Raw genomic sequence first — 144,179 nt, 5'->3', positions numbered from 1 at the left:
TTCAACTTTTTGGATTTTTTTTTTTGCTTTTTGCTTTTTCGGTTGAGTGTTTTTTGCTTCTTTGTAATTCAATTCTTTGACTTGATTTTTGTGTTCCTCTTGTCTGTTTTTGGGTCTCTGTATAATATTTTTTATTTCAGTCAGTGTATGTTTAATTTCTAGTTGGTCCTTTTTCATCTCTTCGAGGGTCTCATTATATTTATCGGCCTTTTCTAGGATATTCTTAAAAAGCCTTATAACCGTGGTTTTGAATTCTATATCCAGTCGTTTGTTTTCCTCCATTTCTTTTGTTTGTGATCTGATTCTTAGACGCCGCATTTTCACTGCTTCCCTGAGTTGGTAGATTTGTGTGCTAGGTTTCCAATTTGGCCCAGTGGGTCTGCCTCCCCAGTTAACCTGAGGTGGACACTCTTGGTGCACCCCTTTGTGGACTGTGTGTACAGCCTTGTTGTAATTAAGTCTTTATTGTTGTTGGTATCACTGGGAAGAATTGACCTCCAAGCCTGTTGGCTGTAAGGATCAGCTGTGTCTATGCTGGGAGAAGTTCGGTGCTGGAGACAGCCTTATAGGATTAGACTTGCCAAATTGCAATAGCCTCTGTGCTCAGCTTGGATGGGGTGGAGTCTCAGTCTTGGCTTCCCGTCAGCCTTGCCCTTGCGCGCACGTGTGTGCCTTCAGTCCTCTGCTTTCCCGGCTCCCGATTCTCCGCCCGAGAGTCCAGACTCCCCCCACAAGAGCGTGGGTCCCCAGGGGCTCACCTGGAACTGGGGTTCACTGCAGTCAGAACTGGGGCTCACTTCAGTCAGAACTGGAGTTCAGTGCCGTCAGTAGCCTCTCACTCCCTTCTGCTAGGGAAAGCCTGTGGCAGCCTCCACAGCCTTTGTGCGCACTGGCGCGAGCGGACTTTCAGTCCTCCGCCTTCCCCGGCTCCTGAGTCTCCGCCCGAGAGTCCAGACTCCCCCCACAAGAGCGTGGGTCCCCAGGGGCTCGCCTGGAACTGGGGTTCACTGCAGTCAGAACTGGGGCTCACTTCAGTCAGAACTGGAGTTCAGTGCCGTCAGGAGCCTCTCACTCCCTTCCGCTAGGGAAAGCCTGTGGCAGCCTCCGCAGCCTTTGTGCGCACTGGCGCGAGCAGACTTTCAGTCCTCCGCCTTCCCCGGCTCCCGAGTCTCCACCTGAGAGTCCAGACTCCCCCCACAAGAGCGTGGGTCCCCAGGGGCTCGCCCGGAACAGGTGTTCAGTGCAGTCAGAACTGGGGTTCTGTGCGGTCGGGCGCTCCCTTCCCCCTTTCGCCAGAGAAAGTCAGCCAGGCTCTCAGCCACCCTTCCTCTCTGCGCGCACAAAGACCCTTTGCTGTACCTCCAATTCTCTGTGAGCTTTTCTCTATCCTTCTAGTTGTAGAATTTTCACTCAGTCAGCTTTCCTGCGGTTCTGGATGGTGTCCGTTCTGTCTTTTAGTTGTAGTTTTGAAATTGTTGTGCGAGGCAGCAGTTTAGGTGTTTACCTATGCCGCCATCTTGGTTTCTCCTGAACCCCAGTTCTGACTGCACTGAACCCCAGTTCCAGGCGAGCCCCTGGGGACCCACGCTCTTACAGGGGGAGTCTGGACTCTCGGGCAGAGACTCGGGAGCCGGGGAAGGCGGAGGACTGAAAGCGCGCACGCGCCAGTGAGCACAAAGGCTGCAGAGATTGCCACAGGCTTTCCCTAGTGGAAGGGAGTCAGAGGCTCCTGAATGCACTGAGCCCCAGTTCTGACTGCAGTGAACCCCAGTTCCAGGCGAGCCCCTGGGGACCCACGCTCTTGTGGGGAGAGTCTGGACTCTCGGGCAGAGACTCCGGAGCCGGGGAAGGCGGAGGACTGAAAGTGCACGCGCACGCCAGTGCACACAAAGATGTGGAAGGGAGTCGGAGGTTTCTGACTCCACTGGGCCCCAGTTCTGACTGCACTGAACCCCGGTTACAGGCGAGCCCCTGGGGACCCACGCTCTTGTGGGGGGAGTCTGGACTCTCGGGTGGAGACTCGGGAGCCGGGGAAGGCAGAGGACTGAAAGCGCGCGGGCGCGTACCAGTGCGCACAAAGGCTGCAGAGGTTGCCACAGGCTTTCCCTAGTGGAAGGGAGTCGGAGGTTCCTGACTGCACTGAACCCCGGTTACAGGCGAGCCCCTGGGGACCCTCGCTCTTGTGGGGGGAGTCTGGACTCTCGGGCAGAGACTCAGGAGCCAGGGAAGGTGGAGGTCTGAAGGCGCACACGTGCGCACAAGGGTAAGGCTGACAGGAAGCCAAGACTGAGACTCCACCCCATCCAAGCTAAGCACAGAGGCTATTGCAATTTGGCAAGTCTAATCCTATAAGGCTGTCTCCAGCACCAAACTTCTCCCAGCATAGACACAGCTGATCCTTACAGCCAACTGGCCTGGAGGTCAATTCTTCCCAGTGATACCAACAACAATCAAGACTTAATTACAACAAGGCTGTACACACAGTCCACAAAGGGGTGCACCAAGAGTATCCACCTCAGGTTAACTGGGGAGGCAGACCCACTGGGCCATATTGGAAACCTAGCACACAAATCTACCTTACCAACTCAGGGAAGGGTGAAAATGCGGCGTCAAAGAATCAGATCACAAACGAAAGAAATGGAGGAAAACAAACGACTGGATATAGAATTCAAAACCACGGTTATAAGGCTTTTCAAGAATATCCTAGAAAAGGCCGATAAATATAACGAGACCCTCGAAGATATGAAAAAGGACCAACTAGAAATTAAACATACACTGACTGAAATAAAAAATATTATACAGAGACCCAAAAACAGACAAGAGGAACACAAGAATCAAGTCAAAGAATTGAAACACAAAGAAGCAAAAAACACTCAACCGAAAAAGCAAAAAGCAAAAAAAAAAATCCAAAAAGTTGAAGATAATGTAAGAAGACTCTGGGACAACTTCAAGCGTACCAACATCAGAATTATGGGGGTGCCAGAAGAAGAGAGAGAGCAAGATACTGAAAACCTATTTGAAGAAATAATGACCGAAAACTTCCCCCACCTGGTGAAAGAAATAGACTTACAAGTCCAGGAAGCCCACAGAACCCCAAACAAAAGGAATCCAAAGAGGACCACACCAAGACACATTATAATTAAAATGCCAAGAGCAAAAGACAAAGAGAGAATATTAAAAGCAGCAAGAGAAAAACAGTTAATTACCTACAAGGGAGCACCCATACGACTATCAGCTGATTTCTCAACAGAAACTATGCAGGCCAGACGGGAGTGGCAAGAAATTTTCAATGTGATGAATAGCAAGAACCTACAACCAAGATTACTCTACCCAGCAAAGCTATCATTCAGAATTGAAGGGAAGATAAAGAGCTTCACAGATAAGAAAAAGCTGAAGGAGTTCATCACCACCAAACCAGTATTATATGAAATGCTGAAAGGTATTCTTAAAGAAGAGGAAGAAGAAAAAAGTAAAGAGAAAAATTATGAACAACAAATACATATCTATCAACAAGTGAACCTAAAAATCAAGTGAATTAAAAACCTGAGGAACAGAATAATCTGGTGAATATAATAGAATCAGGGGCATAGAAAGGGAGTGGACTGATAATTCTAAGGGGGAAAGGGGTATGGGGGGGTTCATGAAGTGACTGGACAAAAATCATACACCTATGGACGAGGACAGTGGTGGGGAGGTAAGGGCAGAAGGTGGGGTGGGAACTGGGTGGAGGGGAGCTATGGGGGGAAAAAGGAGAAATAATTGTAATAATCTGAATAAAGATTTATTTAAAAAAATATTAAAGGCAAAGTAAGTGCAAAAAATAAATAAATAAAAAATAAAAAATAAAAAGAGAAAAAAAAAGAGTAATATGCAGATTGACCATCACTCCAACACACAAGATGGCTGCCCCCATATGGTCAAAGATCCTGCCATCATGTGGACACATGATGGCCACCACAAGATGGCCAGCAAGGGAGGGCAGTTGGGAGGGACCAGGCCTGCAAGGGAGGGCAGTTGGGGGCGATCAAGCCTGCAGGGGAGGGCAGTTAGGGGTGACTAAGCCGGCAGAGGAGGGAAGTTGGGGGTGACCAGGCCTGCAGGGAAAGGCAGTTGGGAGGGACCCAGGCCTGCCGGGGAGGGCAGTTGGGGTGACCTGGCCTGCAGGGGAGGGCAGTTAGGGGCAAACAGGCTGGCAGGGGAGCAGTTAGGCATCAATCAAGCTGTCAGGGGAGTGGTTAAGGGGTGGTCAGGCTGGCAGGCAGAAGCGGTTAGGGGCAATCAGGCAGGCAGGCGAGCAGTTGGGAGCCAGCAGTCCTGGATTGAGAGAGGGATGTCCGACTGCCCATTTAGGCCCAATCCCATTGGGATCTGGCTTAAACAGGCAGTCGGACATCCCTCGAGGGGTCCCAGATTGGAGAGGGTGCAGGCTGGGTTGAGGGACACCCCCCGCCCCGGTGCACGAATTTCGTGCACCGGGCCTCTAGTACTATATAAAAATCCTTAGGGTAACTTGTTAAGACAGAGCCTAGTTTATTTTCTCCCCTCTGCAATAATATTTTTTGCTTCAGATATTTGCTAAGCCTAAATATAGTGCAAAATTTTGATGTGCTATGTGGTTAATATTTCATTTCCATCTTTACTTTGAGTTTCTGAATTCCTTATATTTTTATAATTCTTCTTAATTTCCAAAGCAAATTGCTTTTATAATTGGAACCAACCTACATACATTATATAAAATTATTTTGATGAAATAACAACTGTTTTATGTATTTAGAAATAAAACAGTAGCTAATATAACTTTTATAATATGCTCTACAACTCAATATCATAGTCATTATTAACCCAAATTGCACACATAAACATTAGACCAATAATTCCACCAGATGCCCAAAGTAAAATAAAACATGAGACAGCTTTAAATCAATATGTAGGGAATCTGAAGAAGTCACAGTGCTTCACGACAGAAACTGGGCTTTACTGTGTATTTTTAATATAATCATAATTGATTTATAATTATAACTTAAAGAAAAAGATTTAAATACAAACAAAGCAAATTTTCTGCACTACTATTATGAGAAAAAGGCAATTTAAAACTTATCGGTACTCAAAACTTAGATAAATACATACATATATAATTTTTAAAATGCCCTCAATATGCCCTGTTTCCATAAATATCTATCATTTTCTTCATCTACCAGAAGCATGGCTTAAGTGGAAATTGTATGGCACCACAAGATGAGACAACTATGTTTTAGTTTTAATCCTAACAAATGAAAGGTGGCCGAACATGTCACTCCCAAATATGCCAGCTTGGCATAAAGACTATTTTGAGCTAAAGTTACTTGGAAAACAGAATACGCAAGAAGGCTTTCTGACCTCCTCTAATTTTCCTAAAAGCAAGGAATAAAACTCCCATATGAAAGGTATCTTTCCTAAACTAGGAGAAAACATTCTCATCACCAGATTTGGGAAGTTTAGGCTGAGAGAAAGCTGTACAAACAAACCGTATTAAAATAACCTTTATCATCCTTTAGTCTTCCCCATATATTTTAGTTACTTTTCCACAATTACTACTTTTTGTTCAACATAGTACATATACATTTAGATCTGTTTTTCTAGATCCTTATTTTTATCTGAAGATTCACACACACATGCAAAAATATTAAATAAAATGTATATGTTCTTTTTCTGTTAATTGTCTTATGGTAAGTTAATTATCAGGTCCTAGATGGAGACCCAAAGAAAATAAAGGAAAAGTTTTGCCTCCCCTACAAAAGTAAATATTTTTTTGAGCTTGCAAAACATTTTAAACATCACTAGGCCTCATTTTTCTCATCACTAAAAGAAATTAGAGGTAGACCAACATTTCTCAAATTACCACAAATTGAGTGGCTGAAAACAACACACTTTAACTTATAGTTCTGTATGTCCAAAGTCCAACATAGGTCTCACTGGGCTAAAATAAAGGTGTTAGCATGAATGTTTCATTTCTGGATTCGCTAGGGGAAAATCTGTTTCTTTGCATTTTCCAACTTCTAGAGACTGCCTATATCCCTTGGCTCATGGCCCCTTCCTTTACCTTCAGAGCCATCAATGTTAACTTTCTCTTCTCCATCTTCACATCTCTATATATGAGCTAAGCTCAGAAATGCTTTGTGCATTTAAAAAGTCATGTGATAATTTTGGGTCCACTCAGATAATACAGAATAATCTCCCAATCTCAAGGCCATTATTCTTAATTATTTTGCCATGTAAGGTAACATATTTATAATGGGGGTCAAGACATGGACATGTATGAGGGGCTATTATTCTGCCTACACATGGTATTTTATGGTACTGCAGTTTAGGAACATGGTTATCAATTGCTAAAAACAAAGAATTTTGTGCTCAAATAAGCTTGTCAAATCCTTTATTAAAAGTGTTACTTTTGTCCCTAGCAGGTTTGGCTTAGTGGATAGAGTATCAGCCTGTGGACTGAAGGGTCCAGGGTTTGATTCCAGTCAAGGGCATATGCACAGGTTTCGAACTTGATCCCCAGTAGGGGGCATGCAGGAGGCATCCGATCAATGATTCTCTCTCATCATTGATGTTTCTATCTCTCCCCTACCTTCCTCTCTGAAATCAATAAAAATATTTTTTTTAAAAAGCGTCACTTTTGGAGAGTCAAAGTATACATTACTATTTTAAGAACTCTAAAAAGCCTCCAAAGTATTTAAAAATTTTTGTTTACTAATATTTTTATATATTTTCATGCCAATTAACCTAGGAAGATAATCTCTTAACACTAGCTGTAAAGTGCCTAAATGGAATATCTTAATTATTTGTTTTAACAAAAACTGTATTGATTGAATCGTAATCATGGATATTCAAAATCATGATCCAAAAGATGTTTTAAAAAACCTTTTTAAAAGGCATAATATGTATATGACTACAGATATGTGTCCATTTTGCAGGAATTCATTATAATTACAGATTGTCAAGAAGGCCATGGATACCTCACACCTTCTATTAAATTAGATTAACCCCCAAAGTTATTATGTCAAAGAAAAGTAATTTATTTATTTATTTTTATTTTTTTTGTTAATCCTCACCCAGGGATATTTTTCCATTGAATTTTAGAGAGAGTGGAAAGGAGGGGAAGAAACAGAGAGAGAGAAATATTGATGTGAAAGAGACCCTTCAGTCCACGGGCTCTATCCACTAAGCCAAACCAGCTAGAGCAAAGAAAGGTAATTTAAAGCAGGAAAGGTGACTGTATGGGGGAATAGACCCAATGTCCCTGGCAAGGTACCGGCTTAGTTTCTATTCTCTTAATAAACTCAAATTTGCTTTGTGACACTGTCTGCCAAGATAGGAACCTGAAAGACAAGAGACTAGCCTGAATTCTACTCTCTCAAAAGTCTTTTCTACAGCAAAATTCAGACTCTTCTGGGAAGAGTCACATCCTCATCTGTGCACCCATATCTCAGCCTCTGGTTTTCCCACACAGTAGAAAGCCAGTTTCCCTATAATTTTCAACAAAGTTTCAAAAAAAAAGAGTTTCTAGTAAATAGTAATCAAAAATTCAAATAATGACAGCATCCCTTCTTCCTATCCTATATAATAAAAGCATAATATGCAAATTGACTGAAAGGCCGAGAACAGCAAAACACCCATCTGGATGACCATCCAGATGACAATCCGGGACCATGCTATGACAGCCACTGGCACCAGGCCAGCCAAGGCGGGTGCAATGCGATTGGTCGGGAGCCTGGTCATCGCCCCATGATCGCCCGGCAGACGGAGGCCCAGGCCACCCACTGGCGGGCTGCATCGGGTGGGTGGGGCCTCCCTCTGTGAGAGAAGCCTGGGTCCTGGGTCCCGGAGGGAAGCCAGTGCTGGCAGGCGGCGGAAGGAAGGCCTACTCTTGCAAGAATTTCATGCTTCGGGCCTCTAGTAGCAATATAAAACTGAATTTACCTACATTAAGCACCTTTGTATTTAGGAACTAGATTCATAGCTATTGCATAGCCGTAGCTAGCAACTAATGTTAAAAACCTAGAGAGAAACAAGTTATTAAGATTTAAGAACTTAGACATTTCCTATTCATTAAGCATCAAATGAACAGTATCTGTGTTATCAAAAAAGTAAAATACCCATCTGTTTCAGCCAAGAACCCAGGATTAAGCGAGAAAGGGGAAGACTTTCTATAAGTAATCATTAAATTGCATCTGCCTTCTAAAAATATTTATCTACTTCTGCAACAAACTTTCATGTATTTTTAATAAGTTGATAATAACAATCATTAGTTATGGCTATTAAATGATATTTGAATGTGTCCAATATTGACTTCCAATTAATAGAACAATACATAGTAAGATACTGATGAGTTTCACATTATATACATAAATGCACACACAACATACACACATGGAAAATACAAAACATTGCCTATGTAAATTAAAACCTTAACTATTTTTACTAATGAGGATATTCAGAAAAACAGAAGGAAGACATACCAACTAATACATTATTTTTTCTTTTAGGTCTTAATATATGGCTTTGTAAAATTCAAAGTAAATGTTATAATTGAGGTTTAAAAAAAAGAGTTTAGTTCTAATACTTTAGAAAATATTTAATCCTAGGATTTGAAATATGTCTGAATAGGAGCTTGGGAGTAAATAAAATGTCTATCCTTCTCTTTTATTTAAAAGATGTTTGTGCTACTAAATTTATTACCTCATTTTATAAACACCACTTTTATTTAAACTCCATTTGAAAGTAATTACAAGTTTTAAAAGGGATTAAAATTGCATATTTATGGGAAAACTTAAAAATTATAACCTTTCATCTTGTGTGGGAAGTTGGAACTTTACCACTGCCACCTTTATAAAATAAACAAACTTTTAATTTACTTTAACTCATTCACTTACTTCTATAGATCACTCTATGGCTGTGCTTTCAAATGTATCACACTAAGGAGATCTATAGTCACTAAGCTCATGCTTTTGTCTTCTTTAATGGACCTTGATTTTCTCTCATTTACACAATTATGCAGACTAATTGGTATAAACTGCCTAATTAAAAAACCAATTATATTTTATAATGACCAAATCTTTTGCTGAAACCACTATTCCCTATAAATCTTAGTAAATTTACACATATGCCGCTATAAAAATTGAGTACTTTATATGATTACTTCATTTATCTATCACCAATTATAAATGTTTATTCAGTTAGATTAGGCTAATAGATATAGTAAAAGGGAATTTGGATTTACTGAATATTTATGATCTTTATTACTCCAGAAAGTATATTAAGTTTACAATGGTTATTTAGTACACTGGAGTGTAATCAAATAACTTAAGTCAAAATAATAATGTTCCACATAAAAAATTATTATACCATAAAAAATATAAAATTATGTAACTGTTCAACAGCAGTCAAATGAAGACACCCATTACCTATATCTAGTGTGCAATACAATCACAAGACAATGATTACTTAATATTATCATTGATATATCATTAACAAAACCAATCATTCAGAAGGAGGTATAAAGATTATCTGATAGATCATTGCTTAGAATAGATATTGTGCACCTATCTCTGAATGAAAATTACAATATACTTCTCTCTATTTACTAGACAGTTTAAGAAGGACCAGTCACTGGCCATGATAAAAAAAAATAAATTTCTCTCTTTGTCTCTCTGTGCATGTCCTGCTGTATCTTTCTCTCCACCTTTCTCTCTCTCTCTCTCTCTCTCTCTCACACACACACACACACACACACACACACACACACACACACACACAGACATACACACAGAGAGGTATTTAAATTCCTTAAGAAATTCTCTTTTAATTACTATTCAATAATAAATGTTCCAGCTTCCAGATAACTACAAAGCATCAAAGATCATTCTCCTACCTACATTGTAAAGATATGCTTTTCTTACCATTTTTCTATGAGTAAATATCATTATTATTTTTCAAATCAGAAGAAATAGTTTTTTATTAAAAACTACCATATTTTTCCTTGTATAAGATGCCCCCATGTATAAGACGCCCCCCCCCCCCCCCAGTCTTTACCACCCCAAAATTAAGAAATCAACATTTTGCTGGTTTTCCTCTTAAGGCCTTTTTTTTTTTTTTTTTTTTTTTTTTTTTTTTCATCTTAAAGAGTTGTTCTTCCTGTTTTCTCCACTGTCTGATCAGACACTCAGTGGGAGGAGGTCCAAATTGTCTCTTTGCTGCTCTATTTCCATGCTCTTTTGCAAAGCTGATTATATTCAGTTTGAATTTTGCAGAGTAAGACAATCACTTCCCAGTATTTATCTTTTTATTTTTTGACATCTTTATAGGCTCAGAACGCTCTGGTCCCTGTTGCATCTGAGCACTCTCCACCTCCACCTCCAATTATGGCATCAGCTGACATCAGTAACAATAAGGCTCATGATTGGAGGAAGCCTATTTGACAAGGTATGAGCAGCTATCTCACAGCTCTCTCCTCAGCTGACTTCTATGTATAAGATGCCCCTCAATTTTCAGTCTAATGATTTTAGAAAAAAAATAGCATCTTATACTAGGAAAAATACAGTATTAATGATTGCCCTGGCCAGAGTGCTAAGTAGTTACAGCATTGGCCCTGCATGGCAAAGGGTCTTGGGTTAGATTCCCAGTCAAGTACACATATCTGGGTTGTAGGTTTGATCCCTGACCCCAGATCTGGATGCCAATGGGAGGCAACCAATTGATCTCTCTCTCTCTCTCTCTTTCTCTTTTCATGCTCCCTCCAACCACCCTCCTACCCCCTCCTTCCCTTCCACTTTCTTTGAAAAGCCATAAAAAAATATCCTCTGTGAGGATTAAAACAACAACAAAAGAAACTATTAATGATCAAAATTTAAGCTTTCTCATTCTTCATTTTATTTGTTTACTTTGGGTGTGATTATAATGGGTTTAATTCTTCACTTCATGCTCTAGAATTGTGCTATCCAACAGAGTAGAAACCAGCCACATGTAGCTATTTAAATTAATTAAAATGGAATAAAATTAGAAATTCATCCCCTTGGTTGCACTAACCACACTTTAATTGCTCAACTGAGATAACAGGCAACATTTCCATTATCTCAAAGAGTTCCTTTAATAATGGTGCTCTAGAAGCACCACAAAGAATGAAAAGATAATGAAGTTGGGTACTCCTCACTTTTAACTAATATAGCCAATATTCAGACCCAGGCCTATTTCCAGAGTCTCTGCTTCTCCCACTGCACCAGGCTTTTGGCAACCAATATTAACCATTAACCAAAGATACTCTGGTCAATAATACAGTTTTAGCACAATTTATAAATATATAGTAACTAGAGGCCCAGTGCATGAATTTGTGCACAGGTGGGGTTCAGCCGCCCTGGCCCCACTGGTGGATCGGGGCTGGGCCTGTCAAGAGGAGGACAGTGGGAGGTTGGCCGGCCAGCTTGCCACAATTGGGGCCTGATCAGGGCCAGGCCAGCTGGAGGGAGGGGCTGTGGGTGGTGGGCTGGCAGGCCCCACCCCCAAATGGTGTGGGGGGCTGATTGAGGGCCAGAAGCCTGGGGGAGGGGCTATAGGTTGTTGGCTAACTGGCCCTGCTCCTGATCAGGGTGGTGGGGCCCATCTGGAGGAGGGCTGGCTGGGGAAGATTGGGTGGCTGGCCCCACCCCCTATTGGGGTGGGGGGGGCAATCATGGGTGGGGCCAGCCAGGGGGAGGGGCTGGGGGCCAATCGGGGTGGGGTGGGCCCATCAGGGGTGGGGTGGCTGAGGGGAAGGGCCACGGGGTGGTTGGCTGGCCGCCCCACCCTCAATCAGGGTGGGAGAGGCCAATAAGGGGTGGGGTGGCGGCGGGGGAGGGGCCCTGGGAGGTTGGCCAGCTGGCTTCACCCCAAATCCGGCCAGTTCGCTGGCTGCAAGTGGGCATAATAGTGACTGGTTGTTCCAGTTGTTACGGGGTTCCAGTCACTGGCTTTATATATATATATGAACAATTATATAAAATTACATTTGAAGCAGTCCACGAGCTACAGAGAACACTGCAAAAAAATTTTAAAGCAAATAGGGTAACACAAACATAGATTAATCTATACTTAACTAATAAGATGACAGTTTCATCTAAGTCTGTATTCAGCCTACTTTCATTAATAATTTGGAATTAATTATACTCTAAAGTCTAAATATTGAGCACCTTATCAGAACACTGCAATTTAACTCAATGATTGCTTTTTAAATTTAATTCTGCAGTTCACTAAGTGCAAATAATTATTGTAATAGTATGGTCAAAGACAAATGAGAGGTATCTTAGTTCAAGCTACTATAACAAAAATACCTTAGATTGAGTAACTTAAACCTTTATTTCTAATTGGTCTGGAGACTAGAAAGTCTAAGATTAAGGCCTTTTGTTTTTTGGTGATAGTCCTTTTTCTGGTTTGCAAGGGAACACATTTTTACTGTATACTTACATCTCCTTCTAAAAAGGGCCTTGGTCCCATTCATAAGGGTTCCACTCTCATGACATAGTTACCTCCCAAAGTCCTCGTCTCCAAATACCATCAAATTGAGGATTGGGACTCCAACATATGAACTTTATGAAGGTACAAAAGGAGAAGTTAAACTTTCTTAATTCATAGAAGGCATACACACACACACACACACACACACACACACATATATATGTGTGTGTGTGTGTGTGTGTGTGTGTGTGTGTGTGTGTGTAACCCTAATATGCAAATAGACCAAACAGTGGAACAACCAAACAACTGAACAACTGGTTGATATGATGCACTGACCACCAGGGGAACATGTCAGGCATTGGCAACAGGTGGCAGAGCACAGAACATGGAAGGCATTGGCTGCAGAGGGATGGTGGAGCAGGTGAGCGGGGGTGCCAGACCAAGGTGGGACACTGGTCGCTGTCATCAGGTGAGCCTCTAGTGGTTACTGAAAATTCTTTGCTCCCTCATGCTACGGTCCAGCTCAGTGCTCGCACCTCCTGTCAGCGCTGGCCCTACTTGCACCCACAGCCGGCACTGGAACTGCCGCTCACACCTGCTATTGGCACCCAGTACCATCCCTGATCACTCGGTGCCATCAGCGGGTGCAAATGGCAGCTGCCAGCCCCAATCGCTCCTCAGGGCTTCTCCAACTCCCCCTGTTCCTGAGGGACAATCAGGCCAGGGAGCCACCTCTCGCACCCACTGACAGCGATGGCCCCGCTCGCACCCGCTGATGGTGCAGAAGATGGGCCAAGACCCGCCCCTGTGCCCATGGCAGCCTCATGGCCCACAGTTCCTTTCAAGGTGCACGAATTCGTGCACTGGGCCCCTAGTTATATATATATATAGAAAAACTTGTGAAATTTATAGGAAAAACTACTAGAACTAACAAGTGAGTTTAGTAGAATTGCAGGATACAAGATCAATATACAAAAATTAATTGCCTTTCTATACATGAGTAATTAACAATCAGAAATTAAATTTTTAAAAAATACCATTTACAATAGCATCAAATAATATTAAATACTTAGAGACAACTATGGCAAAAGATGTTCAATACCTGTAGAATAAAATGTTCAGTAAAACATTATTGAGAGAAATAAAGAAAGCCTAAATAGTGGAGAGTCATATCATGTTCATGGGTTAAAAGAGTCAATATTGTTAAAATGGCAATTCTTTCCAAATAGAACTATAGGTTCAACACAATCAATGAAAAAAACAAGCAAGTCTTTAAAAAATATTAATTAAGAATATGATTTTTAAATTTATATGGGATTGAAAGAATTTGAAATAGCCAAAACAACTTTATGTAAAAAAATAAAATAAAAATTGGAGAACTATTTGATTTACAACTTACTATAAAGCTAAAATAATTAAGGCAGTGGTACTGACTACATATAGTCGAAAAGATCAAAAGAATGAAACAGAAATGAAAGAGCTATATAGTGGGTTTAGAAATAGACTCTGAACTGAATTTGTCAAAGGTGAAAAGGCAGTTGAATGGAGAGAGTATTTCAACACTTAATGCTGGAACAATTGGAAATTTACATGCAATAAAATGAAATTCAGCTCAAAGCTCATACCAAATAAAAAATTAAGTCAAAATGTATTTTGTAAATTATATTTGATTAAAACATGAGTTTTTAGAATTACAGTTGAAGATTAAAACAAAAATTATAACATAGTATATTTTGCATCCCTCTCACATATGATACATTAATGTGGCCATATACATAATGTTTATTTTATCCTTGCTAGTAAAACACAGACCCTTGAGAGCTGGGTTTATAATTCATTCATTATAATACCACCATAGTATCTTTCAGAATTATTAGTACATATTATTATACAACACATTTAAGTGGATGAGTGAAATGAAGAATAAAATTTATATTTACTATCAACCTCTCTCTTTCTCTAAATATCTCATATACTAAAATACTATGAAAAGTATTTAAAACAATTTGCTAAGAAACACTGCCATCTATAATTAGGTGCCTAATTAGTCATGTTATTTTTAACCAACAGTCTTCTTTGTGTTATGCTATTTTTAAGACAACATTCCATTGATACATGGCTTTAAATTTCTTGGAAACTGAAGAAGTACAAAGAGTACAATAAAGAAATTACCAAAAAAATCAAATTTTCCAAAATTCTGTAATAAGAACCTTCATTTTATTATATAAGAACACTACTTTCATAGCTATGCTCAATAATATATGCAACATTAAGAATTAATGTGGGTAACATGACAAAGTATACAATCCTGTGGACTTTTTTTGTGATACAGTAATACATGTGCTTTTAAAATTTTATTTTATGTATTTTTTTTCTTTTTAGGTAAAAATATGTATTTTTAAATTTATTTTTATTGTTGAAAGTATTACAGATGTCCCCTTTGTTTGTTTGTTTGTTTTTTCTTCACCCGCACCTCCCAGACCTTTGCCACACTATTGTCTGTGTCCATGGACTATGCATATAGATTAATCACTCTCCACCCCATTGCCCTCTGCACCTTCCCTCTGAAATTTGTCAGTCTGCTAGTGTTGACACTAAGGACTTATTTTTAACGTATGGTGTTTTTGATGGAGGTCAGTAGCCCAAGTTTTTCATTCTCAAATCTGGAAAAGATTGGAGGCATTTTCTGAAACAGTCTTTGCAGCACTAAAATGTCATAAGCTTGTCTCATACTTCCCACATCCAAACTAAGCCTCCACTTCTATTCCCGTATCTCAAGACCCAATACATTGCAGAATATAAAATGCAGTAGGTGTTCATTTTCTAAGAGTCTCTTCAGGATCTTGAGGAATTACGTATTAGGAATTAACCAAAATACCAATTTTCCAATAAGGTAGTTTATCTCTTTCTTAGTGGGCATATGAACCCTTTATAAATTAATTTTTATCAAATTTATCAAGCTTCTGGAGAACCTGTTCTTGGCTTATTTCTTGCAAACACTGCTTTTATATCATATTGTTATGAGTAATATCATACATTTTATAACCTGAATTGAGAAAGCAGATTTCAGGACCACCTCTCTAAGTATTACATTAATGATCAAAACTACCACAAAGTGAATGACACTATAAAATTCATTTTTATTTAGATTCAGGTATCTCTGTAAATTCATGGATGCACACACAGCCATTAGAATTCATTCAACATTTAGGAAGGTCAGAATAAGTTCAAGACCAGGTTCCTCAGAAGCTTGATAAATTTGATAAAAATTAAATATTCCAGTCAGGAAAAATACCAAGATGCATTAAAAATTTACATTATTCCATGACAGCTTATTTATCTCACATATGACAGCATATAAGTATTTTGGGTAATTTATAAAGGATTCGTATGCCACTAAGAAAGAGATAAACTACTGTAGTGGAAAATTGGCACAGAATATGAATTAGTATTTTATAGACCAAAATATATAACCCAACAATGAATACAGTATATGAAAAATGTATTCCATCTTTAATAAAATAAGGGCCTTTAAAAGGCATCATTTTCACCAATCCAATTGAGAAATTTAAAAAGTTTGATGACATCTACTATAGGCAAGGGTTTGGTGGAAAGAGTTCATACCATTGTTAAGAATATAAATTGAAGCATCATTTCTGAAAAATAATTTGACAATATTTTTAAAAATTGAAATGGATGTCTCTTTTGACACAGAAAATCCACAACTTGGATCTTACCTTACAAATATAACTATCAAAGTTTTTTGAGATATTATTAAAAATATTTCTTTTACAAAACAGTAATAGCAAAAATACCAGGTGTCTAACCATAAGAACAAAAATAAAAGCTATCACTTGATACCCACCCTTTTCAATGCATACCCACTCTTCTTAGCATTTAATTTGCATAGTTTTACCAAAATCACACAAAAATATTGGGATAGTATGTCTATTTAAAGACAGAAAACAAACACAAAGAGCTCTTGCCCAAAGTTCCACAACTAGGAAGTGGTAGGAGTGGAATGTAAGCCCTTGGGGTATGATTACAGAGGGCCTTCTCTTAAGGAATACCATACAGATAAGAAAAGGAAGTAGTTATGTACGTGCTAACATGAAAAAATCTCCAAGAGAAAAAAGAAGGTAGAAAATTAATGAAAGGTATGCTCTCATGTGTTGTGTGTGTAATTATATATGGATTTTACTTTTTTGAAAAGAATCACAACATTAATTTAATAATTACCTAGTTAACTCTGAATTATGTATGCATACTGGTTGGCTTTCTTAAAAACATCAATAGCCATTATATAGGCAAGAAAATTATGACTTATTTCATGAATATCTTTGTATTCTTATATATTAAAAATATATAAACACTATTTTAAAGTAATGAAAGCAACACTAATAATAACCCCCAATCAGTAATTTTAATCTAAAAATTATTAAATGTATTCATTCATATGTTACCTTAATTATCCATGCATTCAGTATGTATTAAGCACTTAAACATATAAACAATTTCTAAGTCAGAACTGGCAAACTTGTCCTAAAAATTCTAGATAGAAAATATGTTAGGCTTTGTGGATTGTAAGGTCTTGGTCACAACTACTCAGCTCTTCCTTTGTACTGCAAACATACAACAGACAATGTATATAAAAATTACTATAGTTGTGTTTAAATAAAACTTTATTTACAAAAACAAAAATTAGATCAGATCTGGCTCATGGACTATAGTTTGCTTATATGTGTCCTTACCCTATAAACACCATAGTAATGTATAGTTAAAATAAATACATGTCCATATAATTCATCTATATCTATTGCATTTGCGCGCGCACACACATACACACACACACACACACACAGTGAAAGAATCAATTAAGAGGATATTCCTGACTCAAGTATAAGAAAAGGAGATGTAGCCGAAACCGGTTTGGCTCAGTGGATAGAGCGTCGGCCTGCGGACTGAGGGGTCCCAGGTTCAATTCCGGTCAAGGGCATGTACCTTGGTTGCGGGCACATCCCCAGTGGGAGGTGTGCAGGAGGCAGCTGATCGATGTTTCTCTCTCATCGATGTTTCTAGCTCTCTATCCCTCTCCCTTCCTCTCTGTAAAATATCAATAAAATATATTAAAAAAAAAAAAGAAAAGGAGATGTAATATCGTGAAATGATATAAAAATTAATACTGATAATGATTATATTCTTAACTGATACCAAACAAGTTATTAAAAGAAGAATTTACAGTAGAAAATATGATACAGCATTATCTCAGGTTTTGCATAAAGACAGCAGGGGATCAATTAAAAAGCAAATTAATAGTTCTCTGGATTTACATTAGAATGTATAAAAAATAGGCCATTACTATTTTGGGATAAGTAAAAGACATCACATATCAAAACTAGGAGGTGACATTTCTCACTACACAATTATATTTAGTCTGTATTTGGAATACTTATTTTAGCTGCATACTTTAGTACTGAAACATACAGAATACCCCTGCAAGCTGTCCATAGGCAGCATTAAAAATAGTTCAAAGATAGAAGAAACTGGTTTTAGTTGATGAAATGATAAATATGAAACTAAGAAATAATAGTATGACAATAAAGAAACTTAAAACTAAAGAGAGAAGATCCATTTATAAGAATATTTAAAAAGAATTTAAATCAAATTGTAACATGTATATCTTACAAATCAATTTTCACTAACAAACCCTGGAATTTGGAATTAAATCAGAAAAAAAACTTGAATACATAACAGAAGGGGTTATAACTGTGACAGAAAAGGGTGAATATTTGCTGTTCCATTTTCTCTGAGATTAATTACTTTACATAATAATGAAGACCAAGTGATATAATATTATCCCCATGTGAGATAGCCCATAAGTTGACTTGCTAGATTTTTGAAACAAAAGGACAGGAAGTTTTAGCAGCTTGGAAAATGTTTTAGTTATAAATAAATGGTACACTTTTTGGATAACCCGATTCTTCCACAGATCATCACACTTGAAGATGAAAAATGATGTGAAGTAAGAGATAAGGGGATAGAATTCTGAACAATGTACCTTTTCTTTCTTTCAAGCACATGCTGTACCTAGTCTGCCATGGTTCACTGCAACCAAATTGGTTTTCTCTTCTTGTATCAATATCCATATCGTGGTTCTCTCAGAGGCAGAAACTAACCTCTCATTAATCCTGTGAATGTCATCAGTCAGCACGTTGGTAGCTGATTCGTTTTGCTTTCTCATAGGATGTACATGAAGGTTTCCAGAATATTATTTGTTGCAAGTAATAAGAACTGCTTTAAAATATGCTTTTAGGTTTAAGATATACACTTTTTATTAACACTTGAAGCATACTATTCCTTTGATAAAAAAATTTTTTTGAAAAATACCCGAGTGTTTTTAAATTATTTTTTGTGATTAAATAAAATGTTTAAACTCAAACATGATCTTTGGTTGAGTTGTACACTTGAATCCTGTATGGTTATGTGAGCCAATGTCATTCCAATAAATTCAATTAAAATATATTCTAATAAGTAAGTTGCACTAAATAAAACTTCAGAAGAAATAGTAATTAGCACTGGAAAACAAATTATTGTAATAAGTATGATGAATCCTTAAATAATAACATAGAAATGAATAAAATTTTCAAATTATCATATTGGGACTTGAGAACCTAAATTAATATCAGCAATTCTTCTGATTTATTAACTAAGAGAATATATTTATCCACATTTAAAATCTAATAAAAACAAAATATTAGAATATTTATTTAGAAGATTTACTTCATTAAAGCTAATAATTTAGTAATATAATAACATCTTTTTTGTACACAGGTATTTTCATGATGTCTCAATTCATCAAGCTCAAGTAATTAATTCATACATATAAACTTAACTTTTATTATGGGCATAATTTGGAATTTTAAATCAAACCTTTCTGTTTTTTTATGTTAAATGTATATATTAATTAAACAAAGTTAAGAACTTACTTCAGTACAACAAATGTTCATCCAAATACTCCCTACGTGCCAGACACAGCTAGCTGCTGTAAAATAAACACATGTAAAATAATGACCTTCTTCAAAGGGCTTAAAACCAAATAAAGGGTGGACAAAAATAGGTTACAGTTGTGAATAAGGAAATCACGGTTTATTCTTGTGTTATTATTTATTAATTATTGTATTATTTTCCATATTGACAACTGTAAACCTACCTTGGCCCCAACCCATACTGTAAAAATTAAATGCTATAAGAGAACAGCATACAAATAGTTGTAATATAAAGCAGGAAAAAATGGCAAACATTTTGAAATGTTCAAGTATATATGACCATAATGAGATAAATGCTTATTTAACACTAGAGGCCTGGTGCATGAAATTCTGCATGGGGGGTGGGGTGTCCCTCAGCCCAGCCTGCACCCTCTCCAATCTGGGGGCAGCCATCTTTGACCACATGGGGGCAACCATCTTTGTGTTGGAGTGACAATCAATTTGCATATTACTCTTTTATGAGATAGGATAGAGGCCTGGTGCATGGGTGGGGGCCAGCTGGTTTGCCCTGAAGGGTGTCCCAGATCAGGGTGGGGGTTCCCTTGGTGTGGAGAGTGCCTGGGAAGGCACATGGTCATTCTTCCTTAATAATTGTCAGCTGAACCCAAGGCGACAGGTAAAGCCTCATCTTGGTTACACATCTTACCAAAAAGGCAGATGTGTTCTCAGCATTGACTCTTATTTTTGCCCAGGTGTAGGGAAGTGTGTTTTGATATATAAATCCAGTCAAGCACCAGGAATGAATAGGACTCAGGCCTACTCAAGAATGCAAATAATCTCCTTTGTCTTGACTTTTGTTGAAACTTCCTGGTATTTGGGGGTATAAAATAAACACGCTGCATTGGCTCTAGGTCACTGTCTCTCCATCAGAAGAGGGCAGCGGTCCACCCGGTCCTAGTTTTTTCCTTTTATCTCTGTGTCTTGTCTCTTTCTTTCATTATTTCTCAATTCCCAGCCCCTCTACTCGAAGAACCAGATCATTCTCTTTCCATGCTGGACGCAGAAAAGAGAGACCCCGCCATGCCTTGGGGTGTGGGGCAGCCTGGGCAAGGAGCCTGTGGTGGTTCGCAGGCCAGCCACACCCCCCAGTGACCCAAGCGGAGGCCCTGGATCTGGGATTTATTTATCTTCTATAATTGAAACTTTGTAGCCTTGATCGGAGGCCAGGGCAGGCAAGGGCTGTGGAAGCTTGGCTTCCTTCATCACCTGGGGCAACTCAAACCGCTGGCTGGCTCCAGCTCTGTGGCCACTGCCATTTTTGTTGGGATTTATTTATCTTCTTTAATAAAACTTTGTAGCCTTGAGCGGAGGCCTGGGCAGGCCAGGGTGGGCGGAAAGCTAGGCTTCCTCCATTGCTTGGGAAACCCAAGCCTCCTGCTTGCTCTGTGGCTGCAGCCAACTTGGTTGGGTTAATTTGCATACTCGCTCCTGATTGGCTGGTGGGCATGGCTGGTGGGCATAGCAGAGGTACGATCAATTTGCATGTTTCTCTTATTAGTGTAGATTTGTTGAGGGCTTAACAAGGATTCATAAAGGAAGCAATGCAACATCTGAGTTGAGCTTTGCAGGCTGAATTTCTACACAAGAAGGTGTATGGAGAGGACATCATGTGGATGGTACAACATGAGCAGAGAAATGAGGCCATGACTAGAAGATATATTCACTTATACACCACCCCCCCAAAAAAAAAAAATAGCTAAAGAACAGAGTGTGCATAGTGGGGGAAATTTAAAAAATTAGGGTTGGGAGTATTTTATGCATATCCTTAAAATCCATGTTGAGAACTTTGTACTTAGTTTAAGAAGCATTAAAAATCATGCAGTACTTTGGGGCACAAATAACATGAATGTCTAGGTGTAGAGGACTGATAGATTAGAATGCAGAGAGATTTTTGGCAAAGATTAATTTGGAGGTCATTGAGATAATCTAGGAAAGTGAGGATAATGACCTGAACCTCATGGTAGCAGAAGGAATGGCAGGGAAGAAAGACTATTCAAAATATGGTAAAAGTAGAACATAGAACTCTTAGCAGCTGGTTTGGGGATGGACGTGGAATGGATAAGATGAAGCCAAGTTTACCTTAAGAATTTTGTTGGTATTATTATTCCAGTTGTTCCGGAAACTTCAAAATAATGTGCTTTTGTTTCTTTGTACATTTGTTTTGGTTTGCTTTTATTTTCATTGTACCAGGACCTAGCTATGCCTTTTCAATCTGCAGATTATGTCTAAATCTGGGAAAATTTTTCACATTAATTCTTTGATAATTTTTTAAATCCTCATCTGAGGATATTTTTCATTGATTTTTAGAGAGCATAGAAGGGAGGGGGAAAGACAGGTAGAAATAAAAATGTGAGAGACACATCGAATGGTTGCCTCCTGCATTGCTCTGCCTATAATGGAACCCAGGACCCTTCAGTCTGCAGGCTGAAGTTCTATCTACTGAGCTAAACTAGCTAGGGCTGTTTGATAAAATTTATCTTAATTTGCTTTGTTCTCTTTTTCTGGAGCTCCTGTTAGATATTTGGTCTCTCAGATTTCCTTATGTGTTTTTTGTAAGTTGTTTAAAAGTAAAAATTCTTATAAAGATAGCTTCTATATATAGTCTTCTAAAATATTTAAATTATGCTTTTTAAAATAAATATTTAGACTACCAAATTGAGATTTGCATTGTAAACATCCAATTTTCTTTTTTCACAAATATATGCTTAATGTCTTTCCATAACACGTCTTAAAAAGTCCATATTTTCCCAATAATCTTCAAGATCACCTCTCTTTTATATCAAATTTCCATGTGTATATAAATCTATTTTGAAGTGTTCTGTTCTATTGATGCATGTGCCTATGATTTTATTACTATTGCACTATAAAATCTTATTATGTGGTACAGGAATTCCTCAAATTGTTCTTCCTTAGGAGTGCCTTATATTTTTTCACTATTTCAAATAAGTTTTAAATAATCTTTCAAGTTCTTTGAAAAAACTTTTTTTTTAAAAAATCACTGAATTTACAGATCAAGTTGGGAGAATTCAAACTTGAGAAGCTTTCTATTGATGATCATGGTAGAGTTCTCTATTTATTGAGATCATTGTAATATCTTTTCACATACTTACACTTCATTTGTTAGATTTATTTCTATGTACCTCATATTTTATTGCTACTAACATTGCTACTAAAATTATTAAATAATTTTACATTTTTTAATTACTGCATGTATATAGAAATGCAATCACTTTTTGTATAATGTTCTTAGGACTGGAGGTTGTCGAAATCTCTTATGAATTTATTTATTTACTTATTTATGTATTTTTATTGATTTCAGAGAGGAAGGAAGAGGGAGAGAGAGAGAGAAACATCAATGAAGAGAGAGAACCATTGATTGGCTGCCTCCTGCACTCCCCCTACTGGGGATCAAGCCCACAATCCTGGCATGTGCCCTTGACCTGGATCAAACATGGGACCCTTCACTCTGCAGGCCGACATTCTATCCACTGAGCCAAACCGGTTAGAGCTCTCTTATGAATTTTAATATTTGCCTAGAGATTCTTTTTACTATGTCATCTTCAAGTAACATCAGACTTTGACATTATTTTCATTTTATTACATTTCTATGTATCTATCACTAATATCTCCCATGTTCCATCAGATCCAATGCCCTACTGATTTTAGTTTTCAAATTCTAAAATGCACCTGATAGCCTTATCCAACATAGTTTTAGTTTTTTTTTAAATTCTATCCATCCTCTTGCTCTAATCTTTATGGATCTATTTCATACCAATCTTTATCCACATTTTCCGCCTATTCTTATTGTTCAATATAGTGCCTACATTACTCTCTTAAATAGGAGTGGAAATAAGAAATATCCTTGTATTTTTCCTGAATTTGAATAAAATACTTCTAAGATCATAATATTGAATATAATATCTTATGTTTTGGGTAAACACTCTTAATTAGATTAATAAAACTTCTGTCTATTAGTAGTTTCCTAGGAGTTTCTTTTGGGGACGGGTAAAACTCTGCACCCAGTCCCAATGTGAGCAGTTTTTCCCACACCAGGTCACTCTCTGACACCAGCTGGGGGTTCTACAATTCAATTAAATTATGACTCTCTCTACCTGGAGATAATTTCATATCCCACAGATTAAGGGGTCAGTCCTACAAAACTTTCTTCTCTACACACTTTATCTGTCAACTGCATGTCTACATTGTCACCTGTGCTTCTGTCCTACTGGCTGTAGACTGGAGTTTTAAGGACTCCCTCTTTGGGTTCAATTAATTTGCTAGAGCAGCTCACAGAACTAAGAGAAACAATTTACTTGCTAGTTTATAATAAAAGGATATAACTCAGAAACAGCCAGATGAAAGAGATGGGGAAAGGGCCCTCTCCTAGCATGCCAGTCTCCCCAGATCTCCAACCTGAGAGCTCTCTGAACCCTACCTTTTGAGGTTTTTATGGAGAATTCATTATAAACAATGGTTGGTTAAACCAGTGGTTGGCAAACTCATTAGTCAACAGAGCCAAATATCAACAGTACAACGATTGAAATTTCTTTTGAGAGCCAAATTTTTTAAACTTAAACTTCTTCTAACTCCACTTCTTCAAAATAGACTCGCCCAGGCCGTGGTATTTTGTGGAAGAGCCACACTCAAGGGGCCAAAGAGCCGCAGTTTGCCGACCACTGGGTTAAACCATTGCCCATTGGTGATTGAACTCATTCTCCAGCCACTCTCCTCTCCTGGAGGTCTGGGGATGGGATTGAAAGTTCCAACCTTCTAATCACATGGTTGGTTCTCAGACAACCAGCCTTATCTCTACATGTTTTCCAAAATTCATGTGACAAACATAATAGAAGACCCCTTTATGGCTCTCATAACTTAAGAAATTCCAAAGATTTTAGGAGCTCTGAACCAGAATGGGGTGGAAGACCAAATATATAAATCACAATTGCACAATGGGTATTGAGTTCAGGGAACATTTTTTGTCATTATCATTTATTTTTTGTATCTAATGAAGTAGTCATATGGTTTTGTCCTTTTACATGTTAGTTAACGTATTACATTAATGTATTTGCTAATTCTTCATTATCATAGTCCTTACAGGGCTGAATTCTTTTATTTCTTTATTGTTTAGTGGATTTTTGGAATGAAAACAAATTCACATGATCAAGTCACCATTTTTAACCACAAATCCAGTGATAATATTTATAAAATGATAAGGACTCAGTTAAAGCAATAAGAAAATAATAATAATAATCTGTAGAGGGCCGCCTGGGAAGGCACATGGGCATTTCTTTAAATTATTGTCAGCTGAGCCCGAGGCGACTGGCAGAGCCGCGTCTGGGTTAAAAGAGAGAACACCTCTACAATAATCAAATGTTTACTTGACAGGTGCAGATAGTTTATGAGACAAATATTTGGGGAAAATTTAACTTCACAGCTATTTTAAAAATTTAATACTATTAAAATGACTGTCAATTAAAATTTTTACCTGTCAAATTATAAAATATTCTTTTTTCTAGTTTGTTATTTAAATTTTTTTAATTTTTAAAAATTTTAAAATTACAATTTACACTTGATATTATTTCATATTAGTTTCAGTGGTATAGCATGATAGTCAATTATATACTATACATGGTGTTCCCCTGATCTTTCCAACAGGGACCATACATAGTTATTATGACATTAGTGAATATATTTCTTATGCTGTACTTTACATCCCCATGACTATTTTGTAACTCCAATCTGTACTCCTCAATCACTTCACCTTTTCCACACAGTCCCAAAACACCCACCCCTCTGGCAACCATCAGTTTATTCTCTGTACTTATGAGTGTTTCCGTTTGTTTATATTATTCTTTGGATTTCATCCTAAATAATAAAAGCCTAATATGCTAAGTGTCCAGTCGTCTGGTCATCGGTTCAATTAAAGCGTAACATGCTAATGTTATGCTAAGGCCACTCTGCTGGAAGCTAATTCCAGCAGGTCATAAATGCAAGAAGTTCATCCAAAGGTTGGTGGACCTTGAGCCTTCAGCAAGGGCTGGAAAATACATATTATTGCATGCATTTCCCCAAACCTGAAAAGGATGCATAAATGATTGCTTGCTGCCAGACAGCTGAGGACATTTCAATCTACATGTTATTGCTTCCTACTGGCCAAACACCTGAACAGCCGTAGGCAGTTCCCCCAATCTGACAATGGATTCTGTATACTAAACCTTGGCCTTTGATGTGTACAGCTACCTTGCCTTAGGACAATTGTGTTAATAAAAAGCAAGGGGTCCAGAGAGACAGGAGAACTTGGTTTCTTTAGCTAAGTCTTCTCTGGCTCCCCAAAATGCCTTTTAAAATTATGTTTCATCTCTAGACTCTTTAATCATTTATAGCAGCCCATTCTCCAGATTCCTGAACCCTTCTATATGCTGAGAAACACACACTGGCATTAACGGCGTCTTGAACTCAGTGACATCTGGAGAAGAAGAATTCGCCTCAGCAGAAACAACACCAGTATGGTGGTAAGATGAACTGTGTGTAAAGCTTGTACCAAGCTCTGGAAGTCGTGAACCAGAGTGGGCAAGAAAATTCTTTTGTTTTAAGTCAGATTATAATGGGTAAGAATTCCGTTAAAAGGAAAAATTATAAAGAAATTGGAATATTAAAAGGTACTTTTTTAAATCAGGTTCAAGTAGGAATGCCATTATCATATTTAAAAAATGTGGCTTCTTGTTCAAATTAAAATCCTAATTCATATTTGGGGTCAAAAGTCTGCAATAAAAACTAAAGTCCAGCTGCCAAATCCGCCTCTGGTGTGGAGACACTCAAAAGCTGGAGAGGGCAGAGCTATCAGCTCTCTCACAAAAAGATTCTCTAATGCTTTGGTTAAAAATTACTGAAGAATGTGTTGGGATAAGCAAATATTGGCAAAAATAACTCTGAGAGCTAGTCATTACTTTGGAAAGTGAAATAGAAAAAAAAAAAAAAAAATCAGCCCTGACTGGTTTGGCTCAGTGGATAGAGCGTCGGCCTGCGGACTGAAGGGTCCCAGGTTCAATTCCGGTCAAGGGCATGTATCTTGGTTGCGGGCACATCCCCAGTGGGAGGTGTGCAGGAGGCAGCTGATCGGTGTTTCTCTCTCATCGATGTTTCTAGCTCTCTATTCCTCTCCCTTCCTCTCTGTAAAAAATCAATAAAATATTTTTTTTAAAAAAATCAGAACCTGTCATTTTATTTGGTCTTGTTGATCTGTCGTTATCTATTAAGCATGCCTTTAGTTTAAATGGAAAGAGAAACACAGTCAGGTCAGTTGTTAAAATTTCCCAAAGCAAGCAGTAGATGTGGGAAGGGAAACACATAGTGATCCTGTATGGATGCCCACTCCCCAAGAAAGGTATTTAAAAAGTTGCCTCTTTGCCATGCTTTTTTCCAGTTAGTAACTTAAAAGTTTTACAAAACTTAGAAATGTGTCTGGGATTTCTGTGCTCATGAAGAGAGAAGCTAGCTAAAAACAAAAATGAGCACTCTGTCCAATTTTTGGACTTTAGATAGGTTTTGAGCTGAATTTAATCTCTTTATGGATGCTACAGAATAAGACCCAAGACTGGTTTTTTTCCTGCAGGAGAGAGATGGTGGAGATGATACAAAAGACAGATATAGGCTGGTTCTAGCAACAAAATTGGTATTTCCATGATCAAGAGTAGTTTTTAAAATAATAATGGACCGCCTTCAAAAGTTAACATTAAAACTACTAAAAAATCAGTAAATTATCTCTGTTATAGAATTTGCCAAAGTAAATGCCTTGGATAATTATAATTGGCTCTATAATCTCAAAATTGTTGAAACATAAATAAATAATATATTAATTATAACAATCTAAGTAGCCCAGGTGAAGAATGGCTATGCCCTTTGTTAATTAAGAAGGCTGGCTTCCTACAGCAATCTCTAAGGAAGGAATGTGACAATTTTGCATTTGAATAGCTACAAGTTTGCTTCTAGACTTCTCCCAGCAGAAAAAATGTGGTCATTTTTAAGTCAAGCAGCTAGGCCAAAACCTGTTTTGCCAGCCAAAAACCAGTTTTTCCGCCAGGCGGGGACCTCTTAAAGGAAAAATGTGGCTCTTTTAAAAGTTTCCCTCCAGCAGTAATCAGCAGGAGGAAGATAGAAATTTGCATTTGAATAGCTACAGGCCTGCTACCAAACTCTGGGGACTTAAAACTTTTGGAGTTTGCTACATTAAATAAATAATAAAACTTATTGAATACCTAGGTATTTTGAAAAGACAAAATACTGAAATATTAATCTGAATTTGCCTCATGAAAAATCTAGAGGACAGGATTAAATTTATTAATTGAGTGTCTTATATTTTTGAAATTTATTCTTAAAAATATAAAGGTGTTACTAATCTAAAAAATACTAAATACTAAATATCATCTTAGGCGAAAAATATCATCTCCTCCAGAAGTCCCGCGGTCAGGCGCCAGATGTGGGAACCCCTTTTCATGTCACACGTGGTTCAGGGTTCCGGTTCAGGGTTCGGGTTCTGGAGAAGGCCGCACACACATGAAAAGAGACTTGGAAAAGTATTAATTTGGAAATATTGGGGGCCAGGCAGGAGCCCAACTCTAGTGGAAGGACTACCCTTTGCTCTGGCCTTGCAACCCCTTTTATTGAGACTATGGGATACGCCCATAACCTTTAGGCAGGAAATTCCAATAACAGAATTTCGCCTAAGAGCGAAGGAAAGGAAAAAAATTCACCTAGAAAAAGGTGAGGGAGGTTCACCGCACGCAAAGCCCACGGACTAACTGCAGAGTCGCGATCTGTAGGTAGGGTGGGAACGTCTTTTTCAGCCAGGCTAATGGGGAAGAATTAGGTTATAAAATAATGTGGTTTCTTATTCAAATTAAAATCTTAATTGGTATTTGGAATTTAAAATCCGTAATAAGAAATGAAACTCCACTGCTGAAACCGCCTCTGGTGTGGAAAAATTCAAAGGTGGCAGGAGAGGGCAGGGCTATCCGCTCTCCCGCAATGAGATTACTTAAGGTTTTGTTTAAAAATTATAAAAGAACTCGCAGGGAAATGCAAATCTTGGCCAAATTGGGTGCTAGTTATTACTTCGGAAAGCGAAAAAGAAAGAAAAAATTTAAGATCTGTCTATCTTTTAAGCAAGAAAGGAAATTTGGCCAGATCTGTTGCTGAAACTTCCCCCGAAGTAAGCAGGATGTTGTTACTAATCTAGGAACTGCTAAATGTTTGACTTGCCAGCTTTAAAAGTACAAAGTGCAAATTAAATTGGGAGAAATTATATAGTTGTGGTAATTAAAATCATATGGATATATATATATTTGATAGTTTTTTCCATGTTAAAATTTCAAGGCTTTAACAGAGATGATTCTTGGAAAGCTCCAAGGGCCCGGAGTAATACAGGAGATTTATTCTCTCTTAAAGGAAATATTTTTGAAATTTAAACGATTGATACTTGAAATCACATGGAAAGCTTTATCAAATAAAACTTAATAACTATATTTTACTTTTAGATGTTATAAAGGTTTTGGCCTTCAAAGTAGGGAACTATTCACTACTTGCTCCTGGGAGAGGTGCAAAAAATGTAACTAGACCTGGTCTATACAAAGAAAAACTGACAGCCAGTTTGAAATTGAATTGCCATGGCCTAGAGCAAAAAAATATCCTTACATGATATTATTCTACAATGTCATTATAATTTTTTATATTTTACAACAGCATATTGTACAATTAATCCAAACAAACTTAAAAATCTAAATTTTTTTATGTTTGGCAGCAATTTAAAAGGACATGAAAGGATTTAATAATCCCTTCCACTGTGTGGAAAGCCTCACTGGGAAGGCACTTGAGCATTCTATACTGGCCTTTTTGACAAGAGGGACCCTCCCACAGCTGTTGCCTGAACTTTCTGTTTATGCTGAGGTTGAAGCCTCGTGATGGCTGGCACCATGGATCTGTCTCTCGCACAATGGCGTGAGCTGGGCCCTCTCTGGAGAAGAAACCTGGGTTTCCCAAGATATGTGATCAGTGCCGGGGCCCCGCCAGCAGGCAAGGGGATCCCAAGGCAGGTGCTGGGCGTGGAGGCCATAGGGGCATAGGCTACCAAGGAGACAGAACTGAACCTCACATCACCCTGCTTGGCCCCGGAGGATGGCTGGTTAGTCAATGACGGGTAAGATTCCTCAAGGGAGGGGCAACCTAAGACAGGCACAGTCGCAGGGGGCCATCAGGAGAGAACTTGGGGATCAACAGAGGTGGGGTACAGTCCCTCACCCCGCCCCCAGCCTTGCAGGGGCTTGAATCCTCGCCCCTTCTGAGGGACGTCTCCTGCCTCCATGGCTGCTTCGCGCTTCCCATGCCCAGCTCAAGATCGGGACCCAGGTAACAGCCCAGCTCAGATTGAGATCCAGCTACAAACAAGAGACTTGGCCCAGCTCATATTGAGACCCAAGCAACAGAGAAGTGGCTAATGGTGACTGCCCTATATCTAAATCTAACCTAAATCTAGGAGTGCTCAGGGCTTTCTCAAGGATGCATATAATCCTTTCCATTAATTTTTACAGAGTAAACTAAAATTGTTGTTAAAGTATTAAATTTGACAGAAAATTTAATTGTACAAGAGGCTGTTCCTAAAGTATTAACCAAAATTTATAAAAAAAAAAAAAATTCCAAAAGCCTCCATTAATCAAAAAAAAGGGGGGGATAGTGTAGTGGAAAAAAAGCATGTAAGGAAAAATATTCTGCAAGAAAATTACATCTAGAAAATTTTTACTTTAAAAAATTTTCATTTTCATTTGTAATGCTAACAGCAAGACACCAATGAAAAACATACATGGTATCAAAATAGGCCAAAGGAAAATCGTCTGGGCAAAAATAAAAAGGATCCCAAGTAAAATTTATAGAAAAGATTCCTTTATTAACTTTTGGTCGAGAATATGTTTGCATATTTTCAGAAAACAACTCCAAGACCATGTGGATTCCTGCAACAGAGAGGAATTGACAGGTCTGCTCCAACCACGAAGACAAGAGGAGAAACAGTCCAGAGATGGGAGACGCTGCAGTAAGCAGCTGTGCGTCGCTGCAGGTTGCCTAGGACCAAACCAGAGAGGGTCGGACCTGCATTGCCACCATCCAGATATCATTGCTGACGTATACACATAAGGAACTGTTTGACACTGAAAGGGACTCAGAACTGTTTGACACTGAAACTGGAACTCAGAACTGTTGAACATTGAAATTGGGACTCAAACATTTTTTGTTCTTATGTGTTTATTTCTGGTCTGCAGATGTAAGATTATTTTTAAGGAAAGAAACGGGGGATATGCTGGAAACCAATCATTCTACCACTAATAGAAAGATGTGGACAGGAAACTGGGAAGGCTGGTCAACAACCTTAATTGTTTTGATTACTCACTGTTTAGTTGAAACATTGTTAGCTGAAGCAGCCTCCACCTCTGTTTCTTCTATGTAAATTTCTGTTATTGGAATTTCCTGCCTAAAGGTTATGGGCGTATCCCATAGTCTCAATAAAAGGGATTGCAAGGCCAGAGCAAAGGGTAGTCCTTCCACTAGAGTTGGGCTCCCGCCTGGCCCCCAATATTTCCAAATTAATACTTTTCCAAGTCTCTTTTCATTTGTGTGCGGCCTTCTCCAGAACCCGAACCCTGAACCGGAACCCTGAACCACGCGGGACATGAGAAGGGGTTCCCACAGGGGGCAGCATCTGTGCCTCATGGGTCAAATGTATAAATTTACTAACTTTACTTTTTTAATAAAGTTACCTACTTTAATTACTTGATAAATTAGCTTTATAAAATATAAGCAAGGTCTCATATAATTTCAGTTAAATGAAAAGCCAATATTTTTATAAACAATTGGATTCAAGTAAAGCCCTCTGAAAGTTACTAAGACTTCCCATAACCCCTCTGTATATGCAAATAAGCCAAAGGGGATACTCTTTAATGATATAATTCTAAGCTTAATAAAAAGGATAAGTTTGAAAATTTTGAAATCTCTTCCGCTAATATTTACAGGGTAAACCAAAAATTGCTGTTAAAGTACTAAATCTGAGAATAAGTAAAGTTACCATAAATGAAAAATCACTTGAAATACATGGCATTTTGACAGTATTTCTCAAAAATCTCAAGAAGCAACAAATGTAACAAAATTTGTTGCTTTGTGGAAAATAGAAAGAAAAGTCTCTTTTAAAAGAAACTCTCTAAATGTGGTCTTAAAAATTACTCTGGAATGAAGTAAAAAGATTTCGTTCAAATGTCTGGAAGACAGTAATTAAAAGTCAATATATTAGGCCTCAAAAAGAAAAGTAAATAATTTGTGTTTTTTGCCTCCCTAAACAAAGTTTATGTAAAGTTACTCAAAGACTAGTTACAGAAATTTAATTAATGTCATTTATTGTTCATGACTAAAGACAAGTAAAGTTTAAAAATAAATCTTATTTCAGATCCATTTAAATTGGCTAATTGAAATAAGTGAATATTCAAAAAAAAATTATACTAGACCAAAAACTATTCTTAAAGCATTAACTAAATTTTTTACTAATGGTTCAAAAACTGCTTAACATGCAATGAATCCAGAGCAATCATATTTCTATACAGAAAATTAAAATTAAAAGCTATCAAGACTGCATTGCAAATTTTCCAAAAGCCTCTTAAGAATATTATTTTAATTCAAAAAGGGGGGATAATGGAGAAATGCCCTGTAATTAAATTCCTTAATTACTTTAAATTTTTTAAATTGAAAATTAATTTTCACTTGTAATGCTGATAGCAAGACACCCATGAAAACACAGGTTGTCAAAATAAGGAACATCGTTTGGGCAAAAATTAAAGGATCCAAAGTCTAATTTATAGAAAAGATTCCTTTATTAACCTTTGGTCAAGAATATGTTTGTATATTTCCAGAAAACTCCTCCAAGCCCATATGGATTCCTGCAACAATGAATCCAAGAGAGGAACTGACCATACTACCTCAGCCACATAATAACAATGGCCCCCAAACAACACGCTGAAGACAAGAGGAGAAACAGTCCAGAAATGGAAATGGTGAAGACGCCTTGCCATACTAGCAATCAGCAGCTGTGCATTGCTGCAGGTTGCCCAGGACTAAGACAGAGAAGGTTGGACCTGCATTGCCACCGTTTGTCCACCATCCAGAACTGAAATATCATTGCTGAAATGTACACATAAAAATTGTTGGACAATGACATTGAAATTGGGACTCAAAGAATTGTTGGCCCAGAAAGAAACTTACTGCAGACTAATTCCTTTGAAGACTGGCAGCAATTTAAAGGGACATGATAGAACTCTATTCTTTCCATTGAATTTAAAAATCTTAAAACATACATTCTTGTTAAATTTATAAAATAAAAAAGGGTGATAGGCCGGAACTAATTCCAGCAGGTCATAAATGCAAGAAGTTCATCCAAAGGTTGGTGGACCTTAAGCTTTCAGCAAGGGCTGGAAAATACATATTATTGCCTGTTGGAAATGGCTGAGGGAATTTCCCCAAACCTGAAAAGGATGCATAAATGATTGCTTGCTGCCAGACAGCTGAGGACATTTCAATCTACATGTTATTGCCTCCTACTGGCCAAACACCTGAACAGCCGTAGGCAGTTCCCCCAATCTGACAATGGATTCTGTATACTAAATCTTGGACTTTGATGTGTATATCTACCTTGCCTTATGACAATTTGTGTTAATAAAAAGCAAGGGGTCCAGAGAGACAGGAGACCTCGGTTTCTTTAGCTAAGTCTTCTCTGGCTCCCCAAAATGCCTTTTAAAATTATGTTTCATCTCTAGACTCTTTAATCATTTACAGTAGCCCCTTTTCCACATTCCCAGACCCTTCTATATGCCAAGAAACACACACCGGCACCACTCAACTGCTCGCTATAACATGTACTGACCACCAGGGGGCAGACAGTCAACCAGTCAACCAGTCGCTATGATGTGCACTGACCAACAGTGGGAAGACTCTCCAACCAATAGGCTAGCTTGCTGCTGGGGTCCAGCTGATCAGTACTGAGCAAGACGGGCCAGACACACCCTGGGGCCCTCCCGTGATCCATCTCCAGCTGGCCAATCTCCTGAATCCCTCTCCAGCCCTGATTGTGCACTGGTGGGGTCCCTCAGCCTGGCCTGCACCCTCTTGCAATTTGGGACCCCTCGGGAAATGGCAGAGAGCTGGTTTTGGCCCAATCCCGCATGCGAGGCCAAGGGACCCCACTGGTGCATGAATTCGTGCACCGGGCCTCTAGTATGTAAATAAAATCATGTGATATTTGTCTTTCTCTGACTGATTTATTTCACTTAGCATAATACCCTCAATAAAATAAAATATCCTTTTTTAAACATTACAAGATAAATTAATAATGTGGTGTTTCACATACTATCAATGAGAGTGTAATTTGACATAGTCTTTTTAAAAATTAACTTCACAATAGATGTCTAAACCAGTCATTGCAATTCTAAAAATCAAACAAAGGAATCAATCTTAATGAGAGTAAAAGATTCATGCACAGTGATGTTCAATTAGTGTTATTACTAACAACAATTATTTGTAACAAATTAAATTTTTAACATTAATAGAAGGTAAAATATAGGCAATAAATAAAAAAATTCAACAGTGTGAATTGTTTAATAACATTTGGGCCTATTAAACTGAAAGAAAAAATATTTTTCTTCATATCCCAAAGATATTAAATATATATAGCAAGACATTTTAATACCTATCTATCTATAACATAATACATACCATAATTTTTAATTATAAAACAGCTGAAAATTTTAATAAATAATATGATCTTCACTATATAAAAAAGTGACAGAAAAGAGTGAAGAATGTATAATGAAATATAGTACCTCTTTCCTCTGAGTAAAGACATAATAGAGGGTTTGTTATTTTTTTCCTGTATTATTGTCCTATTGAAAAATATCCATATGAAGTGACTATTAGTTTTCTAATCATGAAATAAGGTTATATACATTATTGAGGAGTAAAGTAACCTATTTGTTATTTCAGGGTAAAAGAACATATGCATTTTAAGTTTTTATGTGAAGCAACATAATTTGATATATAAAAGATACAATTATAAATGTCAAATCACCATTTTAAAGATTTGTGTCCTGATAGGAACTTTATTAGGAAATGTCTGGAAAGCTGGCCAATGAGATGACCCCTATCTTTAAAATCTATATATAAAAGCGTAAACAACTGGCCAACCAGCCAACTAGCAGACCATCTAGTAGCTATGACACACGCTGACCACCTGGGGGCAGACGCTTAACTCCGGAGCTGCAAAGCGACAGCAACTTTGCAGAGTGCACTCTTACACTCTGGGACTCCTTGGGGGATGTAGACTGCTGGTTTTGGCCCTATCCCCGCAGGCCAGGCCGAGGGACCTCACTGGTGCATGCATCCATGCACTGGGCCACTAGTTGTTAAATAAAAATAGTGATTCATCCCAATAGGGACTCTAACCAACCATCAATCACGACTGTTGTTATAATATCATCATTAGATGGAATGGAAATATGATTTTACATGGGGCTGTCTATAACCTGTCAAACTAACCTTATATTCAAAGTAAGTTAACTCTTGACCATGTAATGACAAATATTTCTTCTGTTATATATAACTAGAAGCCCAGTGCACAAAATTCATGTACTCAGGGGGGTCCCTCAGCCCAGCCTGCACCCTCTCGCAGTCCAGGACCCCTCAGGGGATGTCTGCCTGCTGGCTTTGGCCCAATCCTCCCCCCACATCAGGCTCAAGCCAGCAGTCAGACATAGCTCTCACAGTCTAGGGCTTCCCAGTCTGGGACCCCTTGCTCCTTACCGCCTACCTTCAGCGGAGGTGGGAGAGGGTCCCATAACCGCTGCTGTGCTCGCAAGCCATGAGCCCAGCTTCTGGCTGAGCAGCGCTCCCCCTGTGGGAGCACACTGACCACCAGAGGGAAGCTCCTGCGTTGAGCATCTTCCCCCCTCGAGGTCAGTGCATGTCATAGCAACTGGTCGTTCTGTCAATTTGCATATTAGGGTTTTATTATATAGGATACTTGGAAGAAACTGGCTTCCAGAAATGTGTAACGAAACTTCAGATATATCAGTAGTGACTTTGGAATTCCGTAAATTATTTGGCCACAAGAAGAAAAACAGAGAAAAGTTATAAAAAATAACTTTTGCCAAATTTTAATTTAGATTTTGGTTTATAGAGTCAAAGAAAAAAAAAACTAGAAAAAAAATCAAGTACATCTTTATTTTTTATAAAGTGATATGGCTGAAGAAAATTTGAAAATAAAGATCAAGTAATGAATTTGGAGGGAAAATTTATGTTTTTAGATGATAAAAAATTTATGACCATTCAAGTCTTAGGAGGTTTACTAAGTTACATTGATCAAAGCAGGGCCTTGGTTTTTCTACAATCTGGAAAAATAGAAAACCAGCTATGTGCTTTACTCTAATTTGTAAAAAGAACTGAAGAGAAGAGATGTTTCTTAGCTATCAAAGACTTGATAAGAGTTCTTACCTAAGAACATTTGAGTGACTTCAATATCAAAACTTGAATATTACCACAATCTTCTACCCTCAATATATAAAATATAGAGCAGCTGCCATGTTATTAAAGTGTGAGCATAGTATTCATAAATCTCTATATAGGAGTCCTAGTTATAGGTCCTACATAAAGCATTCTTGTGCAGAAAATAAATTGGTTATCAAGACAATATTTTTGCCTCAAAGCAGGCATTAATACACATCGGGGACAAAATAACAAAATTGGCACATAAATGGAAAAGAAAAGGAAAAATGGGGGGAAAAGCAACAGGGTGTTAAGACAGTCATATCGCCCTGGCTGGTTTGGCTCAGTGGATAGAGCATCGGCCTGCGAACTGAAGGGTCCCAGGTTCGATTCCAGTCAAGGGCATGTACCTTGGTTGCAGGCACATCCCCAGTGGGGGGTGTGCAAGAGGCAGCTGATGGATGTTTCTCTCTCATCGATGTTTCTAGCTCTCCATCCCTCTCCCTTCCTCTCTGTAAAAAATCAATAAAATATATTAAAAAAAAAAGAAAAGACAGTCATATCATGCTTTTATTTTTCATTTTCCCAGAAAGTCATGCTTCATGGTCACTTAGGTGTATGAAAGGTAGAATGACATGTATCAAACTCATATTATCTGAAAATATACTACAAGATTATAAAAACTATGAGATAAGGTATGAACGATAATCTAATATTCCTCTTCTCTCTATCACTCCCCATTCTTTCCTCCCACCCTCTTTTATCTTCACATTTGGAATAAAGGAAGGCTTTAATCATATTCTATTTCTTTTGAGCACATCAAACCTTCTTGGCACATTCCTTCTAGAAAAAAAAACTTGAGTAGAGGAGTAAATTTGAGTATATTTTGAAATAAAAATAAAAAATAAGTCAGTGACACAAAATAGGTTACAGAAATAAATTATAGTAAATACAAAAATGATACAATATGAAAAATGTGAGGAAATGGCTGTTTAATAATGTTCTTGGTATACTTGCCTTTATATATCAAAGAAAAAATATTTTTACCTCAAGCTACACATACAAAAATGATCTCCCTATAAAGCAAAGGTATAACAACATGTTGATTTTTTTAAAAATTAGGAATATATTTTTATACCTTTGGAATGAAAGGTATTAAAGAAAGAAAACTCAAGCACTATGAATTAATAGATATCTAGATTTAATTATATAAAATTTAAATATTTTCAATGAAAAACATACTATAGACAAATAAGAAAGATAAGAATTTATCAAAATGCAGTGATAATAGTATTTTATTTCTATTATATGATGAACACTTTATCATTTGTACAAAAATAATTTAAAAAATAAAAATGGACAATAGTATTTATGTAACTTTGTAGAAGAGTAAATACAAATAGGTAACAAAACAGATGCAAAACCTCAGAAAAAATTAAATTAAAACAAGGAGCTTCTTTTTTCTTGAGTGATCAAAGTTTAAAAATTGGTACTAGCTAATGCAAGGATTCTTGTGGGGAAATAGGCACTTTCATATATTATTGGTAGATATATAAATTCATACCACTTTTTTGGAAAATAAATAGACATTTCTATTAAAGTTTAAAAAATATTCACACTTTTATTCCATAGTCCAACTTCAAAAAACTAACACATTCAGATTAAACTCTAACATGTAAGTGAGTATTGTACACACAAGGTTTTTGTTCTCTTTACCTATAACAAAAATATGGAGGCAATCTGAATGACCAAAAGTAACGAAGTAACAATGAATTTGGAATATGTATTCTATAAATACATATATGTTAATAGCATGCTATTATTTAAAAAATCTATATATATAAAAGCTTAAGTGACCATTACAACCGAAAGACCGTTTGACCGGTCACTATGATGCACACTGACCACCAGGGGGCAGACGCTCAATGCAGGAGCTGCCCCCTGGTAGTCAGTGCGCTCCCATAGCCAACCTCCCACAGCTGGCCAACCTCCTGTGGTCCCTCCCCGTAGCCTGGCTGGCCCCGATCAGCCTTGATGGCCCCAATCAGCCCCGATGGCCCCAATCGCCAGCCAGGCCGAAGGATCCCACCTGTGCATGATTTTGTGTACCGGGCCTTAGTAAGTTATATAATCTTATGGATCAACTAGAGGCCCAGGGCACGAAATTTGTACACTGCTTGGGATCCCTCAGCCTGGACTGCAGCCTCTTGCCTGTGGGGATTGGGCCGAAACCGGCAGTCTTACATCCCCCCTGAGGGATGTAGCAGTGCCAAAGCAGCAGGCGGCCAGGGAGGAGCCCAAGCCGGGCTTGGCGCTTGGCACATGGCACTGCTAACCACTCACTGCTCCTTACAGCTCCTCACCACTCCTTACAACTCACTCCTAACCACTCTTTACCACTTGCTCCTTCCTATTCCTTACCGCTCGCTCCTTACCATGCATTGCTCGTGCCTTAGTGCTGCTGCGGAGGTGGGAGAAGCTCCTGCCACCTCTGCTGCTCTCACCAGCTATGAGTCCAGCTTCTGGCTGAGCAGCGCTCCCGCTGTGCGAGCACACTGACCACCAGAGGGCAGCTCCTGCATTGAGTGTCTGCCCTCTGGTGGTCAGTGCGCATCATAGCGACCGGTCGTTCCAGTCATTCCATCGTGGCGGTCACTTAGGCTTTTATATTTATAGATATTTATAATATGTTAATTGAAAATGTAAATCATAAATGAAATAGAAATGTATAACCTTACTTAAATATAACCACTGTTATAATTTTGTTATATTTCTGATTAGTTTATTATCTATCAAGTTCAAAAGTTTATCTTATATTAACTTTAAAGAATGCATCAAATGACACAATCAACAGAGTGAAAAAGCCACATATATGAAAGAGAAGAAATAGACCTACATAAATAAAGTCAACTGATCTTTGACAAAGGATCAAAGACAATACAATGGAGTAAAGACAGTCACTTCAAGAAATAGTACTGGAACAACTGGACAGTTATATGCAAAAAAGTTATTCTAGAAACAACCTTACACCTTTCATAAAAATTAACTCAGAATAAACCTAAATGTAAAACTCAAAATTATAAAACTCTTAGAATATAAAAAAGGAGAAAACCTATATGACCATGAATATGGTGATGATGTTTTTAGATACAACACCAAAGACAAATCTATGAAAGACAGAATTAATCACTTGGAATTCATTAAAATTAAAAACAAACAAGTGCTGTGGCAAAGACAATGTCAACAGAATTAGAAGACAAGCCACTGACAGGGAGAAGATATTCACAAAAGGCATATCTGATAAAGGATTGTTATCTAAAATACATAAGGCACTCTTAAAACTCAACTGTAAGAAAATAACTCAGTTAATAAAATGGGCCAAAGACCTTGACAGACATATCCCTAAAGAAGATATATAGATGACAAATATTTGTATGCAAAGGTGCTCCACATCATATGTCATCAGGAAAATGCAAAATAAAACAACAATGAGATACCACTACATACTTGTTAGAATTCTCAACAACTGACAACAGCAAAAGTTTGAAAGGATGTAAAGGAATAGGAACTCTTTTCATTGCTGATGGAAATGTGAAATGGTACAGCCACTTTGTAAGACAGTTCCTTACAAAATTAAATATATTTTTACCATATGATCCAGCTATTGGACTCCTTGATGTTTACCCAAAGGAGCTGAAAACTTGTCCACACAATTTTGTTTCGTTTTTTTAAAAAAAAACACACAGACATTTATAGCAGCTTTAATTGTTATTGCCAAAACTTGAAAGTAACCAAGATGCCCTTCGGTAGATGAATGGATAAACTGTGGTACATCCAGACATTGGATTATTCAGCACTAAAAAGAAATGAGTGCTGAAGCCATGAAACATATGGAAGAACTGTAATTTCATATTACTAAGTGAGAGAAGCCAACCTGAAAAGGCTACATACTGTGTGATTCCAACGATATGGAAAAGGCAAAACTATGGAGAAAATAAAAAGATCAGTGGTTTCCAGGGGTTTCATGAGTGAAAGTAATGAGTAGGTAGAGCACAGAGAATTTTTAGGACAGTGAAAATACTCTATATAATATTATAATATTGGATATATGTCATTCATTATTCATTTGTTTAAATTCATAGGATGTACAACACCAAGACTGAACCCTAAGGTAAGCTATGGACTTTTAATGATTATGATGTGTCAATGTAGGTTCATCCTTGGTAACAAAGGCACCACTCTGGTGGGGGATTTGATAATGGGAGAGGGTATGCATTTGTGGGGGCAGGGGATATATGGGAAATCTCTTTATCTTTTGCTTAATATTCCTGGGAGCTTAAAACTGATCTAAAGATGAGTTTTCAGCCCTAACTGGTTTGGCTCAATGGATAGAGCATTGGCCTTTGTACTGAAGGGTCCCAGGTTCGATTCTGGTCAAGGGCATGTACCTTGGTTGTGGGCACATCCCCAGTAGGAGGTGTGCAGGAGGCAGCTGATCAATGTTTCTCTCTTATCAATGTTTCTAACTCTCTATCTCTCTCCCTTCCTCTCTGTAAAAAATCAATAAAATATATTAAAAATAAGTTTTCAAAAGCAACCTATGGAATGGGAAAAATATTTGCAAATAACATTTATAAGAGATTAATATTTGGAATATGCCCAGCCAGTGTTGCTCAGTGGTTGAGTGTCAACCCATGAACCAGGAGGTCACAGTTCAATTCCCGGTCAGGGCACATGCCCAGATTGCAAGCTTGATCCCCAGTAGGAGGCATGCAGGAGGCAGCCAATGGATGATTCTCTCTCACCATTGATGTTCCTATCTCTCTCTTCCTCTACCATCCTCTCTGAAACCAACAAAAACATATTTAAATATATATGTATATATTTGGCATCTAAAAAGTACTCCCATATATCAACAACAACAAAACCCAATTTAAAAACGGGTAAAGAACTTAAATAGACAGTTACCAAAAAAAAGATATACAAATGACCAACAAGCACATGAAAAGATGCTCAACATCACTAATCATTAGGGAAACACACATCAAAACCATGAGATATTATTTCACACCCAAGAAGATTGCTATCATTAAAAATCAGAAAATAACAAGTGTTGGGGGAGATGTGGAGCAATTGGAATACCAGTGTTGTTAGAAATGTAGAAAGTTCTCACTATGGAGAACAGTTTAGTTGTCTTTAAAAAATTAAAAATATAATTATCATATGATCCAGCAATTCCACTTCTGGGTGTACACCCAAAAAACTGAAAGCAGAATTTTTAAGAGACCATGTTCATAGCATTATTCACAACAGCCAAAAGGTAAAAGCAAGCCAAGTGTCCACTGATAGGTGAATGGATAAATAAAATGTGTTATATGTATACAACTCAATATTATTCAGCCTTAAAAAGAAAGCAAATCATGACATGTTCTAAAATATGAATGTACATTGATAATATCATGCTAAGTAAATAAGCCAATCACAAAAAGAAAAATACTCTATCATTCCACTTATATGAGGTACCTCGAGTAGTCAAATTCATACAGACACAAAGTAGAATGGTGATTGTCAGGGGCTGAGGGGAAGGAAAATACAGAGTTGTTATTAAATTTCAGTTTTGCAAGATGAAAAAAAAATTTGAGACTGGTTGCACAGTAAGTTGAATGTACTTAACACTACAGAGTTATGCACTTAAAATGGTTAAATTTTATGTTATGTATATATTATTAAAATTAAACTTAAGAGATATTATTCATTCTTAAATACTTTATATGGGAAAATCTTTGTCACAGTAAAAAAGATCTGATCCTAAAGCTAGGAATCTGGGTATCTATAATAATAAAAGGGTAATATGCTAATTAGACCGGACAACTTCCGGACATCATTCCGGACGTCCTTCCTGACAAAGCCAGGGCTGGAGGGAAGCCAGCCCAGGTCCCAGGTGCCTGTGAGTGGCCTAAGGAAGCCAGCCCAGATCCTGGGTGCCGGAGGGAAGCCGGTGCCGGCAGCCAGGAGAAGGAAGGCCTACTCTTGCACGAATTTTCATGCATCGGGCCTCTAGTGTCATTATATTGACCTTTGGACTCAGTTTTACTCCAGGGTAGTCCCATATTCTAAACATTAATCTAGTAATTGAAATTCTGAAAGGAGTGTTTCATATCTTGAAAATCCTGAGTTTGTGGGAGAAATTTGACCAGAGGGAAACAACACATAAAAAATCTTTTCTGCTATATCCACATTGGACTGAGTGAGGACTCCTAACAATCAGTATCTAAAAGAGAACATATATCTAAATAGACATTTAAACATGCTACTTGTAAGACAAAGAAGAGATGAAAAAGATGTGGCAGCAAAGAAAATTTACTTTTCTAGTTTCCAATCCCTAGTTCCAAGGCCCAGCCTGAGCATTCTCTCTCAGAAACAAGTGTGTTGAATGCTACGATGTCCCTCCTGAACCACTACTTCATTCCAAGTCAAAATAGGAACTTAATCCTCTTTGAGTTCTCCCCTTCTCATCTGCTGTTCACAAGAAAAGAGCCTGATCTACTCTGGTTCTTTCCAAAGGCAGATGTTCACGTGTAGTTAACTCATTTTTCCCCCCAAGCCCCTTTCAAAAGAATGAGGCTTTGCATGTCAAGGGAGAGAAATTTAATAATACTTGAGACTGAAATATTTTAATAGCCATGTCTGGCTACCAAGTAAGTTATACTTCTGGTTTATCTTATATTCTAACTCCATAGTTAATATCATATTTAATATGCCTTTCTGCTCTCCATTTCAAAGGTAAGATAATCTCTATAGCACCAGTATGCTTTAAAAAATATCCCAAATGGCAAATATCCTCTCTTTTTCCTTTCTCTTCTTCTTTTTCCCACTGGATGACTGATCTGATTTCTCTTTTATTTATAACACTGCAAGATGCAGCTGTCTTAGAACCTGTGTATTGCACATTAAAGTACAATAAGGTGTTAAGCCTTGGGTTCTTGTGAAGTGGAAGATGGCTTCCATCCGCATATTGGTCCTGATTTCACACATTAGTGCCTTATTAGTTTAGGAAGAAATGCGGTTCAAGTTTAGTTAAGCAGGTTCACCCTCTCTGAACACACATTGCTATCCCCATCCCACCTCACGCATAGGGCAGCAACACCTCCATATCCATCCTTTCACTCCATTGGTGTAACAGGGTAACAAGAATCTGACAGCCAGATGCCCCCCAGAGGAAGCCTAAAGCTATTGCCCTTTCCTTGAATGTTGATCTTCTCCGGGTTTAATCCAAGTTCTTTGTTGATTTCTAATGCATCCGCATCCTCCAGTGACCAACCTGCTTTTGCAACAGCGTTATTGCTGGAATTAGTCCTGTTCCCGTAACAGAAAGCTCCACACTTCCCTGTGGCCCGGAAACTCTCTGTGCCCACGACTGCCAGCTTCTGACTTCTTCATAAGAACCACAGCGGCAGCACCATTGTTTATCCCTGAAGCCGCGGTGACTGTCCTGCTCCATCTGTAAGGAAGTAAGGCATTAGTTTAGACAGTGCTTCTCTGTTGCTCCCAGGGTGAGGAAACTCATCTCTTTTAACTTCGGTAAGACCTTTCAAGAAGATGAAAAACTGGAGCAATCTCTTCGTCACTCTGTGCACTCTCTGTCCTGTTCTGGGATAAACTGCAAACTTGTCCTGATCTTCTCTATTCACCTGCCATTTGGGAGCTACATTTTCAACTGTAATGCCCACGTGACAGTTGTGAGATGCATCGGTAGCACATGGCAGAGAATACTGTCAGTCAGTGGTATATCCCCCATCCTGACTTCTGCCCTCCAGTGAACCACGTGAGGAGCCTTGCTCATACTTTCCATGCCTTCTGCAACCACAGTGCTGGAGTCTCCTATCTTGATTGACTGGGCTGCAAGGGCCTGACCCACAAACCATTTGGCAGCTCCATGCTGGAGCAGAGTAGGGGATCCCTGCACCCACACTGGCTTGTCCCACCGTATTCTGCCCACAACCTGGGGCCAAAACGTGCCCAAATTTGACCTCTGACGTTCATTCGGGAGCCACAGTGGCCCTCTTCAGGGCTTCTTTGATGACAGTTGGACCCGGTAATGGACAGGAACAGTGGGCAAGACACCACTGAAGGAGCCTATGATGGCACCACCCAAACCATGGCGACGGGGCGGACCCTGCACACATCCTGCCACATGACCGCCTCACGCAGAGCTGTGGACCCGGTGCTGCTGCAAGAGAGGCAAAGCCTTTTCCGGCTACTGACAGACCCCCTTCCTCTTCTTAAGAAAAGATGAACAAAATAGAATTTTAGAATATATTGCTACTCTCCAGAAAATAAACCAAAAGCAGTGCATTTGCCCTAAGACCCTATATTAATTGACTAATGGAAATTAACCCATTGAAGGGCTAAATCTTCACAGCTATTCTCAACTCTATGATGTACGCATTTGCAATTTACTTAGTTGAACAATTATATCCATTTGTTGCCTTTCTTTCTTGATACACAGAGCCATAAATAATTCAGTTCCAATATATAATATTTTCCATTTTTTATATTTTACTACTGATTGAGCCATAAGGATGTGAATTTCTATCTCAGATACACATTTAAAAATAATATGCATTTGATATACACACTACATTATATTTTAATAACTCCATGAAACATTTTAAGAGGTATAGGTTGGAGACCTAAAGAGCTTATTCTATGCTAGTTGCTCAAAGTTGCAAGAAGACTAATATATGGATCTGGAACTAAAACCCAGTTCATTATTCCAAGATCAGTAATTTTGGTATTGAATTAAACATGTTGACACTTATTGTTAACAATTAAATTAACATTTTAGAAATTAGCTATGATTTGGAAGTACTGTATAAGGTATTGCTTTTTCATAGTAAATTACTGATGATAATATGAAAAATTAAACAAAATTAAACAATAATGTGTAAATATAATAGAATCATTATGATTGTTACACTGTAATCAGATATTGGATTTATAAACTTAGGTGACTTCAATACCTATTAGATAATGCATACATTTATTCCAAGGAAATCAGCTTTTAAAATTTGACATCTATTATTTTAAAAAGAAAAGAAAACTGAATTCCATGTTGAAAGAAAAAAATAAGAAAAAAGGAAGAAATGCCAGTACTGATTCCTCAATATCCTCTCAAAACATTCCGGAAAGAATAATTTGAAAAACTAGTCAATGCCATGGCAATTTCATTGCTATGAGTTTTATATGTGTCATAAAACTTCCTTCTATGGAATTTTTAGATCTAATTTTCATTCCTAGATAAGAACTGTAAGATGAATTTCTTTCCAGCATCAGCTCAGCTCTATCCTCCTATTTTGGAATGATTTGAAATGGTCTAGGACCTTCCATAATACAGGATGTTGATGAGGCCTATTTTTAAATGTTTGCTCTTGAGGCATAGTATTCTTAGTTTGTGATTTGAGTGCGTGGCCTTTGCAACATGGTATGAGTTCTTAAGGGAAGCAGAGTTTTTCAGATGGACACTGTTCTCTAAATAAACACTGTTAAATATTCTTATTTTAAAGTAAGGGTTTTTTGTGTTTATTTTAGCCCTCAACTGATACTGTTATTGAACATAAACATAACCAGTGAGTACTTAGAAGCTAACTCCCTGGAGGCTGAACATTTTCTGCAAATCCCATAAGCAAAATTCTTTATCAGGAAGCTTCATTTTGCCAAAGATAAAGTATACAAATATTTTATTGGGAAAAGTAAAAAACAAAAATCATAAATACAAAGGTCAAGTTCAGACACACATACAGACAGACAGACTTGTGGTTATTTTCTCTTATAGATGTACTTCAACAAAAGGACTGATTAAATATAATATACATTTTGATCATCCGCTGAAAGACTGTGACCATTTAATTTTAAAAGTCTTTATATTATTTTGTCTTTCACCCTTGAAAATACGTGTTTTTAAGTACCTGCATTTTTTCAGATGTTTCCATCCTTCCAGTTATGCCTATAATTTTAGAAGTGTAGTTTACAAAGATAGATCTAAGAGAAATAACAAATCATTGTGTGACTTTAAAAATTAGATTTCAAAAGTACTGGTATTTATGGGCTAAAATTAATATCAAAAATGATACAGAACTGCAGTTATCTCCCTTCTACGTGATAAAAAAATAACAAAGAAGTAGTTACAGCATAAACAAGTTTAAGGATATATTTCTGGTTTTGCCTGCAACAGAAAAAAAAAAACATCTTCACTGAATAACTTCAATAAGATATTTAAGATATTGATTTCGCCCACAGTTTGATACTCATTTTTTTTTTATGTATATCAGCTACTGCAATAGTAGTGGCAGCAGTAGCAGCAGCAATGGTAAGATCAAATGCTTCAGCACCTGCAGAATTTTGTACCTCAAAACATTTTACCATAGCATGCTCTCTCCTTTTCCCTCCCTCCCTCCCTCCTTCTCTCCCTCCTTTCTTCAAGATTATATAAGGTAGTGGGATCAGGAGGGCTTTTCCTGGCACTATATTGGAAATATGAACAATATGAAAGTGCAATGATAAAGAACTTGTTCCTTGACTCTTGGATTCATCACCCAAAGCAAGAATTCTAGAAGGCATTACAGAGAAGAAGACAAAATTGGTGGAAAGAGCTGTCACTGTGCTATGAATCTCCCACCCCATCCATTTTGGGGGAAGAGGTAGAGTGCATCCTTTTAACAAGTCTAGAAAGGGTACATTAAAAAAAAGTTTTTGAAATGCATTTCCTGAACTAATTAGACTTCTGCCTAGGATATTTGGATCAGACCATACCATCAGACTTTGAAGGTGCTAAAAATGCCTGATTTTTTCCTCATATATCAGGTTTGTGTTATAAGAGAGGGAAAATCATATTGAAGTTATGTTGAGTCCTGTCTAACAGAACCATCTAGAATGGCAAGAGAACATCAGCGAAAGAGTCTACAGGTTACCCAGTGGCTGCAAAAGGAGGCTCAGTGGACCACCCAAAATTCAAAGGTATCTGCCTGGATCAAGAAAATAAAGAGAGGTGGGTCCAGGAGAGAACTCCTAGATCTCACAAAGTGTGCATGAGATTCACCTTTATACACCTGTGATCCCAGAGGGCTTTGTCAACATATCATCCAATTTAGGTAAGAATTATGAAGCCATGCCGAAACCAGTTTGGCTCAGTGGATAGAGCGTCGGCCTGCGGACTGAAGGGTCCTGGGTTCGATTCCGGTCAAGGGCATGTACCTTGGTTGCGGGCACATCCCCAGTGGGAGGTGTGCAGGAGGCAGCTGATCGATGTTTCTCTCTCATCGATGTTTCTAGCTCTCTATCCTTCTCCCTTCCTCTCTGTAAAATATCAATAAAATATATTTAAAAAAAAAAAAGAATTATGAAGCCAATTCCTGTGACATCCAAAACCACAGCTAGAAAGTGAGGGCAAACCAAAGAGTGAGAGGGGGAAAAAAGCTCAAATAAAAGAAAAAGAGATGTCAACCACACTATGTCCTCTTTCACACTGCAGGTGCAAGCTGGGGAAAGGAAGGAAAAACAATTGCAACCCAGTGATTTTTGTAGTTTGAGGATTAAAAATGGATCTGGGATATTTAAATTTCTTACTGGAGACTTCTTTCAGGTTAAAGTAACTATAGTATAGCATGTGTCGATTTTCTAAGTGGGGAGAAAAGTCATGAGCCTCCTTGAGTTTGTAAACCAAAGGCAAGGATATGTTGCACCTGATTAAACTTTAAAGGGATGGTAACTATAAAATCCACACATGTGCTTACTGAGCACATTAGGCACATGGATATTTTGGCTTACCTACTATCCAGTTAAAAATAGGGATTACCTACCCCTTAATGTCTTAGGTAGAAAATTCCAGGGTAGTGTCTGAGAGGTCCTTCTGAGTCATCCCCAAATCGATTGATCTGGCCAAGGGATTATAGTACTCAGAACAGACATAGATTATTTTCCCATTCATTTAAGAACATGGACTCTATTGTCATAAGAAACATGGAAAAAGTGAAAAACAGATCAAAATTTCAAATGTCCTCTAGAATAAATATCATCATAATATCCTGAGTGTATCAACAATGAGATGCTCAAGAGTTCTACAGTTAGCAAGTGAAAAAAGATATTATCATGCTCTGCTTTTATGATCTTTATTCTACAAGGCAACTGCCTACTGAAATAATTTATAAAATAGTACATTTAATAGAGTTATTTATGATGTCCATGTTTTCCTATATTAAATTTAAAATTTTCTTTATTACCAAGGAGTCTCTAAAAATATAAAGGATCAGAAATATAATTCAGATTATATCATGTTAGAATTTATATTTGAACTAATCTTATGTGTACCTTGAATTAATTTCATAGCCAAATGTTTGTTCTCTGTTCCTAAGTGGGTTTATTTAAACATCATAAATAATTTATTCCCATCTTGATTTATCATCACTGAAAAATGTACATGTAAAACATTTATATGCTTTGTTGCTATAATCACCCAGAATATTTCCTTCAGTTGAAAAAATAATAATTTCCTGATTAGGTTGAGGTTAAAATGTTAGCTAGCTAAGAGGTCCTAATTTTTCTTCTCCAATTTTTCCATAGAAAGGTATTAAAAAACTAAGAGATAAATCAAAGCCACTAAAGCAGTGAAAATCAGGATAAATCACCAAGTATCTGCCTGACTCCAGAGGGAATTTCTAATAAGTAAAGGTTAGATGGAGTCATTAAGCAGAATCATTTAGGGTAAGGTAATAAATTATGTCCATCAAACCTTAATGCATATTCTTACCTCAGAGACATGGTACCATCACAGAATAAAGCAAAAGGAGTCATGCTTTTAATGAGTAAGAACAGTTTTCTATGCAACTCAAAGCCATCCTCTGCTGCCCTCCCTTACTACAACTGGGACTGCAAATCCAATAATCAGCAGATCCCATGACAAAATTGGAGGAGAAATAACAAATTACATTGCAGAAAGAAGTCAGAAGCAGAGAGAGATGAACGCAAGACTAACCTGGGATGAGTAACACTCTCTGCGCTATAGTTTTCATGATTGCTTCACATTATAACCCAAATTAATTCCTATCTACAAATGACATAGCTAACCAGACAGTGAAAGCAGAAGTCTCCGTCCAGCATAGCTCACTAGATTGATGACTAAGCAGAAAAGAACTTTTTAATTTTAGATGTGGCAGATAGATTTCAGACCAACTGGTAGTAGTGAGGTAGAGCAATAAGGACCAATATATTTGATCATTGGTATAACTCTTCTCATTAACTGTTGAACACAAAAACAATAACATGCCAATCAAGATATAAAACAAAGAGAAAAAAAAATGTACTTGGTTGCAGGAATAAAAAAATCATTCTTAAATAATATGAACTACAGTACATAAAAGTAAATTTTAGAATGAGATCAGTGAAATGTTTCTATATTTCTAATGTTTCTATATTTCTAATGTTTCTATCTAGAAATTTATACTAATACATTTTCAAATTTGAATTAAATAAAATATTTCCCAGAGAAAATGATCAATTGTTAAAATTGTTAAAAAGCATGAAAGAATCTTTTTTAAATTGTCATAGAATTCCTGCCAGCTCTTAGCTCAGAAGAATTTTAACCATGTATGTTTTTAATCTTTCAAATTACAGATAAAGTACAAACTCAGTAAACTTATTCATCCAGTGTTACCTATCACGTGCTAATAAGCTGTTAGGCATTAAGAATAAAGTGATGGGCAAAAAAATCATCATGGCCCCTATCCTCATAGAGCTTAAACTCTAGTGTAGAGAAACCATGTATCCAGAACACAGAATAATATAGAAAACTTCAAATGTTTTTACTTCTATAGCCATGATATTGAAACCTGAGGTACTAACACACATATACACACACATACACAAAATGAACAAAATGCTAAATTAAGAAAGAAAATGCTAAAGAAATTGATAGCCAGTTTGAAATTTAATAGCCATGGCCTAGAGCAAAGAATATCCTTACATGATATTATTCTACAATGTTATTAAAATTTTAGATATTTTACAACAGCATATTGTACAATTATCCCAAATACACTTACAAACTAATTCTTGGAATGTTTAGCAGCAATTTAAAAAAAAAAAAAAGGGACATGAAAGGATATAATCCCTTTCAGAAGGAATTAAGGCGCTGGGAAGGCACTTGAGCATTCTATATTGGCCCCTCTTGCCTTTTGTGCCAAGAGGGACCCTCCTCTCACAATCCAATTGCCCTCAGCTGTTGCCTGAGCTTTCTGTTCATGCTGAGCATGAAGCCTCGTGGTGGCTGGTACCATGGATCTGTCTCTCGCCCAATCGTGTGAGCTGGGCCCTCCCTGGAGAAGAAACCTGAGTTCCCCGAGATATGTGATCAGTGCTGAGGCCCCGCCAGCAGGCCAGGGGATCCCAAGGCAGGTACTGGGCATGGAGGCCACGGGGGCATAGGCTACCAAGGAGACAGAACTGAACCTCACATAACCCTGCTTGGCCCCGGAGGATGACTGGTTAGCCAGAGACGGGTAAGATTCCTCAGGGAAGGAACAACCTAAGACAGGCACAGTCTCAGAGGGGCCATCAGGAGAGAACTTGGGGATCAATAGAGGTGGGGCACAGACCCTCACCCCCCCACCCTTGCAGGGGCCTGAAACCTCACCCCATCTGAGGGAGGGCTCCTGCCCCCATGGCTGCTTTGCTTCCCACGCCCAGCTCAGATCGGGACACAGGTGACAGACAGTGATTTGGCCCAGCTCGGATTTGGACCCAGGTAACAGACAGAGACTTGGCCGACAGCAGCTGCCCTATATCTAAATCCAGCCTAGCACCAGGAATGCTCAGGGCCTACTCAAGAATGCAAATAATCCTTTCCACTAATATTTACAGGGTAAATTAAGATTGTTGGTAGAGTATTAAATTTGACAGTAAAATAATAATCAAGTTTTCAGATTAATTTAAATAGGCTAATTGAAATAAGTGAATATTCAAGAAAATGTAATTGTACTGGACAAAAAGCTGTTCCTAATGTGGTAACTAAAATTTCTATTGGTAGTTCATCTCATGGTAAAATTCCTGAACATGCAATGAAACTAAAGCAGTCATATTTTTGTCAAAAAATTAAAATTTAAAGTCATCGAGACTGCATTATAAAATTTACAAAAGCCTCCATTAATCAAAAAAGGGGGGATAGAAGGGTAATATCATGTAAGGAAAAATATCCTATAAGTAAATTACATCTAGAAAACTTTTACTTTACAAAATTAGTTTTCATTTGTAATGCTAACAGCAAGACACCCATGAAAAACACACATGGTGTCTAAATAAGACAAAGGAAAATCTTTTGGGCAAAAATAAAAAGGATCCCAAACCAATTATATAGAAAAGATTCCTTTATTAACTTTTGGTCGAGAATATGTTTGTATATTTTCAGAAAACAACTCCAAGACCATGTGGATTCCTGCAACAGAGAGGAATTGACAGGTCTGCTCCAACCACGAAGACAAGAGGAGAAACAGTCCAGAGATGGAAGACGTTGATGACGCCTTGCCACGCTAGCAGTCAGCAGCTGTGCGACGCAGCAGGTTGCCTAGGACCAAACCAGAGAGGGTCGGACCTGCATTGCCACCATGAGCCCACCATCCAGATATCATTGCTGACATGTACACATAAGGAACTGTTTGACATTGAAATGGGGACTCAGAACTGTTGGACATGGAAATTGGGACTCAAACATTTTTTGTTATTATATGTTTATTTCTAGTCTGCAGAGGCAAGATTTTTTAAAGGAATGAAATGGGGGAAAAAATAGATACAGAGGCAAAGAAGCATTGAACAGACTGTCAAACTACAGTGGGAAGGCAGGGGAGGTTGCGGTGGGGGGGGGGGGGCTGTAGGAGATCAACCAAAGGACTTGTACGTATGCATATAAGCATAACCAATGGATAAAAAACACTGGGGGGAGGGGGCAGGTAAAGGCATGTACTGGGGGGAAGGGGAGACTGGGGGAAGGTCAATGGGGAAGGAAAAAAAAAAAAGGAGACATATGTACTACTATTTGTAATACTTCAAACAATTAAAAATAATAATTAAAAAAAAAAGAAAGAAAGAAAATGCTAGTAAACAATACCTAGTCTTTCATAACAAAATGGGCTAGTTTGACTTAATCCAATAATAAAGTTTTGATATAATATTAGAAAATATATTAAATAATTAGATTAAAACTAGAGGCCCGATGCATGAAAATTCATGCACTGGAGGGGAGTCCCTCAGCACGGCCTGCCCCCTCTCACAGTCAGGGAGCACTCACGGGTGGGAGGCGACTCGGCGGTCAGGGGTAGGTGACGCCCTCATCACACCTCTGCTGCCGCCATTGCTGGCAACGCAAGCCTCGGCTGGCCCTGGTTACCTGAGGATCGGGTGGCCCTGGGAGGCGCCACCATCTGAGGCTTGCCTGCACCTCGGGCGTCAGCTGGGCAGCTGACATCTGAGGCTTGCCTGCGCCTCGGGCTGGCCCTGGGCGGCTGGAGGCCTGAGGGTGGGTCCGGCTGCACCACGCACCTGCCACCCCCCCCCCCAGCTGAAAGGACTGGGGGACTCCGGCAGGGCTGAGGGGACTGGGTGCTGCCATCTTATGGCTATGGGCATCTCCATGTTTGTGACGGCATGATGGTCAATTTGCATATTCCCTCTCTATTAAATAGGATTGGTAAGCCATGTGATTAGTCAAATATAGCAAAATGTACCTTTGGCCAAACTAAATACACAATAGCAATGAGTAGAATAGAGAAGGATTTTCTAAAATTATCTAGAATTTTCAAAAATAAGGGTTCAAAAAGTAATGTAAAAACTGAGTATTTAAAAAATTAGAGTAAATAGATCTAACATAGTGTTCAATGAAGTTGACATTTTAAACCAATCAGAAAAGTATTAGTCAATAATTAGTTATGAGACTATTAGTTACCTATTATCAAAAAGAAAGTTAATATTTATATCACAATAAGAAACAAAAGAAATTTCAGATGGACTATAATTAAATGTTAAAAATGAATATTATAAATGGAAAAAACATAATAGAATATTTATTGAATTTCAGGTTATGAATTTTATGTTTTTCAGAAGAACAAAGGTACAGGAAGCACTCCCAAAGAGGAAGAGTGAATATCTGACATTATGTACAAAATACACTACAAATAATAAATTATCAAATATTTGCAAAATATATGAAAAAAATGGTATAACATGCTTAATATATCTGAAAGTCTTTAAAATCAAGAAAAGAATAACCATAAAATACCAACTGAAAAATGCATATAAAATAAAATAAGTTAATAAATATTTAATAATATTATCATCATTATCAAATCTGATAGACTATAACCAGACATATTTTGCTTATCATAATAATAAACAAAAACAAAAAGGAAAACAGAATTTTCAACAACACTAAAGAGTTTGTTAAATGGGACAATTCTGGCCAGAGTGTAGTTAGTGTATCATTCTAGAAAATAGTTTGGCAATATATGTAAATTACTTTGTAAATACTCATACTGTTGGCATGATAATTTCCAAATTAAGCTGTACTAAGGAATGAAATAGTTCTGAATCTTTGGTATCCTCTCTCTTCAGCCAGTTGAGGGGAAAGAATGATGAGCATTTGTGGGGAAGTTTTTATGGTCTTGGTCTGACAATGGCATTCCATTACCTCCTATCACCCTGCATTGGCTAGAAGTCAGTCATGTGGCCACATCTAACCTCAAGGAAGGCTGGGAAATATGGCCCATGCTGTGCCTAGGTGAAGGGAACAAAAAACTAACAGGTTTTAATTAACACAGATGAAAATCTGCCACACCATATTTTCCAATTATTCAAGAATAGATGCAAATAGATATGAAAACAAAAAATAATGGGGAGAATAAAAAAACATTGAAGTAACAATGATCGATTGTTTTGGAATACTAACAGTATGCTTGTTTTTCATGCCATTGACAGTTTTGAAGAGTACTGTTCACGAATTTTGTAGAATGTCCTGGAGCATATGATTGTGTGACATTGTCATGATTGGACTAAAGTAATGAGTTTGGGGGAAGAATACCAAAAAGATGAAATGCCCTTCTAGTCACATAATCTCAGAAAGTACATGATATTAACAGAACTCACCATTAAAGATACTAACCTTGATCTCTTGGCTAAGGTAGATTGGGAAGAATTGTATTTCACCTCTCAGAGGGAAAGTACTGACATAGATTATTTAAAATTTTTCTCTAAGGAAGATATGTCCCTTCTTTCTCATTTATTCAATCATTAATTTATGTCAATCTGTATTTTAATTTTGTACTTTGGGCTATAATCCAATACTACATTACTTATTTTATGCTCAAATTGTCTCAGCTTTGGCAATTGAGGTACCCCCACCCTTTTCCCCCCAGCACTTTTCCTTTTTAGAATGCATTTTCCTTGCTCCATTATTAGAATCGATCACTTTTCCAAGGAGCTCTGGCTTATTTTATTGAAAATTGGTATTTAGAAACCAAGATCTGGGTCCTGGTCTGAGTGTGCTTACACTACCATTAATAGATGCTTTTTGGTGGTACTTACGGTGACATAAATGCAACATCAAAGATTGTAAATTAGGCTGAAATGAATGTGTTGTGTGTGTATGTAATGATATGTATACACCAAAAAAGTTCTTGGTTCAATTCCCAATCAGGGAACATACCTAGGTGTGGGTTCAAACCACAGTTGGGGCATGTACGAGAGGCAACAGATCAATGTTTGTCTCTCTCTCTCTTCCTCTCTCTCTAAAATCAATAAGAAACATATCCTCGGGTGAGCATAAAATAAAAAAGAATTAAGCCTTTATTTGATAATATATTGGTAGTAAAATAGTCTCATTTATTATCCTCTCTTGTTCTTTATTTTAATCACAATATCTTTCAAATCACTAACCTTACCATGGTATACCATATACTAGATAAAATATACTAGAATATTTCTATTGACATCTCAAATGCCTCTAGCTACATATTAAGGAAATGTTGGAATAGCTAGTAAGATATATAATGACATGCTCTGTACCATTTGGCTGCTTTCAATAGTAAGGTAAAATCAACCCATGTCATGTGCAGTTTTAACAGAAGATTATATAAAATGAGAGCTTTCAGAGGAAGGCAGGGGAGGGTGGAGTAGGGGAAGAGATCAACCAATGAACTCATATGTGTACATGCATAACCCATGGACACAGGCAATAGGGTGGTGAAGGCCTGTGGTGGGGGTCAGGGGAGGGGTGGGAAAGTTCAATGGGGAAAAAGGGGGCATAGGTAATACTTTCAACAATAAATATTTTAAAAATTAATTAATTCGTTAAATCAACAAAGAAAATAATATCAATTAGCAAGGAAAGGAACGGGACCAAATTGCTTTTCATTTTCTCTTCTTAGTAAAGCTCTGGATTTTATAGCCTTATATTCACAAGCAAAGTAGCAATAGAACACAACTCTCCATAACAAATTTTGAGCGATAACATGATTTTCCGCCTATTTAGCAGCAGAAGGCTTTAGAGTCATACTTTTAAATTTTCTTTCCATTATTTGTAACAAACTCTTGGAGACTAGAAAATCATTTTTATTTTATTATTGCTTTTGTCTTTTCTCTGTTTGGCATTATTGATTTGTTTCTACTCCATTTATTTCTGAGCACAAACTGCATGAGAACTTAATTCATTCTTTGTCAAAAACACCACCAGTGGTAATATAAGTATGGTTTGAGGAATAGCATTTGTTCATTTAGGTTCCACTATGCGTTACCACTAAATTTTATTTAAAAAGAAGAAAAAGACAGGTTTCTTTTAGGGAATTATTTCTCGGCAAAAGCTTGACCACTTTATGTCAATTCACATGTGCCCTCTGAAGATTTATTAACTTATAAAATGAGTGACAGGTCAGAGTGATTTTGTTTGCAGGAAAAGAAGGGACATACCACTTTAAATGTATGAAGCTTCACGGTATTATAAAAACAATTAATCCTATCAAACTTCCTCAGATTAAAAAGTTAAGTACTATCTTATTTTAATACATGGGTTTATAAGGCTTATTAGACAAATTATTTCATGTTCACGTTGCAACAGAAAGTGAAGGAAGTTAGAGTGCTGTATCCAAGCACATATTTTGAGATGGAAATTAAGGGTGCTTAAATGCTGGAGGAGACCATCTGCTATGGGCCCTGAGGTTCCTTGCACATTCTTGCTAAGTAGGCAAAAAAAGCCAGGGCCTGATTATTCTTTACCAGGTCCATGTACAGGTGTGTTTTTTTTCTTCAATGAGCAACCTTGAGAGATGAAATAACACATTTTCATCACAGAACAAACAGCCTTCCTTCCACTCACTACAAACAGTGATTCTCTCAAGCTCCTGCCACATAGCCCACTGCATGTGTGGGCACCCAGCACTGGCCCTGCACATAAAATAGAGGATGCCCTGTTAAATTTTAATTTTGGCTAACCAATGGCTATTTTCATGTGTGCCTCAAATACTGCATGAGACATACATACAATGAAAAAAAAACATGTAACTAAATTCACATTGAACTAATATCCAGTATTTTTTATCTGCTAATGTGGCAAGCCTACGTCTGTGGTACATGGGAAGCATAGGAACCAACAAAAACAAACAGGAAGCTCTGGCTATTGCTTTTGCTTTTGCTGGGAGTAACAAAGTCCTTTGTCACTGACCCAGGAGTTTCATGTCTGTTCCTGGCATCCATGATGCAGGAACAAGCTGAACTGTTACCCAGCAAGTGTGGGAAAATCCGAGGTGGGGCACAGTTCCTGACACACGGAGGGGAGCTTGGTTTGGACCTGCCCACTTTAGCAGCTCATAGGTAAGAGGAGGAGAGGCAGGGGGGTTTCTAGACTGGCAAACTGAGCAAGTGGAACGCTTTTTGAAGAATAACAAGAAAAGAAAATTGCATATTCTGAAAAAATAAGGTTAAGGCAAGTTTTCAAATTGTTGAGAAACAATTCTCTCTGCGTCCCTTAAAGGTCTTACAAGCAGAGACACCGATTGTTTTTGTTGAACTTTTCAAGGATGTGTATAAAGTGAACAACCTCGAAAGACATAGTATATCCTTCCAGAGAAAAGGACGCATTGTTTACTTTCCTGTGTAATAAAGATAACATCTCCTTCTTGCGCAAATTTCAGGCAGGCTTACTGCACCTTATAAAATATTCAAATTCCTGATGCTGGATATTCCTCTCCTATAATGCAACACACCATGTGTACAGGCATCACCTGGCCTTCTTCATTCCACCTAAAGGAATTTGGTCTTGGGGACATGATGCAAATGTTTATGCTCTTGTTTACTGCTATGGCTGCAAGTAATGAAAGATCCATGTCTCAGGTCCAGGTGTCTCCTATCTTCTGCCAGCATCCATGAACTGGGGCTGGCTAACTTTTTAGCTTGCCAGGAGAATAAAATAACAAACTCTTTGCAGTTCTTAAGATTGTAGAGGGTTTCAAATTTTTGAAGAATTCATACATGGGGTGCTAGTCACTAGAGGACTATTTCATGTTTTTTCTTGAGAGCTGACAGGAAGATAATACTTGGACACGATTCCCATGTTCTTTCTCACCTCCAGAGCCTTCCCATATACTAGTTCTCTGACTGGAACAATGTTACCCCATCCTCTTCTTCCCAATATGCAAAATGTAGGGACATACGCATGCATAACTCACAGGCCTGGTATTACCCCTTTTGAAGCTGCCGGCCAATCAAGGAAGCCCTCTCTGACCTTTCAAGGTCTGCTCTTTTCTCCTTCCTCAATTCTCCTAAAGTGCCCTGTACTTTTCACATTATTGTCACTTCCTGTTCACATGCCATTTCACCCACTATACTTTAAGCTCCATGAAGTCAACTTTTGAAGTTGTATTCTCAATGCTTAGGATGATAATTGGCATGTGAAAAAGTCTTAATGAATATTTGTTGGAAAAAAGAGTTGTAGAAGTTACAGGAAAATTCCTTTCTTTGTGTTATATTTGGCTGAATTTTCAAAGAAATTATTTTTGAGCACTAATCTGTAATTAAGCGGTGCTAGGAAAACGTAATGAGTGAGCAAAGACAAGGACCTGATATTTAGGGTTCTCATGCTATTTCCAGAAAGATTCTCCGGACCCGTTTGGCTCATTGTAAGACTTGAAAGTTGTCCTTTCTATTCTCAAGAATTACTTACAGTGGCTAACTTAAGTGCAGATATTTTCCCACTAAAGGTAGAATTTAAAATATAGTTATTAGAGTAATTATGGGGACTTGAGGGAAGAAGTCCATTCTAGATGGGTAAAGACAATGAAATATAGGTTTCATGGACTGATTTGTGTCCTCCTCAGATTCATATTTTGAAGCTCTAACCTCCAAAGTGACTGTATTTGGAGATAGGGTCTTTAAGAGGTAATAAAGATTAAATGAAGTCATAAGGATAGAGCCCTAAGTAAACAAGACTGGTGTGTTTATTTTATTTTAATTTAATTGAAATTCCTTATTGTTGAAAGTATTACATATGTCTCCTTCCCCCCCCCCACCCCCCCATAAGACTGGTGTTTTTATAAGAAGTGGAAGAGAGAGAAGTCACAGCCTTTAGCTCCATGTGCATGCATGAGGAAAAAGCAATGTAAAGGCAGTGTGAAGGTGGCCACCTGCAAACCTTGAAGAAAGCACTCATCACAATCTGAATTGGCGGGAACTTTAATCTTATACTTCTAGCCTCTAAAACTGAGAAAATAAATTTCTGTTGTTTAAGTCATGAAATCTGTGATATATTGTTATGACAACCCAAACAAAAGAATAAAATTTCCACCTTAGAAAATACAGCTTGATATATTTTAATAGGGAAATTTTGCTCTACTAAACAGTGAAATTGGCTATAATAAATAGTGATTTTTAGACTTAAAGTAAAATGATTTCAACCAAAAATTTCTGTAATTGCATCATTTAGGGGTAAATGAATGTAAAGCTATCCACCAAAATCTATTATTCCTTTTTTTCTTGGGCACAGGCTGTGACTGCATTTCGCAGTCACTCTTGAGGATAAATGTGGTCTACATGTCTCTATGCTATCTTTACTATCCTATCTAATAAAGAGGGAATGTGCTAATTGACTGGCATGTCCTCACAAAGATGGTGGTGCCCACATCCAATAAGGAGGGAATATGCTAATTAACTGCCACCCCCTCAAAGATGGCGACACCCACAGTCACAAGATGGCGGAGCCCAGTCCCCTCAACCCTGCCGGGGCAGCAGGCACACGGCTTGTCTGGGCCACACGCCTGCCTCCGGAGTCCCCCAGTCCCCTCAGCCCATCAGCCACCCAGGGCCGGCCCAAGGCGCAGGCAAGCCTCGGATGTTGGCTGCCCAGCCACTCAGGGCAGGCTAGAGGCACAGGCAAGCCTCAGATGGCGGCTGCCCAGCCACCCAGGGCCACCTGAGGCTCAGGTAACCAGGGCCAGCCGAGGCTTGCTCTACCAGCAGTGGCAGCAGCAGAGGTGTGATGGGGGCATAACCTTCCCCTAATCCCCAGACTGTGAGAGGGTGCAGACCGGGCTGAGGGACTCCCCCTCCAGTGCATGAGTTTTCATGCACCGGGCCTCTAGTGACATATAAATGGCAAAGATGTATGCAAGAAGAAATCTCTGGCTATGGATTTCTGCCCTCTTCCACCTGGTTGGAACAAAAATGATTACCTATGCCCATGACCCTCTGTGACTTTATGGGGCAAGCCTCCCGGTAGCCTGAAACATTAACCTTTAAGCCATTTTCAGACATTCTCTAGATACCCCTTTCCAAATTCTATCCCATAGATATTACTGATTTGAGGTGAAATGATGATTTTATAATACTTGAAAAGTGACTTATCACCTACATTTAAATTTTTAAAGTTTGATGGCAACATATCCATAACTGCTGAGAACAATTCATCTTTACTCATGGGAGCTGAGGTTAATCCTCTGAAAAAAGTGGTTATTCCCAAATGGACAATTTATTTGAAATCTCATAAATGTTATTCTCCACTCTATAATATACTTATCTTTGACTTAATATTAAAATAATGTTTTTAATTACTACAAGAAAAATTACTATAAACTTTCTTTTTACAAAAATAGTTGAGTAAACTTGACCCAGATAAACCATAATCATCCATAAATATAGGACCAATATAGCCCTGTTATTAAATTAGTTGCAGTTCCCAACGACATGTCACACTCTTTTATGCTTTATTTTTTTAAAAATCTTTATTGTTGAAAGTATTATATATGCCCTCTTTTCCCCCATTGACCTCTTCTAGCCCTCCCACCCCACCCCAGGCCTTCACCACCCTACTATATGGGTTATGCATGTTTGTATGCAAGTTCTTTGGTTGATCTCGCCCCACCCTCCTTATACTTTCTTCTTCTATCTGAAATACACTCTCCCTCTTTATCAGTATCACAAACTCCTACTTATTTTTCAAGGCTCAGAAATGATCACCTCCTCTGTGGAGTATTCCTTAACTCTCCTGCTCTCACCTAAATAGAATTTTAACCTATGACATTGGGTTCTTTCTCCACATCTTTCTTTTACTCTTTCTCTTCTCATTTTTCCACTTCTCTTCCTCTTCTTCCTTTTCCCTTTTTCATTTTATTTTACTTCATGGATTTAAATTCATCAGACTTATAAAGTTTAAAAAACATAGGGATCTGCTAAATTGAAGAGCCCATACTTGGGGAATTTAGGAACATGTAAAGGCATCCACTACTCAGTCAAAACATAAAAGGAGCCCTAACCGGTTTAGCTCAGTGGATAGAGCGTTGGCCTGTGGACTGAAGGGTCTCAGGTTCGATTCCGGTTGGGGCATGTACCTTGGTTGTGGGCACATCACCAGTAGGGGGTGTGCAAGAGGCAGCTGATCAATGTTTCTCTCTCGTTGATATTTCTAACTCTCTATCCCTCTCTCTTCCACTTTGTAAAAAAAAAAAAAAATCAATAAAAAACTAAAAAATAATAATAACCTTAAAAAAAACATAAAAGGAATTCATTGAATATTCTTAAGGCTCAAGTTTTGTCTCCTTGAAATACATTGCATAACCTTGTTCAATATGAAATTCTAAAAGTATAGAAAATATTTATTTTAGTAAGGCAGCTAGTATACCAACGTGTTTTTATTCCTAGAAAAATACAACCTTCCAAAACTCAATCAGGAAGAATCTAAAAATCTCAATAGGCCAATAACTATGGAGGAAATTAAAGCAGTCATCAAAAAGCTTCCAGCAAACAAAAGCCCGGGGCCAGACAGCTTCACAGGGGAGTTTTACCAAAAATTCAAGGAAGAACTAAAACCTATCCTCCTCAGACTATTCCAAAAAAATTCAAGAGGAAGGAACACTTCCAAGCTCCTTCTATGAAGCCAGCATTACCCTAATACCAAAACCAGGTAAAGACAACAGAATGAAAGAGAATTACAGGCCAATATCCTTCATGAACATAGATGCAAAAATCCTCAACAAAAGTATAGCAAATTGGATCCAGCATTACATCAGAAAGATCATACACCATGACCAACTAGGATTTATCCCAGGGATGCAAGGATGGTACAATATCCACAAATCAATAAACGTGATACATCACATAAACAAATTGAGAAATAATAACCACATAGTCATATCAATTAATGAAGAAAAAGCTTTGACAAAATCCAACACCCTTTCTTGATAAAAACCCTCAGCAAAATGGGAATAGAGGCATCATACTCAACATAATAAAAGCCATATATTACAAACATACAGCCAACATCATACTCAATGGGCAAAAACTAAAACCATTTCACCTAAGAACAGGAACGAGACAGGGATGCTCACTTTCACCACTCCTGTTCGACATAGTACTGGAAGTGCTAGCCATAGCAATTAGGCAAGAAGAAGAAATAAAAGGCATCCAAATTGGAAAAGAAGACATAAAACTGTCATTATTCGCAGATGACATGATACTGTACATAGAAAACCCTAAAGACTTCATCAAAAAATTATTAGATATAATAAATGAATTCGGCAATGTAGCAGGATACAAAATTAACGCCAAGAAATCTATGGCATTTCTATACACCAACAGTGAACTTACAGAAAGAGAAATTAAAAAAAACAATCCCATTTACCATCACACCAAAAAAATTAAGACACCTAGGAATAAACTTAACTAAGGAGGTAAAAGACGTGTACTTGGAAAACTACAGGACACTGAAAAAAAAGAGATAGAGGAAGACATAAACAGATGGAAGAACATACTGTGTTCTTGGGTTGGTAGAATCAACATCATTAAAATGTCCATACTACCCAAAGCAATCTATAGATTCAATGTACTCCCCATTAAAATACCAACGGCATATTTCACAGACCTAGAACGAACTCTCCAAACATTCATCTGGAATAAAAAAAGACCCTGAATAGCTGCAGCAATCCTGAGAAAGAAGAATAAAATAGGAGGCATCTCAATACCAGATATCAAGCTGTATTACAAAGCCACTGTTCTCAAAACTGCCTGGTACTGGCACAAGAACAGAAATATAGACCAATGGAATAGAACAGAGAACCCAGAAATTGACCCAAACCACTATGTTTTTAAAATTAAATTGGAAAGTAATTTTTCTATGCTAACCCATTTACTTAAACCATGATATTTATATTATTTTTTTATTTTTTATTGTTTAAAATATTACATATATTAATACATATATCTCCTTTTTTTCCCCCATTGACCTTCCCCCAGCCTCCCCTACTCCCTGTCGCATGCCCTCATCCCATCCCCCCAGTGTCTTGTGTCCATTGGTGTGCTTATATGCATGCATACAAGTCCTTTGGTTGATCTATTTCCCTCCCTCCCCAACACTCCCCAGCCTTCCTGCTGTAATTTGACAGTCTGTTCGATGCTTTAGTGCCTCTGTATCTATATTTTTATTCATCAGGTTATAATATTCTTTATTATCCATAAATGAGCGAGATCATGTGGTATTTTTCTTTCATTGACTGGCTTATTTCACTTAGCATAATGCTCTTCAGGTCCATTCATGCTGCTGCAAATGGTAAGAATTCCTTCTTTTTTATAGCAGCGTAGTATTCCATTGTGTAGATAGTTTTCTAATCCACTCATCTGCTGATGGGCATTTAGGCTGTTTCCAAATCTTAGCTTTGGTGAATTGTGCTGCTATGAACATAGGGGTGCATATATGCTTTCTGATTGGTGTTTCTAGTTTCTTGGGATATATTCCTAGAAGTGGGATTACTGGGTCAAATGGGAGCTCCATTTTTAGTTTTTTGAGGAAACTCCATACTGTTCTCCACAGTGGCTGCACCAGTCTGCATTCCCACCAGCAGTGCACGAGGGTTGCTTTTTCTCCGCATCCTTGCCAGTACTTGTCGTTTGTTGATTTGTTGATGGTTGCCATTCTGACAGGTGTGAGATGGTACCGCATTGTCATTTTGACTTGCATCTCTCGGATAATTAGTGACTTTGAGCATGTTTTCATGTCTCTTGGCCGTACATCTGTCTGCTTTCGAAAAGATTCTATTTTAGGTCCGTTGCCCATTTTTTTTATTGGATCATTTATCTTCCTTTTACTAAGTTGTATAAGTTTCCTGTAGATGTTGGAGATTAAACCTTTATCAGTGATAACATTTACAAATATGTTCTCCCATACAGTGGGCTTTCTTGTTGTTTTGTTGATGGTTTCTTTTGCTGTGCAAAAGCTTTTTATTTTGATGTAGTCCCATTTGTTTATCTTCTCTTTAGTTTCCATTGCCCTAGGAGCAGTATCAGTGAAGAAATTGCTTCGGCATATGTCTGGATTTCTCTGCCTGTGGATTCCTCTAGTATTTTTATGGTTTCCCATCTTATGTTTAAGTCCTGTATCCATTTTGAGTTAATTTTTGTGTATGGTGTAAGTTGGTGGTCTAGTTTCATTTTTTTGCATGTATCTGTCCAATTTTCCCAAACCATTTATTGAAGAGACTGTCTTGACTCCATTGTATGTTCATACCTCCTTTGTCAAATATTAATTGGGCATAGTGGTTTGGGTCAATATCTGGATTCTCTATTCTATTCCATTGGTCTATATGTCTGTTCTTGTGCCAGTACCAGGCTGTTTTGAGAACAGTGGCTTTTGGTACCTATGTTCATGAGGGATATTGGCCTGTAATTCTGGCATCTATGTTTTGGCATCTATGTTGATGGATTTTGGCATCTATGTTCATGAGGGATATTGGCCTGTAATTCTCTTTCATTGTGTTGTCTTTACCTGGTTTTGGTATTAGGGTAATGCTGGCTTCATAGAATGAGCTTGGAAGTGTTCCTTCCTCTTGAATTTTTTGAGATAGTCTGAGGAGGTTTTAGTTCTCCCTTGAATGTTTGGTAAAACTCCCCTGTGAAGCTGTTTGGCCCCAGGCTTTTGTTTGCTGGAAGCTTTTTGATGACTGTTTCAATTTCTTCCATAGTTATTGGCCTATTGAGATTTTTAGATTCTTCCTGATTGAGTTTTGAAAGGTTATATTTTTCTAGGAATATGTCAATTTCCTCCAGGTTGTCCAGTTTGTTGAAATAGAGTTGTTCATAGTATTTTTTAACAATCCTTTGTATTTCAGTGGGGTCTGTTGTTATTTCTCCTCTTTCATTTCTGATTTTGTTTATTTGGGTCCTCTCTCTTTGCTTCTTGGTGAGCCTAGCTAGAGGTTCATCAATCTTGTTTATCCTTTCAAAGAACCAGCTCTTGATTTTGTTGATCTTTTGTATTGTTTTTTTGGTCTCAATGTCATTTATCTCTGCTCTGATCTTTATTATTTCCTTCCTTCTGCTTACACTGGTGTTGCAACCTGTTTCAATAAAATGTGGGATGACAAAATGGCAGAAAACATACACACAGACAAGACAGATGCCGAGCTTGGTGAAGACTGCAGCAAGTTTATTAACTGCGTGATGCCTTTTATACACAAAACACTGAATAGGAGGTCTGTCAAGAGGAATGTATTCTTTGTTCCTATTAATCTCTAAGGGAGAGACAGAGCAGAAGGACAAATTCTCAGTACAGCAAATCTCAGTTAATAGTTACAGACTTTTTGGTAAGCTATGAAAGGTTGCTCTCATTCTACTGATAACCGCCATCCAAGCAAGCCTGGGAAAACTGTGTGGGTAGGGGACCCATACCTTTAAAGAATAGCTTTAAAGGTCATTCCCTTGTGGCCAAACCCACCCTTCCTGTTTGCAGGCAAGAGGGGAGCGCATCCGTTTGCGGAATGTGCTTCTTTGGCACGTACACAGTTGGGAATGTTTCCAAATTAAGCTGTTTGCAGCTTTTCCTTGGCTGATCTCTTCACACTGGGCTTTTCTAGTTGCTCTCTTTCTAACTCTTTGAGTTCTAGGGTTAGGTAACTTATTACCATTGTTTCTTGTTTTTTACAGTAGGCTTGTAGAGCTATGAACTTCCCTCTCAAGACTGCTTTCGCTGTGTCCCATAGATTTTGGATTGTTGTGTTTTCATTGTCATTTGTTGCCATGATGTTTTTTATTTCTTCTTTGATCTCTCTGGTAACCCAGTCATTGTTCAATAGCATGCTGTTTAGTCTTCATGTGTTTGATTTTTTTGGGTTGTTTTTATTGTAGTTGATTTCCAGTTTCATGCCACTGATCTGAGAAGATGCTTGATATGATTTCTATCTTCTTGACTTTGAAGAGACTTTGCCTATGACACAACATATGGTCTATTTTTGAAAATGACCCATGTGCACTTGAGAAGAATGTATATTCTGTGGCTTTGGGGTGAAATGTTCTGAAGGTGTTAATTAATCCCATCTTGTCTAGTGAGTCATTAAGGATTGATGTTTCTTTGCTGATTTTTTGTTTAGAGGATTTGTCCAATGGTGATAGTGGAATATTAAAGTCTCCTACTATGATTGTATTGCTGTCAATCTCTCCCTTGATATCCTCCAGGAGATTTTTTATGTATTTGGGTGCTCCTGTATTGGATGCATATGTGTTTACCAGAGTTAGTTCTTCTTGTTGGATTGCTCCCTTTAGTATTATGAAGTGGCTTTCCTTATCTCTTGTTATGTCCTTCAGTTTGAGATCTAATTTGTCAGATATAAGTATTGCTACCCCAGCTTTTTTTTTATTTCCATTCACCTGAAAAACCTTTTTCCAACCCTTCATCCTCAGTTCGTGTGCGTCTTTTTTTCTGAGGTGGGTTTCTTGTAGACAGCAGATATATGGGTCGTATTTTCTTATCCAATCCATTACCCTATGTCTTTTGTTTGTGGCATTTAATTCATTTACATTTAAAGTTATTATTGATAGGTGCTATTTGTTGCCATTTTTATTCTTTACCCCAGTGTTCCTTCTTCGCTTCCTATTTCTTTTTTTTACAGCAGACCCTTTAACATTTCTTGCATTGCTGGTTTGGTGGTAATAAATTCCCTTAGTCCTTTTTTGTCTGTGAAACTCCTGATTTCATCTTTAATTTTGATTGATAACCTTGCTCGGTACAGTATTCTTGGATTCAGACCCTTTCATATTTCATTTCATTCCCTTCTGGCCTGATGAGTTTCTGTTGAGAAATCAGTTGCTAATCTGATGGGGGTTCCTTTGTAGGTAACTTTCTGTCTCTCTCTGGCGGCTTTTAAGATTCTTACTTTGTCATTGGTGTTTGCCAATTTAATTATAAGGTGCCTTGGCGTCAGTCTTTTGGGGTTCATTTTGCTTGGGACTCTGTGAGCTTCGTGGATTTGTGTGGGGTTTTTCTTCCCTATATCAGGGAAGTTTTCTGTCATTATTTCTTCAAACAGGTTTTCTATTCCTTGCTCAGTTTCCTCTCCTTCTGGAACCCTTATTATGTGGATGTTTTGGGTTTTTTTTTTCATGTTCTCCCAAAGTTCCCGTAGGCTCTCCTCCTGCTTTTTAATTTTTTTTTCTAGAAGCTGCTCTACTTGGGTATTTTTTCCTACCTTGTCTTCTAGCTCACTGATGCAGTCCTCTGCTTCTTCTAGTCTACTCTTGATGCTTTCTATTGAGTTCTTTACAGCAGCAATGTCATTTTTCATTTCCTCTTGGTTCTTACACATATTGTCAAATTTGTCTTCCATTCTTTTCAGTCACCTTATGACCATTTCTCTGAATTCTTTCTCTGACAGGTTGCTTGCCTCCATTTCATTTACTTCCTTTTCTGCTGATGCCTGCTTTTCTTTCATATGCAGGCTGTTTCTTTGTCTCCCCATGGTCTCTCTTCTCCAGGTGTCTGGTTATGTAGTTCTCTCTCTCCTGTGTTGATTTAAAAGCACAAAATACAATACAACCAGATACAATGCACAAGGCACTGAACACAAATGTATTCATGATATTAATAACCCCAAATAAAGGTGACCATCAGAGAAAGGCAAATTAGAGGATAGAAGAGAAAGAAGAAGAGAAAAAAAAGAATTAAAGGAGTGCAAAAATGAAATTGGGAAAGAGGGAAAAAAAGTAAAAGAGAAAAGAAAGAGAATATGAAAGAAGAGTTGAACAAACTATATATATGGGGAGAAAACTCCAATAGAACAGCCACTAATCCCAACAAATGCCAGCAACAAGTACCTAGAGATGAATACAAACTACAAACAACAACTAACATCAAGTGAGGTGAGGGAAAACAGAAGCAAAAAACAAAAGAAACAAAAAAATGAATAAGCAAAACAATCTCACAAACAAGCAGAAAAAATCAATATAATCAACAATCAAGCAAACAACATCAAAAGGACAGAGAGAAAACCAATTTTTTGGATAGTGAAGACAGAGAAGAGAGAGGTGTGTATGGACTTGGAGCAGGGGATTGGAAATTAGATATATAAGTAGGGTTAAATTTTAACAGGGGGTAAAAAGAAAGAATCGGGAAAATCTAATGCAGGAAAAGGGTAAGAGAAACAGGACAACAAAAGGGGAAAAGTTAGGAAGAGAGTGATGGCATAAAGGTAAAGTTGAGATACAGTAAAATGATGCTAAAGGGAAGATGAAAATAGAATGTAGATCACTAATCCCAAAGTAAAATAAAGAGAAAGTAAAATGATACTTTTTTTAAAAAATAAGGTAAAATAGTAGTAGTAATAATACTGATTGAAAATAAAAATGTAATAATTAAAAAAGTAAAATCAAGTGAGGAAAAAAGAAAAAAAATAGTTTCTTAAGTAAAAGATGAAAAAAAATAAAAATAAAAATAAAATGTGTAGTAGTGAAGGTCATTCATTTCCTCTACTGTTCTGTTTGGCATGCTTGTTTCCTAGTCAGGACAGTATTGCAGTTCCCTGCGTACCACTGCTCCTCAGTGTTGTAAGCCAGTCCTGATTTTTACACAAGCAGTGTGTCTCAATTTCTTGTATTCCTTTATTTGTGTTTACACAATAGTCAATTTGTGATTCAACCCCTGGATGGCAGTGTTTCTGGATTGACCCCTGGGTCTATAGGTCCTCTCTAGGGAGTGGGTTGCCCCAGAGCTGGTTCTCTGATGGTTATTCCCCACTCTCATCCCTAGGTTCCAGAAAAACAACTTTCCCCTGCAGTCTCTTAGGGTGTCCCCAGTTGGGTGATCCTATGTATTGGGCTTAGTAATCAAAAGCAAGGATTTAAAAGAAAAAGAAAAAAAAAATACCAACAAACAAAAAAGAGCCAGCATAAGTATGTGAACTCTGGGGTTGCTCACAAGTCTGTGCAGTGTTTTTACCCCCCTTGGGTCTAAGCAGCCAGCACACTCTTAAAATTTTTAAGCTGTCCTTTTGCATCAGATCAAAATGGGTTGCTTTTAAGAGTTCCTTTCTGTTAGCAGCTCTGAGGACCCCCTTCCACATTCATGGATAACGCCAGCCCCAACAGCCACGGATTTTTCTAGGCGCAGACTTCCCCAGGTCCTCCAGCTCCCCCAGTGCGCGCGTTTCTCTCTCCTGCTGGGAGCAGAGACCTCACCTTATCCCAGGCAAAATCTGATCTTTTTGTGGTGGAGTGTAGAGCTCCTCTGAATCCACGTGTTTGCGCCAATTGAGGACCAGTGGTCTGGGGTTCGCAGCTCTTCAGTGGGTGCCACAGTTGTAGATTTTCAGACTTCCAATAACATCCACTTTCCCCTTCAAGATGGTGCAGTCTCCATTTCCGAGTGGGTCGCTCTGGGAGGGCACCCAGGAGCAGTGGGGGCTTCCTGGTCAGGGGAGCCCCATCCAGCAGTCCCCCACCGTCTCCTGGAGTATAGCTGTCCCTCAACTCACCAACAAACACTCCCCCTTCGACCCTCAGCTGTTCTTTCTATCTGTTCCAGGACAAGGCTCAGGACACGTCTGTCTATTCCGCCGCCATTTTTTCCTCTAAACCATGATGTTTAACCTGCTTAAGCTAAATGAGAATGATTTTGATGTGAGGAGAGTTGTGCATTTCTGAAACTCTTATGTAAGACAGAATATAGAACATAATATAAAGTATCTTGAAGGACTTTCTTATACATACATATTGACATATTCTGTAATTAACCAAATACTTACAAAATAAGTTTCTCTCTCTTTTTATGTTCCATATAAAATGTTTAAAGGACAGAATTATTTATGCACACAACAAGTTTGTTTTCCACATAATCTGTAGTAAAGTCAGAAAAACACTATTCTTTGAGAACTTTATATTAACAGATATTGCTCCTCATTTTAGCAAGATTAATTTTAATTCTTATTTAGCAATAAGAATCTTCTGAGGTTCAACAAGATATTTTAAAATATTTTTAAGCAGGAAGACAAACTACATGCATGGATCTATTTTCCACCAACCATTTTAGCAACTCAAAAATAAAGCTGTGTCAGAATGAGTAACCACACAGTTACGATTGACAAGTTTAGACGTGCACACACATTCTTAGTAAATATTACCAAAACTAAATTTTAAATTTACAGCAAGAGAAATCAAATATACATCCAATGTGTATTTCATATTTTTCAATAATAATACTCTAATATTTTATTATATGTTTGGGTCAGCCACTGTGCTTAGTACTTCATATGCATTACTATATTTGACCAATTCTTAGAAGCTTTTCACATTTTAATATTTCTGAAATATGGATTTGTCTTCCAATCACTGTAGGACAAATATAAATCAGAATTTACTTATTACGTTGGTGCATACTTGACATACTTGAACTTGGCTGTTGTGTCTTAGTGCCGTGACTGGATAATTGAAATCCCTCAGTCAACAAATCATATAATGACCACAGTTAAACTAATAATTTAGGTTTTGTTCTTAGAACATAAAATAATGATGCATTTTATAATACTCTCATTCATGGCCAAATTGCCTCTAGATTAATTTTTTTGTTAAAAAATAGAAACTATATTGCTTCATGATGGCCATGATAATTACTCATCATTTCTTTTTTTTTTTTTTAAATATATTTTATTGATATTTCACAGAGAGGAAGGGAGAGGGATAGAGAGTTAGAAACATCGATGAGAGAGAAACATCGATCAGCTGCCTCCTGCACACCTCCCACTGGGGATGTGCCCGCAACCAAGGTACATGCCCTTGACCAGAATCGAACCCGGGACCCTTCAGTCTGCAGGCCGACGCTCTATCCACTGAGCCAAACCGGTTTCGGCTACTCATCATTTCTTAAAAGAAAAGTGTCATATCGAACTTTCAAGTAAAGTCTTTGCGAGTATTTTGTCACTGACTAGACATTGATATCATTACATATCTTAATGTTATCTGATTTTGATCTCCCACATTTATGCATCAATTTTAAATCAGTATGTTAGCCAAGAAGGGACAAAAGTAAGTTCATAGTTGTTTGTATAGAAAATAATACAATAATTAATAAATAAGAATACAAGAATAAGTCTGTGTTTTACATACTCACAACTGTAAATCTAATTTTGCCCCACCCTGTATGTATAGCACAGAGTACAAAGGGACTAAAAATAAATTTAGAGTCAGAAATTGATAGCAGTAATTGTAAATTAATCTATTTATATAAAAGGCTAAGTGACCAACTGTCCATCCGTCTGACCGACCAACCAGCTGGTACATATGACGTGCACTGGCAATTTAAAAATAAATGTTGACTTGCACATGTGGAATACATATAAAGCTCTTGCTGGTGCCAATCCAGACAGAGTAAGAATATTCCTAACTGAACCTGTTTTCAGACATGGTCAGTTATATGTTGCTTTCTTTCTCTTGAGTTTGAAGAGCATGTGACATTAAAGTTAAAGTTGTAAATATTTCATCACAAAGGAAATTAGTCAAGCACTCTAAAAGTGTTTTTACTCTTAATGTGGTATACAGGGAGAATTTGAATAAGTTTAATCAATTTATCAGTCATTGTTTTTATCAATGTTGTTTTTATATCACGTTTTTGTTATTATATCATGTTTTTATTGTTTATTAATCAATTTATATATTATTTTCATATGCATTTTACTAATTTTCTTTCATCTCTGACTCTTCTACTATAGAGAAAGGGTGAATAGTGACATTAAAATATTTCTTCTAATTACTTTCCTTTCTATGTACATGAATCCATGCACTGGGCCAATAGTAGTAATAATAACAAGAAGTAGCCTTGAAAAGTCATCAATAACATGTGCTAGTGAAATAGCCAAATAATGATTTTAAAATGTGAATTTTATAAGAAAGCAAACTACTTTATGAAGGTAGCATTAGTAATAATTCTGAACAAATGACACATACGGGTAATGATTCACCAATAATGAAAACAGGGGGATTTGCTTGCTTATTCATTTACTGTTTTTACTGCTTAAGCATATTCATATTACTGGTAAATGTTGAGATAAAAAGTTTTGGGAAAAAACCCTATATGCTATAGAAAGTTTGACAGAGAGGTGTGAAGTCCTTGAGAAGCAAAACAAGATAAAGATAGTGAAAAAGAGTGGCTTTGTTCCAAAAGTTAGTTGTGAATCTGTACTCACACTTTAAGAACGTCAATGATAGGAAAAAAATCCAAGAATGATTTTGCTGATGAAGTGAATTCATGAGCACATTAATTTGCACCAAGTAGATATTCCAGGAACATTGGTTGAATGAAAGTCTGAAACACTGGAAGGGTTACAAGGAACAGTAATCTTTAAAACAATACAGATACATTGGGCTAAAAAATAATTTCATCTGTAAGATCTGAGAATAGGAGCAACATATTGAAATGAGACAGGAGACAGGAGTAATGGGATAAAAGGAATTAGGATTGCCAAATAAACAAGATTTAAATTACCATCACATCTTGCTCTTATGCACTTTATCAGAATATGAATCTGAAATTCAGATTGGATGTAAATAAAACCTATTTGTCCTTCAGCAAAATAAAATATTAGTTTTCTCTGTAATACTAATTATCAAAAGCAGAAATATCAAAATAATTCAGTATATTGTAAAAATATTACAGTTATGAGACAATGCGTTATTAGAGGAGGTTTTATTCAAACTCAAAGATGGCTAATCATTTTTATGTTACTAATCCTAAAAATTCTTATAAACTATAATAAAAGATATCATGAAATTTATTTTAAAAAACTCATTATTTACAGAGACAATAGACTATATTATGAGTATAAAAATTAAATATGAAACATTTAGAAAATTGACTATATCAAAATAAATGCAGAATGTTTATGGTTTTGTGATTAGGCATCAGGCAAAGATTTCTATGGACTACATTTTTTATTTATTTTTAAAATGTGAAAAACTACTCTGAAAATGACAGTAAGGTATATACACATGTATATATGTATCTATTGTTCCTAAAAACAAAAATTACTTTCTGTTTTTAATTGATTTTCTATTACAGTGGAAAAATATCTTATTAAATCTGACCAATCAAAAACAGAGAAAAGTATTACAGAGTCACTATTTTAATATGATTATTTCCTCGACAGAGAGGCAAGATATTACTCAATATCAAATTCAGAACAAAGAAATGGATTTAGAAATATTCAAGTGTCATAACTTGTTTAAATTTCCATCAACATAGTGAGAAATATTCCACAGATATTCAGACTCATTTACCAAGTGACCTGACCAATGCTTCTGAGATATTATAGCAATCCTAATATTAAATTTAGCTTTTCAGCATTAAAAAGTAACTGTTTATGCAATCAAAAAGTTAGATTCTCTAATTTTTACAGCTCTTAAATGATAAAATTTTAAAGATACCTATGTTTTTAGATAATCTGAAGTTGCTTGAAAGTAAAAGATTACTCTGTATATTTATATTTGAGACATGATTTTAAATTCTAGAAACTCTTTCCCCTAATTACTAAAAAAACAAACCCTAAAGCAAAAAGTTTCTGTGCAAAGTTATTGCACAATAAAGGCTCTCATAGCCACCATATGAAAGGAACAAAGGCCAAGAATGTCACCTGGTCTAGGAAGAATGTTTTTGGTAGATTGTGCTAGCTTGGTTGAGTTGTCAGAATAAGATAAATGGAGCTGAGCTGTACCATTAACCTGTGACATTTCTGACAGTGCAAAGCTAGGTGCTATGAGAAAAGTAGACTATTTTTTTCTCTTTGCTATTCCTCAATTTATAATAGAAATAAGAAAAGATCGATGAAATGTTTTAATGACAGAAACAGATCAGAAGAAGCCTACCTTGAATAATAAATGTTTTCCATTATATGTAAAAGCACAACCCAAATCAGAATATGTTAGTGAATATATCACATAATTTTTGTCTATATTTAAAGGAGATAAACACTAACATAGTTCTTACTTTTATCTAGTAATGTAAGAACAACAAAATCTGCCTTTCCTTATTGACACCTTGACTTGTACTCCTACCAAAAACTTTATTAAAACTAAGTATGTTTACGACAATAAACCCTAGTTCATTGTTAAAAATCACTATTAAGCTTAAAATATAGAAGCAACAATAGCACCTTTTTGTTTTTAGATTTACTAAAATTTAATATAAACTTTAACATGCTTATAGGTTTTTAGTTTTTATTTATTTCTGAGTTTCCTAATGGCATAGGAAAAATAAAATATATGATGGCTATATTTTAGAAAGTTGCCCTAGAAAGATAATGACTAAATAAAAGTTAATGTTCGTATAAAAGTGAAAAAAAATCTAATAAATACATGAATTAGTACTGATATTTACTCATAATTTGTGGATGAAATCTAATTACCTTATAGGACTCTTTGCCTTACTTACATGTGTCAATAAAATGACATCTCTATAATACTGAGTTCTTGCTCTTAAACGCAATGCATAACAAAAATTCAGTTTTCAAGGCAACAATGCTATATATTTATTGACTCATAAGAACCAATATCTTTCACAAAGTCATATCATCTATACAAATAAAAGAGAAACATGCAAATTGACTGTACCTCTGCTATGCCCACAAGCCAATCAGGAGCAAGTATGCAAATTAACCCAAACAAGATGGCTGTGGCCATGGAGCGAGCAACAGGCTTGGGTTTCCCCAGCAATGGTGGGAGCCAAGCTTCCTGGCTGGCCCTGGCCTCTGCTCAAGGCTACAAAGTTTCAATTATAGAAGATAAATAAATATCAGATACCAGGGCCTCTGCTTGGGTCGCCGGGGAGCATGGCCAACCTGCAAACCACCACAGGCCCCTCACCCAGGTTGCCCATACCCCAAGGGAACCCTCACTCTGATCTGGGACACCCTTCAGGGCAAACCAGTCGGCCCCCACCCGTGCACCAGGCCTCTATTCTATCTAATAAAAGAGTAATATGCAAATTGACCATCACTCCAACACACAAGATGGCTGCCCCCATGTGGTCAACGATGGCTGCCCCCATGTGGACACAAGATGGCTGCCACAAGATGGTCAGCAGGGGAGGGCAGTTGGGAGGGACCAGGCCTGCAAGGGAGGACAGTTGGGGACAATCAAGCCTGCAAGGGAGGGAAGTTAGGGGTGACTAGGCCAGCAGAGAGGGAAGTTGGGGGAGACCGGGCCTGCAGGGAAGGGCAGTTGGGGGGGACCCAGGCCTGCAGTTGGGGGGACCAGGCCTGCAGGGGAGGGCAATTAGAGGCAATCAGGCTGGCAAGGGAACAGTTAGGCATCAATCAGGCTGGCAGGTGAGTGGTTAGGGGGCAATCAGGAAGGCAGGCAGAAATGGTTAGGGGCAATCAGGAAGACAGGCAGGCGAGCAGTTGGAAGCCAGCAGTCCTGGATTGTGAGATCACAGGTAGGATCGGGCCTAAATGGGCAGTCACACATCCCTCGAGGGGTTCAAGATTGGAGAGGGTGCAGGCTGGGCTGAGGGACACACCCCCTGTGCACGAATTTTGTGCACTGGGCCTCTAGTAAGTAATATGAGCCAATAATAAATGCAAACTTTGCTAAAAATGCAGGGAAATACAGAGCATGTACTCAATGCTCCCAAGTCTAGGAAGGAATGTAGAAATAGGCTAAATGCTTATAGCAGTAACATAGAGCTAAATGCTGGAGTGATCAGAAGAGATTGTCAGTTATTCATTCAACAACAATTTAAATGGATATGTATTATATGCCAGGCACTGATCTAATTATATTTAAAAGAGGATTGATAGATAGGTGGTTAGGTAGGTAGATTAGATAGATAAATAGGTAGATAGAAGATGATAGATAGATAGATGATAGATGATAGATAGATAGATAGATAGATAGATAGATAGATAGATGATAAATGATGTTAGATATATAGGTAGATAGATAGATAGATAGATGATAGGTAGATAGATAGATAGATAGATAGATAGATAGATAGATAGATGATAGATAGATAGATAGATAGATAGATAGATAGATATGGGTCTTTCTTCCACATAGTAAGAAAATATTAACAATTCAATAATTATAGATGTAATATATATACAATTTTTAAATCATGTTGCATATATCTCAATTTTTTAAGTGAAGAGAGGAATTTTTTTAACAAGTACATATTTTAATGTACACTTACTATTATGAAGTAATGTCAATAACTTCTCAATTCTCAGAACCAGATACTATATTTTTTAACTGTAGCTGTGAAGTTTCATTTAGAATCTGAAGTAGCAAATTCATTTTCCTGTCTTCCTATTTTATGAATTATTCAACGATCTCACTTTTTTATTTTAAGGTTTGTGTTACTATCACTTTTCGAGATTTACCTGAGAGTAAGTACTTTAATTGAAATACCAATGTATGATTTTTAAGGACCTATAGGGAAAGAAAGCAGAATGATTTTTTTCTGAAATATAAAATAGGAAGTTATATAGCTATTTTGGAGTTTAAGCAGTCTTTATATTTTAATACTGATGATTACACTTAAAATCATAATGATGTTTGTTTCTTAAAACTTTCTCATTTTTTTCTTTCTTTCCCACTCCTCAGCTTTACTGAGGTATAATTGAAAAATAAAATTTGTACATATGTACAATGTATAATGTGATGCTTTAATAAACATTTTCAATATGAAACGATTGCTACAATGTGTTAATCCATCATCTCACATTTTAACTTTGTGTGTATGTTTGTGTGTATTACATTTTTTAGCCATTTTTTTTCATTGACAGATATTTAGGTTATTTTGTTGCCATATATTAAATATTTTAAATGATAGTGCGATGAACATAGGTGTGCAGATATCTTTTCAAGATCCTAATTTCATTTCCTTTGGATAAACACCCAGAAGTGGGATTGCGGGGTCAAATGGTAGGCCTATCCTATATAATAAAAGCCTAATATGCTAAGTGTCTGATCATCCAGTTGGTCATTCAACCAATCAAAGTGTAATATGCTAAGGCTGCTCAACCACTCGCTATGAAGTGCACTGACCACCAAGGAGCAGACAGTCGACCGATCGACCAGAGGCAGACACTCTGACCGGTAGGTTAGCTTGCTGCTGGGGTCCAGCTGATCGGGACTGAGCAAGACAGGCTGGACATGCTCTGGAGCCCTCCCACGGTCCCTCCCAGCTGGCCAACCCCGCGACTCTCCCTGGCCCTGATCATGCACCGGTGGGGTCCCTCAGCCTGACCTGTGCCCTCTCACAATCCAGGACCCCTTGGGGGATGTCAGAGAGCCCGGTTGCTATGACACACACTGACCACCAGGGGGCAGACGCTCAATGCAGAAGCTGCCCCGGGGTGGTCAGTGCACTCCCACAGGGGGAGCACTACTCAGCCAGAAGCCGGGCTCATGACTGGTGAGCACAGTGGCGGTGGCTGGAGCCTCTCCCACCTCCACGGCAGTCGAACATCCCCTGAGGGCCCCTGGACTATGAGAGGGATCAGGCCAGGCTAAGGGACCTCCAAGTGCATGAATTTTGTGCACCAGGCCTCTAGTTATTACATATGGCTATACCATTTTACATCCTACCAAGAGTATACAAGCGACCCATTTTCTCCACACCCTTGCCAGCTCTAGTTATCTTGCCTTTTAATAAAAGCCATTCTAAATGTGTCAGATGATATCTTATTATGGTTTTTATTTACACTTAATTGGTGGTTAGTGATGTTGAACATCTTTTTATATATCTGTTTGCCATTTGTTATGTCTTCTTTGGAAAAATGTCTAACCAGTTATTTTGCCCATTTTTAAATTGGGTTTGGTTTTTGCTATTGAATTGTAGCAGTTTCTTATATACTAGTATTTTGGCTATAACCCTTTATCAGACATATGACTTGTAAATGTCTCTTCCCTTGTATAGGTTGCCTTTTCTTTTTATTGATTGTTTCCTTTGCTGTGTAGACACTTTTTAGCTTGATGATAAAATTTCATTGCCTCTTTTTTAATGAAAACTCTTTTAGTTGACTTCTATAAGCATCCATATCTAGCTGTGATTAAAGTTGTAACAGATTAATGTGTCTTTTCCAAATGGGACTTTGTGTCAAGAGTGCCTGATATTGTAAGAGAATCTGAGATGACTCCCTTTATTTCAAAGATAATTTTGGTAAAATTCACTTTATTTTCAGCTGTATTTACTTTTCTAACAATATTTGTAGACTGAAAACTGGGCCACAGAAATTGGGAATCACTACAAAAGGAGAGATATTGAATTTACCTCAAACACTGTGGAGGACTATCCTTAAAAAGTGTTTTCCAATCTTTCCAATGTCAAGGGTTTTAAAATCTGAAAATCTCAGCTTGAACTGATATACCAAAGTTCACATCCTGGCACCCTGCAATTTAAGAGAATGAAATTTAAGAGGTTGTGATTTTTATTTGATGTGACCTTTGAGCTTTGGATTTTCAAAAGCCTTTGAAATAAAAACAGAATTTTAGTAAAATCTTTCATTTTAATATGGTATGCATATACATTATTTAAGAAAAGTACTCGATTCACATATTTCCTTTGACAATAAAATGAGAAAATGCTTTTAAAGCATCTAGAACACATAAGGTATCAGGATACATTAGTTCCTTTCCTTTCTAAAAAAATAAAGCACAAATCATCACAAGAACTCAGGAAGAAAACAATAAACATTCTCTCTGCATGCATCACTGCTTTTTAAAAAATATATACTAGGTATATTTTTACTGATTTCAGAGAGTAAGGGAGAAAGAAAGATAGAAATATCAATGATGAGAGAGAATCATTGATCAGCTGCCTCCTGCATGCTTCAACCCGGGCATGTGCCCTGACTGGGAATTGAACTGTGACCTTCTGGTTCATAGGTCAATGCTCAACCACTAAGCCACACCGACTGGACCTGGCATTACTGCTTTTGATAAAAGAATTACCTTTCATTAGTCCTCAGCCAAGCAAATAAGCACCTTAAAATGAACAAATAAACATCCTACAAATGGATTATTTTCTATGGCAAACTGTCCGGACATTGTGCCTGAGAAATGTGTATTATCTGATTCCAACTTGTTGATATGTCCCTACCTTTTAATACCAAATTGAAAGAATCAAAAAGAAAGCAAATATTACATGACTCTCTAACCACTTGTGAAACCTTCTGGGCTAAATGTGACACTCAGGAGGTTGGAAACCCTGAACATATTGTGATTTATTTTTCACTTAAGCAGATCTCACTTGGGAGGAGTGCAATGATCAATACTCTCTCAGTCGAGGAGCCGTCAAAGGGATTTACCGGATCATAATTAACAGATCAATAATATATTTTTTTAGTATTCTAGTTCTCTAAAGTCTCTTTATTTTGAAACTTTGGTCAAGATATGTCAATTTACTTTGCTTTTCTCCTCTCCGGCACTGTTTTAGACACGTTTTAGCTTTTTGTCAGTAACAGCATTAGATTTTGGATGAACCGCTGTCATCTTTTATTCCTCACAATGTCGTGGTCAAAATTGGATAAAGTGTATGAGCAAAAGGCATGCCTCAGCAGGGTCGGGAAAGTTGCGGGAAACTGCATTGTGCTTTTTCTCATGGCCTAACAGTAGAATTATGTGATTTCTCTGATAACCTTAAAAACTAGCCTTCATTAAGTATTATTTAGCATATAATGGGGATTATACATAAACAGTCACGTCTTTAAGCAAGCTAAAGGGATATAAAAGACAGATGAAGAGCTCACTGTGGTCTGTTGTTTCATGCAGCTGTGGTTCAAAGAAAGAGCCGCTGCTATTTGGCAGCTGTCCACTGAAGTGAGCTGAAATCATCCTGCCCGAAAAACAAAGAAACCAGCAGCAAAACAATGTGAGTCAGCTCGACAGTTTTATCCACATGAAGGACTTGAAACTTGGATTTTAAAGACAGAATTCCCGAAACAATATTTTTAAAAAGCCTTTTTATTCTGCGATTGATTCCCAACTGTCCAAGGGCCAAATACTCCAGCATTCTTAAACTTCACGAGCTGCACTTGAACCTCTGCTGTGCGGCACGTGAATGTGGCTAGTTTAGTGCTATGACATAATTAATAGGTATTGTCAGAGACTCTCATTTCTGATCATGGGGCTTGGCAACCTTTAGTGGCTTCTATCCCAGGCTTTGAGAAATAGGCCAGATGGTATGTCCTACCCACACACTGTAATGTGGAAGCCATCCTTTTTTAGGACACTTTCAAAGCCTTTTTGGCCAACTTCATGACTCCTGCAGAAGTTCAATTAGTTACAGTTTTACTTAATTTGCGATAGGTACACGATTGTTTTGGGACCCCCTCTAAAACTTCATTGAGGTAAAAATGATTACTATAAATAATTGAGTTCTTTTCTCATAGTGAGACTTAGTGAGGAGGCAACACAAGATACTGGAAAACAGTGTTGCCACTAAACATACATTCCATCCCAGCCCTGCCACAAACAGACGCTGAAGCGCAGGGATGTAGGGTTCAGCAGCAGCGTCTTTGTAATGAGGCATTGGACTGAATGACCTCATCCCCTCTCACTGGAAAAGTCCATGTTCTGTGGGGCTTTCTGTATGTCATCAATCACAAACTTTATGCTACTTCAAGTAGACCCCTGCTTGGCTTTCTCAAATTAAAATGTGTGGTTTTGAAGATTTGTGAGAGTCCTTGAAGTTCTATGACAAGAAGCAATTTTAATTTTGCTGAGGAACAAATTTTATTTGCACACACTGCAAGGCTATATGTAGGAAGGAGTGAGATTTATTATAACAAAATCTAGCCCTCCACCTATCATTTGTATCTCAATGAAGTCTCATGTTATCTTCTTGTTATCATTCTCAATAAGAATCTAAAGGGATAATTTAATTGTTTTTCTTTTCTTTTGGTATATCTTGTTTCATTTTATGAAGAAAAATTATAATCCATATATGTTATTAATTTGAAAAACTAATCTTTTATATAAAACTTGAATTATACATCAAAATAACTTAGCATAGCTCTATAATGAAAACTAGAAGCAGGAGAACTTATGACAAAATCCCATATGCCTTTATACTCTCAATTCAAATCACCATTTCCTAACTTATCTATCTTAAGTACTCACAGATTCCCAAAGCTTTGATGGTTTATGTAATTCAATATACCATCTAAAATATATTCATGTTTATTCTCTAAATTAATAAAATCATATATTATAAAACTGCTTAATAAGTGACAAATCATAGCACAAATTATCCTAATAATTTCAAAATCATGTATTGATTTTTGGAAATGCTTGATATAATATCTTATTGAGAAAGACTATCACTAAGTAATGCCTCTGCCTAATCCATAATTTGACATAGAGAACTGCATCCAACTTTTAAGCAATTTCTCCCATTTAATTGATAGTCATTAGATGTATTAATAAGTAAAGGATTTCTCATCATATCAACACTGTTCATGGTGCTGATTCCTCCCTCAACTTCCATTAAATTAATAGCAAATCCATCTAAATATTTTCTAGCCCATTTCTGAGATCCTTATAGATTAAATTTTCTATTATCAATTGAAACATGACAACAATGAATCTGAATATCATTTTAATAGGATTAAACTAATCCTTCAGGTCAGGTGAGAGGTAGCATAGAGTGGTGATGGAGAACATGAGCCTGTTGCCAGCCTGTTGCCAGGCTACCTGTTGCCAGGCTACCCCAGTTAATATCCTGGCCCTGCCTGCCATTTAAGTTTTAAGTAGCTTTCAATGCCTCAGTTTCCTCGCTGATTGAATGAAGAACACTCAAGTGTGCTGGAAGTGTGTCTGGCCCTTGATTTATTGTTATTATTGATGCGATTAACACATATGACTAGCTGCCATGCAGTGACTTAGAGGTAATATTTAACTGAGAAGATTGAAAACAAGGATTTGCACTCCTGGTATCTCTGGCCCCATATTACTCCCACAGGCTTCTTTCATCTCCTGCTTCTTCTTCCTTTGCAAAAATCCCACTCTGCCAGAAGAGTCAGCGGTCTTTGTCTGAGGCTGTCCACACTACCCCCTATCTATCAGCTCTTTCCATGTCTGCTTTCTCATCTGAGTGAGGCTGCAGTCTACCTAAGCACTATCTGATGATGGCTGAGACAGGAACAGTGGTGTGTGGCTGCAACCTCATGGGGGCAGATGGACACCTTTCCTCCTCATACTTGCCACCCTTTTCTTCTGGTATTTGGACCTGCTCTGGATAGAGGGAAACAGAAGTAAATGGGCCAGTTCAAGAGCTGCAGTCAATTCAGTGAGTCATCTGGAGGTCTAGCAGATTGGCTGGGGCCAGGATGGCCCTAGTATCTACCATGAGGTCCCTGTAACATGAGATATAGGATGGGTTCAATAGATATTTACTAAAGAAGTGACTGGATGGGAAAAGGGAAACCCTTTGGGCAATACTAAGTAGGGAGCCTATTTTATCACTGATGTGGTAGTGATGGCACTAACCAATCCTAACAGCTGCCAACCTTAGAGTGTAAGGCCGTGAAGACCCCTGGTGGGTCCTTTGGCAGAGCGACGACCCCAAATCAAACGCCGAACTCGAGTCTCGATGCAAAAGCAAGAGGTTTCTTTATTCAAGCGCGGCGCAGGGACTCACAGGCAACAACTCTCACAAGAGACTGCTGACTGGAGCCCTGAACCAGGGTTGGTTACAGGCTTTTAAAGGCAAAAAAACACACGCAGGTGGGGGGCAAGATAGAATGTTGACTTATTCTCACGGGAATGGTATGTTTTATCTCAACAGAAAACTTTGTGAAAACAGGAACTTTAACAGAAACCAGAAGCTAGGACGTTTACTGATAAGCGCTGAGGGGGAGGTCAGCATGCTCTTCTCTGGGAACAGAGCTGTGCCTGCTTTATCTTAACTATTCCTGCCTCCCAGAACAGCCTCCGGGGCGCCTGCTCTGAGAGTGCATTCTTTCAAGAGGAAAAGCAGAATCTTGAAGGCCCTCATTAGACACTGGTCCTTTAGTTGCTGAGAAGGTCTGCAGTGGTCCAAGAAAAGGGCTGGGCATTTGAAAGGCCCTGGGTTGGGGAGGAGTTTGAAACAAAGGCTATTTGTCAACAGATACAAACATATTTCGACAACAGGTAAAGCCATCCTAATGTGTGTTGGCTAAGTATTATTCCTATCTAAACTAACAATGGGATTTCCACTACTAGTATTCTCCCATCTCTCAGGCACGGATAGGATGTGCAATAGGGGAACCTCAAGTAATCCTTCTGCTTATATCTATCTGTCCTTAACTATAGCTTGGCACATAGAACGTACTCGATAGATATTTACTGAATGAGTGACAGGATGAATGAATGTGCCTATAGAAAGACATATTTTCTTATTTTACCTGCCTGAAAAGTTTGACCACAATACTTGAATAGATCTTATGCTTGAGGTGTGTTGAACATGCTCTTATCAACAGTGAAATAGAGGACTCATGAAATGAGCATAGGCTTTGAAGTTAGATACATTAAAATTCAAATCCCAGTTTTGTCCTTACCATCTTTAGTGATCATAGACAAATTATTTCTGCTCTATGACACAATAATTTTAACATTACTAAAGAAAATGTCTACTTCATAAGCCTGTTAGGACATTAAAGGAATGTATGTAAAGTATATATATCTAGTACCTGAAAAAAATAGGTAATACCCATTGTTATTGTTATATATTGGTGTGGTTATGAACATACTGTATACATTAGACTGTCGGCCTTCCCTAGTCTAGGAAGAGATTTCATATTATTCAGGTCAACCTCCCATGACTTTAATTAGCTATATTATGGTTTCTTTTCCATCTTACACATGCAAGTATAGATTTGCTGCATACTTAGAAACCAAATCTGTTTATGTAATAATTCAGAACACATGACATGACTTATTTTTCATTAAAATCTAGATATAATAAAATAATTCTCCATTAATTATCAGAAAATGCTTTGAATCAGTAAAAATATGTTTTCTGATGTATACCCTGCTTATCTGCCAAGAATCCATGACCATTCTTATCATTACAAAGTATTAACACTTATTATCTTAATTATGTATAGCACTTCTCTAGAAATCAGATAATTATTTCTGTGGACATGTGAACCAAGAGTCAAGGTCAAAGCTCAAGTAAAGGTTATTTTGTTTCTATAATCATATAAATGCACTTATTTAAACAAACAGGTATTCTAACACTCTTCTTTGTAAAGCACTTCTCTATTTCTAGATATTGGTTTAGCTTTCATTTCAAATAGTCCTATCATGCCATTTTCAGGACAAAATAATAGTTTAAAAGATTTTTTATCTGATTCAACTTAATTTGACTGAGGGCATTGGGGGTATGTGTAAGAGACATATTATCAAAGTTGGAAGATTAGTCCATAGCCAGTAGGAGCTGGAAGTAGCAGATGTCATGGCACTTTATCTGCAGATGGATGGGCCACCAACAAGGGAGAAGAAGCTTAATGCAGATGTTTCAATAAATAGTTTGGCGTGGGCATTCAGATCTCTGTTTTGAGATAGGAACTTAACCAAGATAACCATTTGAAATTAAAAATAGTTTGAACAGTCCAGTTCAGTTGTATCTCAGTGTCATTTGATCCTTCTAGAGAACCAAGGGGAGAAAAACATGCATGGTATGTGTATGTAAAAGATTGTGAGAAAAAGCACAAGATACTTCCATCATTTTGCCTTAAGAATGAAAGTAAAGTTACAGAGCCCTTCAAACCATTCATTTTTTTTTTTTTTATTGATTTCAGAGAGGAAGGGAGAGGGAAAGAGAAAACATCAATTATGAGAGAGAATCATTGATCAGCTATCTCCTGCATGCCCCCTACTGGGGATCAAGCCCAAAACCTGGGCATGTGCCCTTGCCTGGAATGGAACCCGGACCCTTCACTTGCAGGGCGACGCTCTATCCACTGAGCCAAATCAGCTAGGGCCAAACAATTCAATTTTTAAATCTTGCATATTTCAATAACTTTCTTATATAGTTATGATTCCTCTTAGACAATGTAATTTCCCAATAAAAAGCAGAAATTATTGTTTATATCTCCTTATTTATAAAACAAATCACTTCTAAATCTAAAAATTTGAAGAAGACTCATCAGTGAAAGGGAACACATTAATATAAATGTTCAGCATTAGAGAACACTGTGATAAAAATCAATCTAAAGTACAAAATAGCTCCAAACTCAATATCATGAAGAACATTTTTATAAATTATGTTGCTATATATTTATATATTTGTATTTGTCATTAGGCTACCTGGGACATTTTAAATTAAAATCATCAAGGTAGAAGTTGAATTAAATATAAAATCTTAAATGATGTAGACAAATGTTTGAAAACAAAAAATTAAAAATCAGAATGATAATATACTTTGGTCAGATAAACTTATATTTTAGACTTTGTTGTAAGTTCTTCATTTTTTAACTAGCAAAAAGAGAACATTTTCCTCTTATTATTTTATAGGTAATGCTCAAAAGCAAAGAAGATGGGTGATAAATGAGATATAATTAGAGGAAAATTGATGGTGGTTTCATGAACTAAGAAAGAGTAATCTGAATTTGAAAAGTAAATAAAGAAGAAAAGAAATACACGTTCACATTATTTAAAGTAATTTTCACATTTAAAAAAAATATTGGCCATTTGTAATGTGAAATATATTTGAAGTTTCTTCACTGACTCTTAGTAAATTCTTGGGAAACTACTTTAGCCATATGAAAGGACTCATATTTTATGAATAGAATTATGCTAAAAATACCATGAGTGAAAAATTTGATGATTATTAATATTAAATATTTTGCCTGACATAATAATAAAACACATATAATCTTGAGTAGATAAATGGATTCTCTGGTAGTAATATTACTAACACAGATTTGCACAAGTTCAAATGAGTATCTAAAGGCTTTGAGATGTTATTTGTGCTAAAAGTTATATGGGATTTATGACAAATATTTTAATTTACATACAGTGATAAACAAACTCCACCCATGGCACTGTTGGGTCCAAGCCCCTGTGCCAGGGACTGGACCTTCTTGGACATCAGGGCATAGACAGAGAAGCCCTGAGAAGTTGCAGCTGTATAAGAATGAGTCTTTATTGAGGAAGCCAGAAGCCATATAGCCATCAGACAACACAGTCCTTCACAGCAAAGTCCTATATAGGTAGCTGCACACCGGCTGATAAAACTAAATGTCTTTCCCATCAAGCAGCATCAGTCTCTATACCCATAGTTATTATCTGAGCAGCCGCACGCTGCCCCGAGACTCACCACCTCACATAATAGCGGCACCTGAGCTCTCTGCCTCAGCAGCTTCTCCAACCACTCCAGCCTTTCCTGCACACAAAAGAGCTACATCCTTGAGTCTGCCTCAGCTTCTCCAGCACACACTAGCTAGTCAGTACCATGTATAATACCACTTAGACAAAATAGGCCTCTAGCCAACAATGACATCCATCAATCATTTGGGTTATAGAAGGGCACGCGTGCACAGTATACCATGAGATTGCTGTGGCCTTGCACCTGCTTATGGTATCTTAGCTTTGAACATTCTGATTAAGATTTTCATGTTCCCAGAGTGGCCTTGGCCATTCTGACATACTAACAACAAGGCCTTGACTATCTGGGCTCTCTGGCATGGTTCCACAAATATCCTCTACCATGTCCTACAAATACATTGATTTATCAGTCTTTTTTCTGATAGAATGAATTATAATATTTTTTTAAAAATAAAAAGTTTTCTTATCATTTTATTTCATAACTATTCTCTAGTTTGTGAGAAAAATTCAAATATGATGAAACTATAAACAAAATCAACATGTCTTTTTCTGTATAGAGTACATCTTTGGCATCAGCCTTCTTTGTTTCTGATCACTGAATGCTCTACTCAGGATTTTAAAAATTAAGAGGATAAATACAGGAAGTTGATAGTATATATTCTTACATGAAAAAAGTCTAGTTTCATTCATAAGCTATTTATATTGGAATGTATGATATTTTATAAAATAAAACATATGCTTTTAATCTTTTAAATTTACATTTTTTATCCAACATGTATAGAATAATTTCCCTACCTCATTCCAGCTCTGTACATTGGGGAGATAATTAGAAATAAAATTAAATCTATGCCTTAAAGAGTAGTAGAAGACCTATGGATAGGTAATATATATATATGTAAAATATAACAGTAGAAATTATTATATCATTAAAACTACATGAATGATATAGACAATAAATGAAGTTTCCTAAGAGCATGAGCACATTAGAAGCCAAGAAAATGAACAAGAATGAGGTCAGCCATACCAAGTAGATTATTCAACAACTCATCTTGCTAAGGTTGTCCTAAATCAAAACCCAAGATTGACTAAATGATCAGCACTTTCTATGACTGGTGCTATGAGAGGACTTTTTGTCTAAATTTAATACAATGCCATACACATTTAGTAGGAGACCAAATTTTTTCACACTACGAGTTAAATTTAAATATGTAAACTGGTGGCCTTATTAATATGATAATTTAAATTCACAATGTGATATATATATGTGTATATATACACACACACACACATATATATATATATATATATATATATATATATATATATATATATATATATATTACCATATTCACTCCTAAATGCAGGTTTTGAGTGAGGTATTAGGGGACCACACAGAAGCACAGAATGGGAAAGGAAAAGTTTGTTTGAAGATCTAATGTTACTTAACATAGCCAAATGCAAGTTTTGATTTCAAGTAACATAATGTCTGAATCGTATTGGGAAAAAGAGTTACTGATATGAAAAAAAAACTTTTAATTGACACCTTTCTCATCTGCTATCAAACATAAAAGTAAAAAACAAAAAAGAAAAAACAGTAAGAGTTTTTTTCTTTTGTATTTTGTGGGGTTTTTGACATATTAGAGTGAGGTTAGAAGAAAATAATAAATGTGGCTCTAAAGCCAGAAATGATAAAGAAAACAATTGGATACATTTTATCTAATAAAAATGGAAAATTTTTCTCTGAGTAACCTATAAAAACCCACAAACTAAAAAACTATCTCTAAGCTATGTAACTGATAAATGCTTATGTTATTGATTATTTAAATCTTGCAGCAATTAAGGAGTAGAACAAGTCTCTTCTGAGAATGGTGTTCACTGTCCCCAAGCTGATCCTAAGAAAAGAATTCACATGTGAATAATTTATGTGGAGGTGCTGGAAGCAATGGCAGGAGAGGGGATGAGACAAGGAAGTGAAGAGGAGCATTGTCATACTATCACTGTGGGTGACAATAGCTAATCCTACAGGAAACCCAGGGAAATGGCATATAACAGTTCTCTGAGTTATAAACCCACGGGTGAGGCAGGTGGGTTATTTACCACCAATTCCTGCCAGCCACTGGTACAAAGCTGTCCTGAGCGTGTTAACTCTCTGGTACCTGTGGTCTGCTATGTTGGAGGTCAGCATGGCCTCTGTGGCTTTGGAGAACACCCTCAAAGAAACATATGCAGAAGCTGGAAGTTGGCTGGCACTCATTGGAATAGTCTCCAGAGAAATGGCAGAGTTTCTATAGCCTCTGCTACAAGGAAAAAATAATAGGAATTCTACTGGTAAAATGAACTGGTAATTTACATTAAAAATACACAAATGTTTGGTAGTTATATTTTGGAAGAAATGTGGTCAAAAGGCTTCTTCTCCAGAGATGTGACTTGCACAAAATGACGAAATTCTACAGAAAGGACATATCATACATGATTCTTTCCTTTCCAAGATAGATAATTCCATGATGCTGGATTGTTCTAATGTTCAGATTTTATCACATTTCATAGACATCTTTTTCAACAATTAGAATGCCGATATTTTGTGATGATGAGCAACAAAAGATATCTACTATAACATGTTTTGATTGTTGTGTCAATACTAAATATAAAATATGCCTGCCATATTTAAATTTGGTATTTTTTTTTTCAAGGAAAACGTATAATAAATTTCACCCATTGACTTCAAATATATGAATAATTAATAACTTCACAAAACTAGTGCCAGTAATTAGGTTGAACTCAAAACTACCGAGAAAAGCAAGAACAGGCAGAATCATCCATGCTTGTGCCAGCATGCAGGAAATACTGTGTTATATGTCTGTAAGAAACAGCATGGCCAGGTAAACTGCAGGGAAATAGTGCATAGGTGGAAAGATAAGTCCCTGGAAATAGATCCCGAACCACCATTCATGGTGGGGTGAATTGTAGGGTAACTGTTCCAGCTGTTACAATGAAAGGAAGTCTAACCTTTTTATGGACTATGAAATAGAAAAGGGTAACTCAGGAGCGGTTGTATTTCCTGGAAAAAGAGAGATGTCAAAGAGGCTGGCTACCAAGCTTGACTAACAATATGGGACACTTTGTATTGCAAGGAGCACTTGACCAGTAGACTGTATAGAAAATAGCTTTTTCTAAGAAATTAATTTTTTTTAAAAAAATCACCAGATCAGATATTATTGAGTACACATACCTATGTATGAATATCTGTACTAGATTTAAGCTCTAAAACAGCAGAGACTATTGTTGCCAATGGAGTACTAAGAAAATACATGTTGGGGCAAAAGTAGGTTTATACATGAGTACATGAAACATAGTTTATTCTTGTACTATTCATTAATTATTGTATTATTTTCCATATGAACAACTGTAAATCTACTTTTGCCCCACCCTGTATACACAAACAACCACAAATCCTTTATAATAAAACCCTAATATGCTAAGTGTCCAGTCAACCAATCAGCCGTTCAACCAATCAAAGCGTAATATACTAATGACTAGAGGCCTGGTGCATGAAAATTCATGCACTCGGGGCGGAGGGGGGGTCCCCTCAGCCTGGCCTGCACCCTCTCATAATCTGGGCCCCTCAGGTAGAGTCCCTAGGCCTGACCTGAGATCAGGGCCTATCAGGGCTTTCCTTCCCCTGGCTGCAGGCAGCTGGCCCAACCCCCTCTGCTGCCACTGCTTGCCATCTGTGCAGCACTGTCTCCCCTCTCCCGCCACTGGTGGCCTCCCTCTGCAGGCAACAGGCTTGGGGTGCAATGGCTTGGCTGACCTGGGCCTCCCAATGCAGGGAGATCGCTGGCCGGCCGCACACCTGCCCCAGACTCGCTACTGGTGGCCTGGGCCTCCCTCTTTCTTTCTTGGGGAGTGGCATCAGCCCTGCAAGGGGCTGTCTGCCTACCTGATCGCCCTAACCACTTTCCTACCTACCTGATCACCCCTAACTGCTGTCTACCTGCCTGACCGCCCCTAACTGCTTGCTTTGGGGCAGGGCCAGCACAGCAAGGGGCCTTGGTGGTTCTGGTCTCTGGTCGTTCCAGTCATTACGCTTATGGTGGCTGGCCTTTTATTATATACTAGAGACCTGATGCATGAAATTCATGCAAAAGTAGGCCTTGCCTCGGCTGCCAGCACCAGCTTCCCTCTGGCACCCAGGACCCGGGCTTCCCTCTGTCACCTGGGACCCGGGCTTCCCTCGCAGACCCAGCTTTGTCCGGAAGGTCATCCGGAAGGACGTCCAGTCTAATTGGCATATTACGCTTTTATTATTATAGAGGATATGCAAAGGCTGCTCAACTGCTCGCGATGACGTGCACTGACTACCAGCGGGACAGTTGACCAGTTGACCAGTCGCTATAATGTACACTGACCATCAGGGGGCAGACACCATGACTGGTAGATTAGCTTGCTGCTGGGTCTGGCCAATCAGGACTAGCGAGATAGGTTGGACATGCCCTGGAGCCCTCCCGTGGTCCCTCGCCAGCTGGCCAACCTCCTGCTTCCCTCCCCAGCCTCGATCGTGCACTGGTGGGGTCCCTTGGCCTGGCTTGGGCCCTCTCGCAATCTGTGGCCCCTCAGAGGATGTTGGTGAGCCAGTTTCGGCCTGATCCCACAGACCAGGCCAAGGGACCCCTCTGGTGCACCAATTTGTGCACCGGGCCTCTAGTAAACATATAATACTGCAAGAATAATACTTTAAAAACATAAACCCTAAAGTTTCTGTCCTGATTATCATCCTTGACCCATGGGCTCCTCCCCAACTCATTTAATTTGACATTCTGTGTTCCATAAGGAATGACCCAGAAAAAAACAATGAATTAATAAATACTGAAATAAATTATCTGTTTTTATTTCTGCAGTAAATATTGGAAGGTACAACCCACATAAAGTAAAGCTCTTTGAAGTCCTCAATGGCTTTTAAGAGTGTAAAGTGGTTCTGTGATCAAAATATTTGAGAATCACAGCTAGGAAACAGGTTGTTTCCATATCTCTACGTAAGTGGAACTGAAGAAGGCCTGTTAGAGAACTCCCTTCAAACACTATAAATTTATTTATTCTTTATATGTGTATAACAAACAATCAAATAATTTCAGCACACATGTGACAATTTAATTGATATTTGGATTGAACATATTCAGGCTCAGGACTAACTACTGCAAATCATTTAAAGACAGGTTTACAGCTTAATCCAAGGGTCTATGACTTCATTTATAAAAGTAGACTGTTCAGAAAGAAAAGATCTCTGAAGAAAGGGAGTGGGACCTACTACATAAAGGATGGAAAGTTGTCTTTTATAGGATGATTCTCCCATGGTAGTGATTCCTTACATCCTCTCAGGCTTTATGTCAGCTCATGAAACTTGCACAAAAGCGTGGAGTGAATGACCTTTTTATTTTTGAAGCAGTTATTTCAGAGAAAGCTTTATCTGCACAATAAGAAGAGAAAAAAGTAAAGTGCTTGGCATTCTACAAATACCTTATGGGCTTTAATGCCAGTTTAGTGATATAATAATGACTATTGTTGGCTTCTGAACAGTATTTCTAGAGTATTAGACATGACTCCCTTTTGTTACATAATAAATAGTAAGTAGGGGACGGGGGAGAGTTGCCAAAGCTTAGCTGACCTAGTGAACACACATTTAAAAAACTTGGAAAAGTAAACTATTGCACATGAGGGCATGTTCTGTCAACTTGAGACAGAAGACATCTATCATACCCCAACAATAATTCATCATAATTTGGTTCCTTTCAGCCTTTGACCAGCAATTTGGACACGATCCTCCGAAGGGAGCCGAACATTTGTAGATGAGGCTTCATATTGATGGATCTGTTAAATTAGGTTTTACCTTGTAGCTTCTGAACAATTGAGCTTCTGAGATTACCGACCACATCCTAACAAGAGCTTTTGTGTACTTCATCCCATTACAACCACCCGAATTAGAACACTCCAAAACCCTATCAGAATTAAAGAGGGATGTGACACATGGTATTGGGGACTTTTTAAACACCTCCCAGCATGGATGAAAAAGGGTGTCTTTTATTCATACTTCTTTTATGAAATACACCTACTCTATAGTGGCAACATTCCAGGATCTGGGAATATTTCTCTAACTGTTCAATCCACAGACAGGACAAGTAAGATCTGATTAAAATATGTATTGAGCACTTACTCTTTCAGGCAGGGTGCCAAGTGTTTGACATGCATTTTTCTTGTGATCCCCAAAAAATCTTATAAGGAGTTAACATCATCATCCCAGTATTATAGGTTAGAAAATTGAGGTTCAAAAGGGTAAGTAATTTCCCTAAATCACAAAGTTAGTAAAGGATGAAGGTAGGCTGTTAATGTTTTCAGTTACAGTTGAAGATGCCATGGATTAGGCAATGTATGTATTAATTCATTAACTGTATTTTGACTACTGAAATTGGTTTGGATTAGAGATTCACATTCCTGGTAAGAACCATGAAGCACACTTGGCCAAGCTACTTAAAGTAAAACCATACACATTTGGATGGAAAGATTATTCTATGAAACTGATATTCTCAAAATATTTCTATGAAGGTGAAAATGACTTAAATGACAAATTATTGTTAAAATGATGAAAGAAGTCGTAGATAAAATCTTATAGCTAGCACAAATACAGCAATGACCCCATGGTTAATACGGATTTATTCTTCATAGTTGAGGAAAACAATCCTATATGATAAAAGCCTAATATGCAAATTGTGCCCTCGGACAGTCATTCAACCAGGAGTTCCACTGGGAGACTGAGAGTTTGACCACTCACTATGATGTGCACTTACCACCAGGGGGCAGCACAGAACATGGCAGGTGTCGGCGATGCAGCACTGGCCCATGAGGATCCTGTCCCACACCTGCGTGGTGTTACTGGGCAGCCCAGACGCCCATGCTGCACCCTGGCCCACTGCATCCAACCATGCTCACCACATCTCTGTGTGGAGACTCAGGTGCCGTGACTCAGGTGGAGGGGGGTGAGCAGGGGCCCGGGGGCCCAGGTGCTGCCCAGGGCCCAGAGGTCAGCTGGGACCTGCCCTTCCACGCCAGACGCTCGTGCTTCAATTGCTGGCCAAGCCTAGGGACCACACCCATGCAAGAATTTCATACATCGGGCCTCTAGTTTACAATAATAGAGGGAATTTGGTGTGGTGAATGCACAACAAAACAAGCACAAACATACACTTTAGACTAGACACACCTGGCTTTACTGTTAATGAGCTGTGTAAATCTGGAAAATTACTGAACTTCTCCTCTCTGAATCAGTTTCCTCATGAATGAAATGAGAATCTCCAGAACTGCATGGCATGGCTAGTGTTAGAATTAGTGGTTGTATACTAAGGCCGTTGTGCCATAGTGGTTCTTCCAAAATCCATATCCGTCATACCATTCCCTAGAGTAAATTATATCAAAATAATGTGTTTACTGTCTGGTGCTGAGAATATGCATGTAAGAGCAGGGAAAGCCAGGATTTCAATACATTTGGGAACACTGAATTAGAAGACAAGTTTCTTATAGGGAATTATTTCTCAGCAAAATCTTGGCCAGTTTATGTCACTTCACATGTGCCCTCTGAAGCCTTATTTACACTAATAAAAGAGAAACATGCAAATTGACCGTACCTCCGCTACACCCAGCAGCCATGCCCACCAGCCAATCAGGAGCAGTATGCAAATTAACCCAACCAAGATGGCTGCAGCCACAGAGAGAGCTGGAGGCTTGGGTTCCCCAGCAATGGAGGAAGCCAAGCTTTCCACCTGCCCTGGCAGGCCCAGGCCTCCATTTAAGACTATAAAGTTTCAATTATAGAGGATAAATAAATCCCAACAAAAATGGCAGCAGTCACGGAGCTGGAGAAAGCAGGAGGCTTGAGTTGTCCCCAGCAATGGAGGAAGCCAAGCTTTCCAGTGGGCCCAGGCCTCCACTCAAGGCCACAAAGTTTCAATTATAGAAGATAAATAAATCCCAACAAAAATGGCTGTGGCCATGGAGCGAGCAGGAGGCTTGGCTCCGCTCAAGACGATAAAGTTTCAGTTATAGAAGATAAATAAATCCCAGATACCAGGGCCTCCACTTTGGTTGCTGGGGGCGTGGCCAGCCTACAAACCACCACAGGCCCCTGGCCCAGGCTGCCCCACACCCCAATGGAACCCCCACCCTGATCCGGGACACCCTTCAGGGCAAACCAGCCAGCCCCCACCCGTGCACCAGGCCTCTATCCTATCTAATCCTATCTAATAAAAGAGTAATATGCAAATTGACCATCACTCCAACACACAAGATGGCTGCCCCCATGTGGTCAAAGATGACTGCCCCCCATGTGGACACAAGATGGCCATCACAAGATGGTCAACAGGGGATGGCAGTTGGAAGGGACCAGGTCTTCAAGGGAGGGCAGTTGTGGCAATCAGGCAGGAGAGGGCAGTTGGGAGGGATCAGGCCTGCAAGGGAGGGCAGTTGGGGGCGATCAAGCCTGCAGGGAAGGGCAGTTAGGGGTGACCAGGCTGGCAGAGGAGGGAAGTTGGGGGCGACCGGGCCTGCAGGGAAGGGCAGTTGGGGGTGACCAGGCCTGCAGGGGAGGGCAGTTAGGGTTGACAAGACCTGCAGGGGAGGGCAGTTAGGGGCAAACAAGCTGGCAGGGGAGCAGTTAGACATCAATCAGGCTGGCAGGGGAGTGGTTAGGGGGTGGTCAGGCTGGCAGGCAGAAGCGTTTAGGGGCAATCAGGAAGGCAGGCTGGCGAACAGTTGGGAGCCAGCAGTCCTGAATTGTGAGAGGGAGGTAGGATCGGGACTAAACGATCCTACCTCCCTCTTAGTCCTGATCCAGGTAGGATCGGGACTAAACGGGTAGTCGGACATCCCTCGAGGGGTCCCAGATTGGAGAGAGTTCAGGCTGGGCTGAGTGACACACACACCCGTGCACGAATTTAGTGCACCAGGCCTCTAGTGTGTGTATGTGTATATATATATATATATATATATATATATATATATATATATATATATACATATATATATATATATATATATATGTATATATATATATATATATATATATATATATATACAGGGTGAGGCAAAAGGAGGTTTACAATTGTGGCTACAAGAAACACAGTTTATTGTTTATTATTATTTATTATTGTATTATTTTCCATATGAACAACTGTAAACCTATTTTTGCCCCATTCTCTACATATTTATGTATTAGAAGAAGAAAACAATAAATATTGCCCCCATTTAAAACTGGTAATTTAACAGTATTCTAAATTTGTCTAGCCAAGCACTGCGGAAAAATACAAACATTATCCCCAGTTTCATAAAGTTTAAAACTTAAAGTTCCGGAATAAAATGATGAGCTCCCTTCTGTTATTCTGTTAATTGCTTCAACAGGACAAATGAAGCTGGTTAGCCTAGAAGTCTACATCACTATCTCTTAAACTATCTGTGGTTTAAGAGTCATGTTTTCAAATTTCCAATCCATGTTGCAGACCAAGTCTTACAAAATAGCCATAAAATGAATTAATAGAAAAATGATCATGCCCTGGGATTTCAAAGCAATGTCAAAAGGTAATGGCTCTAAATAATTTCTCTCAGTTTCTGCTCCCATCAGGAATGGGCTGGTAATAAAGAGTTCACATATCAGGATGGTCCTCACACCACACTTTGGAGAGCAGTGTTCTGCCCAGACCTTATAGGGAATTCTCTAACTTCTGAGCATTCCTTAGAAAATAGATCTTAACTTGGTTTCCATAACTCCACAGCTTAGTTTTATTAGAAAACTAGGGGCCCAGTGCATGAATCCGTGCACCTTGAAAGCAACTGTGGGCTGCAAGGCTGCGATGAACACAGGGCCAGGTCTCAGCCCATCCTCCATGTCCCCGTACAGCTCCTCCCGCCGTGGCCCCTCTGGTCCTCTGTCTGCCGGCAGCCCTGCTCAAACTGCCACCGCTACCATGCACTGACGGCACTGGCCTTGCTCGCATCTGCTTAGGGTGCGGAGCGATTGGGGCTGGCACCAGCAGCAGGTGCAAGCAGGGTCAGCACCATCAGTGGGTGCGAGCAGCGGCAGCTGGCCCCAATCACCTCTCAGGAGCAGGGGGATGTGGAGAAGCCTTCACGGGCGATCAGGGCTGGCAGCTGCAGCTTGCACCCACTGACGGTAGGGGTTGGGGTCTGCGTCGGGCACCGGCAGCGGGTGTGAGCACCAGGCGAGACCGTGGCACATGAGAGCAAAGAATTTTCAGTAACCTCCAGAGGCTCTCCCCAATGACAGTGACCAGCGCCCCACCTTGGTCTGGTTCTCCCGCTCACCTGCTCCACCATCTCTCAGCGGCCAACACCTGCCATGTTCTACGTGCTCCCCCTGGAGGTCAGCACACGTCATAGCAACCAGTTGTTTGGTTTCTGGATTCGATCTATTTGCATAGTAGAGTTTTATATATATAGATATCCTTTTTTTAAAATAAAGGAAATAATTAGCCAAGAATAAAGAAATAGCCATCCTATATTCAAATTTCTAAGTATAATTTGAGAAGGCAATAAATTAGAGGAGAAAGTAAATTAAATAATGAAGAATTAAAAAATATATTTTAAATGATCACAACAGTAAAAGTGAGTGAAAATGACAAGCAATAATAAGAATAAAATGATAATATTGGACATAGTGGTCTTTCTTCATTTTACAAAATATCTGCTCTGATGAAGATAATTTTTACTGACCAACTTTAATAGCATTTAACAATTTTTAGTTTATATACTTATTTTAGAGCCTGATAAAAGATAAATACAAATTTAAATATATGATATTTTACATTTATTTTCATAGATTCCTAAAAATTCACATATGACTAAGAATCCCAGATAAAGTGACAAATAAAAATTTTCTTTGTATAAGTTCAAATATGATTTAACTTTCAATTTGTAAATTGTTACATTATTTTTAGTGAAATTGTTTTAAATTTTAAAATATTAGAAGAACTAAGGTGCAAATCTTCAGGAGAGTGAGCCTATTATAGCTTACTAACTTTTCATGTGGTTGTTTTTTTTTAGTGCATTCAAATAAATGATGTCATTGAATAGCGCACCAAATGGGCATAAATGGGTCTATCTTGTAGTAGTATTTTGAAGATAAACTGAAATAATGTAGGTGAGGTCCTTAGCCTAATGCCCAAGAATATTTATACTCAGTATATGGTACTCATTATCATCATCATTGTTATTGTTACTATGTGCTTATGCTGGAAATATAAAATAAACCCAGGCTTTAAAAACCGAGATAGCATACCAGAGAAATAAATAGAAAGTTAACAAAAGTAAAAGAATTACAAATAATATTTACAGATATAAGTGAACTAATTTAAAATAATGTAGCTTAAATTATTAATGCAATCAATGTATGTATGTTAGGATTTTTATGAGGGAAGAACAAACAATGTTGTCCCAATTTGAAATATTGCTTTTTTATTAAAGAAAAAGTAAGCTTTTTCTTGCATAGAAAGGCTTTCTTCTCCAACCATTATAAAACAACCTTTTATAGCTATATAAAAGCCCTAGAAACAAATATATATTGCAAAGCTTAAGATGTCTTTAACACTACTATTGAAAATAATCACCATTCAAAAATACAAATCCCTGTCAATGCCAAAGACTCTGTATTATTGGCCTTTTTCTGGAAGCTATTCCTTATGTTGGAGTAGTGTTAGTCTTTTTTACCCACAGACCTGCTGATTCCTGGAATATACCACTTGATCTATTCCAAACAGCATGAAAAAGAGACAAAACTGAAACAGCAAAACCCTTGAAATATGGTGACTTTGTACTCTTAAAATTTGCCACTAATTCCATAGTTAATAGTTAAAATAACCATGTTATTACTTAGTTTAAATTACTGATAACATAATACATCCTTCATGCAAAATTCTCTGATGTTGTTATTAAAATAGTATATCTGGAATTAGATAAGCTTATTAATATGTGTACATATACTTGATGTGAAAGTAAGTAAATATACATATGGTTTAGCATATTCATATGGGAAAAGGGGAAATAATAGTAATTTTTATTAAACATATATTATTTGTTAAGCACTACTTTATAGGAGTCATTTTCTATTTTTTATCCTTTAATCTCATTTAATCTTCATAAAAATCCTACAATGTAGTTCCAGCTACAGTTATTATTCCTATATCACAAATGAGAAACCTATACGTAGAAGGCCTAAGTGTTTTTTAAAGTCTCTGAACTAAGCAGTGAAGAACTAGGATTTAAGCTTAAAGTCTTGATTCCAAAGCTTATGCTTTTAACCAATAAGCACTCTGCCTTCCACAAGGAGAATAAAATTAATGACAATCTAATGTGTGTCTGGCACTTCACATATTTTCTCATTTTTAAAAAATTTTTATTGTTGAAAGTGTTACATATGTCCCCCTTTTCCCCCCATTGAACTCTTCTAGCCTGCCCCCGCTCCCCGCTCCCCACCCAGGCCTTCATCACCCTATTGCCTGAGTCCATGGGCTATGCATATGTGCATATATTTTCTCATTTTTACAGATGATGAAATTCACAGAGTATAAATGTTAAAGTTCCAGTGTTCTTTCTCTACTTCTTAGTGTTTCTCAAAGCATTGTCTATGTACCAGCCCTATCAGAGTTACCGTATGCTATTTTAACAATTAGATTCTTAAGCTTTAATTTAGTTACAGAGATATAAATTGGATATATCTGGGGCAAGGCACTTTTAACAAGTTACCTTGTGAGGTGTGTGAGAGATAGATTAGAAATAGAGATAGAGATGAGATTGATAGAGATATAGAGATAGAGATAGAGACAGAGACAGAGACAGAGATAGAGATAGAGATAGATAGAGATAGATATTGTGTATGTCTGATGAGTAGCTTTCTAGTTTTTCACTTCAGTATCTCTTATGAGAGAGTAAGATATTCATAGACAAGCAAAAACAAGGGGGGAAAAAAGTGAAATTTAAACTCCAGAACATTTGACGTTAATATAACCGTCATTGATTCACATTCAAGACAAAGACTAGATACTTAAATAATACTTCCAAAGAAATGCCTTCAAAGTTTTCTCATGTTAAAGTGTCACTAAGGAATATTTACAGAAATGAGGATAATAAAATACCCAAATATTCCTTGGCTTTTGGTTGATGAAACTCAGAAATCTAAAGTTCTAGGTATATTTTTGTTCTTCCACAGAAGATCTACCCTCAAGATGTTGTTTAACAAAATCAGAAAAGAAATAAAGCCACTTTAGGAATATATAACAGTTTGGATTTTTTTATGTATTTTCTACAAGCCAGACGTTGTGGATGCCTTATGAATTAGGTAAATTATTATCTATGTTTTATAAATGAGAAACCTAAGGGGCAGAAACGTTAACCAACCTGACCATGATGATAAAGATAGTATCAGAGCTGGGATTCCAACCTGGATCATTAGATTCCAAAGGCCTGAATTGTGCCAGCTCCATTCCTTCACCACCATCACCACTACCACCTCCAACATCACCCCAGCAGCACCACTCCCACCACCACTGCCACCACTGCCATCACTACCACCATCACCTCACTATCACCAGGACCACCACCTCCCCACCTTTGCCTCACCCTGTGTTTCTGAAGAAGACTGTCTCCAGAGTACAGTTGGAGTGGTGGCAATATGGTAAGGAGTTAAAATTCGAAATACAGACCCCAAAACTACTGAGTTCAAATATTCCATAGTGGAAACTAAAGATATATATCTTAGCACACCCCCAGGCAATTCTTACACAAAGCAAAATGAAAGGACTATTGTAACAATAATATGCAATAGTGATTCAATTTACATGAATGTATTTTAATTATTAAATACATTAATAAACATCTTAAGGCTGCAAAATATTAATAGAAGGGTAAATGGAAAAGTATTTTAAGTAAAAATGCAGTCGTTTATCCTTTTGTATTTTGTGGCATTTGGAACAATATGATCTAGTGTAATTTTCAAGCAAGTATATAATTAGACTTCACTGGTAAATAAAGCAATTAGATTTATAAGGAATACATGATTTCCAAAGTATTGATCTAGTTGCATAATTTAGGACAAAGAAAACAATGCAAAAATAATTGACTTTCAACATTTTTCATTTGTTCCTGCAGTAAAGGTATGTTAATGAGAGCCTTATTAGGTAAAATGGGATCACACCTTGACACGGCACAGAAAAAACTTAGGTTAATAATTATTTTCAAACCTTCCATTCCTTACATTGATTTGCATCATATAACTACATGCCAAACCAAGCATAACATGGGCATTCTGACACTATCATACTTCATACAAGGACATTTCAAGTGAAGAAAATTTGGAAAATGATGGCTGGTGTCTACATTCTACCACCCTCTCATTACTCTCCACAGGTCCCCAGACTAGCCATTTGAAACTAATTCATTAATTACTTAATGAATTTTGCACATATGCTCAGAGATACATGGCAAGATTGTTCTCTATAGCATTTTTTTATGCAAAGGGAGGAAAAAACAAAACAATCCATTTGTCCCTCACTAAAAGAAGGGAAAGCAGTAGTGTATTTATACTACAGGATGTTATCAGCAGTTAAAAGTAATAAACAAAATCTACGTGTTTTAAGCATGGAAAAAAAAATCTCAAAAATAACTGAGTCAAAAGAACTAGCTATAAAAGTTAATATATAGTATAAATCAATTATGTAAAAAATTAAACATATAAAAGAGTAATATATAATGGATATTTGGTGATTGAATTTAAAAATAAAGAAGAGGGTATCAGGAGGAAAAACTTGGTAAGACATTCAAGGCAGAGGTCAAAATAAAGTACTAGTAAAGGAAGCTTGACACAGAAATGGATGCTGTTTTCTGGGAATAAGCAGCAGTCCTCCATAAGAAATCACCAGGAAATGAGGCTGGAAAGATAGACAGTAGCCAGATTGTGAAACATTCTGGTGGTGGCTATGCTAAGGAATTTGGACTTTACTATGTTGGAAATGGAGAACCAGAGAAGTGATTTAATAGGAGGGTGAGGTGATCAGATCTATGCCTTAGGAAGATAACAGTAACTATCACATGGAAAAGCTGGCAACAGAGTTAGGTAACTATTGCAATAATTCAGGTAAAAGATAGTAAGTGACTCTCTGAGAATAGAAAGAATGGCATGAATTTAGGAACAATTATGAAGATCAAATTTACAAGCTTATGAATTCACAGAATTGAAGAATGAGGAAGGAAGAAAGATGATTCAAGATGGCATCAAGATTTCTACTTTGAAATGATGGGTGGGAATTGATAGGAAAGCAGAGTTTGCATCATCAGCAGGTCACAGAAGACTAGACGCATGTACTCAATCCTCATAAGAAAAGGGAATTATAAAAATTCTGTTTAAGTGTTCTAAAATTGAGAATAAATTTATGGCACCTGAGAAGGAAATAGGACAGGACAGAACTCTGGCAAACATCTACAGACTGACATTTCAACAGCAGGCAAAGAAGGAAGAGACATCATTATCCAAGAGGTGAAAGAAAACCTGGAGGAAGTCTTATTTCAGAAACAAAGAAAAGAAAATGAAAACGTGTGTTTAGCCAATAAAGAAGAGACTAGCTAAATGTACTTTCAGGATCTTTCCAGACATTTTGTCAGCAGCTATCTAAGTAGATTTTTAGTGAAGAATATACTTCAAAAACTCTGACCTAACTAGTGAACTAAAGAAGTATACTCATATATTTTGGTTCATGGACTGTTCAACATCACCAGAATGAAATAGGTTATGTCTCATGTACAATGTATTAAAGGTAAGGTATACATCCAAAGGAGCTGACTAATAATAGTTTTGTTAAAGATATAATCTTATAGAATCAGACCTAGGAGTATATTTCGGAGAATAATAAGGAAATCAGAAATATATTAATAAAATTTAGTTTGATTTGCATTATCACTGATGCTCTTTCTAATTTTTATTCTAATTTTCATTTGGAAGCTTAAGTCATGACAAAGCTAATGAGGTTACAAATATTAAAAGAGTTATAGTAAAGCAACTCCACGTGTGCAATAGCCAAAATTAATATATAAAATGGATGTTTCCCCAACACTTGCAGGGCATCTCATAGGTAATATAATTGTTATAAAAAGTAAATTTTTTTATTGCTATATTCTTTAAAAGTGAGAGGGAAAGCCATATCTTTTATAACATTAAAAAACAAACCCTAGCCAAGAGAAACAAATTTCATTAAATTGTTGGTAACATTTTTCAATGAGTAATTAAGTTCTTATCTTAAGGATTCATTTAAAAAATATTTAAACATGAATTTCCTATAGCAGCACATATGTTTCAACTCTGTGCTTTCTCACACTTATTTTCTCAGTAATACCCCAGATGGATAATATTGATTAATTAATACATAATTATAAAATAAGCCTAAATACATAATTAAAACTAAATATGTTTCCCCACAGTTTTTGAAAGATTTAATTATTTTCAAACATAAGAAATGAATTAAAGTGGCTAGTCATGATTTGCACATTCAGTTATTTTGCTCAAGTATATAAATAATTCATTCAAATGATCTATATCATGTAGTATTCCTTGAAGTAGAACTTTAAATCTCTTAATCTAAATAGTGCTAGAAAGAAGCATATAAGTAAGACAGTGAATTGAGACTACCAAGCATTCTTCTGGAGAAGATTGAGAGCTCACATTATGCGATTCTCTCTTACTCTGATAAATTTATTCTTGACCTTGCCTATTATCACATAAGAAACCACTGCCGAGAATTGCAGTTAACACAGCTATGAAACTGTAACATCATCTTCCCTGGTTACAAGTGGTGTGATTTTCCGTCATTACCAAGAAAGCTTAGATGGAGATACGAAGGCAGATGCACTGACACTTTAGATAACCATATACTGCTGAAAGGACACAGGAGCAGTTTCAAAGGAGGGGAAAGAAGCTTCACAACAGGTCCCATGTCATGTCATCCATCGCAGACCTGTCATACTAATGACTAAGGAAATGCAGGGAGCAGTGACAATGGGAACATTCATCTTGCTCTTCTCTGGAAACGGCGCACCTGTATCCCACTGCACTCTGTCTTCTGCAACCTCCCGCCTCCCTGACTTTTGTTCCCTGTGACAGCAAATGTGATTATGAGAATGCAGCCTATCCATCATCCTTTCTTCCTGAAAGGCACCTTGACTGCAGTTAATGACTGTAATGAGACCAAACAATAGAATAGATGCTATAGCCAAAGCCCTTATATTCAGCTTCTGTGAAAATGGGCTCAATTGAGACAAAAAAAAAAAAAAAAAAAAATGGCTCAAAAGACAGCACTAGAAAGGCAAATAGTTTTGTACCATCTCACTTAAATTGCTTCTATAGTTCATGGCCTATATATCTATCAATATTCAGATAGAAAATGTGACTAAAACGTAATGGAACTGAATTTCTTGTGTAGATTATACAGCAACAGTATACAGTAATCTGACAAAAGTGGAGTCCTTTTGAAATAGAGCCAGAGAAGTCATTCCAGAGCAACTGACTGCATATCTTGCTCCTGAAAACTTTGAAATTTTTAAATTGAGCAAAATAACCTTTTGATTGAGCCAAAGCAACATTGTCTTACAAAGAATTGTCTTGTGAAGTCAACAAGCAAAACAGACATCCACCCAAGAACTGATGATTATGGACTCTCTTTCTGAATATAGAATCAGTAACCAGACTTGTATAGCTAAAGAGTAACTCTGTTTGTTAACACCAATGAAAAATCCTTTTTTTTATTCATGTATTTATTTCCTTACGCTTTTCTCACTAAAAAAAAAAAAAAAAAAAAAACCTTACCTTTGCCCTGTAATTGGGGCACATTTGAGTTTCTGCCAGAATCTGTACTTTGATTGCAATTCTGTAATCTTAAATAAATGCTCTTTGCCTCTCTCATTGGCCTTTTTATTTTTCGGTTAGCACTATCTGTACGTACAAAGTTAGATATCTAGATATTCATAACACTTGTTGTTCTACTACTATTCAGTAACTACTTCTGCTGCAGCTGCTGCTGCTATAGCTACCAGCCAGGCACTATTGGGCACTTGCAATTACTTTAATTGCCACAAAAAATAGAGCACTAGCTGGTTGTTATCTCAGTTTCACAGAGTGAGAAAATGAGTCTCAAAGAAGTTAAATTATTTACATGACTAGTAATCCCAAAGTCTTCTCTTTACATTGGTATTAGACATGCTAGGGGATATAAAAATTGATACAGGCATACCTCATTCTATCGCACTTCACTGTGTGTCACATTGCAGAAACTGCATTGATTATACTTAACCAGTAAATGTGTGTGTTCTAACAACTCCACTGACCAGCTGTTTTCCCATAGCTCTCCCTCTCCTCGAACCTCCCTATTCCTTGAGACAGAACATATTGGAAATAGGCCAATTAATAACCCTGCAATGGTCCCTAAATATTCAAGTGAAGGAAAGAGTCACATGTCTCTCACTTTATTCAAAAGCTAGAAATGATTAAATTTAGTGAAGATTATGTTAAAAGCCAAGAGTGGCCAAAGGCTAGGCCTTGTACACCAGTTAGCCATGTTAAGACTACTAAAAAATAGTTTCTTAAATGAAACGAGATTGATGATTTTTTAATGTAGATGAAATAGCTTTATATTGGAAATAGATGCCATCTAGGACTTTCATAGCTAGAAAGGAGAAGTCAATGACTGGCTTCAAAGCCTCAAAGAATAGGCTGACTCCCTGATTAGGGGCTAATGCAGTTGGTGACTTTAAGTTAAAGCCAATGCTCATTTACCATTCCAAAAATTCTAGGACCCTTAAGAATTAGGCTAAATCTATACTGCCTGTATTCTATTAATAGGACAACAAATGGATGACAGCACATCTATTTATAATTAGTTTACTGAGTATTTTAAGCCCACTTTTGAGACTACTACTCAGAAAAAAAAGATTTATTTCAAAATATTTACTGCTCATTTACAATGTACCTTGTCAAACAAGAGCTCTAACAGAGAAGTACAACTAGATTAATGTAATTTTCATGCCTGCTAACACAACACCCATGCTGCAGCCCATGAGTCAAGACTAATTTTGACTTTCAAGCCTTATTATTTAAGAAATGCATTGTGTAAGGCAATAACTGCCATAGACAGTGATTCTGGGCAAAGTAAATTGAAAACTTCCTGAAAAGGATTCACCATTCTAGATGGCATTAGGGACATTCGTTATTCATGGGAAAATGTCAAAATATCAACAATAACAGGAGTTTGGAAGAAGTTGATTCTAAACCTCAGGGATGACTTTAAGGAGTTAAAGACTTCACTGGAGGAAGTAACTGCAAATGTGATGGAAATAGCAAGAAAACTAGAAATAGAAGTGGAGCCTAAAAATGTGATTGAACTGCTACAATCTCTTGATAAAACTTTAACAGATGAAAAGTTACTTCTTATGGATGAGCAAAGAAAGTAGTTTCTTGACATGGAGTTTATTTCTGGTGAAGATGCTATGAAGATTGTTGAAATGATAACAAAGGCCTTAGAAAATTACAATTTAGTTGATAAAACAGTGCCATGGGTTTAGAGCATTGACTCCAAGTTTGAGAAATAGTTTACTGTGGGTAAAATGCTATCAAACATCATCACATTCCACAGAGGAATTGTTCATGAAAAGAAGAGTCAATCAATGTGACAAACTTCATTGTTGTCTTATTTTAAGAAATTGTCACAACCACCCCAACCTTCACCAAACACCACCCTTATCAATCAACAGCCATCAACACTGAGACAAAACCCTCCACCAGTGAAAAGATTATGACTCTGACGGCTCAGACAATGGTGAGAATTTTTAGTAATGAAGTATTTTTCATTAAAGCATTGTATATGTAATGCTATTGCACACTTAATATACTACTTTTATATACACTGAGAAACCAAAAATTTGTGTGATTAACTTTACTGATATTCATTTTATTGTGGTGGTCTGGAACCAAACCCACAGGATCTCCGAGGTATGCTTGTACACCTGTTTCTTGCAAGTTGCAACATAGTAAGGGGATAAGCAATATAAAATATGTCTACAGTTAGCTATAAGGTAATGAGGTAATAAACGTTTGAAGAGGGGCATAAACATAATAGTCTAAGGAAAGCAATTTTAGGAGTAGATCTCAGGAGAACTAACTGAGTTTATCTGAAGGATGTCGATATGCATTTGAACTGCCTGGAGCAAGAAGAGAGTTACCTTCTCTTGTCATAGGAAGGCATGTGAGAATGGTGTGTGTAAGACACTAAATGACTGTAAAATTTATGTTCAAATCCACTGGTTGGGGTGGGGAAGACGAGTTGTTACTGGGTGCTGGTGGTGTTTAGATGCAGGCAACCACTGCTTTTTTAACTTCCCCAGTTACCTCGGTATTTGCATTGGTTTCAGAACCTGAGCCTGATAAAAAACCTACACTGTATGCAATACATCTTTTTTTGGTAAGGTTTCAAGTATTTTTTTAAATATATTTTTATTAATTTTGGAGAAGAGAGGGAGAGGTAGAAACATCAATGCTGAGAGAGAATTATTGGTGGGTTTGCCTCCTGCATATCCCGCACTGGGGTTCAAGCCTGCAACTTGGGCTCGACTTATGAACCAGTGTCTCCTGGTTCATAGGTTGACACTCAACCACTGAGCCATGCTGGCCAGGCTGTGTATAATACATCTTAGAAAATTCACACTTATAAAAATTCACACTTGTGCTGCTTTCCAGAAATAAATGAACTATAGTGACAAGGTTCATTGTAAGTAAGCCTGCAGGGAAAAAAGACCCTGGTGCATTCTACCTAAACAAGCAAGCTCAAGCCACTTATATAGAAAAGGTACAGGGGAAAATGTGAGCAATTGCATAGTTGATATTGCAGTATAGTAGGTAAAATCAACTTTAAAAGAATTTTAGAATTTACAACTTTAAATGAAAAGGCAGGTATTTCACAACAAACATTTTAATATGTGGTCTTCTATAATGAATATTTATAGTTTCACAGTCACAAGTCAATAGCCCTTGGGACTTTATAAACAAATGATTCAATATTACTGGAAAAATCTTCGGCCTAGATAGCCATACATTTAAAGAAAAATGCAAATTTATGATAAGTAGATGAAAAATAAACATGTATTTAATGTAAATATTGTTGTAATGATGTGTAAATATTCACTAATCTTTTTTGTTTATTTATTTAGACATATGTAATGACTTGCTCAGGGCTTGTCTTAAAACACACAGAACCTCCCCTTCTTTCTAGAGTCTTCATTAAACTGTCAACTGAGGCTTTTAGCCTCTGGCTTCAGTTATATTTTTTACTAGGATTAAATTAAATAATATGAGGATTTATATTGTTTTTCTTTCCATATTGATAGGGTCTCATAAGTAGTGTAAAAAAATGAAAGTGTAGAAATACATGTGATGTTTCTATCACATCCTATCTCTTTATCTGCAGTGTATAAAACATTTCTGGCATTTTGTAATATATACACACATATTTTAAAGTGTAAATTTTTGTAATTGGTTTATGTCATCTAAATTAAATTTCTCATTCTGTATTTTAAATTTAAATTTACTTGAGAAGATGATTTAGTTCATCATAAATTTAAAACATCAAGTAAGTTTATCACAAATTTATTCAAAATGTCCATAATGTCATAACATTGGTCCAATTTTTGCCTATTTTAATGTATCCTGATTAAATCCTTCAAGTCTAAAACAGATAGCCTTCTCTGAAGTTTCTGTTCATTGGCTTGGCTACTCACTGGTGACCTCTTCCTTCTCTGATCTTCTCTGATGCTTATCATTCATGCCATTTTTTTAAAAGGTTAGCCCATCTTTTTCTAAGATAGGTCCTTTCCCTCTAACCAAGCCTGAAGTGCTTTGAGGAAAAGAGTGTCTTAACTTTGCAAATTCCCAGCTATAGATAGGAACAGATCATTCACATAACAGGGGTTCATTAAGTGGTTTGGGGGTTATTTTGTAAGATTTAATGATAATGAAAAAAAAAAAGAAAAGAAATAGGAGAAAGAGAAGGAAAGGAGCAGATGCAGAAATCTAGAAAATGTATTATTCTAGGAATACTAAAAAGTAAAAATGTGGATCATAATATTCAGATCATGGGAAAGTAGGGCTCTACCTGGTTATTTTGGAAAGGTGATACAATACAGCAGTAAATTGGTCAAAATAGCCCAAACTGCTAAAGCAATAATCATATTTTACTTGGGTATGTTTGTTTCACATACACTTTTCTGGTGTCCAAACTGAGAGTAGCATAATGGACAGGATGGTGCTGAATGCTCTGCAATGAATCCCTTACACATGTCCTGAGCTCTAGAATGAGTTTTCCCCAACTTCACGTGATTCATTCTGTCCTTTAAACACAGACTGCCTTAAACTGCAAACTCTTGCATTGCTATTGATTGACATTTTTGCCAGTTTTGAAAAAAATGAGTAGGTTTTCATTCATTCTCATATTTAAAACATTTATTTTTCCAATGATTGTGATCTAAATCTTAACATAAAGATGTTACAACAATTCTTGATATATTAATGTTGACAATACAGTTAGGGGAAACATAGCACAATAGAAAGCATTAGATTAGAGTAAGAGATCTGTAGATTTCCCCTCAGTATTGCCCCTAAGTAACCGTCATGACCTAAGGTAAAGTCACTCAATCCCTTTTGACATCAGCTGTCACAACTACATATTGATAGCATTGAAGTGTACATTCTCCAAGGTTTCTATGAAGTCTAAGTTTCCATGATTTCATCAATTAACTATATTTACAAGCCTGGGAGCAACTTGTTGAAAATTCAAAGTTCTGCCATCTTTATGAAGGCTCTGGGATGCTACTAAACAGATGCAGTCAAAGGAAAGTAAAAAACAAACAAAACACTCTGCATTCCTTCCATTAAGAAAGAGATTCCTTTCTTGCCAGGCCTCTATGGACTTTGGAGCAGCATAGCCCACACTGGGACGTGCTGCCCTGCGCTGCTGTGAAGGGTATCGCCTTGAGTACACCCGGAATGAGAGAAAGTACTGAAGCCACAGCAGCACCTTCTCCTTTGCTCTGTTTCATCTCTGTGTATAGATGTGTTTGTTTACATCTAGTATGTAAAGCCAGTTTCCCTCTAAGTACCCTGTGGGGTGCCTTCTTCACACTATAGAGGCTGCAAACTAAAGACAATATCTCTCAGACTTCTTTACAGTTGGGATTCTGGATGTAAATTGGGTCCCAGCAATGAATGCACACATATGGGATGGTAGGAACATTGAAGTGAAGGCTATTATTTTGTGCTTAGCTCTGCTGACAGACATAGCTAATATATGGAGTCTTCTGCTGCAATATTCCAAGGACCATTCCATAGCTTTCTGCCTGTCGAGTGGCAGTTAAGGAGTTAGCACAGCGTCCCTATCAGTTTTCCAGATGCCAGTCTCTAGTTTTATGGATATGGAGAGAAATGTGTGGCAGGAGCCCCTTCTTCCCTGCTGGACTATACCAAGGTGTTCTGCAAGTCATTTCCAGAAACCCAGCTTAGAATTACTCCCACCAATTTTTTCAACAATGTTATAAACACCTTAGTCCTTGTATTAAACTATTTTTTGCCAAACCAAATTGATTACCTTTTTTATATCTGAACCTGTTATATAAATATTTTAATGCTTATCCTAGTAAAATATAGAAAGCAAAGGAAGGAAGGAAAAAAGGAAGGGAGGGAGAGGAAAGAGAGGGGAGATAGAAGGCAATAGATTAAAAGGCAATAAAACCTCAGACCTGGTTTTAGCATTGTCAGTAAGACATTAATGTGACTTAACCAAGTCACTTAGACTTTCCAGACCTTAGTGTCTCAACATAAAATGATACCATTAAAGGGTATATTCTCAGTTTTCCACAAGTTCTAGAATTCTATGCCAAGAGAAATGAATTAAAGTTAAATCACACTGTTTTTAAATCTAAGGCAAATGACTTGCTTTCCTTATACCAGAAAAGACAAAAATCTGCACTTTTAATTTTCTGATTTCTCTCATATCTTAGAAGGTTCATTAGAAAGCAAGAATAGGCAGTGCTACTTTGAATAAAGATAGCTATTTCTATTTAAATACTTAACAAAATGAGATTAGTAGTTTTCTAGGTCTTTTTTTCCAAAATTAAAAGTATAAGGTAAAAAATAAATTCTTGAAAGTCAATTACTGAAGCATTTTAATAAATATGAATATTATCCTAACTCAGTCCTCCTAACAGACAGGTACTATCTGCTCATAAACCATAAAATGCTCTTTGCAACTAACGATTGTTACCTACTTAGTAAAGTAATTCTGAAATGGTTTTATGTACTGAACAGTTGAGTAGTATGACAGACATGGCCTTTACTGTGTTTTAATAACACTACCATTTTCTTAGCAGATGATGCAGAACCAATTATAGATATTATAACAATATAATCATGAAAAACAAATGACTAAGTGGTAGTGGCCTGGCCAATTTTCTACGGTTTTACAAAACCAGACTTAATAGTGTCTCTAACAATTTGAGTGCACCCCAGTATTCTTCAAAAGATGGTGTTGCAGAGACTGCTAATTGGTTTTAACATCTCCATTGTCAGCTGGGCCTCTGATATACAAATGTGGCCATGTATCTGTAGGTACTGGCTATTAACATAAGGAGAAGTGTTATCCAATTACACAAGTAAATTTGGGTGGCAAATTCGGGGGTATTTACTTCAAAAGGAGAGGTGATACCCTTTCCTTTCCCTCCCTCTGGTACCTGGAACTTGGATGTGAACAGCACTCTTAAACCAGGAGGATGAAGACCATGTGGCCAAGGCTGCTCAGTGGTAAGCTGGTTGGAGCCCAGGTTCCTGATGACTTCACAGAGCCTCTATATGAGCCTTAAGCTGCCTATTGCTTAAGGAGGCTATTTCTATAATTATTTTTTAAGTTTTATTGTATATGCAACTGAGCCTAGTCTTAACATAAGCATTTTTTAAGATTAGGAAGTTGCTTTAGTTCTCATTAAATGTATGTATAAAATTTCTTAAAGAATCATGAAAAATCAATATATTTATACCATTATAAATTATCCTATTGAAAAAACTATGTAACTGTTTCTTTAATTTTGTTGTGGATGTTATGATTTATGTGGGAATATACTGCCAGCAAAAACTAGTAAATGGAAATGCTAGGTATTGCAGGAAGTATGTACTTCAACAAAAACACCCAGTTCATTTTAATGCTATATGTTTAACACATAATTTAGAACTCATACTTAGAGTGAATAACTCTTTTTTTAGTTTTCAAATTGAAACCACTATAAAATTATGCCATTGATGAACATATAGAGCTAATTAATAACTGTAACTTTAATTAAAGATTTCTCTGCTAACGTAGAAGAGAAACTTAAGAAAGATCCACTTAAAAGAAAGTCAACACACAAACATTTTAAATGATTTATATTTAAGTATAACAGAATTCAAATTAAATATTTACTAATAGATTAAATTATATATATATATATAAATATCTTTTTGAAAAATAGTACCTACTAATGATTTTTTAAGTATAAATAATGTAAATAGCAGGCAGCATACATGCTCTTTTTATAACCCCTAAAATATCCTATCAAGTAAATCCTATTATAATCCCATTTTAAAGATGAAGAATCTGGGGCTCAGTTCTCAAATTCTCTGAATAAGTGTAGTGGGAGAGAGTGGAACAGCCAGGGGAGCTCCTATGTCTCTTATCAGAAAAGTTGAACGCCTAGTCATTAGGCTATGCTACCGACAAAGATGTTAGTAACAAGATATAATATACACCGTCTTCCTTTTAGTCCTTCCCCACCTCTAAGATCATCTTGCACTTAACTAACACGTAAACAGTAACTGTAATCACAACTATAATAGGAATTTGGCTTTATGAATTTACCATATAAAGTTTCAATTAATGTAAGAATTCTTAAAAAATCTATGATTTTTTAGTTTGCTTAAGTATATATTTGCATTACCCATTGTTAGGATGTTGGCATCTGCATTTCAATTCAAATTACTTCTGTTCTATTTGCCTCTGCATTTGCAGTAACACAGTAACTATTACACCTGTATTTCCTGGCGAAATATGGGCCCAAAGAGAAACCCATTAGTGCTGATGGAAGTAAAAAGGAAGTGAAAAGGTCTAAGAAAATTGTCATTCTTAAGTAGAAAATATAAGTTAGATAATGTGTAGAATGTTGAATTGAGCAGGGCTTCTCAGACCTCTAATGGAATGGGTTCATTTTATGCTCTATATAGAAACAAGAAAAGGAAATTTATTAAAATGTTTCAAGAAGTGTTCCAGCCAGTACAGAAAAAATTATTTTATGGGAAAAACTATATGCTATGATGGGGATCAGTGAAACTTGATTTTATAACCATTTAGCTGCCAAGAAAACAGTAAATTTTGTTTTCTTAGATTAAGTGTGACTGATGTCACTAGGTTCCCTGGATATTCCATAAATTGGGATTCTAAGTTTAGGATTTAATTTTTAAAGTCTTTATTTTTATGGAAAAGGTAACATACATCCTTTCTGCATGTTTCTAGTGAATGAAACTTACTTCCTATGCAATTTAGTACTTTACAAAGAGCGAGACTATTTTTTATTTTTATTTTTTGACATTCAATGAATTTATTAAATAAGTAACCAAAAACACATATTTTCACAACCTTTTTCACTTAAAGAGTTTAAAAATAATTTCTTAAAATGTTTCAGATATATTATATAGCTCATCTATAATGATAAAAGCATAATATGCTAATTAGACCAGACAGCCGAACAACCTTCCAGACATCATTCCGGACATCCTTCCAGATGAAGCTGCAGTGGCAAGGGCCAGGCAGTGGTGGTTAGGGGCAATCAGGCAGGCAGGTAAGTGGTTAGGGGTGATAAGGCAGGCAGGCGATTGGTTAGGGGTGATCAGGCAGGCAGGAAGGTGAGCAGTTAGGAGCCAGTGATCCCAGATTGTGAGAGGGATGTCTGACTGCCAGCTTAGGCCCAATCCTCCGTGGAGCAGGCCTAAGCCAGCAGGCCGGGCTGAGGGACCACCCCCCCCCCGCCCCAGTGCAAGAATTTTTGTGCACCAGGCCTCTAGTTATATCATAAAAGCATGGATTTGAAAAAATTTGAGTTTGTTTCAAGGTATTTCAAAATATATGATCTTAATAACTTAATATATGATCTTAACAACTGAGAAATTGTACCTTCAGAGAAGCCAGCAAGATCAGCCAGTTACCAATTTGGATGTTGCAGAATGCTCTTTGTCACATGATCACAGATTTCTTTACTGTGAAATTGGGATAATGATACCTATACCATGCATTTTAGCGTAGATATAAAGATTATATATACACTAGGGGCCTGGTGCACGGAATTCATGCATGGGGGGGTGTCCCTCAGCCCAGCCTGCACCCTCTCCAATCAGACATCCCTCTCACAATCTAGGACTGTTGGTTCCAAACTGCTCACCAGCCTGCCTGCCTGATTGACCCTAACTGCTTCTGCCTGCCAGCCTGATCACCCCCTAACCACTACCCTGCCAGCCTGATTGATGCCTAACTACTCCCCTGCCAGCCTGATTGCCCCTAACTGCCCTCCACTGCAGGCCTGATTGCCCCTAACTGCCCTCCCCTGCTGGCCCAGTCACCCCTAACTGCCCTCCCTTGCCAGCCTGGTAGGCCCTAACTGCCCTCCCCTGCAGGCCTGGTCACCCCTAGCTATCCTCCCCTGCAGGACTCGTTGCCCCTAACTGCCCTCCCCTGCCAGCCCAGTCACCCCTAACTATACTCCCCTGCTGACCTGATCGATGCCTAACTGCCCTCCCCTGCTGGCCTGGTCCCTCCCAAGTACCCTCCCTTGCAGGCCTGATCACCCACAACTGCCCTCCCCTGCAGGCCATCTTGTGGTGGCCATATTGTGTCCACATGGGGGCGGCAATCTTTGACCACATGGGGGCAGCCATTTTGTGTGTTGGAGTGATGGTCAATTTGCATATTACCTCTTTATTATATAGGATATTTTTACTTTTAGGGTGCTTTAACATTTACAAAGTTGTTTTGTTTTTTTTAATACCTCATAGAAACCTGGCAAAGTAGGTATGATAATTGTCTTTTTGAGCAGAAGAACTTCATTTTTTTTCTTTATTGTTTTAAGCTATTAAATATGTGTCCTTATCCTCCCATTGCCCCCCGCACACCCCCTCTCATGCCCTCACCCCCCTGTTGTCTGTGTCTATTGGTTAGGCTTACATGCATGCATACAAGTCCTTTGGTTGATCTCTCCCCTTTACCCCCACCCTCCCCTACTTTTCCTCTCAGGTTTGATGGTCTGATCGATGCTTCTCTGTCTCTGGATCTGGTTTTGTTCATCAGTTTATGTTGTTCATTATATTCCACAAATGAGTAAGATCATGTGATATTTATCTTTCTCTGACTGGCCTGTTTCTCTTAGCATAATGCTCTCCAGTTCCATCCATGCTGCTGCAAATGGTAAGAATTCCTTCTTTTTTTATAGCAGTGTAGTATTCCATTGTGTAGATGTACCACAGTTTTTTAATCCACTCATCTGCTGATGGGCACATAGGCTGTTTGCAATTCTTAGCTATGATTAATTGTGTTGCTATGAACATAGGGGTGCACATATCCTTTCTGATTGGTGTTTCTACTCAATGGGCAAAAACTAAAACCATTTCACCTAAGAACAGGAACGAGAAAGGGATGCCTACTTTCACTCCTATTCAACATAGTTCTGGAAGTGCTAGCCATAGCAATTAGACAAGAAGAAGAAATAAAAGGCATCCAAATTGGAAAAGAAGACTGTCCTTATTCGCAGATGACATGATACTATACATAGAAAACCCTAAAGACTCCATCAAAAAATTATTAGACTTAACAAATGAATTTGGCAATGTAGCAGGATATAAAATTAACCTCAAGAAATCTATGGCATTTTTATACACCAATAGTGAACTTACAGAAAGAGAAATTAAAAAAACAATCCCATTTACCATCACACCAAAAAATTAAGACACCTAGGAATAAACTTAATTAAGGAGGTAAAAGACGTGTACTTGGAAAACTACAGGACACTGAAAAAAAGAGATAGAGGAAGACAGATAGAAGAACATACTGTGTTCATGGATTGGTAGAATCAGCATCATTAAAATGTCCATACTACCCAAAGCAATCTATAGATTCAATGCACTCCCCATTAAAATACCAATAGCATATTTCACAGACCTAGAACAAACTCTCCAAAATTTCATCTGTAATAAAAAAAAAGACCCCAAATAGCTGCGGCAATCCTGAGAAAGAAGAACAAAGTTGGAGGGATCTCAATACCAGATATCAAGCTGTATTACAAAGCCACTGTTCTCAAAACTGCCTGGCACTGGCATAAGAACAGACATATAGACCAATGGAATAGAATAGAGAACCCAGAAATTGACCCAAACCACTATGTTCAATTAATTTGACAAAGGAGGCAAGAGCAAACAATGGAGTCAAGACTGTCCCTTCAATAAATGCTGTTGGGAAAATTGGACAGATACATGCAAAAAAAAAAAAAAAAGAAAGAAAGAAAGAAAGACACTAGACCACCAACTTACATCATACACAAAAATAAACTCAAAATGGATAAAAGACTTAAACATAAGATGGGAAACCATAAAAATATTAGAGGAATCCACAGGCAACAAAATCTCAGACATATGCTGAAGCAATTTCTTCACTGATACCGCTCCTAGGACAATGGAAACTAAAGAGAAAATAAACAAATGGGACTACATCAAAATAAAAAGCTTTTTCAAAGCAAAAGAAACCATCAACAAAACAACAAGAAAGCCTACTGCATGGGAGAACATATTTGCCAATGTTATCACCGATAAGGGTTTAATCTCCAACATTTACAGGGAACTCATACAACTTAACAAAAGGAAGATAAACAACCCAATCAAAAAATGGGCAATGGATCTAAATAGATACTTTTCAAAAGAGGACATAAGGAAGGCCCAGAGACATATGAAAACCTGCTCAAAGTCACTAATCATCCAAGAGATGCAAATCAAAACGACAATGAGGTACCATCTCACACCTGTCAGAATGCCTATCATCAACAAACCAACAAATAACAAGTGCTGACAAGGATGTGGAGAAAAAGGAACCCTTGTGCACTGCTGGTGGGAATGCAGACTGGTGCAGCCACTGTGGAGAACAGTATGGAGTTTCCTCAAAAAACTGAAAATGGAACTCCCTTTGATCTAGTGATCCCACTTCTAGGAATATATCCCAAGAAACTAGAAACACCAATCAGAAAGGACATATGCACCCCAATGTTCTTAGCGGCACAATTTATTATAGCTAAGGTTTGGAAACAGCCTAAGTGCCCATCAGCAGATGAGTGGATTAAAAAACTGTGGTACATCTACACAATGTAATATCATGCCGTTATAAAAAAAGAAGGAACTTTTACCATTTGCAACAGCATGGATGGAATTGGAGAGCATTAGGCTAAGCGAAATAAACCAGTTGGAGAAAGATAAACATCACATGATCTCACTCATATGTGGGATATAATGATCAACATATTTTGATGAACAAGAATAGATCCAGAGACAAATGGCAGGCGATTGGGGGTGAGAGAGCAACCAAAGGACTTGTATACATGCATATTAGTGTAACCAATGGACACAGACACTGGGGCGGTGGGGGCTTGCCCGGAGTGGGAATGGCTTGGGGCATGGGGAGTCAAGCAGGGGAAAAAGGAGACATATGTAAAACTTTAGACAATAAATACTTAAAAAAAAAAGTGGATCACAAAAACAACCATGTAATATTTCCAGCTTCCTATAACTACATGTAATATTATTAAAATAATTACCTGATACTGATACAATAATCTATTCAATAGAATAATAATCTAGTCTCATTTTTTGACCCAAATATCACTCTTTAACTTTTTCATTTGTAATAGAGACATGGCTTTTAATAGTAATAACAAACACTATACATTCAGTACAATTCTAAGTACTTTAAGCATATTAACTCAGTGAACTAAATTTGCAGAATTTAGTAACTAAGTCACTGGATCTGCACAACAAACATAAAGAAAGCATTAGTATTGTCTTCACCATCATTATCAGATGGGTAAACTTGACTCAAGCCATACAGGTTTATGTAGTGAAATTCATATTTGAATACTGGAACCATAGTTTGGATCCTTGTACTAACTGCTACTCTTAATTTTGCAATAAGAAAATAAAAACTCAATTACAGAAAGAGGCAACTGACAGTGAAGCACAGTAGTGAGGACCACAGCTAACTGGAGAAAATATAATTCACTGAAAGGGGCAGCAGCTAAGTAGCTCCAGCCAACTGTTATATAGAAATGTTGTCATTTTACCCTATTTACAGGCTAATAAACTAGCCAGTTAGTATTTCACGATTCTGGCAAATACAGTGAAATTTCTGGGTCAGAGACAAAGAATTTTATTACTCAAGGCACAGCAAGCAGCATAATTATCAGCATATTTTTGTCAGTCCCCCTTCCTTGTCTCATTAGGTTGTGTCCTGGCCCAGATTTAACATGTGTGGTTTCTAAATGATGCATGCATAACTACTTATACAAAAGGAAACTATTCAGTCATTAAAGATCTCCACTTTATACTCCTAAAATTGCATAAATGAAGTGACATTTTCCAGAAAGCCATGCCTTATAAATCCATAAATTTCAGAGTTATTTACGATCAGCCACCCTGGCAGACCAGGTAGATTCTGCTGTAGCAGCTCTCCATAGCTGAGGACTCTGTCACTGGAAAATGCCACTAGGTGATTGCAAGGATGTTTACTGTTAACATGTTTACATGTTAACTGGAAGAAAAATCATCTATTCATGTTAACAGATGCAGAAAAAGCATGTGTCAAAATCCAATATCCATGCATGACAAAAACTCTCAGCATACTAGAAATAAACAGGAGATTCCTCAACTTGACAAAGAACATCTACAAAGATACCTACAGCTAACTTCATATGTAACGGGGAAAAACTAAAAGCTTTTTCCCTAACATCAGGAACAAAAGATAAATGTTTCTACTCACCACTCTTATTCATACTGTTTTCTTTTTTTTATAATAGTTTTTAAATTTTATTTTATTGTTTAAAGTATTACATATAGTATTACATATGTCTCCTTTTTTTCCCCATTGACCTTCCCCCAGCTTCCCCTACCCCCTGTCACATGCTCTCATCCCACCCACCGAGTGTCTTGTGTCCATTGGTTGTGCTTATATGCATACATACAAGTCCTTCGGTTGATCTCTTTCCCACTCTCCCCAATACTCCTCAGCCTTCCCGCTGTAATTTGACAGTCTGTTCAATGCTTTACTGCCTCTGTATCTATCGTTTTGTTCATCAGGTTATAATGTCCTTTATTATCCATAACTGAGTGAGATCATGTGGTATTTTTCTTTCACTGACTGGCTTATTTCACTTAGCATAATGCTCTCCAGTTCAATCCATGCTGCTGCAAATGGTAGGAATTCCTTCTTTTTTATAGCAGCGTAGTATTCCATTGTGTAGATGTACCATAGTTTTCTAATCCACTCATCTGCTGATGGGCATTTAGGCTGTTTCCAAATCTTAGCTATGGTAAATTGTGCTGCTATGAACATAGGGGTGCATATATCCTTTCTAATTGGTGTTTCTAGTTTCTTGGGATATATTCCTAGAAGTGGGATTACTGGGTCAAATGGGAGCTCCATTTTTAGTTTTTTTAGGAAACTCCATACTGTTCTCCACAGTGGCTGCACCAGTCTGCATTCCCACCAGCAGTGCAGGAGGGTTCCTTTTTCTCCACATCCTCACCAGCACTTGTCGTTTGTTGATTTGTTGATGATAGCCATTCTGACAGGTGTGAGATGGTATCGCATTGTCGTTTTGATTTGCATCTCTTGGATAATTAGTGACTTTGAGCGTATTTTCATGTGTCTCTTGGCCTTCCTTCTGTCTTCTTTCGAAAAGTTTCTATTTAGGCCCCTTGCCCATTTTTTTATTGGATCATTTATCTTCCTTTTATTAAGTTGTATAAGTTCCCTGTAGATGTTGGAGATTAAACCTTTATCAGTGATAACATTTGCAAATATGTTCTCCCATACAGTGGGCTTTCTTGTTGTTTTGTTGATGGTTTCTTTTGCTGTGCAAAATCTTTTTATTTTGATGTAGTCCCATTTGTTTATTTTTGCTTTAGTTTCCATTGCCCTAGGAGCAGTATCGGTGAAGAAATTGCTTCGACATATGTCTGAGATTTCTCTGCCTGTGGATTCATACTGTTTTCCATAATGGGTGCACCAATCTGCATTCCTGCCAATAGTGCACACTGACAGTCATAGTTAATGAAATTAAAAAACAAAAGTAAGTAAAGGAATACTGATTGGGATGAAGGAAATAAAATTATCTTTGTGGGAACATAATTACCTATGTAAAACATCCCAAAGAATCAACAATAAAAATCTTCTGAAACTAATAAGTGATAATATAGCAAGGTTGCAAGATACAGAATTTAATTTTTAAAAATCTATTGCTTTCTCATAGATAAGGAGTGAACAATTGAATTAAAAATTAAAAACACAATGCTACTTACAATTACCTGCCAGAATGAACAACTTAGATACAAATATGTGCAAGATCTCTACAAAGAAAAGTAGAAAATCCTAATGAAAGAAATCATAGTTATCTATAATAATAAAGTCGTAATATACAAATAGACCAAATGGCCAAACAGCAGAACAACCATCCAGACATCCTTCCAGATGACCTTCTGGACGAAGCCGTGGAGGGGCCGAGGGCAGCCGGAGCTGCAAAGGCTGACTCTTGCATGAATTTCATGCATAGGGCCTCTAGGTATAAATAAATTAAGAAATATTCCAAATTAGTGGATAGAAGGTCTTAATATTGTTAAGATTTTAATTTTTCCAAAATGATCTATAGATTGAACGCACTTCCAATCACAATCTCAGAACATTATTTTGTGGATATTGAAAAACTAATCCTAAAGTTTATATGGAAAAAACAAGAGACCCAGAATAGCCCAGACAATATGGAAGAAGAACAAAGTCAGAGAAACAACGCTACCAGACTTTAATTATAATTGTCAGAGAAATTAAAATCACAATGAGATATCACCTCACAGAATGGCTAGCATCAATAAATTCACAAATAACAAGTGTTGGTGGGGACTTGGAGAAAAGGCAACCCTCGTGCACTGTTGGTGGAGATGCAGATTGATGCACCCACTATGGAAAACAATATGGAGGAATTTTTATTATTATTTAAAAAAGGAACTGCCTTATGGCCCAGTGATTCCACTACTGGGAATTAACCCTAAGAAACACAAAATACTAATTCAAAAGAATATATGCACCCCTATCTGCATTGCAGCATTATTCACAATAACCAAGATATGGAAGCAACCCAAGTGTCCATCAATAGGTAAGTGGATAAAAATGCAGTAGATCATGTATACAGTAAAATATTACTTGGCCATTCAAAAATAATGAATCTTATTATTTGCAACAGAATGGATGGACCTAGAAGGCATTATGCTCATTGAAATAAGTCAGTCAGAGAAAGAGAAATACCATATGATTTCACTTATATGTGGAATCTAAAGAACAAAATAAAAGAAGAAATAAAATTGAAACAGACTTATAGATACAAAAAGCAAACTGGTGGTTGCCAGAGGGGTGGGGGGTCACATGACTGGATGAAAGAGGTGAAGGGATAAAGAAGAGATGTATAGCATAGGAAATATAGTCAATAATAATATTGTGATAACTATGTATAATGCCAGGGGGATGCTGGAAATATCTATGGGAACTGTATGTAAAGTATATGATTGTTTAACCACTAAGTTGTATACCTGAAAACAACACAAAATAAAATTGAAAGAAAAAAAAATGAGGTGAGGAACCACTGTATGTTAAATTTAAATGTGGGTTTTTTTTTTCTGACTAGTTTTTTGTTTTATTCTTTCAAATTTCTAAAAATTATTTTTATTGTTGAAAGTATTACAGATGCCCCCCTTTTTTCCCCATTTACCCCTTCAACTCCACACCATTCTCCCAGGCTTTTACCACACTATTGTCTGTATCCATGGGTTATGCATATATGCATATAAGTTCGGTCAATCTCTTCAGCAGTCTGTTCCATGCTATGATGTCTCTGGATCTATTTTGTCCATCAATTTATTTTGTTCATTAGATTCCACATATGAGTAAGATCATGTGATACTTGTCTGTCTCTGACTGGCTTATTTCCCTTAGCATTATACTCTCCAGGTCTATTCATGCTGTTTCAAAGGGTAAGAGATCCTTTTTACAGCTGCATAATATTCCATTGTATAAATGTACCACAGCCTTTTTATCCACTCATCTACTGATAGGCACTTGAGTTGTTTCTGTATCTTAGCTATTGTAAATAGCACTGCTATGAACATAGGGGTGCATATATTCTTTCTGATTGGTGTTTTGGTATTCTTAGGATATATTTCAAGAAGTGGGGTCAAATGGGAGTTCCATTTCTAATTTTTGAGGAAACTCCATACTGTTTCCACAGTGGCTGCACCAGTCTGCATTCCCACCAGCAGTGCATGAGGGTTCCCTTTTCTCCACATCTTTACCAGCACTTATCCTTTGTTGATTTGTTGATGGTAGCCATCCTGACAGATGTGAGGTGATACCTCATAGTCATTTTTATTTGCAATTCTCTGATGATTGGTGACTTTGAGCATTTTTTCATACGTCTCTTGGCCTTCTGTATGTCCACTTTGGAGAAGTGTCTGTTTAGGACTTTTGCCCATTTTTAAAAAAATGGATTGTTTGTCTTCCTTTTGCTTAGTTGTATGAGTTCTTTATGTATTTTGGAAATTAACCTTTTAGCAGATATATCATGGGCAATATGTTCTCCCATATAGAAGGTCACCTTTACATTTTGTTGATGGTTTCTTTTGCTATGCAGAAGCCTTTTATTTTGATGTGTTCCCATTTGTTTATTTTCTCCTTTGTTTTCCTTGGCCTAGGGGATGTATCAGCAGACATATTGATATGAGATATGTCTGAGATTTTTGCAGCCTATGGTTTCTTCTAGGATTGTTATGGTTTCATGACTTACATTTAAGTCTTTTATCCATTTTGAGTTTATTCTTATGTATGGTGTAAGTTGTATCCTATATAATAAAAGCCGAATATGCTAAGTGTCCAGTCGTCCAGTTGGCCATTCTACCAATCAAAGTGTAATATGCTAATGATATGCTAAGGCCACTCAACCACTCACTATGATGTGCACTGACCACCAGGGGGCAGACAGTTGACTGGTTGACCAATCGCTCTGATGTGTACTGACCACCAGGGGACAGATGATCCAACTGGTAGATTAGCTTGCTGCTGGGATCTGGCCAATCAGGACTGCACGAGACGGGCCGGACATGCCTGGAGCCCTCTCATGGTCCCTTCCTGGCTGGCCAACCTCCTGCATCCCACCCCTGCCCTGGTTGTGCACCAGTGGGGTCCCTCAGCCTGGCCTGCGCCCTCTCTCAATCGGGACCCCATGGGGGATGTTGGAGAGCCAGTTTTGGCCCATCAGTGGAACGACTGGTCACTATGACATGCACTGACCACCAGGGGGCAGACACTCAATTCAGCAGCTGCCCCTGGTGGTCAGTGCACTCCCACAGGGGGAGCGCCGCTCAGCCAGAAGCTGGGCTCACAACTGGCGAGCGCAGCAGCAGTGATGGGAGCCTCTCCCACCTCTGTGGCAGCATTAAGGATGTCCAACTGACGGCCGTCAGTCATCCCCTGAGGGCACCAAGACTGTGAGAGGGCGCAGGCCCAGCTGAGGGACCACCCCCCCAAGTGCACAAATTTTGTGCACTGGGCCTCTAGTTTTTAAATAAACATAAACACTTGATTCCTTTATAAAAATAAAAAATAAATTAATATTGTCAATGCATCAAAAAAAGACTAACTATAGTGCTAGTGATCAAGACAATGCAATATCGGCAAAATAACAGATCAATGGAACAGAACAGAGAGTCCCAAAATTGACCCACACAAATAGAAACTACTGATATTTGAGAAAGGAACGAAGACAATTCAAGAGAAAAGGATAGTCTTTTCAACAAATGATGTTGGAACAAGTAAACATCCACAGGCAAAAAACAAAAGCAATCTAGACAGAGACCATACATCTTATACAAAAACTATCTTGAAATGGATCATAGACCTTAATGTGAAAAACAAAATCTATACAACTTCTAGAAAATAATATAGGAAGAAAATTGAAGTGATCATGCATTTGGCAATAATTTTAGACACAACACCTACAGCACAATCTATGAGAAAAAAAATATAAATACTCTCTGTACTTACAGCACAATTTTTCTGTAAACCTGCTCTAAAAATGTAAAATCCTTATTTTAAAAAAAGGCAAGGAGAATAGTCTGGCTGATAGTGTATGGCATACACAACGAAGAATAGTATTAGGTCAAACCATATGAAATTGCCAATATTCAACCACTGTTGACCTACAGGATTTGTAATTCAATATGGTTCAACCTGAATTGTTTATGAGGTCAGAGACCAGGTTGTTTGGGGGAAAGAATGGAAGAAAAAGCATGTTATTTATTTCAGATAACAGTCCTCATAGGCACTTCTGACAAAATAAAAGTCCACTGAGTGCTGTCATAGCATGGATATAGTGTCTTGTATGAAAATCATTAATGTCAGATTGTTTAAGGCTTTTTTCTCCTTGCAAGATATGGGTTTCTTCAAAGATGTTCTTTCCCTTTTTTTCTGTTCTTTTTTCTTCTTTACTCTCTTGCTTTCTCTCTCTTTCTCTCTCTCTCTTTCTCTCTCTCTCTTTCTCTCTCTCTTTCTTCCTTCCTTCCTTCCTTTCTTCCTTCCTTCCTTCCTTCCTTCCTTCCTTCCTTTCTTTCTTTCTTCTTCCTTTCCTTTATCACATCAAAGGCATTGGACTCAAATGTTGTTTGCCATTGTTTCCTATTCATATTTTGACCCATACTTAGGGCACTAAAAGTTGATTAGAAGTTCTCTGGGGGTAGCTGGAGCTTGTCAACCTAATTTGTGAACTTGCGTCCATGGTCATATGGCTCAGCCATTTCCTTAGCAAAACCTTGATATCAGTACCTTTAAGTTGCTTTTGTTTTTGCTGTTTCTTTAATATTAATCTGTAATTCAGAAAGAACCTTCTAATTGCCTGCCTAAAAGTTCAAATCCTAGATGCCAATCTTGTAGTAGTAAGCTGGGAGAAGAAGGCAGGTAGTCTCAAGATGCAGTAAATATTTATTCACTTACTCTCCTTCCCCTCTATTGTATGACTCTACCCCTTTTAACACATTCAATGGTTGGCAAATATTTTTATTTCTTAATGATTTTAACTCATGATAGTAAATCATTTTTTAGTTAGCTAAGGTTGGTTTTTCCCTATTAGATGAAATATATCAGAATGGTAATATATTGCTCTTAGATTTATAAATTGATATTTACTTTTCTCTAAGATTATTTTATATTAGAGGCCTGGTGCATGGATTCGTGCAGTGGTTTGGTCCCTCAGCCTAGCCTGTGCCCTCTCACAATCCAGGACTAGTAGTGAGTAAAGCAGCAGATGGCCAGGGCACCGGTCTCGCTCATCCCTGCCCCATTGCACCTGCCACTGCTCAGAAGCGCTACCACAGAGGTGAGAAAGGTTCGCACTGCCATAGCTGCGCTCACCAGCATGAACCCAGGGTCCGGTGCCCCATCAGTCAGCTGAGTGGCACTCCCACTGTGGGAACACAGTGACCACCAGGGGGCAGCTCCTGCATTGAGCATCTGCACCCTGGTGGTCAGTGCATGTCATAGCAACCGGCCAGTTGTCTGGTCATCCAGTTGCCCAGTTGACCAGTCGCTTTGGCTTTTATATATATAGACTAGAGGCCGGTTGCAGGAAGATTCCTGCAATAGGGCTTCCCCGCCCCTCCTGCTTCCCTCCCTTCTCCCCCGCCCCGCCTGCTTCCCTCCCTTCTCCGCAGCCCCACTTGCTTGCTTCTCCGCAGCTTCGCTCCCTTCTGTAACACTTGGCTTCCTTCTATGCTGTCTTCAGTCTTTGCTCTACTCCTGGATATGCAAATTAACCGCCATCTTGGTTGGGTTAATTTGCATACTCACTCCTGATTGGCTGGTGGGCGTGGCTGGTGGGTGTAATGGTCAATTTGCATATTACTCTTTTATTAGATAGGACTAGAGGCCCGATGCATGAAATTCATGTAAGAATAGGACTTACTTCCCCTGGGCTGCCGGCACTGGCTTCCCTCTGGCACCCAGAACCCAGGATTCCCTCAGCCCCAGCTTCATCCAGAGGGTTTAATTAGCATATTACGCTTTTATTATTATAGACTAGAGGCCCGGTGCACAAAATTTGTGCACGGGGGTGTGTGTCCCTCTGCCCAGCCTGCACCCACTCCAATATGGGACCCCTCGAGGGATGTCTGACTGCCCGTTTAGGTGCAATCCTACCTGGATCGGGCCTAAACGGGCAGTTGGACATCCCTCTCACAATCCAGGACTGCTGGCTCCAAACTGCTTGCCTGCCTGCCTTCCTGGTTGCCCCTAACCGCTTCTGCCTGCAAGCCTGATCACTCCTAACCACTCCCCTGACAGCCTGATTGATGCATAACTGCTCCTCTGTCAGACTGTTTGCCCCTAACTGCCCTTCCTGCTGGCCTGATTGCCCTTAACTGCCCTCCCCTGCAGGCCTGGTCACCCCTAACTGTCCTCCCCTGCAAGCCTGGTTACCACTAACTGCCCTCCCCTGCAGGCCTGGGTCCCCCCCCAACTTCCCTTCCCTGCAGGCCCTGTCGCCTCCAACTTCCCTCCTTTGCCGGCCTAGTCACCCCTAACTGCCCTCCCCTGCAGGCTTGATCGCCCCCAACTGCCCTCCCTTGCAGGCCTGGTACCTCCCAACTGCCCTCCACTGCTGGCCATCTTGTGGTGGTCATCTTGTGTGGGGGGCATCCATCGTTGACCACATGGAGGCAGCCATCTTGTGTGTTGGAGTGATGGTCAGTTTGCATATTACTCTTTTATTAGATAGGATAGAGGCCTGGTACATGGGTGGGGGCCAGCTGGTTTGCCCTGAAGGATGTCCCGGATCAGGGTGTGGGTTCCCTTGGTGTGTGGGGCAGCCTGGGCAAGGGGCCTGTGGTGGTTTGCAGTACAGCCATGCCCCCCGGCGACCCAAGCAGAGGCCCAGGGATCTGGAATTTATTTATCTTCTATAATTGAAATTTTGTAGCCTCGAGTGGAGCCAAGCCTCCTTCTCACTCCGTGGCCGCAGCCATTTTTGTTGGGATTTATTTATCTTCTATAATTGAAACTTTGTAGCGGAGGCCAAGGCAGGCCAGGGCTGCGGGAGCTTGGCTTCCTCCATCGCCGGGGGCAACCCAAGCCTCCTGCTCTCTCCAGCTCCATGGCTGTCACCATTTTTGTTGGGATTTATTTATGTGCTATAACTGAAACTTTGCAGCCTTGAGTTGAGGCCTGGCCCCGCCAGCGTGTGCAGAAAGCTTGGCTTCCTCCATTGCTGGGGAAACCCAATCCTCCTGTTAGCTCCATGGCCACAACCATCTTGGTTGGGTTAATTTGCATACTCACTCCTGATTGGCTGGTGGGTGTGGCTTGTGGGTGTAGCTGAGTGATGGTTAATTTGCATATTACTCTTTTATTAGATAGGATGACTAATTTTCTAAATGAAAATTTTCATTTTCTCTCAAATTACATACTTAACATTTTAATATGTTTTTTAATTTAAGTGCAGAAAAAAAGAGTAAATATGAAAATACTGCTATGTGCACAGAATCTTGAGATTCTCCGCCTTTTTTTCCACTTTGTATGAGGAGTGGGAAAGAAATTTGGAGGTGAGTCTGCCTCTTAAAAAGTTTGTAGTGACAAAGCCAGGATTCATAAGGGATCATTTGAATATATTATAATATGTATATCACTGGTAAAGAAAAAATTGGTATGTGTTCTGAAATTAATTTTTAATCATGCACTATATTTTTATCCTCCAATTCAGTTGTGACTACCTAGAGATTAATCTTCTCATGAATGCTACAGAGTACCAAGCTTAACTCTTTGTGTGCTACATTTGTTTAATAAAATAATAAAACTAGAGAGCACATTAAAGAACTAAATTAGCCCCAAATTTTATGATCCAAAAGCAATCTTCTTATGATATGTACATAATCATTAAACTGCAAGTTAGAAATCTATTACTTCTAGGTTTAACTTGTAACCTTTATTAAAGTATTAGGATGTAATTTGAGTAAATATTCATTTAACACCCAAATGAAGAAAATCTTTAATAAACTTCTAAAAGTTAGGTTAGCCAAAATATTGAAATTAAGCATTTTGAAAATCTGCTTGTTTATCTGCTATTTGTACCAAGTTATTAAATAGATTATATAAAATACTAGAGGCCCAGTGCATGAAATTCATGCACGGGGGTGGGGGTGTCCATCTGGCCAGCCTGCACCCTCTCGCAATCCCGGACCTTTCTGGGGATGTCCAACTGCCGGTTTAGGCCCGATCCCACAGATCGGGCCTAAACCGGCAGTTGGACATCCCTCTCGCAATCTGGGACCGCTGCCTCTTAACCACTTACCTGCCTGCCTGATTACCCCTAAAACTCAAGCTTCTTCTTTTTTTATTTTTTTTATTTATATTTCTTCTTTATTTCTTTATTTTAAAAGTCAAGCTTCTTGATAACATGAGGCATTTAACATTATTCCATATTCCTTACAGAGAGCTAAGCATGGTAAACACAGAAAATACTTAATACTTACGGGCTTCTATACAAACACTTTCCAACCAGGAATGTTTTAATAGGCAGTCTTCAAAAACTTGAATTAAAAAAACCTAAAAGTAGAGCGCTCAGATTTCAGGCATCAGGTGCTATTAGCAGGATTTCTATCCCAATTAAACTAATTCTTAGCTCTCAACAGTCTATACAAACTACCCTTCACTGTCCCCAAAGTTTCTTATTCATTGCTATCCCATTTCCCTTCCTAAGTTCAATGTTTTATATCCACATCAGTATCAATGTACCATAAAAAAACCCACCTGTCAGCCTGCGTGGGCAGCCAGGAGGGTCCATGGCAGCATAGAAAACCGGGGTTCTTATCCCAAAAGAGGAGGAAATGGGTTTACAGTCAAGGGAACAATATCAGAACCCAACATGATCAAGGAGAAGTCTTGAAACTGCATTGAGCAGAGGTGCTGTGGGCAGCGGTGCGTCTCGGCTGGCCCAGCAGTACCTGCAGCAGCCTCGGTTCCTGGGAAGCCTGGGGTCAGATAGGGCCCAGCTCTTGAGATTATTTTTAATAATTTTGCTTTTGGGGAAGGAGGGCTTCTGGGCAGCAGCTCCATGTGGGGGTAACTGGTGTGGGTTTCACTTTAGGGTTTGGAGGGGTCTGTGGGGCGGGACCCGACCCGCCCGGCCCCAAATGTCACAGCTGAGGTTCTTGGAAGTGGCCCAGAGAAGTTCCTTCCTGCCTTCTTCCCGCCCTGACCCCAGGTCTATGGCTTAAAAATCAGGGCACCAGGCTGGGGATGAGCACCCCAGGGGCCTTTGTAAACATGGCAGGTACAAGCAGGGGGGGTTGGGGGAACTGTAGGAACTGGTGGGGCAGCCAGAGCCAGGGGAGGGCCGTGCTCTTGGGGAAAGGGGGCATGGGGTGGAGGAGGTGTGCTCCTCTAACAGACTTAGAGGTACAGAGACTGAGACAGAGAGGACAGGGATGGGGATAGAAAGAGTGAGGGGAAGAGAGACTCAGAGAAAGCAAGAGAGAGATCGAGACAGAGAAAGATTCACAAAGAAAAGAGACAGACAGACAGAAAGATGGAGTCCTGCTCTGTATAAGTCAGAGGGCTGGGGGAGGGGGGCAGGGCCCAAGGCTCGCACAAGATGTGCCAGTGTGACGGTAAGTGCATGGTTGTGTTGCAGGAGGGAGCACTGGTAACGCAGCACCAGCTCTTTCAGAGACCGGTATAGGTTGTAGGGCTCCCAAAACCCAAGCCAGTGGGGTGCGTAGATGACACCATGCTTGGTATTGCTGTCTACCACCACAGAGCAGGCATAGCAGCCCGCTGGCTGCTCTCTCGGATGAGGAAGAGCCATCCCGCTTGCCATTCAGCATTTTCTCAGCCTGCGTCCGGTTGATCTTGCCCACACACCAGGTTCCTTCCTCATGGTGGGGGAGGTCATCCTCATCCTCCATCAGTGCAAAGTGGTCTTCAGTCTCATTTTTGATTCCCAACCACTCGTTGGTTTTCTTCTGCCAGGCGCCTTTCTGGGTGAGCCATACCCGGTACTGGTCTCGGATCTGGCACAGCTGCATGAGGTCTGGCTTCAGGCTATTCATGCACTTATCTTGGTTGCCCACGGCCTGTGTCCGCAGCTCCTGCTCCAGCTTCGTGCGGCTCTCGTGGATCTCAGCGATGCGAGACTTGAGCCGTTTTGAGTTCAGAGGATCCTCTGCATCTCTTTTTCATTGCCCTCATGAAAGCGCTCCAGATACTCCTTGCTGCACTTCGCTGGAGTCTGGCCCTGCTCTTGGAAGATCCTGATGGTTTCACTGAAGGCTTCGATGGCAGTGCGCTTCATCTGCAGTTCCTGGGAGGTGCGTGTGTACTCCTCCTAGAGCTGGTCGTACTCAGGGCTCTTGTCCTCTGCTTCAAACCAAGGTAACAAACAAATAATTTCCCGCCAGAAGTCACTGCGAGACTGAGGACTATAGGGGTGACTATGTATATGTGCAGTAACAGGCTCATGTTCTAGCCCTGCACGCCCAGGAGTCCTCCACAATCCCACAATCCTCTGATCATGTACTTCGGTTTTTCTAGCTCCTCCTGAAGTGGTGTTTCCTTCAGTCGTGTTGCAACGTCCCTGGCCTCTAGTTGGAGAGGATTTTTCTGTTCTTTGACGTTGGAACTATTGGAATCAGTGAAGTTTTGGGAGTACTGCCGCTGCCAGTCACAAGCACACTCATGAAACAACCGGCAATTCAGTCCACGGCTGGCACCGTCCTGGTTCGCAGTGAGAAAGGTACTGTGCTGAGCCGTTTTCCAGTTGGATCTTCCTCTTCCTTCCCCAGCACACTCCAAACCTACCCTGGCCGACCACCCCAACCCTGCAGACCCTTAAGACCTTCCCCCCATTTCTTTGACTTTCTCCCATCAAACTCACAACCTATCATGTTGTCTAGGGGTCCCCTAACCACTCCCTAGCAGGGGGGTGGCAGCCTGTGCGAGAGGCCATGGTGTTCTGGTCTCTGGTCATTTTGGTCATCACTGACACTGGCTTTATATATATATATAATTGGAATTATAAATATTCATAAAGATATTAAAATAATTAAGTTCAATTAGGGCAATTAAGGAAATAAATGTATAAAGAGAAAAATGGCATATTAAGAAAATAAATGTATAAAGAGAAAAATGCTAGATTTCCAATAAAATAAAACAATTCAGATTTTCTTGAAAATTACTATGATGCCAATGTTTTTCATAAGACAATATAAAGTCTTATTTATAACTAAGAGATATCTTATTATTTAAGAATGAAAGGCACATGTCTCTGATCTTTCAGTGGTCAACTAAAATGAATGAATATACATAAATGAAGAGAGTAATATTCTTATGAATAGTGAAAAGGATTTAATATTACAGAATAAACTGGCATTATATTTCCTAATTCAGCATATAATCATTAACTATTATACCACAGAAAGTATATCTTAAGATCTTTCACTCTACCAGGGGTGGGCAAACTTTTTGACTCGAGGGCCACAATGGGTTCTTAAACTGGACCAGAGGGCCGGAACAAAAGCATGGATGGAGTGTTTGTGTGAACTAATATAAATTCAAAGTAAAGGAGCGGAGGGGAGAGCAAGAGAACTGGATAGAATAGCCGGATCCGGCCCGCGGGCCGTAGTTTGCCCATGGCTGCTCTAGACAGAGATCATATATATATACTGTATATACATACATATACATACATATACATACATATACATACATATATATATATATATATATATATATATATATATATATATATATATATACTAGAGGCCTGGTGCACGAAATTCATGTATTGGAGGGGTCCCCTCAGCCCAGCCTGCACCCTCTCCAATCTGGGACCCCTCGGAGGATGTCTAGCAGTCAGACATTCCTCTCACAATCCGGGACCACTGGCTCCTAACTGCTCACCTGCTTGCCTGCCTGATTACCCCTAACTGCCCCAACTGATGGCCTGGTCACCCCAACTGGCCCCCCTGCTGGCCTGGTTGCCCCCAACTGCCCCATACCACTGGCCTGGTCACCCCTAACTACTCCCCCCCGGGGGCCTTGTTGCCCCCAACTGCTCCCCCCACCAGCCTGGTTGCCCCTCACTGCCCTCCCTGCCAGCCTGGTCACCCCTAACTGCCCCCCCTTCCGGTCTGGACTCCCCACGCAGCCTGCTGTTCGGTTTTTTGTTCACCTCTCACTGCCCCCCCTGCCAGTCTGGTCACCCCACACAGCTAGCTGCTCGGTCATTTGGTCAGCCCTCACTAAACCCCTGCCGGCCTGGACACCCCACGCAGCCCACTGCCAAGTTGTTTGGTCATCCCTCACTAACCCCCCTGCTGGCCTGGTCACCCCACACAGCCTGCTGCTCAGTCATTTGGTCAGCCCTCACTAACCCCCCTGCCGGCCTGGTCACCCCAAGAAGTCTGTTTGGTCATTCCTTCGGTTGTTTTGGTTGCGACGGTCGCTTAGGCTTTTATATATAGAATATATATATGATATTTAGAGATTGATAAAAAATAAATAATCAACCTTATCAATTCATCTATTTCTACTACAGAACTCCTATATTATAAAAGCCTAATATGCTAAGTGCCCGACCGTTCATTCGACCGTTCAACCAGTGGCTATGACGCACACTGACCATCAGGGGACAGACGCTCTGACCAGTAGGTAAGCTTGCTGCTGGAGTCTGGGCAAGACAGGCCGGACATGCCCTGGAGCCCTCCCGCAGTCCCTCCCCGGCCCTGATTGAGCACCAGTGGGGTCTCTTGGCCTGGCCTGCACCCTCTCACAATCTGGGACCCCTCAGGGGATGTCTGCAGGCCAGGCCAAGGGGCCTCTAGTAAAACATAATTTTAAAGCTTGGCTGCTAATTCATGCAGCACTGAGCTCTATACTTTCCTTTCAAAAGAAGCTAAATAAACAGCTTTTACACACACTGAATATGTCTGATATTGGTTTTACTTTTCTAGTCCACTTTTTGGCCACCACAAAGGAAATAATACAAGATTGAGAGCAAAGCACCTGAGAATTTAAAATAAAGGACATGGTGTGTTTTTGTTGGTTTTTTTGGGGGGAGGGGTGTTGTTGTTGTTTTTTAAATATATTTTTATTGATTTCAGAGAGGAAGGGAGAGGGACAGTCAGAAACATCAATGATGAGAGAGAGTTGTTGATCAGCTGCCTCCTGCACACCCACCACTGGGGATCAAGCCTTTAACCAGGCATTTGTCCTTGACTGGAATCGAACCTGGGACCCTTCAGTCCTTAGGCTGACACTCTATCCACTGAGCCAAACCAGCTAGGGCTTTTTTTTTTTTTTTTTTTTTAATGACATGAAATTCTTTGCATTCATAAAAAAACTATATTCCTATCTTTATTTTTATCATCAAGAAACTGATAAATATTTTGATAAAATATAAAGCAGTATGTGTCAAACATAAAAAAAAACATCCTATTTAACATTGTTGTTTATATATGAAAAGTACATTTAGGAGACTTACTTCTCTCTCTTCTTCTCTCTCAAGTGTAATGTTTATTATTGCAAAGGGGAAATGTTGCAATAATTGATAGTCGTTGTGATACTTGCTATTTTATATAGGAAAACAGTAACTTTCAAATAGAAAAGTAGACAGTAATTAGGAATACAAAAGTAACACCACTTTTACTAGGTGAATAAGATCATCGCCTTTATCTAACTAAATTAGAATAATTGATTTTTTTTACATTTACTGACAACAGCTACTCAGAATATATTTCAGATTCATGATAATTAGGCTTGACCTACCATATCAGAGTCAATTATGAAGAAAATATTTTTCAGGACATAAATTTACTACATTACAAAATTTTAAGACCACTGATACAGAAAAAAAAAAAAAAGACAGAAGATGGCCTATTCTAATTCTCAGGGCAAAAATATGAATCCATTTGGGGACATCAGGACTAACCACCAAGAGCAGTCAATAGGTAGTCCTATTTCCACTTTTAAAAGGACCAATTTTGATGTGTAATAATTATACAAACTTATATACATGACCTTCTCCAAGGTCTACTATGTTTAACCTATGTTGAAGAAACCAACCATTTAATATCTCTCTCCATAAAATACCTGGTGAGCAGAGAGCTCACTGTGAAGGAAGAAAGAGTTTAGGGTACCCTAAGCTTATTAAAACAACCCGTGTGGTATGTGTTTATACATGTGGCTATTCATTTATAGGATCTCAATATTTCGTTCTTCCAACTTCAAGAACTGAACAAAGTTGCTAAGGGGAAAAACAATGATCAAGGAAAATAACATGACTGGGACTCTAAAAAACTGAATGAAAAATGTATGCTTCTGTAGCCATACCTCTCTTCTTCTAGAGTGGAACTACTCAGTGCTCAGGAACATAAACAGGTCAATATCAAGTGCCTTGGGAATGACTAGGTCAACATCAATGACAGAATCAGTGAGGATGAAACATCACTGCACTGAAGGGCCATCTCCAGTCAGAATGTGTGAGCACAGTAGAAGCTAAGGGAAGGAACACATTGGACATGCAGAAGCAACACCCTTGGAACCGGGAGGAATCAGGAGAAAGAGAGGGCCAGAGGGACTACATTTTGGCATTTATCATGAAGTAAAATTTTTATTGTCAAAAAGAACAATCTCTGACTTTCTTGGAGAAGAAAATTCATAGTTAACAATAATTTTACTGCTGGGAATTCAAAGCCAAGCCTATTTTCCTTATTATCTTTATTATTACTGACTCTCCTCTAATAATTCTAATCAACAAACCACAACTTATAAACCAGAGGCTTTAGACTGGTAAACCAATGTTTATTTATTAGGAGAATATGAAAAAGAAAATATGAGTTATTCTAATAATCAGATATAAGAATTTGGTAATTGTTTATAAAAAATATTTTCTTTGGTTGCAAGCATAGTTCTTTATCAAAAAGTTAATGTTAAAATACTAATTTTAACAAATAATAAAATTTTAAATTGCAATCAGAAAAGAGGAGAAAAATACAGCTTTCATGTGGGTAAGATTTTCCATGCCTTTATAGTTCAAACTAAAATTATGTTTTATGTAAAAGCTCTTTTTCATAATAAAAATAGTGATAGCTTAGATAAGTTTTTAGCATGTTGAAACACACAAAAAAAATGAATGTATTTCAATGTAAACCATTGAAATAATACTGTTTTAAATTTAAAATAGGTTAAACAGATATGAGCCTAATTCTTTTCCACTCTCCCTATTTTTGATATTGTTACATTCAAGTTATCACCCAATGCCACTGCAAAAATTATATAGTTCACCCAGCTTTTTTACCATAGTACTCCATTGCCTATGTAAAATATCATGTGTTTAAAAAATATTTAATACAGGTAATTCCATAAATAAGTTCTGTGTTAAAACAAGTATACACAGATAGGAAAGCAATGAAAATGTTTGCAGTTATAACAACTAGCATGGGCAGAGCTTAGTTTTTTTCTTGACCGCACTACCTCATGTAAGGTATCTTATATAAGAAAGAGGGAATATGCTAATTGACCGTCACACCCTCACAAAGATGGTGGCACCCACAGCCAATAAGGAGGGAATATGCTAATTGACTGCCAGGCCCTCAAAGATGGAAGCACCCACAGCCACAAGATGGTGGCACCCAGTCCCCTCAGCCCCCCAGCTGCCCAGAGCCGGCCTGAGGCACAGGCAAGCCTCAATGTCAGCTGCCCAGGGCAGGCCAAGGCACAGGCAAGCCTCGGATGGTGGCTGCCTAGCTGCCCAGGGCCGCCCGAGACTCAGGTAACCAGGGCCGGGTGAGGCTTGCACTGCCAGCAATGGCAGGAGCAGAGGTGTGATAGGGGTGTCGCCTTCCCTTAATCACCAGGTCACCCCCCGCCCCTGAGGGCTCCCAGACTGTGAGAGGGGGCAGGCCGCGCTGAGGAACAGCCCTCCAGTGCATGAATTTTCATGCACCAAGCCTCTAGTAAATTATAATTCTCTTCTCTTTCTCTGAATTATCAATAGCTAAAGTTATTCTTTTGGTTAAAAACAGTGATTCTTAAACTTTATTTGTGAGAGTTGGTTACAGCTCCCTTTGAGTGTATTATGAAAACTATTGACAGGAAAATACACAAATGTATGAGCAAAATATATTTTTCTTTTCTCTTAAAGGGTTTATGGACACCAGGAAAATGATTTGTAATATATCTTTCTAGGTTGAAACTAGTCTTAAGGTTCAGAAATTCTTCTCTATTCCATTATAATAACTAGTAACAAGATTAACCTGAATCATCTCAGCACATCATAGAGCAAAGCATACCTTTGATAGGCATCTCAAGAACTAATACAATAGGCTGAAAACAGATTTTCCAGGACAGACCTTAACAGTCTTCCAAAACTTAGTGATTGAGGAAGTTCATAGGAATATCAAGAGCTCTATAAGCAGAAAGGAAGGGGGGAAATTAAACTAAGGTTGTAGTCCAGGGAGAGTTAAAGACCTTTTTATGGAATGGCAAATGACAGGTAGCTTTTAAGCATTCACTTTGGGGTTTTAAGTAATGTGCCATGACCTTTACAATTGAAGTGCAAAACTGATTTCTGAAAAAAAAGTTTAAGTCACATTTCCAAAGGATATGAATTACTATCCCACAAACTTTAAAACTAAGGTATAAAATTGAATTTTTAAAAGCAGAATTTTAAGGCATATTTAAAAATAAATATATTTTATAGGTACAACCACATTTTTTTCTACAAAGATAATGTGAGCATTTGAAAATGAAAATAGAAACTAACCTTCATAAAAAAACTATATACTTTAAATCAACCTTATAATTCTCTATTAGCAATTTATCAAAAAAGAAAATAATATTTTTAAATATTAAAAATTAAGAACTGTGGGGGAAGAGAAGAGATAAACCAAGGACTTATATACTTACTAGAGGCCTGGTGCATGAAATTTGTGCACTGGGGGGGGGGGTGTCCCTCAGCCCAGCCTGCACTCACTCCAATCTTGGACATCCCTCTCACAATCCAGAACTGCTGGCTCCCAACCAATCACCTGCCTGCCTGCCTGATTGCCCCTAACTGCTTCTGCCTGCCAGCCTGATCACCCCCTAACCACTCCTCTGCCAGTCTAATCGACACCTAACTGCTCCCCTGCTGGCCCGATTGCCCCTAACTGCCCTCCCCTGCAGGCCTGGTCACCCCTAACTGCCCTCCCCTGCCAGCCCGGTTGCCCCTAACTGTCCTCCCCTGCAGGCCTGGTTGCCCCCAACTGCCCTCCTCTGCAGGCCTGGTTGCCCCCAACTGTCCTCTCCTGCAGGCCTGGTTGCCCCCAACTGCCCTCCTCTGCAGGCCTGGTTGCCCCCAACTGTCCTCTCCTGCAGGCCTGGTTGCCCCCAACTGCCCTCCCCTGCAGGCCTGGTTGCCCCCAACTGTCCTCTCCTGCAGGCCTGGTTGCCCCCAACTGCCCTCCCCTGCAGGCCTGGTTGCCCCCAACTGTCCTCTCCTGCAGGCCTGGTTGCCCCCAACTGCCCTCCTCTGCAGGCCTGGTTGCCCCCAACTGTCCTCTCCTGCAGGCCTGGTTGCCCCCAACTGCCCTCCCCTGCTGGCCCAGTCACCCCTAACTTCCCTCCCTTGCCAGGCTGGTTGCCCCTAACTTCCCTACCCTGCTAGCCCAATTGCTCCTAACTGCCCTCCCCTGGCAGCCTGGTTGCCCCCAACTGCACTCCCCTGCTGGCCTGGTCACCCCTAACTTACCTACTTTGCCAGGCTGGTCGCCCCCAACTGCCATCCCCTGCTGGCCTGGTTGCCCACAACTGCCCTCCCCTGCCGGCCATCTTGTGGCAGCCATCTTTGACCACATGGGGGCGGCCATCTTGTGTGTTCGAGTGATGGTCAATTTGCATATTACTTCTTTATTATATAGGATATGCATAGCCCATGGACATGGGCAATAGGGTAGTGAAGACCTGGGGTGTGGGTAGGGGCTGAAAGGTGGGGGACAAAGGAGGGAAAATAGGAGATATCTGTAATACTATCAAATGTAAAAAAATACATTTTTAAAAAAGAACTGAAATTTGCTTAATTTATATTAATATGTAACAGTACACTTCTTCAGAAATCTTGAGTGTCTATCTACAGTGAAGAAAACAAAAACTCTGCATATTTTTTAATATAGTCACCAAGATACATTGTTATCAAATTATCAAAGTCAGACACAAAGAGAGAATTTTGAACATAGCAAGAGAAAAGTGACTTGTCATGTAAGAAAACATTACAAAAGTATCAGTGGATTTTTCATCAGAAACCTTGCAGGCCCAAAGGGCGTGGGATAATATATATGCATTGTTGAAAGAAAAACCTGCTGATATTTTGGAGGGAAAAAAATAGTAAAGTGGGGAAAACCAGTTTCCCTATCCCCGCAACAAAGACCGATGACTTGACAGTAATACAAGAAAAAACACACAACAACACAGCTCTGGGAGACCTCTATGGTCTACTTAGGAAGCTTTAGCAACATAGTGGAACAAAAGAGCTAGAATAATTGCACAAGAAGAGACAAAAGACAACAATGGTGCCTGCATCACCCTACCCCCTAACTGTCCTCAGCACCAAGAAGGAACTTTCAAGCTAGAAAGAGTTCCACAGAAAAGGAAGAGGGGTGAGTGACCAGCTTCTCCAGCCTCTCCTGGCATGGCAGAAAGTTTGGTTTCACCCCACCCAGACTGGCAAATCAGAGATGTATAGAGCTGTCTAAAAACAAGGAAGAAAACCAGAAGCTATTATTAGAAGACTAGAGGCCCGAGGCATGAAATTCATGCAAGAATAGGCCTTCCTTCCCCTGGCTGTCGACACAGGCTTCCCTCTGGCACCTGGGACCCGGGCTTTCCTCACATCCCCGGCTTCGTCCGGAAGGATGTCCAGAAGGATGCCCAGTGCACAAAACTCATGCAAGAATAGGCCTGCCTGGCTGTCGACACAGGCTTCCCTCTGGCACCCAGGACCCACACTTCCCTCTGGCTGCCAGCAGGCACCTGGGACCCAGGCTTTCCTCATAGCCCTGGCTTCATCTGGAAGGTCTTCTGGAAGGACATCAGGTCTAATTAGCATATTACACTCTTATTATTATAGATATGCAGTCGGAGCAACTGCAGTTCACATAGACTGCTCTGCAGACAGCCTCAGCATTTCACCACTGATGAAGCCACTGTCCAGCACAGCCACCCATCTTCCCCCTGCAGAGCTCACCAGCTTTCACCCCACAGATAAGCACTTCACAATCTATATTGCCACAAAATCATCATGTTGTACACCTTTCACTTATATAATGTTATACATCAATCACTTCTCAATAAAGTATAAAAATATATTAAAAATAAATTGTATTATAGAACTTCAATCAATTTCAGTAGAATTTGCTTTATTGAAGAGAGTATTTAAATTTTTCTGTAATATTTAAATAAAGGATTTTTAGAGTTAAATTTATTAAAGTTTTCTTTAACTATTTTTAAAAATATTCTCATATAATCAACAACTTTAAATTGTAGGAAAAAAAATGCAGAGCCTTATCTAGTACTAAAAAATGCATGTTTTTGGTCAGAGACTTATTCAACAAGAGAATGTGAATCAATCAATAAAACCTACTGCTGACCCAGTAATCCCATTTCTAAGAATATATCCCAAGAACTAAGAAACACAAATCAGAAAGGATATATGCACCCCTATGTTCATAGCAGCACAATTTACAGTAGCTAAGATTTGGAAACAGCCTAAATGCCCATCAGCAGATGAGTAGATTAAAAAGCTGTGGTACATCTACACAGTGGAATACTACTTAGCGGTAAAAAGGAACTCTTACCATTCACAACAGCATGGATGGACCTGGAGAGCATTATGCTAAGCGAAATAAGCCAGTCAGAGAAGGATAAGTATCATATGATCTCACTCATTTGTGGAATATAATGAACAACATAAACTGATGAACAAAAATAGATCCAGAGACATAGAAACATGAACAGACCATCAAACCTCAGAGGGAAGGTGGGGGTGTGGAAGCGGGGGAAGAGATCCACCAAAGGACTGGTATGCATGTACTAGTATATAAGCATAACCAATGGACACAAACAGTAGGGGGGTGAGGGCATGTGCTGAGGGGTGGGAGTGGTTGTGGAGTGGTCAATGGGGAAAAAAGGAGACATATGTAATACTTTCAACAATAAAGAATTTAATTTAAAAAAATAACCAACTGCTATTTTTGTTATTGTTGTTAATCCTCATCCAAGGATATTTTTCCATTGATTCCTAGAGATAGTAGAAAGGAGGGAGAAAGACACAGAGAGAAAAACATCAATGTGTGTTTAGTAAAATCAAGGTTTGATCTTTTATTTTCTTTGAATAAATGTAGATGCTGTAGTTTATAATAAAAGGTTCTTTTAAGCTATAGGCCTCCTTATTGTAAGGAGGTGTTTTAGAAATGGTGTTCACAATAGGTCTTAATTCTCCATTTGGGATGAAATAACTCCCCATTCCCACCCTGCTAACTACTGAGAGTGAAATATTTTATAGTGGCTGATAGCAATTAATTTTAATTAATCCTCAGTGCAAACTACAGCGAATGTTCCTTTCCTCAGTAATTAATGACAAGTTTATTTTTATTGAATGTATGCTTTTCTACTTACTTAAAATGTTACAATCTAAATGATATTTTAGCACTGTAAAAAGCGGGTAACATAATATCAGAAAAAAAGAAAAGAAAATGAATAATGAAATAGTTGCTGACTTTACGTGTTGGCTTTTGATTCCCCCAAAAGACCACTAATATATATATGCTGTACAGGATACTTATAGACAAATAAATTGCTAAATGATTCTTAAATTCTTAAATAGTTCTTTAAAGGTATAATAATATGTCTTTTAAAAATCCTTCCTTAGTGAAAATATTTTGATTAGTGACTAATATGAAAAAAATATATGAAAAGGACTTTAATGTAGACATTTTCAGTACTTTCTGGAAACTATTCTATTCTTATGTTATTCATAAAAAATAAATATCATCGACAAACCTCTTATGTCGCTGGACCAGTAGTAATCTCTTTGGAAACCTTAAAACACTTTGATGCTTCAACAAATAAGGGTATGGAGCAAGTTTTCTATAAAGAGGGACTGTCCATTGCAGGCCCTAAGAGAAAACAAATGTAAAAATTTTGGTCACATGGATATTATTCTTAGATTTGTTCTCCTAGTGTATAAATTTAGCATGAAACAATCTTGGACACAATCTTTTTAAGTGCTTAAAATCATTCAGTTCAGGGCTTTGAAATATGATAAGCATAAAATAGTGACATCTGTCTATCCAATAATTAAATGTAATGTAAAAGTAATTTCAAAGAAAACAGTACCCTTCAAGATACATATCATCAGGAAAAAGATACTCAACTCCTTTAATTTTCTAATATTCGTTCAGATGTCCAGTGACGAGGTAGTGACTGAACTGCATTTGGAGATATGAATAAGACTTAAAGAAGCAGAAAGTTGGTTTAATAGCATTTTGGGCACTAAACATGATAGAAGCCAAGACGCAGGATGGAATTTACATGGACCAATTGAGGTAGTAAAGAGAATGGTTGAATGTAACAAGGCCTATTCTTAAATAAAGATTTTGTACTAGTGTCAATGGGTTTCAAATTGTATTCTAAATTGCCCCCAAATTCCACAGAAGTGCCTAGAGAACAATATGTAGGTGACGCCTAAGTAGAGGCATGACTTACCAGTCAAAACAACTCTAGATTTACAGTTTTATTTATTTGGGTCTCATGTAAGATTTTATTTAAACAACATTGCCTGGTAATTTTTTTAAAATCTTTTGTAAACCAGTTCCATAGTCAGTGGACAACTCTTGAAGGTTTTAGACTCAAGGAGAATCATGAAGACAGAGATAGCTTAAAAAATAAACTCCAGCAGTAATTTATAGGATGGACTGACTTGAAGATGGTGTGTTTCAGGAAAACTAACAACTTAATTTACTAACATTGATGAGGGAGAGAAAGACCAATTCAGAATATTTTCTAAAATATGTAACAAACATGTGAGTGAAGAAAGATAAAAATGACGAACAGCTATGAAAAAGGAAATCCTGTGACAGAAACTGGAAACACAGGAGGAGGATACCATTAAAGAGAAACATCGTGTGTTCCAACCAGTAATGTTTTAAAAGGTGGTAAGATATCCAAATGGAAATGTCCAGAGGACAACTGTAGACATGTAACTGAAGCTCACCAGAAAGGTGGTCTCGAGAAAAAGTATGGAGTTAGACATGTAGAGGCAATAGCCGAGGTTTCTCTAAGCGAAAGTGTATGAAGAGAGAACATTAAATAACTGAGGACTGAAACTTGGGGGTTGCATATAGACAGGGAAGAGAAGAGTCAAAGAAGAAAACAGTCTCGGAGAGGGAATAATGGCGGCGGAATAGACAGACGTGTTCCGAGCCTTGTCCCGGAGCAGAAAGAAAGAACAGCTGAGGGACGCACAAGGAGTGTTTGTTGGCTGGTTGGGAGACAGCTGAATTCCAGAAGGAGGTGGGGGACTGCTGAACGGGGTTCCCCTGACCTGGCAGCACCAACTGCGGCTGGGTCCCCTCCCGGAGCTGCGGGCTTGGACGCGGAGTCTGCGCCATCTTGATCCGGAAAGTGGAGCTTATCTGAAGCCTGAGAATCCACAACTGCGGCACCCCAGGAACAGCTGCGAGCCCCAGAACAACGCTCCCCAACTGGCGCAAGCACACGGGTTCAGAGGAGCTCTACACTCCACCACGGAAAGGTCAGATTTCGCCTGGGATAAGGTGAGGTCTCTGGTCCCGGCGGGAGAGAGGAACGCGCGTTTTGCGGGAGCTGGAGGACCAGGGAAGTCTGTGCCTAGAAAAATCCGTGGCTGTAGGGGCTGGCGTGATCTGTGATTGTGGAAAGGGGTCCTCAGAGCTGCTAAGAGAAGGGCACTCTAAAAAGCAACCCATTTTGATCTGAAGTGCAGGGACACCCTAAGAATTTCAGGCTGTCCAGACTTACGCGCAGCCCGTGCGCTCCCTTTGTGCCTGGGTTTACTCGCAGTCCTGGAGTTCGCACACTTGGGCTTTTTCCTCTTCAAATCCTTGCTTCTGATTACTAAGCCCAATACATAGGATCACCCAGTTGGGGACACCCTGGGAGACTGCAGGGGAAAGTTGTTTTTCTGGAACCTGGGGATCGGAGCAGGGAGTGACCATCAGAGAGTCAGCTCTGAGGCAGACCACGCCCACAGGCCGGTGGCAGTGCCACAGAGAAAAAAGGCTCTAACACTGCCTAGAGAGGCCATAGATAGACCCGGAAGTCAATCCAGAAACACTGCCACCCAGGGGCTGAATCACAAATTGACTCTTGCGTAATCAAAAATAAAGGAATACGAGAAATTAAGACACACCGCCTGCTTAAAATCAGGACTGGCTTACAACACCGAAGAGCAGTGGATCGCAGGGAACTGCAATACTGTCTGGACTGAGAAACAGGCGTGCCAAACAGAAAAACAGAGGAAGTGAATGACCTTCACTACTTCACATTTTATTTTTACCTTTTATATTTTTATTTTTTTATTTTTTTTTTATTTTCATTTTTTGCATCCTTTAATCAAGAAACTTTTTTTTCTTTTTTCATCACTTGATTTTACCTTTTTAATGATTACATTTTTATTTTCAATCCGTATTATTACTACTGCTATTTTATCTTTTTTTTTTAAAGTGTCATTTTATTTTCTCTTCATTTTATTTTGGGATTAGGGTTCTACATTCTATTTTTTATCTTTCCTTTAGCATCGTTTTACTCTATCTCAACTCTACCCTTAGGCCATCACTCTCTTCCTAACCTCCCCCTTTTCAGTGTCCTGTTTGTCTTACCCTTTTACAGCTTTAGATTTTCCCTATTCTTTCTGTTTACCCCTTGTTAAAATTTCACCCTACTTACATATCTAATCTCTAATCCCCTGCTCCAAGTCCACATACACCTCTCCCTTCGCTGTCTGAGCTATCCATAAACTTGTCCTTCTCTCTGTCCTTTTGTTGTTGTTTGCTTGAATGTAGATTATATCCAATTTTTATGCTGTTTTTGTGAGATTGTTTTGCTTATTCTTCTTTTGTTTATTTTTTTGTTTGTTTTGTGCTTCAGCTTTCCCTTGCCTCAATCCATATTAGTTGGTGTTGTAGTTTGTATTAATCCCCAGGCACTTGTTGCTGGCATTTGCCGGGATTAGTGATTGTTCTATTGGAGTTTTATCCCCAATATATATAGTCTGTTCCCCTTTCTCTCTTAGTCACTTTCTTGTCTCTCTTACTTTTTTTTTTCTCTTTACTTTCCCTTTTCCCAATTTCATTTTCACACTCCTTTTTTCTTTTTTTCTTTCTTTCTTTCTTTTTTCCTCTTCTTCTTTCTC

At 38.3% G+C, this 144,179-nt stretch overlaps 1 pseudogene across 1 annotated transcript; it reads right to left on the bottom strand.

The window, feature by feature from the left end:
- Positions 1-43,158: 43,158 nt before the first annotated feature.
- Positions 43,159-129,804, bottom strand: LOC308241798 (acetyl-CoA acetyltransferase, cytosolic-like; annotated as a pseudogene). Its single transcript has 2 exons — positions 129,504-129,804; positions 43,159-44,258 (listed from the first exon to the last, which is right to left on the bottom strand). The product of its transcript is annotated as an acetyl-CoA acetyltransferase, cytosolic-like (transcript).
- Between the last annotated feature and the right edge of the window lie 14,375 nt (positions 129,805-144,179).

This window comes from Plecotus auritus, assembly GCF_963455305.1.
Source record: "Plecotus auritus genome assembly, chromosome: 1".
NCBI lineage: Eukaryota > Metazoa > Chordata > Mammalia > Chiroptera > Vespertilionidae > Plecotus > Plecotus auritus.
This window is presented reverse-complemented; position numbering and strand designations above follow the sequence as displayed.